Source organism: Lepidothrix coronata, unplaced genomic scaffold (assembly GCF_001604755.1).
Source record: "Lepidothrix coronata isolate B3197 unplaced genomic scaffold, Lepidothrix_coronata-1.0 Scaffold3, whole genome shotgun sequence".
Taxonomy (NCBI): Eukaryota; Metazoa; Chordata; class Aves; order Passeriformes; family Pipridae; genus Lepidothrix; species Lepidothrix coronata.
Window position 1 is genome coordinate 7,294,404 of NW_016690183.1, and position 143,779 is coordinate 7,438,182.

The following is a 143,779-nucleotide window of genomic DNA, read 5'->3' on the forward strand; positions in this document are numbered from 1 at the left end:
TTTGTTTTTCAGCCTCAAAATATTCTACTAACCAGTAAGTCCCCTCTGGGAGATATTAAGATAGTAGATTTTGGCCTTTCCAGAATAATGAAGAGCAGTGAGGAACTAAGAGAAATTATGGGAACTCCAGAATACGTAGGTAAGTTGTTACTGTAGGAGTGATGTATAGTCCAGGCTTCTTGGGAGTGAAAAGAGAAACTGCCTCAATTTGAAAATGCCAGACTGCCTGTGTAGTTACAGTGTTGCAAGATCAAGTTATCCCTTGGACGTGGCACTGCTCTAAAAGGTAGAACTGGCAAGTCTTGCCTGGCTAATGAAGAATGATTGTCTGCTTGTGTTGAAGATGAGTACATGCTTTAGATGATTCTTACTAGCAATGATAACAAGTATTACTTGGATTAAAAGTTTAAATTCACATATTCAGTCTCTGAATACAATATTCTAGCCTGTGGAGCTTTGTATCCATTTTATTGTTTTTTTAAAAAGCCCAAACCATTCCAGGCCTTGAAAGTATACTTGAAAATGTCTTTTAGTTGTGTGGTGTATCTTCATGGTTATGGGTTAGGTTACAGTGCTGGAATATGGAATATTGGATATTTCTGTTTTTTCTTTAGGAAATGTGTATACAGATTCCTTATTTGGGAAGGAGACTGGCCTGGCTTCTGAAGATGGCAATAAAAGGAAAACGTTTTTTATACTTAAAAAGAGTGGATGATAGAAATCACTTAACTTGAACAGAAATATCTTAGTTTCAAAAGACTGTCATGCTTCAAATGGCTTACCTTAAATTTTACCACATGCCCATTATTGCATTATAGAACTATAATGTAATGTCTGCATATGACAAAGCCCACTTTTTTTCCCCCCTCAATAGCTCCTGAAATTCTGAGTTATGACCCAATCAGTACAGCAACTGACATGTGGTAAGTTGAACAAATTAATGATCATCATAACTTCACTGAAAAGGGTTTTTGTTTGGTTTTTTTTAAGAAAAAAAGGTGAACTAAAACAAAATGCTTTTCTGTTTTTTCACTTTAAATTTAGGAGCATTGGAGTACTGGCGTATGTTATGCTAACAGGGATATCGCCTTTCTTGGGGGATGATAAACAAGAAACATTCTTAAATATATCTCAAATGAACATAAGTTACTCTGGAGAGGACTTTGACCTTGTATCAGAGTCTGCTGTGGATTTCATCAAAACTCTGCTGGTTAAGAAACCCGAGTAAGTAAAATACACAATTGTATATGCTAATATGTCATACTGAATTAATTTCAAATGTAGCAAGTGCTAGTGTTTTCATTTTTAAACTGTAATGAAACTTTGATTTCACTGTGCTATTACTTTTTATTTATATGAAAAGATAATTCCTCCATTTCCATCCAAGCTTGTATATTATGAATGCATACGAGTGTTAGTAATTAAAACTCAAATTAGTTTCAGAAAACTATATGTGAATTGTAGTGTGTGGTACAGTATACTGATTTTTCTTGCAGGTACTTTGCTGAAGTCTTTTAAATGAACTGTGTTTTGAGTCCTTAATTTTGGTTGATAGAGTACCTTGCTCTTTTCTGATTCATTTGTACGCTTTTGTCAGTGGGCAGCAAATTGGAAGTTCCAGGTCTCTAAATAGAAGAGGTGTTTTCTGTGAAACTTCGCCACTTCTTCATGGGTCATGTCAGCTACTGAAATTGCCTACTGCTTGTCTATGGGAATACTTTAAGAATGTAAGGGTTGGATAAAAAGAAAATCTGTATAAACTTTGAAAGTTGGTTGGCAACATGGGAGCATAAACTCGTATTTAGGGTTCCATGAACTCCTTTATTTTAAATGCTAGCAGTTCATCATCTTGGGCTGCTGTTGGTCTCTTTTGGTAAAAGATAGCTGTTAATATGCTTTTTTTCCCCCCCTATTCTATCAATCTGTCTTTAATACAGTCATATCCTTGGAATAATCTACAGGGATCTTTTCTGCAAGGCACTGGATTTTGCATTTATTTGGACGTTTATTTTAATGCTTTCTTTCCTCTACAGGGATCGAGCAACTGCAGAGGAATGTCTTCAACATCCATGGTTAGCACAGAGTGATAATCCTGCTTGCAGGGCCTGGAATAAGAGTGCAGGAGGGGAGACCAGTGATGCCATCCAGAAAGATGCAGATTCTGCCACTGAAAAATCAGTAGATGCTGAGAAAACTGAAGAGGAAGAATCAATAGTGACAGAAGAACTAATTGTAGTGGCTTCATATACATTGGGACAATGTAGGCAGTCAGAAAAAGAAAAAGTAACTGAGCAGAAAGCCATTTCCAAACGATTTAAATTTGAGGAACCATTACTGCAGGAAATACCAGGAGAATTTATTTACTGAACTGTGTGGAGCTTCATAGCTGTATCTAGGAGGCAATGTTTTCTACTAAACAAAAATATCCTAGCCAAGTGAATTTCTGATATGCAATAAATGTTCTAGATAAAAGAAAGTGTTGATAAATGGCATACAAGGAAAATGTGCCAAGTTCTTATTTTCATGGAACAGATAAACAAGATTTCAAGTGGCTGGAAGGAGTTTAACAAAGATTATAAGCTTATTTTTGTTTGTAATTTTTATTTTGGGGGGGTGTTTTTTGTTGTTGTTGCTTGATAACAGCGTTTTTGTTAATTGTTCCAGTGTTCTGGAGACGTTGACATTGGAAGTGTTTCAGTGACAGATGTCAAGAGGAGTATTTTAGGACATGTTTTGGCATTTAATGCAAATATATAATGCTGGGTTTTCCTCAGGTGCCTTTTGGCACTCCTGACTTTAGTGGAACTATCTGCTGATCTAAAACTTGTACGAGAGGATAATTTGATTGACTGGTTCGACATACACACAGTATGATTTTGAAATCCCTATGTTTCTTTGTTTCCATCAGGAAGATATAAACAAAGACCCAGACTCATATGATGTATGCCCAAACACTGGGCTGCTCTTCTCTAGGAAGAGATGCATGTGTCCCACAGGTGAAGAAATCTATACTGGAGATACATCTTTATTTGGGAGCACGGTAAAATCCTGCTCCTGAAGGTGATGTGTTTGCTTAAGTCAGTCACTCATGAGGCAGCTGAGATCGCTCCCTTCCCCTCCTGTGCTGGGTGAGATGTGCCAATAGAACCCAGCTCAGTGTGAGTGCACAGTGTTGAGAGGGGAAAAGAATTACAGAGTCTGATGTAGGTCCTCTGAAGTTGTTGAAGTTCTGTCCACTGACTTCACCATGTTAGATTAGACAGTATGGCCAACTAGTTAGCTCTTGATTCCACCTCCCCTAGTACTTGGCTCTAGTTTTACTGGGAGCATGAGGTCATTTCTGCCTTCTTTCTTTTCCTCTGACTGCTGCTTTAAGGAAGAAAGAAGTATTCTTAGGCTAAATTGCATTACCTTGTTCAATATAGCTTTCACATGAGGAAGAACATACCAGTTCCTCTGGAACAAAAAAGCACAGCTTATGCCTCCTGCTTCCTGATCACTCCCCTTTAGACACTTGGAAAAACAGCATGTTGTATGGTGGGGCAGAGAGTGGGATTAGGGAGCAGTATGGATGGGTCATAGTTCTCAATGGACGCAGTCCCTCAGAGGACAAAGCTGGGACCAACTGGGCATCAAGACTGAGTGGGTTTTGCAATGTACAGATCTGAGGATCTTGGACTGAGTCCTAGTTTTCTAAGAAATCTTTCATATTGATGCTGTTCCAAAGCTTAATTTTTATGTAATTTGAAGTTTAGTACTATTATATTGCATACATTTAACTATTCAACTATTTATTTGGTTTCCTTATGCTGTTCCTTTATAATAAACTGACAAAAGTTTTCTTGCTATAAAAAAATGAATAGAAACTCTTAAGCTAGTTTTTCCCCTTTTTCCATATTGCTGCAGACTTTCCTAATTTCAAATGTATCAAATATTCTTACTCTGTTTAGTGAGCAAGAGTTCAGTGCTCTGTGCTAAGGTTACAGTTCCTCCTTCACACAAAAGTTAAATGGCTTCTTAACAAGACCAGCAGTACTGGGATGATCTGATCAGCAGGGCTGGAATGGTGAGGGAAAAAGCTCTAGTACAGAAGAAAGCTGAACCAAAACCAGTGTGACACTGAGTGGGTAGTTTTCCATAAGGCTGTACTGCCAGAGGTCAGACTGCCTTCATTTCAAGCCACATCAGAAAAATTGAACTGTTCTATCAGGCTTCTTCCCCTAAGGAATTACATATTGAGTATTCATGTAAGTAGGGCAGCTTCTCACTCCTTGAAGACCTTCATATAAGAAAACACCCAGTAGTACTGAGAATTGAGTTTGGATTTGTTTTATATTGTAATGCAGAGATGCCTTTTGTGCTCTGGAGAAATCAATCAGTTGCTTGATAGCTCAGGCTGGCTGTCAGCTGGAGTTAGACACGAATCTTAGAGCCAACAGAGTATCTGTGTTGTCTGGGTGTTTCTGGAGGCAGATGGTAGCTGACCCTACCTACAAGACAGATCGGTTTCAGGGTTGTTAGACAGGACCGTACCTTTCATGAGCATCTTTCTTTTACCGTCCAGTCATTTGCCCAAGACAATTTGCTTGGGTGAGGGGACGTTGACTCATGAAATTCTTCTGTGCAAGATTACAGTTTCTCCCAGCTTCCATCACTGCCATTTTGACTTTTTTTTTGGTACATCCATACTTCCTTACTTTACAAAGTTGAGCAAAGCAGTGAATTGAAGCATGCTCACAGCCCACCCTTACAAAACAATGTTGCCACGTCTGCATACATAAATGTTTAATAGCTCATGGTTGCTCGCAGCAAATCATTTGAGGAAGTGTACTTGTTTCAATTCTTCTTTGTAACCACAGATCATGTCTCAGATGGAGACATACTAATGGAAAAAAGTAGGTGCTCAGCAGTATACAGTTCGTCCTAGATATACTGTTTTTAATGTATGACAATGAAGCTTAACATGTATACATGAACTATGTACTTACTACAAGGCCAGCTTCTCTTGAATTGGCTGCTTTGAGATTTCCAGTGGGCTGCATTTCTGTTTAACTTTTTGTGCCTTAAGGTGGTTTTATACGGTGTTTTTTAATGTCATTAAGAATTTGTATAAAGTTGTGAAAGTTTAATAGTATAAGTTATAAACAAGGCATCTTAGATTCACCCTATAACAGGGAAAATTTTCCATAACATTTAACTGCAGGACTATCAGCCATCCCACACACTTGAAGCTGTTTCTGTTCTACTGTGAGTGTGGGTAAAGCTGAAAATGAGGTGTTCTTACCCTACACTGTAGAAAGGGACTATTGTGGTCCATGTTATTGAGAGGCTCAGTTACTAGTGAAGCAACACATCAGGAAGACTGGGAACAAATCGTTATTTATGTGGAAGAACTGGTTTTCCACAGTTCTGTGAATACAGAGGACTGTGTGTACATATGCGAGTCATCTGAAAAAAAGCTGCTTGTGTTGGTGGGGAAGGGGCTGATGTGGAGAAAGAATCAACTCCTTGGACCTTGTGGGCAATGCTCTCCCAGTCCCTGTTCTCCAGACTGGGCACCTGCTGGCTGCCTTTGTAGCACTGGGAGCATGGCTGTTTGCTCAGATGCAGGATGCTGAAGGAATGGAAGGGCAGTGTTCCTAAAGGGTTGTTATGTCTATGGTTCTGTTGCAAGACCCATGAACTCTATCAATAAGAGGGGTAGGTCCAGGCTTAGACCTCCCTTGCAGTTGTTGGAATAAATAGCAAACACCTAACTGAAAGCACAGCCTTGTCTTCTCTTGTTGCTATGTTCCCCTCTTTAAGTAAGGGGCTATAGATTTTATAGTCACTAAACTAAAAGTTCTGCAAAATAATATTTTTCATTTTGTCCAAAGCTGAATTTGTATTGTGATTTGTCTCATTTGTCACACTTTTCATTTGTGGGTCCCTGAATAAAAGCTTGTCCCAGCTTATGATCTACCAAGTGAATCCTGAGAGCTGTTAAGTCACAAATGCAAATAAAAATTAATTGCCCATTCTCCACTGATGGTGCTCGCAGGGAATGGGGAGGGAGGTGGGCCTTGCACCAAGTTACTCCATGGCTTAAGATCTCTCTTGAATATTTCAGGTGTTGTCCCTGGAAGAGAGTTCAGTATTTTAAAGAAATATTGCCAGTTCATTGTACTTCTGATAAGGTGTTTACTGTTTCAGGAACTTTACAATAAATGAAATTTTGTTTTCTGAACAGCTAATGGGTCTCTTGTTCTTTGTGCTTTGGGAAACACTTAAAAACATGATCTTTCCTCGAAACAGCATTTCTGATTAGAAACTGAATTCCAGAAAGTTACACTGGTTTATCTGGTGCAGGATAGCTGCATGATGGCTGAAATTAATAGTAAAGCTGAAGCACAGTGCTGCATTGCAAATCACTGCAACTTAAACTGTTCTGTGGTTGGTGACTGCACACCTTTATGCCTGGCTTTGACTACTAGCTAGAAATATTCTGATGGATCTAGGTTGTAGTATGTTACATGGAGTCTCTTGCTTTTCTCCAAGGACTATTGTGAAGTTATTTTTCTCAACACTCATTAGAAGGATTATTTTAGTTTTCTGAATTCTATATTTGTTCAATTTTTGCAGCAAATATAAAATGCACCAATCATCTTTTCCACTCAAAAGCAATGTGCTTCCACTGTAGAGGTCTTCACAACACAGCATTTAGTGATGTTGAATTAAGCTGTCATTGGGATTGATGAATATAGTCACATTATCCACGTAAATCTTCCTGGGTTTTTCTTGGTGTATACTAAACCTAGAAGTACATTTCCATTAGATTTAGGACTGTTATTTTAGATGTTGAACAACTGGGAAATTACCTACCTGAGGATGTGCAGTTGGAAAGATGGTATTTAAATGCCAAGAACTGTGTGCAATGTAGGACAGCTGTGTATCCAGGACAGGGTGGAGCAGATACAAATCAGCATTAATCCAGGTTTAACAAATCATGCTGTAGTGTCTGCTCCTAAGCAGTGAAAGTTTGATATCCCCTCCAAAATGTGCTGTGTCCAGAACTGTGTTATTTGTTTGATGTGACTTCCTGTGGGGAAAGTTAGAGCATCAGCTAGATCCTAGCTGATGATCCTAGGGTGAGAAAACCATTTCTTCTTCTATGGAAAGGCATTTCCTCTTCTAACACTGCTTAATTTCATTAATTGTTCCTGTTATAACACAGCTAACAACTGTAGAGCTTTGTTAAAGTAAATTATTTTGGTTCTATAAAAATACAACCTTGAAGAAAACAAAAAACAGAAAAAAAATGTCTGTTATAAAACAGCAAAAAATTAAGTCCATATGGGTGTAAAAATCTCTCTTAATTAAGGAAAGGTTAGGATTTGTCAAAATGAAGCAGAGCATTAGGACCACAACAGTTACTGCAAAATTAGGAGAGGAAAGGGAACTACCTGAAGGGATTATCTTTTTTCCTGTAAACACGGAGAACTTATTTGAGTCTTTGCTTGCTTGTGCAATTAGAATCACAACGATGCTGGTGATGCATTGAAATCAGTGTACCCCATCTCTTCAATTAATTTGTAATGCCAGCATACAGACTGAATAACACAGGTGCCTGTTCACTAATCCTCACAGGGAAATGTCCTGAGCTGCTGGGGTATCACCTTACTGTCTGCCACCTTCCAGTAGCACTCTGTGAGATCCGGCTGGTCTGGTCACTGGATGAAGTCCTTGTTGTGGGCCTTACCAAGCAAAGAGAGGTAAAGACTGTCTCTCAGAAGTTATTGAATAAAGGTGCTTGCTCCTAAATCCTCTAGGAAAGCAAATTAACAGAAACAGCACTAGATTGGTTAAGAAATTACATTATTCTATTAATTTTATACAATTGGTGCTAATTAAAATGAACCAAAGGCAGTTGGCCAAGTGTGATGCGTCTTCCAAAATAACACCAAAAATGTGCAGGTCTCCATTGCTCCTTGTGTTACAGGACTGTCTGGGCCCTGCTGCAGGGAACTTGCAAATTTTGCAAAAAACCATGCAGGAAAATGATTTTTCTTTGAGAAGCAGGAAAGATGAAGGAAACAACTGGATGCATTCTCATTTCTAAATGCGAGATGAATTCAAATTACTTGTGTTCTCAGTGCAATGCAAGACATCTGCCCAAGGTACAAAGTTAACTGAGTTGGACAAAACTCTATTACTCCTTGGAGAAACATATTCAAAAGGGAGCATGTCAACCCGCTTAGGCTTTCTGAAGGTAGTGCTTTTAAAACATCTGGCTTTACACTGCCCCTGTGTGCTAGTCAGGTCCAACTCAAGTAGGTTCAAGTCTGCTGAGCAATTTTTGTTGTTCCTCAGCTGTAAGTTAAGTCCTTGCCCTGAACAGTCTGCCACCTTGATAGTTTCCTTGAGGGTGATGGCTGCCTGGCAGAAGCAATTAAAATCAAACTAGAGAATAAGAAACAAACACGCAATACAGCGAAGGTCATGACAATGATGGTTGTTTTAACCACACCAACAACTGGAAAAGGAACTGTGCAAATTTTCAAGACAATTAAAAAGAAATTATTTAACATACTGAACATGATTAAAATGGTTAAAGGATTGCAGCACCTGTTAACAAAGCTGAGAGACTTGGAATTGGAGAAGAGAAGGCTCAGCAAGGAATCTTATCAGTGTGAGGGAAGACTAAAGAGAATGGAGCCAGATTCTCTTTAGTGTGTCCAGTGGCAGGACAAGAGGCTGTGGGCACACACTGAAACCCACAAAATTCTGTTTAATCATAAGAGAAAGCTTTTTTTACTGTGAGAATGGCTGAACACTGGTACAGCTTGTCCAGAGGTCATAGAGTCTCCATCCTTAATGATCTTCAAAAGCTGACTGGATGTGGTCCCAGGTAATATGCTCTAGCTGACCCTGGTGGGAATGAAACACTTGGACTAGATGATCTCCCAAAGCTCCTCCCAAACTTAACTGTTTGTGGGATCTAGGGTCTTTTATCAAAAGGTGAATATTTTCTCAATAAAAATGAAATCAGTGTTTCAGTGACATAATGAAGTTAAATAGAACTTAATCTGCTCCAGTGTTCCTTAGAAGAAAAGACTGCAAAGAGCCCAGGTGCCCTTTTGAAGTTATTTGGGCTTTCAGCAGCTGCTAGGTTTTGAGACCTTTGCTCTCCCTGTTTTCCTGGCATGTTCCAGCTCCCTTGGCTGCTCCTGCTGCACCTGTGTCCTCTCTGAAAGCAGCCATGGGCTGTGATGTATTTAATGGGAGCCACATGGCTAAAGCAGCTTGGCACCAACCTGCTGAGTTTGGTTTTTTTTTTCCCCTTTGAATATGTGCATCCTAAAAGAGCTCAAACATGGAGAGGAAGTGACTTCTGCAGCTCTTCAAGGTTACGAGGTAAGAAATTCTGTGTTTGCTGACTCTGGTAATAAAACAAAGGCAGGGATTTGATTGTGATTTTACTCTTGTCCCACTGTAATGATTTGCTGGCTTCCAGCTCCACCCATTGCTTTCTTACTTCTTTGAGTTTAAAGATTTGATTTAGAGAATTGGTATGATATGACGATACCATCTGTTCCTACAGCTCTGGTGACCCCGTTGGTTGGTTTGGATGACTGGGCGTGCTCAAAGTTAAAGGGGTGCTTTGTTGGGTCTCTGGGGGGAAAGTGAGAGATGAAACCTCTTTGTGGGCCCTGCTTCCCCCAAGAAAGGTAACAAAATCTCCAGTATTACTGGTAAGGTTTGTGTGGGGAAACATCTTCCAGGTCTGGAAAACCCAGGGTTAGAGCCAGGCCATGCAGTGGTGTTGTGGTGCAGCAATTTGTGAAGCCAGAGTGGGGATCTTGTGTGTGCCAGCTCAAGAGCCAAGGAGGTGGTGAGCCAGCATCGTGCTGCAGGCTGGGGTGCTTGTGGTCAGGTTTCCTGGACACTTGCTCCCCTTGTAGCCATTGCAGGCTCCAGCCTTACTATGCACACAGAGGTGACAAAATGCAGATGAACAGCAATGCGTGCCACATGCAGCCAGTGAAGACATAGGGAGGGACTATGTCTGACTGAACAGGCTGGGGTTGCTCTCCACAGCCACATCATCTTTGGAGATTAGGAAGAAATCAAAGCTGCAGCCAGGAAAGTGGTAATTGATGGATGAGAAGTGGTTTATTTGGCTTTTTCTTGTCAACTGTTTGATTCCCCACCAAACTTCTTCAGTGACCAAAAGCTAGAGTTGATCAAGCTCTGAGACACAAGGTGTCCTGGAGACCTCCGTATCTCTCAGATGTTCTTGCTAGCTGGGTTGCAGTAGTGCTCGGCTGATATTTTCACATCACATGGTTTATATTTTGTTTTACAAAACCAGTAAGGAGTGATTTCAATCTGGGTAATGCTGTCTCTCTTTGATTCATCCTAATCCTCTCCCTGGTGTGCTGGGCTCTCATGTGGGTTGGATCAGGTCTCACAAGAGCTGTTCATCCCGACTGCTCTTTGTGAAGTTCAAACTACAGCATGTGTATTGTTTCCTTCTAAAATCATTTGTCCAAGATGCCTTTGCTGTGGTCCTTTAGCATCTCTTTCTTTTTACTATGGCATTTGCTCTTCAGGTTTGTTCAAAAACCACCCAGCCCAGCTTGCTGGGTCATTGTTGAACAAGAAAATGCTCACTGTTATTCAACAATTCTTTGATCTAGTTTGCCCTTCTCTGTGAAAAGCTTTGCAGTGCCTGTGCCTCAGGTGGGTTTCTAGGACTCAAATTTGGATGAAGACATGGAGAGGGAGGAAAAGGGAATTGAGTGATATAAGCTCTGGGCTTTCCCAGCTTGATTAAGCATCTCCGTCAGAGTGAATCCAAAATACTCTTCTGCCTGGATGTTCTTAATGGCTCATGTGTTACTTTAAGGTACGAAGGCAGGACAGTTACTTGTGTTTTTTCAATGTCTCAGACTGTGCCTTAGGCTTTGCAATTGTTCACGTGTGCAGTTTGGGGTGGGAGTGGAAAATGCATGCATTTGGGTTTTTTTGTTTGTTTGTTTGGTGTGGTTCGGTTTTTGGTTTGGGTTTTGGGGTATTTTTGGTGTTTTGGTTTTTTTTTACTTATTCCTCAGCTTAGTTCTGGTGATGGGCAATTCTCTACCTGATAGACAGAATCATGGCACAGTCAAAATCTCCTATTGTAGTCAGAGTGAACTGGGACAGTACTTCACCTGTTCTGTACCTCCTGAGTGTTCTCCTCCCTAAGTAAATGTCCTCTCCTGAACTGATGTTAGGCAGTGGCAGTGTGAGGCAGTGTCTTCTTCTGAGTGACCTTCAGTGTAAGCAGTGAGTCTCTTCCTGGAATTCTTAAGTTACAAGGAATAGCCTCAGCTATTTCATGAGCTTTTTAATTATATCTGTAAGGGAGCAAATCTACCTGATATGTGGCGTGGAGGGTGCTGCTGCTGAGCCTCACCTTTGCTGCTTCATTGCTCCTGATTTAGGTAACACCTAAAACTGAAGCAGCAAGGGATGAGAAGCTGGCTTGGTCTTCTGGCTATGACAGAGCAGCCCAACTGTCCTGACTTTGGTCTGCAATTGTAAAACAAATGTAAGTTTCCTCCCAGTTTGTTTATTTATTTCAAATTCATAATACCAGCACACACAGGGCATAACACTGACTTCTCTGGAACAGCAAGTCTTTTGCAAGGTATTTATTTTAGGCTTCTGTTGAACACATGAATAAACTAGCAAAAGAAAGAAATTACAATTACAACAATGATGAGGTCAATCTTAGAGAGAAAATTGTCTTGAGAGCACCCACTTAAGTGAAACTGTCACTTGTGACAACTGTGTACATTCATGGACACAGCAGGATGCAATCGATTAATGGCTCCTTTGGCTCAATGGGAGGCGGAGAGGCAGCTGTCTCTGATTTTTAGCCTTCTTGCACACCAATGCTTTCCACCGGGGAGTGGTAAACAAGGATATTCTGACCATCCCGTAGTTTCAAGGTGACATCCTGAAGGCACCAGCTGACACAAAACAAAGGAGATTTTTAACTTCTATCAATCACAGTAGTAAAGTCAGTGTAGAAATAGCTGGCACAGAGAAACAAATCATTCCACACCTCTACTGCTTTTAAAAATTCTCTCAACCGTTTTAAAACTTGGTTTGCAAGTGCCAGCTTCTGAAAGCTGTTCTCCCTAATAGCATAGCACAGCCCAGATTCAAAGGTCTGGGATGCCTGTTTCCTATTTGCTGCAACTCAAATAAAATCCTGCCAGCTCTTCTTAGATAGGATATTCCTCCCCTGACCCATTGCCTTTTTTTCGTCTCCATCCTGCGGGTGCATTCCTTACTCCACTCCTCTCTGGCCTTGGAGCCAGACGGTGTTGCTAAGGAATTATCCTGGCTTGGAGGAGTTTGAACACTGTGTGATCACTCAATGTGACTGCTGAAACCCTGACAGGGTACAACAGTGGTTACTCAAAGAAGGAAAACTGCATTTGTTGGAGACTGAGGGGGAGTCTTTTCCTTCCTCTAAGCTCTGCTCCAAACCCACTTCTGAGAGACTGTTCATGCTGCTTTTCCAGCTGGAAAGGACTATTATTTTGGGGTACTAACAGGATTTTTACAAAAGCTCCTGGTGCTCTCCCAGCTCTGCTTTTGCTGGAGTCAGTGCTGAGTACATACAATTAGGTAATTAGGCTGCCGCACCTCTGTGCAATGGGTCTGCAGCAGGGCTCTTTGCTCCCTCTGCTTCCACTCCCAACCCAGGACAAGCAACTGCCTCCTTTATAACCGGGCTTGGAGGAGGAACTGCTCCCTCCCCACAGTGTGGCCTGGGATCTCAGCCCTTCTCTCCGTTCACTTTGGGGGAGGCAAGTGTCATTTTGCACAACTGGTGCCTTGGTTGCCTTCGCCTCCGGACACCCTCCCCACCCCTGCACTGCCTGCGCTTGAGCGAATGCCTCTTCCTCCTGCTCCGAATGAGCTCACAGATTCCAAATTTCCCTTTTTTCAGTTGCCTTCTCTTTTATAGACAAACAAACCCCTACGGACAGACTGCACACTCAGAGTCAGATGCATTTCTGTGGCTTAGGAGCCTAAACTACTCTTGCACAGTACACTCAACTCCCAGCTGAATCATAGAATCAGCTGGGTTGGAAGGGACCTCTGAGATCATCAAGTCCAACCCATGAACCACTACTGCTGTGGTTGCTAGACCATGGCACTAAGTGCCACATCCAGTCTTATCTTAAAAACCTCCAGGGATGGAGAATCCACCACTTTGGATGGGCAGCCCATTCCAGTGTCATGGAATGGGTCTGACTGCCTCCCCAGTCACTGCTGGAAAAGCACACATGCATAATCTGTGGAACTCCACTAGGATAGCCTGTGTACATGTTTGTTACTCCCAGCCATTTTACTGTTAGTTCCTCAGCTGGGTGCAAGGACATCAAGTCCTGCCTTAGCCCCACATGAAGCTGTACACAGGATCCTGCACACAGATGGAGTTGGTTGAGTCTGACAGATTCATCTGCCATAAATCCTCTTACAAAAAGATGCCTTTTTTTTTTATCTTAAGCTTATAGAAATACATGGAGAGCTTTAAAAACTTTTAAAAACACTTTAAAACAAAACTCTGAGAGATATATATGCATTAATGTAGTTCAACACCTTGCAATCTTCAGTTATCCTCACAGTAACTGTGAACATGGAATGTCAGGGAACTGTTATTTCCCTAGTCTGTGAGAGGATAAGGAGGAGTGAGGAGATCAGAGCTGAGGCACCAAGGAAGTGATGTGTGCAAGAAAAGTGGCTGGGGACCTCTGGGGTTATCTCTGGTCACTAGGGAGGAGGTCAGGCCTGGTACTGAGTTTTTCAAGTCCCAGTCTAGTGCCTTCCTCACATCATTTTACACCTTACTGCCTGTACTTACTCAGAAGAGAAACACTAAGTCATGCTCATCTAATTATGAAAATAAAACATTACCATATGGCTGGTGGCAGCTAAGTAAGAGTTTTGTAGCTTTTGGTTTCTAAATAGAGCTAACAGAAGTACCTAACAAGAGCTTTGCATCTAATAAAACAGTCTTTTGCAATGGAAGATGGACTTTGAATTCACATAGCAATTCTTTGCCCAGTTCTAGAAACCAGTTTACCCTTGACAAAGGAGGTTGTCAGGCTTCAGTACTACAAAAATGTAAAGTCACTTCTATATGATGTGGAATCAGAGCATCCTTCAACTGTAATATATCTGTTCTAGCAATTTTTTTAACCATAAGGACCATATTTATGAAATGAAAAAAAAAAATCCTGCATTTTCAGCTCGCCTTGCATAGCTCTGATGAAATGTGTGATTTCCTTACTGCAATCCATGCCAGACTAGAGTTAGGATTGCTGTTCAACAGCCTCTGCACCTCTGTGGGGAGCAGGGGTGGAAGGGGACAATGCTCATAGTATTTGTATGTGTACCAAGCTACAGTTTGCAGAACACAGTTAACACAGATGAATGGCTCATGTTGCTCTTCTATTGGCACTCAGAGAGATGAATTCAATATATTTCTCAACTAATTTACATTTTAGTCATAATGATGTTAATGACCTTTCACAAGACCTTCAGACAGGAGTTTCCGCTTGCTTTGTGTGCATGATCTCAGCAACACGGATGACTAAAGCAAATATCCTGCTCTACTCTTCTCTGCTACCACTTCTTTCCCTGCATCCAGACATTTCTCCCAGCACCTCCCCCAGTACACACCGCTGACGGGAGTGGTCCATCTCCGAGTTAATGTAGAGGTATCCCGCTGATTTTGTTCCAGATACTGGTAGCTTTATCTGCAAATGTAAAAGCATGTTAAAGATTCAGCGAAGCAAAAAGGACATTTACTCCTTCTACAGTTAAAGATATAACACCTCTTTACCTTAAACTCTACGTATGTTTTTCACTGTATCTCAGAGTTTGACCAAGCTATTCTAACAGCTAACATGTGTGTGGCTACACAAGTATGCCTGTTCTGCCATGCATTAATCTCTCTCTGCTGAAAGAATGTACTGTTACAGCTGCAACCCCCAGGGAAAATCACTCGCTCTCTGAAATATTTATGAGCAAACACCTTTCCTTACCAGAATGCATGGTCATCCAGAGGTAACCTGCACTGTTAGGGCTTCTCATAACCATAACAAGCCAGTAGGTTGAGATCCTCTACAGATCAGTCCCTCAACACACACCAAGGCAATAAGACTTTCAGTGATTTTTCCTTTTTTTTTTTACAATGTCACAAATTCTATCAGTTATTGACAAACAAAGCTGGAGCTGCAGCAGTGACCGTGGTGGCCAACTGCACTTGGTCTAACGTCTGAAAAAAAGAAATAGGTTTCAGGTGTAGCATTTGCTGGCGGTGTTGTAATCACAAAGAGAAAATGCCAGGTGTTCTCCAACAGACCCAGGAGATGGGAATGTTGTGGAGTCAGTAAACTGACCTATGTTATAATGATGATTAACTAGTTTGTTTTATGAGAACATGAATGCTTAGGAGCATGAAAAAGCGGAGAAGAAAGTTGGTGGTTTGTGTCTTGGGTGAGGTCGGTAGAAGGCAGGGTTTGACTTCACCCTGAGTCACCCAAGTGACTAGCATTCTTAAACAGTGACATAGGAAAACACCAGTGGGAAAGGTTATCTGCCTTTCAGTCAGCATAAGAGATTGTGTGGGGTTTTGCACATTTGTTCCCTTAGATATGTTTCTTGGTAGAATCTATAAAACCTAGGAAACATTTTGGCACAGGGTATCATGTGAGTGCAGCCTAGCTCGAGGGAAATGTAAAGAAATTTTATAAGAGTTGGTTCAAGGCTGGGGTTATATCTTGCCCTGACAGTCCCTCTCCTTCATGTACCATCTGAATCATTCCTTAATGCCCTTGCTCGGACCCTAAAATTCAGAACTACTCAACAGGAAGAACAAAATTATTCCGATGTGACAAGTTACCCCAGTGAAGGACCTGGAGAGTCGATAGGGACATTTTGTGTCACCAGCAAAACAAGGGAAGGGCAACTAGCCCTGGATTAAGGGGTAAAAACACTGATGGAAAGTCCTTTTCAGGCAACAACACTGAGTGGAGGTGGACTTGTGTTAGCGAGGTTTGCTTGGGCCCAGCCCTGAGCTGACAGAAGGCAGCCTTGTGCAATAATTCAGCACGCAGTGCAGCATTTTCCAGTCACTATGTAACCCCCACGCTCAGTCTCAGGCTGGGCAGCAGTTCTCCATGACACAAACTTAGAGGTGCTTTTAAAAACCACACCACCTGTGCTGTACCACAGCATAGCCTGTAAGTGGCTATAAAACTTCACTCTGAACAAAGCTTTAAAAACTAGCATGGGATATATCTGGGGGGGGAAAGGAAGACAGGTGCTATTTTAAAGCTGGATCTCATGTATTTGAAAATAATTTTGTGGCTTGCAGTTGCAGGAGGGCTATCAACTGGCTTGAGAGGTCCCTTGGCATTCTGTGATGTGCCCATATAGTACAACAGGAAGATGCTGCTATTGCTGTTTCTAGTCTAGTAGATTTATACTTTGGAAATCCATTCATCTTCCAAATCAACTGGTATCCTATTTTATTGCCTTTCAGTGTCCTCAAATGACTTATGAGCTGCTGATCAGGTCACAAAATCCCCTGGCTGATCTCTTGTCACCTGACATCTTGGGAAGCCACCCTGTGACACCACCTCCCCAGCATTACCTGTGCTCTTTCTGTGTCTACGCGATTACTCCCATCTGTCAGTCGGATGTTGTGAACCTTAAGAGGGGGGGCACCCAGGGCTTCCAGGGCATCAGGATTGCTGTTCAGTTGCTCCAAAGCTTGCTGGTAATACTGGGTCCTGGCAAAACTTTCTAGGTGAGAGAAACAGGGTAGTGAGGAGACTGTTCACTTAAAATCAAAACATATGCTAAAAAAAAAAAATTTCTCAAGATTACCACACCTTTCCTGAAGCACAGTCCAAAACTATTAATTAGGAGAAGTTTGGCAAAAGGAAGAAACACACACTGTCATCAAATGTTATTCAACTCATTTAAGTGAAAAGGGCCCTGAACATAGACTGTTCCATACTGACATACAGTTCAGCTTATAGCTGTGTCTCCTCACTTTTCATGCATTTGTAGGTCATCTAAAAGGAAGAAAAATAAGAAAAAAAGGCACAAGGATGAATATCTGAAATGTTCTAATGGTAATTCAAGTTTGCGGGTTTTTTTTATAGGAGGCACATAAAATACTTAAGGAATGGAGAATATTTTACAGACATTGACATAAGACAGGAACAGCTGCTGCTGTGGAACTATTGCTGTGGTCTTGACACAGCTTTCCAAGTGGCAGCCACAAAGCTGCAACCCTACCAACAGATGCATTAAAAGGGACAGATGCATTAAAAGGGAGGCACAAGGAAGCACCATTAGAGTTACTGGTCAAGCAGCCACAATAGCACAGGAGATGGATGCTGCAGTGTTGGCATATGGAGGACAATTGAGGTAAATTGCTATTTATCAATGTCTGGTTGCTATGTGTAGCTGTGCTGTGGGTGCCAGTGGACAGTGCAGAGTTGAGAGGCTGGAAACTTGCCGACCTTCCTTATGGTGGCAGGTATTTGCTTATTAACAGTTTTAAGGCTTGCTTGCTGGGATTTCTAGATGTACTCAAGCCAGCATAACTTCACTCTCTTGACATCAAGAAGGGCAGAATTAAGCCAAAAGTGTGCATTTGCAAAAATCCTACTCTGGCAACTTTGCCCTCACATTTCAGAGAGTTTAGAACAAGGTGTAAGGTTTGTTTCCTAGTCTCTTGCCTGTCAGTATTAATCTTGGAGCATGAGGCAGAAGGATGCTGCCCCCTCTTCCTAATTAGAGGCATCCTCTGTGAGCAGGCAGCATCCAGTTGGGATAGAAACAGCTTTGCTAGGCTGCAGCCTGCGCTGGATCTCCCCGGGCCCCCCAGACCATCTTAAGGAGCTCCAGCACGCCAGTCATTTAGTGCCTACAGATTATGGCAAACAGCCACCCAGACCACGTTAAAAATATGATGTTGTCCATCCTGCAGGTTGGAGGGGAAAGGGGTTCTAGTTTCCTGGTGCTCCTTCTCAGCTCTTCCTTGTTAGCATCTCATGCATTAAACATAAAATACCCAACTAATCCATTTGTTCACACATCTCTTGGTAGAAAAGCTGAAAGGATGCTGGAGTTTGCTGAGCAGACCAGTTCCATGAGAAGGGTGTGGAGGTGACAAGAGTGAGTAGAAATAGGATTACCTGAGTGTTTGCACAGAGACCATGTGCATACAAACTTCCCTTCAGTCCAAAGAAAGGGAAGAAACCCTCTCCTGCTGCCTGCCACCAACTTACCAGACAGCTACTCAGTGGCCACTGATATTACAACAGAGGCAGAAGTAGCCATCGTGTTGCACCACTTGATTGCACAGCTAAGTGATGCAGGAACCAGCCCACTTTACTTGCTGTATAGCACAGGGGGTGACTTCCCCATGAGATTTCTAGATAACAATGCTGAAGTTGAAAATTAAAAAATGTTAATGTCCTTGTTAAAGCCAGATTCAATATTTTAAAGCAAAGGATCATATTTCTGTCATGTACTCTGGAGCTTGAGGGCATGAGCTGCCTAAAATTAAATCCTGCTTTCCAGCCTTGTCTGATTTATTATTAATATGTGTAAAATGAAGGGGAGGTTTCAGAGCTTATCTGAAGGCTTGAGAAACAGGCTCAGCTACACTTTTCTGGCAGCATCCTCTGATATAAGGGTAGGTGAAAAGCAATAGTCTTTGATAGCACCAACAAGAGGCCTATAGCATGCCCTGAAAGAGAGGCAAAGCCTATTTCTGTTCTGATGCTAAATATCTAGAAGCTGTTTTAGAGAAAGGCAACATCTATCATTTGGACTAGTAATTTGGATTCTTGGCCAGAGACGTGTAGCAACTAGAGATGTCTATAAACAGCAACATCATCTCTCTAGTTTTTCTCTCCTTGTCCTGGTCTTCTCAGTGCTGATGCTCTTATCTATCCCTCATTCAGAAGAAACTAATGACGTCTTAGCATTTCACAGGTGCATTGTGTTTAAGGGCCAGCACCACATAGAGATTTACAGATAAAACTGCTAGACACTAATACCTTCTTGCAGATGGTCCTTTTTTACTGCCCAGTTATAGTGAAGAAATGAAACCTGTATTACTGCCTAAGCTTTCACTTCACCCTCAGGAAACCCCCAAAACCCAGACTTTCTTCTGACTACAACAGCTTGCTTCCTATGCAATATTCGCCTCTGGAAGTGCATGCAGCAGTGCCTGGGAGAGCAAAAGCCCTGGGGATGAACAAAGCAGAGCCCACAGAGGCAGAACCCAGAGGCTCACCCACACTTCCCTTAACTTCATCTGCTTTTCACATCTTGCATGCTGCTATTTTCCCCACTACACAAAAGCCAATGAAAGGGGCAGAGGAGAAATAAGGTTGCTAACAGCAGCAAGACTTACTTTGCATAAGATTATACATCACGATGCATCCCCCGCCACTGAACAGTCCCATGAAAACAGCCATTTGCTGCAGTTTTTTCAGAGAAGCTGGCATTTTTCCTCCCTGAAAAGAAAAAGGGAAGACATTTGTTGTAAAAGAAGAAAGCCAAAGGGTTACTTCTCCCCCTCCTCCTCTTTCCTAAAAGCCCTTTCCAACCAGGCCTGAATGAAAGTGCAGTGCACAGGCATTGGGCTCTTGCTTGCTGGGGCCCCACCGCTGGCCCAGAAGGAAGGGTAGTGAGAACAGAGCAAACTGGGAACCCAGCTGGGTTGAATGTTTTTATTCAACTTCTTTTAGTGATGCCACCACTTCACTAATTGCTGAGAAGAAAATGACCTCCCTGGTGTGGCTGGGGGCCAGTGCGGTGGCATTGTCGTGGGGGCTGCCGGTGCCCGTGTGCTCGTTCGCACACTGTGAGCATTCAGGCTCCGGGGGCCAGATTTCTCTCTCGAGTAAACTCCCCTAAAGTAAACACGCTTGCGGCAGGGATGGATTTGGCCTGGAGTCTTAAGGGACAGAGCCAAGCCAGCACTGTGCCAGCAAAGATAATGGAGCCAGGGTGTGCATACTCTGTTGTGTCATTTTTTTTCCCAAGCCATGGATAAACAGGAAGGCTCTTGCAAGCTATTTTTCTTCCTTCCTGCACCCCCTAGCCCAAACTTGCCCTGTTAATGAGTCACAATTTTGGCATTTGAATGTATGACCCAGCAGAATAAGAAACACCTCTGAGAAAGTCAACCTGCTAAACATTTCCACAGTTTGAGTAAGAGGGGGACTGTGTGGCCTGAAGAGCCTGAGCTAATGTTCCTGCCCACAGCAGGTTAGTAGGATTCAAGCTGAGTCGTCAGTGGGGGAGTAGCATGTTGCTTCAGGCTGTGGCAGGATGGGACTTGTACAAGCATCTGAGTATCAGCTTATGCTCTTGATACTCTTGCAGCTAGGATGGGAAAGAGGAATGGTTTTGACAACAATTAAAAAAACACATTAGCAAAAAGCTGCTCTTTTCAAAGAGGCATGTAGACATACGAATAATTGGGGTAACTGTTTGGGATTTCTAATCCCAAACACTTGTCACATGATGGTGTGACTATACGTTACACTCAGCAAGAGCTGGTTAATAAACCAAGGCCCAAACCAGCTACAGAAATGTGACCTGGGCAAGGCCGTTTTGAGTCCTGCTGTGAAAACCACCTCTAGCATCCCTCAGGTATGTGTTAGTCAGATATTGTTCAGTTGACAACCACAGTTTAGAGAGGGTGGAGAGGCAAATGTCAGGACTTCTTCCCATCGTGGCTGGGTCAGGGTGACATCGGCAGCCTCCCTCTGCTCACGACTCTGCTGACATGCCCATATGCTGCTTCTTGCGTGCTCTAGCCTGAGGAAAACTGAGTGCAACTCATGTATAAATTTCATCTACTGCTCTGTTGGCACTAGCATTTAATTGTAAAGCATGCTATTCCTCCGGTAAATGCTTTCCTTATTAACTAGTTCCCTTGATTTTTAAGAATTCTTTATATTTAGGTTTATTGTTTAATTTACTTCAAATTTGTGGATCACTAGTAGTGATAGAAATGTCTACTTTATGTCCCAAAATGCCAAAATTGTGCCATTAGTACAGTCCTCTTCCTCCTGATTCGTTTCTCTGATGAGTTTTCTTCATTGCTTCCCCTGAGGAACTTGAGGGGCATGAGAAGTTGCAGCAGAGGAAATACAAGTGTGGTTTTACAGGGAAACAGAGGTAGCCATTTCACAAGGATAGTGAGAGCTTTCTGCTTGCATGCTTGTGTTTGCAACTTTCCTTAAATCCCTGTAAAATCTGATTAATAACCAAGTTTCTTGTAAGATTCATCTGGCCAAGAGGAGGATCTGACACTAACACCACATAACAGGGATGGGGAAGAAAAACTGTGGTAAATCTGGAGGGAGGATCAGATATAACAGGTTGTGACCTGTGGCATTTGGTTTTGCCCCTTCCAAAGTTGTGGCTAGGCAAAATTTGCTTTCTGTGATGAAATTCAGGGTAAGTGAATGCAAATGTCTGGGGGTGGGGGTACTGCTGGCAGTTTGCTGAGTAAGAGAGGGAAGACATGGAGCTCTTGCACCAGTGAGGAGGTTCTGACTGAGGCTCAGAGGACTTGACTAGTAAACAACGGAAATCAGAGGCTCTGCAACTCGCTGTCAGTGGGTTTGAGGTTTCTTAGGTCTCACGCTCTGCTTGCACCCAAACAAGGGAGATGGATGGAACAGGAAGAGCTTTGTGCTGACCAGTCACATGCTCACACAGAATCTCATCACCACCACTGTCGTGCCGAGACAGTGACATTTGGTGAGGGAGTTTGGCTGCTGAGAAATGGTGATCCCATTAAGCACTGCTGCCCCTGATGTGCTGTCCCTGCTTGTAGATGTCGTCTGTTGCTGGTCCTGGTGAGGCAGAAGTGTGGAGGGCTGAGGTGTGCCCAAGGTCCTCTTTACGGTATGTAGCCAGTTGTAGTTGGCTTCCTGCCAAACCCCACTGACTACAGCTGAAAAACCTCCCAGAAGAATGAGAAAAAAAAAATGGAATAGCAAAAGCTATATAATATATATATATTTTACATATATCACAGATATACAATTAAGGTACTATGTACATATGAATACAGGAACCCCAAATCGCTCCCAAAAGGGAAAGAGGGGAAGGGAAAAGGGGGGAAAAAAGGGACGAAAAGGGATAAAAAGGGACAAAAACATAACAGTTGTGCACAACCAAAAAACCCGGTAACCAACAAAATAAAGAACTAGCAAAATCTTACCACTTCCCTTGAGAAAAGCAGGACAGCCAGACCCAGCCCAGCACTCTCCCCTCACGCGTGATAGACAACAGCAGTCGCTGCAGGCCTCAGCTCCAGAAAAGCAAGGCCGATGCAGGGACCTACCATTCCCAAACCTCGCTGGAAGAAGAGAGAGAGAGGTCTCTCTGACCAGCTTATTTATACCTCAGGTTACGTGAAGGAATAGCATGGAATACTTCCTTGGTCACTTTCCTAGTTCCTTCCTGGTTACGAGCTGGTCTCCAGGAAGGCCTAGACTGAAACTATCACATGGTAACAGGGAAAACATCTCCATTGCTTGCTTTAGGTCACAGTGGGAAGCCCACGGGCTGGACCACTCCATCCCCTGGCTTGACCTTGATGCCTTCCTCTCACTTGCTTCTCAATTGTTTTCCCAAGCCAGTCCTATGACAGCACATTGTGGGAAGAGGTTCAGAGCTCGGTGTTTAACAAGCCTCTCAAGACTTTGCAAACCCAAGGACAGAAGTGTCCTTGGAGCCCAGTGCATAACTCACAGGAGGGCTGCTGCTTCCCTTCCCTGCCATCCTGGTCCCTGGTGCAATGGATCCTTGGATATTACATCTTCTGGCACACAGCTGCTGATGACTTCTGAATGGTGACAGTGGAGATACTAATGGTATCAGCTTGTGGAAGACCAAAACGTAGTTAGGATCTGTTGTATGCAAGAACTCATCACTAGGATTTCTGTCCTATGGCCAACTGTGTTTGCTGCTCCAATCTGCTGCTCTGCTGAAGTGCCGTGGAGGTGGCTCACTAGGGAAGGGAAGCAGAGGTGTGCCTAGAGGCATGCTTCCTGTCCTGAGCATTTCTGAAAATTGCTTACAGCCTGCAAAGTGTAGAGGCTCTCAAAGGGAAGGATCAAAGCCCCTCCACTTCATTTGCCACAAAGGCAGTAACTGTAAGACAATGCATTTGGAAGAATCTTACAGATATAGGGGCAATTGCCTCCTAAGGAGGGAAGTTCATGTTGCTATCTGTGGTGGAGATCTCCCCTCAGAAGCTGTTATACCACTAAAAAAGTATGCAAGTCAATTGGGGAAAAACAGATTTCTTCACAGCCGGTAATTAAAAAAGCACAGTTTCCAAGCTACGCTGTTCTGCAGCGTAGTGTTTTCCTCCACCTCATATGCAGTGGTAAGAAAGATTAAGTGGAGATTAGCACATACAAAAATCAAGAGAAGAGACACTAAATCACTATAAGTAGTGTTCTCAAAAAATAACTAGTAAAGAGCAGAGCATCGAAGTAATGGTAATGTTTGCTTTGTGTCTTGAAAATAGCAAGATATGAAGGAGAAGGTAGTATTCAGGATTGACTTTGAAGCTGAGTGGGACTCAGGCAGTTAATGAAACTTAACAAACCCAGAGAGGTAGAAGACTCCCAGGGTCACATGTGAAATGCTGGGTTACTGCAACAATAAAGTCTGTTTCTAATTAGACTTTGTTTTCTCCACAGAGGATCTTCTAAAAATAGGCTGGCCTTAAGAGAGTCTCCCTTATTTTTCACAAATTTGAATTTTCTGTCTCATCTCTGAAATTTGTGTGGCAGAGGTTGGTCTCAGGCACCTCCATCAAAGGCGGGTACAAGTGAAGCAAGGGCATTTTCACCAAGCCTCAAACATTAATTTTATTTTCCTCAGAACTAAGCAAGGGAGCTGGGACTGCAGGTTCTATAGGGAAGGCATTTTCTCCTCCTTCTCCTACTCCCGATATCACCAAGTTCCCCCAGCATCTCCAGATTCTGGGTCATATCGCAGATCAAACAGTAAACAATAATACTGCTCTGAAATAAGAGAGAAGTAACTTGATCCATGCAAACTCAGTGTGATTGCTGGCTAACTCGATCTGGGCTAGTGCCTACCCACCTCGCCAATACAATATAATGAGAGGCCACCAAGGCAAGCATCTGAGAGCCTTTAAACCACCTTGAACCACTGTAGTCCTGAGGTATTGACATGACACACTAAATACATGCGGAAAAGACTACAATGAAATTAAAATTTATCAGTAGACCTGAGCATCTAACTTCAAAGCTGGAACTGTTGCCTGACCCTTCTGCAACGAAACATCCCCTTGGGCTGGTGGGACTTGAATTGGCCCTAGGTCCAGCTTTTCTGCAAGCCACCGAGGAAGTCACAGAAGATGAAGGGAATGTCAGGCAAACTACAAAAGAGCACACACTTGTATTTCACATTCTTGCTTTTCTGCCTATCCATTGATCTTGTAAGATCCATGAGGCATCTGGGTGTATGCCAATTTCTATACTAGTAACATGCCAGGACAACATTTTAGAGACAGCTTCTTGACACTCACTGCCTACAAAATACCTTCACCAGTACTGTCACCAAAACCAGGACAGTACAGCAGAAGTGTTTTGACAGGATTTCAGCATATCATAGTCCCCTTTTTTCACAGAAATAGTCTCAACATACTATTTACCTATTTCTGAGAAGTAACAGCACAAATTTTGCCCCTTGCCAGCATGTTCAGAAACACCGAAGACCAAAGTCTTGTGTATGAACCGCTTTCACCAAAACCTTAGAAATTTGTAGGAAAGAAGTTTGCTTAATTCACAGTCAACCCAAAAGTCAGAGCAATATTTTCCTTTTTCTTTTTCTCTGCTATGTGATTCTTCTACAAATGCACTGAAAATGCATATTTTGGCATTTAGGGAGGTAAAAAACCTTTTCAGCCAGCTTTGAAATGGTCCCTCCCAGGGTCTCCTCTTGGATCAGTTCCTAGAAATGTTTAACTTACCTAGTGTAAATGCATTGAAAGGACAACTCTACATATGAGAAACACTGTTTCTTGGCTTGCCAGTAGTCCAAAATTTATTTTCTGCCTTTGCTGCTGGCTAATTAACAAGGAAAGTGAAAGCAGTCAATAAAGTGATTAAGGACTCCAAACAGCCACCTTACTCTTGTAGCTGTATCACTTGTCCTGGGGCACATGCTACAATGCATGTGGCCTTCTCAGCCAGTACAAAGCCTGCATGGTGCCTTCAGATATCTTAGTTTTATTTCCCTTTTTTCCTCTCTTGGGCACTCTTATTTTCATGTTTCTGTTCTATTTGAAAATAGCATTTCTATTCCACTATCCCAGACTACTTCCCTTTGTGCTCTTAAGCTACATGGTCTCATCCAGTGGGCTCACCTGTACTGCATTTCTTTTCTTCCTATCCACCCACTTTCACCCCTCTATGTGCCCTCTTACCCTGCAGACTATTGCAACACCACCCCAGTGCCGAGCAGACAGAAGCAGTGGAGCCACCATTCCCATTGTCCAAGGAGCCTTCTCCTGCTGTCCCTCAGTTTCCCTCTGTGAAAATGGAGTCTGTCTTCCTAACCGCAGGTTACAAAGGCAGGTGCCAAAATTCTTTATTGGTTTTCTCTAAGTTGGAAAGATGCTACAGACTAGATTGTTCAGTCTTTTTGAAGGCCGAGTCCATGTGCAAGGCAGATCAACAATCTGCTCCAGATCACCCTCCAAGACATCTAGAGCCGTCTGTACTTTGTACTGAAATACAAGGGATATCGCAGAAACAAGGCATGACTAGGGCGTGTTACTAGAGAACCAGGATAATTATAGCTACAGTGTGACCCATTTTTGCTGTTATTGGAGGATGGCATTATAGGTTAATGCCTCATAATCTTGTCATTAGCATCCCTAATTGTATGTTTCTGTAATTGGACACCATGGAGGGGGGAAGAAGGTGTGAATGTTCACCTTTTGTGTTTTAGAGGTGAACTGCAAAGGATTTAAGAGTAAGAATTCATAAGTAGGGTAAATGAAAAAGTTGCACCCAAGGTGCATGAAGAAAAGATCACTGGTGTTTATGGTTTTAACAGTGAGGGGGTTACCTGGAAAAGCTCTGGGACAGCTTCTTGGCTTCCTTGCTGCTGGGAGTGAGGTCATGGGTACTGCAATCCAAGGTTCAAAAGAAATGCTCTGTGCTATACCTGCTCTCCCCACAGCAAGCAGCACAGCCCAGCTTCCAAATGGGTATGTTAAAATAAAAGAATCACATAAGAAATAGCAGATACAGTCCTTTGACTGTCTCGTGCTGCCAGGATGAGATAGCCCTCTGTGCTTAGCAGAAAGGGACTGTAAAGCCAGGGACGTTTTTGTAGTGTGGTGTGTGTTTTCTGTATATAGTTTCCTAGAATAGGTTCACTGAACCTTCAAGGTAAGGGAGCAATGAAGAGTACAAAACGATTTCTCATGGAAAGATCAAAGAGTTTTCAATGCTTTCTATGAAGTAGTAACTACTTAGCTTTCTTGGCAGTTTGTGGGCATTTATCTTTGTCCAATATATTCACTATGCCAAAGACACCGACAGAATCTCAAAGCAAAACCCAATGATCAATCTTGCTTTAGGTCAACTTACTAAATCCTGAGATGTGGGAAAAAATCAAGAAACACAAGGAGTCTGTGATAACCTTCTTGGCTAACAGGTCACATTTTACCTTGCAAAGAGAAAAGCAAATGGTCACAAAAGCTCATAGAAGTACTGCAGGTGTCACTGGGTTAGGAACTGTATGTGGCTATGTTAAAAGTTAATACCAACCTGGAAGTTCACAATTTCCAATCCTGATAAGGCTTGTGCTTGTCTGTAGCCTTGCTAACTTCAATAATATGAGCCACATGCATGCATTAAATAGGCATGCAGTAGATGGTGACCTAACGGAACTGAACGCCAGGGGAGGCAGTCACAGGGAAAAAAAACGCTCAAAGCAGGAACATAGTGTAAATCATAAGATGCTTGCTCTCTTGTAATGTGTCTGCTTCCAGAAATGAGGGGATAAAAGATGTGATCTGCTCTGCTGTGATCAGCATAGAGCCTGATTTACAAAGCTTTTAAAATATCAGCGGAGTTGGAGAGGTTTGCAGCCCTATGGCCAAAACCCTTGCTGATCTAATGCATTTTATTATATAATATTATAGCAGAACATACTTTTGGCATTTCACAAACACACTGCTCTTATTAAATAACTTCCTATTGAAAACCAAAACTAAAAAAAAATGCTATCTTAATTCTCCTCAGATCTTCAGATGTGGTAAGTTTATTTCAAGTGCCCATCTTTACACCCTCCCTGAAGGGCTCCTCCTTCAAAAAAGAAGGATCCTACCCTTCCTCTGAAAGTCAAGTCCCTTTTAAATATATTAGATCAACACTTAAAGCCTAAGGCCTTGAGGAAAACTAATTACTTTCGAACATCTTGGACATCTGGATCATTTACAGAAGTTGGTCCTTGCCCATATGAGCAGAACTGGTTCAGTATCAGCTAAATCTGTTAACAGAAATTAGGATCTGGGAAAAAACTAACCTCAAAGACTCGTGACTTTTTAATAAGCATTGAGGACCAAAAACAGCACAAGACCAACAGGGATTCTGACCTAGAAACATTCTATTCCCAGAAAGACAAAAAGGGGGGAAAAAAGTTATTATGGGAACCATCAAAAATAAATGAAAGAAAAGAAGTTCTCATAGTACTTGAAGGTTTCTGTTCAGACAGATCCAGCTTGTTAACTTGAGCACAGAGCTGCACAAGATGGAGGGTGCAAAAGGGCAAAGGAAGTGATGGAACCTGTCACCACTGCACATGCAGCATCTCGAGTCAGACCTCTGATTTGATCTGGGCAGTAGCTACTGATTTATCCATCCACCCTTGGAAAAAGGAAAGGATACGCTGGACACTCACAAGACAGTTGAATGTGAATCAGATTCCCTTCCAAAAATGAGTCAAGAGGAATTTCAGAGAACAGCTGACCGCAATCCATATTTTCCTCCTCAGAATATGTGTGGGAAAAGATCTGAGGAAAAAATATCTCTGTTTAATACTTTAAATGTTACTCACTACATCTTTGGTCCTTCAACAGTTCCTGTTAGGGAATGCAGGATCTTTTTTTCATTGTGCAAAGCTGTTGCAGAAAAACATGGAACAACTTCACAGGAAGCCTGTGACAGGTCAGACACTTGGTTCCAAGAGACTTGGGCTGTGTCCCTGCCCATGAACCATGCCTTCTTTTAGGCTAAAACATGCCAGCCTAGACAGATTCAGCACAATTCCAGGGCTGTTTCCTACAACAAACCTACCTTTAGGGATATGGAGACAAGCTTTGCCTATGGAGCTACAGCATAGGGCTTTGTCCAACAAGGAGGTGTGACACTGCAAGAGCTGGGCAAAAGCACGAACCACACCTTTGCATACTGTTGATGGGTGAGATTTTTCAAAATGTTTTGTGTTTTGTGTATGCTCAACAGGCAATACCTTCACAGGATCATTGTTTTCTAAAACTGTTGAGATCTTTGAAAATTCATCATCTGCTTTACGGTATTTTCAAGATACATCCTCACTAGTATCTTTCAAACAGGGCTGTTAACAACATTCCTTATTGCTACTGTAATCTTCAAATACTCGTTTGTGGGGTTTGTTGATCAAATGCTAGATTACCGAGGGCTCAGTACAATGAAATTTGACACATGTGGCACACAGGAGACACATAGGTGTGCTGTGATCCATTAGAAAAGGAAACAGGACCAGTTAGCGGGGAATGACTGCTACTAATGATGCTGGTAGGGATCTGTGCCCACAGACTTCTTAAATTGAAGACTGAAGAGGAAATACTTTGCCTTTGACCACAACACACACATTTTTCTGTTTGTTTATGTTTTGTTTTCCCATCACACAGTACTCAGCTTTCTCTTCATGGGAATTAGGAAGAGCGATGAAGAGATACAATCACTTTTATACAGTGTTACTCCCAGGAACCTCTGCTTAGATAGAAAAAGCCCCTACTTGGCCTTACTTTCAATTTACCCCTGACTTTTGCAGTTCATATGATGCCAGCACAAGCAAAGCAGAAGATGGTGCTCCCAGGTTTCACAAGCAGCTCAGGGACTGATTCACTGTATCATTGTGGCTAAAACCATAAACTTTGGGTGTCTCAATTCACACATGTAAAAATAGGTGACTAAACACTTCCTAGTTCCTACTTTGCTAGAAGATACCAACATTTAATGGCTGTAAAGGGCTCTGACAGTCTAAGATGTAATTTTACTTAGGTATGAAATTGCCCATGTGCAGTACACACATGTTAAGAGGCACAACAATGTATTCCAGACAAAAAAAATATTTTGCAGTCTCGCACAGGGCGTGTTGTAGGACCAGCAGAATAATTATAGCAGCTGCAGTTGGCACTTATTAGAAAATTAAAGAAGCTGTTAACAGGTCATTAATAATCTGTGACTACCTAACTTAATAGTATTCTTCAGTCAACAGGCATGAAGGTGAGGGGGTGGAGGAAACGGTCACACCTTTTCTAAGTCACTGTAGAACACCGATACCCTTATTTTTCATCACTTTGTAATCTGCTTGTTTACTTCCCTCCTGGTGTCTCTTCCCACTGGCTCTTCTCTCACTGCTAACTCTCACACCAAAGGACGGCAAGACTCATGGCCAGGGAAGCCAGCAGCAGCACCTGCAACAGCAAGTCCCACGGGAAAGCCAGCCCTCTCTGTAGTGTCTCAGCCTGGTAGCTGCCTCCCTGCTGTTCAGAGTTGCCTCTAAACACCTTTCCTGAGTCTGTGCTGCTACTTTTAAAGAACATTTTGTCTGTAAGGCATCCCGGTCCATTTACAACACACTAGGATTTGTTCTCTTCTGTTTTGCTCCTTGTCTTCTGCGTGTAAGCAGATGGCTGGAGGAGGAGGAAAAAGCAACTTGTTTCCCTGCTTCTTCAGACAAACACATGCTCTTCAGAGCAGACAGATGCCTTAAAGTCAGATCCAGGACATCAATTCATCTTTTAGGTTCAGCTGTAGCGTATAAAGCATTTGCTGGCTCTGGTCTAATGCTTTTTGACATTGTCAGGCCCCCTTCAGTGAACTACTGCCTTGTAACCAACTTGACAGCAAGTATTGTTCTACATTTATTAATACCGTACATGTTATCTTCAAGCTGACACGTTCCAAGGCCAGGCATCAGCTGTGCTCAGCCCTGGCTTAAAAAAAAATTTTCAGACAACAGCACAGACCTCCTGCTGCTAATAAGTAAATAAATAAATAAAAACATGCCTTCACCATGCTGTTGCCACACAGTTTTACCCTTTCAATCTCAATTTTGCAGTAATTTTTATTTTACTTGTGGTCGTAAAAATCTGAAGTACCCACTTTCTTGCACCCTCCTCTTTTTGGCTTCTTTAGGAAAGGAGTTCTGTTTTTTTTCCCCCGAGTGTTCTTTCTCTCATTTCTCTCTCTTTTGTATGCCAACCTAAATTCAAGAAACTTGAATCTAAATAAAAGTTAATTAACTTCAGGAACTGTTTTTCCTCTCCTCTCCTTTTATTTTTTTTTAACTGTAGTCACCATAATTTTCTATTATTTTAAAAATGTTCAGCTTAATGAGTTATGTTTACTTAGTCAATAAGCTGATGATGCCCAAGACAGGACCAGAAGTGTTTGGTTAGCAGCAGGGAAGGGAAAAAAATCAATAACTCCAAGCATTTGGCAGCTTTGTGGGCAGGAAATCATTTGTATTCTCTGGTTTAAATCAATGACCTTCTTTTCTTTGCTGTTCCAACAGGAAATTATAAACTCTGTGAACACTATTTGCATAGTGCCTTCTGCAATACACTTGTATATGCCTGGGCAAAACAATATGTTAACCCCAGCAGTGCTTCTCTGAGGTCCCTGTTAGAGAAACACAGGCACTTTAGCACAGAGCTTTTCAGCAGGCACTTGTATTTACTAGAAGAGGAGACAGACTAGAAAAGATGTGAAAAGAGCTCCTTCACCACTTCCAACAGCACCACCAAGAGATGAAGGCATTATTATTTAATAACAGGGTTGTCTACTGCAGAGTATGAAAAAATGCCTTCTTTGTAACTTAGCAAGATTTTGTATTTTCAGTATGACAGACAGAAACTTGCTACTTCTACATTAAAGCTGCATTTGCACTTTTGTATCTTGCCCTAATGTGCCAGGTACAATTTGAAAGTGTTACATTTTTGCTTAAACTCATCATTACAGAGTTCTTGTTTTTGAAAGTTTCAGCCTCCTCTGTCCCATCCTTTTGCAAAATTCACTTAAGAAAAAGAAATTCCCACCATATCTTGCCATGCTTATGGGAAGCTGTTCCAGGGAGGTGACATTCCGAGAAAAGGCAGTGTTGAACTTGGCACTGAATTTGCCTTCTAACATTTTCTGCTGCCCTGCACCACTTTAAGTCCAGATCAGCTATTTTTTTTTAGCACGTAGGAGAGCTGGCATTCAAGAAGACAAGCAAGTCACAGGAGACAGAGGGAGTTACGTGACACCTTTTTTCTATATTTCCCCCAGTGTGATCACAGTGCAGCCCCAAAGTCTGGGATTCCTGTCTATGGCCAGAGCTAAGTGTTGCAGGCACCAGCAACTGGCACTGTAAAGCCCCTGGATGTACTTATTTTCATCCTGTGCAGGAGAATGATACAGTAAATCAGTATGGAAAACATGATGATAACCCCAGAAACTACCAAGGCCTCAGTGTAGTCTTCACTAGAATCAAATGTCATAAAATTCAGGCATCCAGATTTCTCTGCTTTGCTTTTTCACATGACAAGTCCTTTCAGAGTAGTTCTCAGCATCCCTCCTGTGCTCCCAATGCCGCTGGCACAAAGATGTAGTAATCAGTTGATACTTGAAGTATATTTATTAGTTATGTCACAGTTCTCCCTCTCTGAAACAAAAAGGAGAGGAATGATTCTCTGAGTGATTGAAGTGGAAATAACACGTGATTCTTGAGCTCCTCCTTTGTTTCTATTAATCTGCCAGATGCAAAGTTGCCTATCCTGACCCCACAAGCATTTCACTCCTTCCCACTGCAAACTTTAAGTGCTTGTTGGGGTCCCTTCCAGAGCTCCTGGCTGCTGGAGCACCCTTTGCATTTCTAAAATTTGCAGTTCCTGATTGAAGGGAGCCACCAAGTAAATGAGTTGTGTCACTTTCTCACTGACAAGAGACTAAAGTAGCATCACAGTATCATAAAAAGGCTGAGGCTGTGATCTCTCTGGAGGTCACTTTTTCCCATATCCTTGCTGAAATTTGGTTGCCTACAGGTGGTTGTCTGGCTTTTGAGTATCTCCAAGGATGGAGACTCCACAACCTCCCTGGGCAACCTGTGCCAGCAATGAGTCAACCTCACAGTGAAAAAACCTTTCCTAATATTCAGACTGCATTTCCTGTGTTTCAGTTTGTACCCATGGCCTCTGGTTCCATCACTGGGCACTGATGGAAAGAGCCTGGGTCCCTCTTCTTCACATTCTCCCTTCACATACATTGATGAGATGCCATTTGAGCCTCTTCTACTCTGAATAGTTCCAGAAAACAGGGATAAATCAAAGGATGAATTGGGTAGCTACTGCTCAGTTGACTTTCTTCTACTGAAAGGATCAAAAGCAAATCTCCCTTTCTTTCCCTGTTGCCTTCCTACTTTCCTCCCTTCCCCATCCATACATCTACTATATGTCATGCTGTCACCTTTTTTCCATAGAATACCACGTACCTGGAATCTTTCTATATCCCAACAAGAAATGTTTAATTTGGAAAGGCGTGCAAATAGAATAGCTCATGCGAGAAATATGAACTGGTTTAGTTGGTTTTAGGCTTTGGACTGATTTATGAGTGATTTATGGTTCCATATGAATAAAACATAATCAGAAACTGTGGAGTGATAGTGCTGTATGTACAAAGAGGAGAGCTGCTCCTGTTACACAGGGGAACGTATAGGCCATAATTTAATTATTTTGAGGTTGTGAAAGGTGTGCTAAGTGACTAATTCATTTCACTAATATATGACAAGCCACTTTCATAATGGAAAAAATTACTTTCCGAGATAATTTGTTTTTAACAACTTATCATAGCTGTTACCCTTCTAAGGGTGTATATTTTCCACTATGCAGAAAACTGGTATGGAATAAAAATGCTGATAGACTAAAAACCTTCATTTAGCTTCAAAACAGAAGTTGTTTGGTTTTTTATAATGTATAAGCTGTGGTCTTCGAGACATTGCTCAGAAGACAACCATGTGTTTTATGCGGCCTCTGTTTGCAAAAAAGAAAATATACTTCTTTCTGGGGAAAATAAACTAGATCACACTGCAGGAAAAGAAGATTTATGCCACAAAGTTCAAGAGTACTCAGATGGAAATTCAGCTCCAGATTTTCCTATTGTCTCTGTTCTTGCATTCCACTTAAATGTACTGTTATATTCATACTGAATTGAATGGGATTTGGTGTAGAGGTAAAAAGCAAGAGTCTTCTGAGTTTAATACCAGGTAATGACTTTGCTGACTTCAATAGTCAAAGTGACAGTGTTCAGATGCATATTTAACATCTGTTAAATGAACCATTTGGAATAAAATGCACTATTCACTGCCCTTACAATTCTCTCTGTAAATGCATTGTGAAACACCTTGTGGTATTTTTTTTTAATCTTTATAAAATTAGTAATGAGGACCCACAGTATCCCAAACATTACTCTCCTCATGTGATGCTTCTTCAGTGTAAATCCAGTCCCATTTCCAAGATAGCAGAGTTGTCTGACAGAGCTAAAACTTACCAGCTCTGTTCTTCTGCCCAAGTCTGGCACAGATGGGCAGATCCTTTTGTGTTCTGGATATTCAGATCCATTAGACACACCCTTAATCGTCTTATTTGTTCTTCTCCATTTATGTAGGCCATCACTTTCTAACAGGCCATTCTCCTCCACCCAAGACAAGCAGCTAGTCAAGCAAATGGTTGAAAAGGCTTGAAAGTACCTATAGGCATGGGATTTTCCCCTGGGCATGTTTTGTCTGGGATATTTTATGATGTAAAGGTCTTATTGGTAAAAAGAACTGGCCCTACAAGGTCTGGATACCTTGCTGAGAGGGGAATACTAGTTAGCATGCATAATATCCAGTACTGGTGGAGAAAGTAAAAAGAAATCAACTAATCATTTTTAACTTATGCAACAAGCTGCACTCCTCTGACTGTGTTTTTCTCTCAAATCTGCTTGCTAACTACGATGCACTATGTGCCATTTGTGCTTTAGGGGATTAGGAGTCTAAACCAGTTTCCTGGTGAAAGCAAGAACTTTCTCGTTAAACGTTAAAGGCAAGGTTTTAATTAGTCACAAGGTTCTGGCAGAGAGTTAAGTCCTTCCTTCGATAACCAGCAGTTACAGATGCAGCAAATGTTAATAACCTAATAGGAAGCAAACTAGGCAGGCATACGTTACATCATCCAGAAAATGGATTTCATGTAGCTTTTTGAGGGACTGATCACACTTTAAACCAAAAAAGTTGTTTATTTTTAATATGGAGGTTTGGACCGTTTGCAGCACCTAAAGCTACAGTCCCATCACGTCCCATTTCTCTCAGATCTAGTGTTTAATATGCTCCTCGCTGCACAATTTGAAGTTAAAAATGCCACTTGGTTTAGGGGTGGAGAGGGGAAGAAATTCAAACAGAAACAGCAAACATTCTCAGACTTTTAGCAGCTATGCCTAGATGTCAAAAGAACAAACATAAGAAATCATGAGAGATTTCAATAGCTTTGATTCTGATATGAGCTTTTCAAGCCACAAATGGACTTTTTAAAGGAAACAACAGTATGTATGGGAGTTGTGTGGGAATGGAAAAGGGCTTCCTATGTGAGTGTGACACTAGAGAGGATTTAGTGGAAATGGCAAAGGAACAAAGTTTTGTCAAATGCCAGCCTAAAGGCCCAGGAGCCTGATTTTCATCTCCATGCAAAAAGAGAGCAGCCTGCTACACAGCTCCTCCTCCACCATCACTGGAGCCACCAAGGACTGAGATGGGGGAAACTCTCTTAAACAAAGCCTAGCAAATCACAAGGAAACCCCAAACTGAGGGGGTTGAAAGGTTACTGTATCTTTGGGGATACAGTAACTTTAAGGGATGCTTTAGGAATACTGTATCTCAGAGCTATTTTTTTGAAAGGTTACTGTCTCATTAGGTATATAGTAACCTTTCTGAAGACTGTATCTTTAGGGATAGAGAGTTGTTACTTTGATGTCTTTCTGATCTTCGGTTTTAACCAAGTAAAACTGAAAGGTAGACTGCTACTTTATTCTCTTAAATAACTAGTCAGTTTAGATATCTTCTGCACTTTGCAGTTTAGGAAGTAAACAGAAGTTGCACTAAGAAATCTTGAGCTTTTGTCATGGCCAAGAAGCAAGACTCTTTTTGGCAGTGGGCAGGGCTTTTCCAGTGGACCCACTGCAGTTTTCCAGCCTCCACACTCCTGTAACTTAGGAAGTTCTTGAAATGCAACCCAACATCAGTACAGCACCAGGGTGTACTAACGAGACCTCATTTACTGTAGTTTTAGTACAACAGGGAGAGATTGCCAGTGTCCTTTACAAAACATTGTGCTCTAGTGATTTTTCCCCTGGCTTTGTTTCAGACAGTTGTATGATAGGCTGATAACTATATTTTAAACTCAGTCATGCAGTGTATGCAGGTTTCTGACTTACCCTATTCAAACTGAAGCTCAATATCTATGGCTTGATTTTCAGGCAGCTGAGGAAGCAGGGAATGTTACTTGTCCTGTAAAGCACTCAGCATAACAACTGGCTTTTTGGTGCCACTCCTCTAAAACTGCAGTTGAAGATCACTATCACTAGGTAGTCCCAAACCAACTAAGAAGCTCCCTTGACAGGTCTTATCCAGACTCCACCTAGAACAAAAGAGAAAATGCAGAGGAGTGGGTATGTATCAGAGACAGAGGAAGAATATTCAAACATTCCCAAGAATTCAACATGGTCACTCAATATTCCACTCCAAGACAACATCTAGCACTGTCGGTCCTACTGCCTGAGTTTTCCATGTAACCAATTTACAGTAAAGCGAGAAGTTTGCACATGATATTTTGACATGACAACAGTGCTATCAAAAACATTAGGGATCTCCTGCAGCTTTCTCCAGTCTTACTCACAAAAACCTTATGAAAATAACCACACACTCTTTAGCATGAAATCATTCCTGCCGTGCTAACGGTATTTGTAAAAAGGAGGTAACAGACCACGTACGTCAGCCTTGTAACTAAATATAATTTTCATAATAGACATTCCTTCTGTACAGTTCTTCCTCTGTTCGTAATGTTGAATCAATTTCCAATAGTCCATGTGCTGGGACTTTTTGTTTGCCAGTTTATCCAATCTTTATGAACTAGGCTACCTGTAAATGGCACTTCTAATGGCACTTTGTGTTTGTCAGTCTCTGCACATGCAGTATTTTGCTCTACATGTACCAGGAGAAACAAAGTAGAGGAGCTAGTGCTTTTAAAGATGAAGCATTTCAGGCTGCAAGCAACCCTCAAGCTTTGTGAAAAGTGGAATAAGAACCCCTGATATCCTCCAGATTTGGGTCTTTTGGAGTCTCCAAGGCTGACAGAGACCACAGTTCCCTGCAGCTTCTCCCCTGCAGAGAATATCCAGAAGTGCTTTGGTATCCAGCCACCTGCTGCCACAAAAGTCTAACATCTTCAATTGCTCAAAGACCCTGCATGTCTCTGTCAGGTCTGTTATAACAGGGAGGGAGATTCCCAAACTGTGTATACACAGATGTGGATACGTGTACAACACACCTGCTGAGTATGGTCCTTTACGAAGGAAACCAAGCTGAAATATGTGCAAGTCAGCCAATACAAAGTCAGTCAATTTTCAAGACAGCTGCTAAAAAGCTTATTAAACGTTTGCTAAACTCTAGGAATCAGTCTGAATGCTTGCTACAGAACTGCATACCATGGCATCCCAACAGCAGCCTCTTGAGTACTCCCATCGTGTGGGAGTTAATGTTACAGTATCATCATGAACAGTCCCAACAGAAATGAGAGTTTCATCCACTGGTCACTCAGCCTTAATTAAAAGGACACTTTTCAATTAAACTTCAATGACATCTTTTGAAAAGAAGTTTTACACCTACTATATTCTTTTGGACAAAACAGTCTGCTCAGCTGTATTCCCAGATGTACATTTTGTTTCTCCCAGCTTGCTGGGATCCACAGCTATTTAGAAAGAAAGTTAGTTATGTCAACTGCTAGGATTTTCTACAGTACTTATTACATCAGCTTTCCCGAGAAACTTGTCTGAGCAGATCCCCTTTCTTGCTTTCTCCTTTCATAATGTCCTTCACATTCCTCTTTCAATATTTGTTGTTCTCTCTCTGGAAGCTCAGTTGCTGGCATTTTAAGGAAAGGTTACACAGCAAAAGGGTTACTAATAGAGTTTTTTCTCCCCATCCCATGCTCCTGGAGAGAAAATGTAGTATGTGGCACCTCTAAAGAAAGGTTTTCCTTCAGGAAACCTTACAGCATTCACTGCCAGTTTCAGAATGAGAAAAGAAATTTGGAGCATAAATGACCTTGGCCACTCTCATTCTAAAAGTGAAGAAGTAAGGAGGAGAAAGAGCAGAAGATAAAACAAAACAAAGAGAGCAAATTATGCTGTGGTGCAAGTAGAAAGCCAGATCCCTAAATTTTACCCTCATCCCTGATACTTGGGTGACTGTGCCTCTGATCAATTTGCTCCTGTGTGTCTGCTTGCTTCTTGTTGAGCCCTGGTCCTTAGGAAATGGCCTTGGAAGTCAGCAGTCATATGTCTCTCAAAATGTCCTCTAGATAAAAATGTACCAACTGAAGTGTGGTCCACAGACAGCTGACAGTGCTGGACCTGCCCAATTCAGGTCCAAAGCCTTCAAAGTAGGCAAGATAAGAACAAAGGATGTTAAGTCTGGACAGGATTTGAATAAGCTGGGAATGGAGCATAGACAAAAAATGATAAACATTTCCCACCTCACGTGTATAAACTTGGGTGGCTTAATACACCTGCTCACCAGTGCAAACACGTGCACACACACGTGAGGTGGTGTGTGAGATGGCTACTTGCTGTTTATTTATGCCAGATCTTGTACAGTCCCTCATTGCAGCACGGCAGTGTGTGCAGGACACAGTCTGCTGTAGGGCTTCAGCTCAAAAGCATGGTAAGGATACTTATTTTGACTACTGCTAAGTAGCTGAACGTGAAGCTGGGAAGTATCTTTTATTCAAATGCAGCTCCTTCTTCTAAACACAGGGCCTCCCACATGACCTTCTTGAGTAGTTTGAGTCTTTCTATACAGACAATGGAGAAGGAAATCTAATTTCCAGCCTAGGAAAGGAAACACAGCTCAGTGAACACTGTTAGCAAGGGCAAGCATATTATCTCTGCCTGTTTGAGGGCCTACTGAGTTGAACAAAATCTTTTCATTAGCTGTAGTAGTCTTTATTACACTCCATTTGAATGATTTGTTTAGGATTAAACTTTTATTGAAAAACACACTGCTCTTAATCCCAAGGAATTTTCTTTTCCATGGGACTTGGTAATGCTTCATTCTAGCAAAATACTGAATGATCTGTGTCATCTAACATGAAGTGTAACTGAAGCATTCTGTATCCTGCAGAAGTGCTTTCTGGACCTCTGTTTTTTAAGAGATCTGTAAAAATCAACAGAAAAAAAAACACAAACAAAATATTTTGAGTAGGCTTAAATTTGGTACAAATAGGCCCTCATCTTTACTGCATAACTTCTAAAGAAGTCATAAAAAACAAACAAATGAAACAATTCAAAATCACTGTGCTTCAACAGCAGAATCATCTAAAAATTAGCTTAATCCTTTTAGGATCAGGAATCTGGGCAGATAACTAAATGGATAATAAAATGGTCAAGCACTGGGTACCCAGTTAATGTATCAGCATCCTAATAAACAATGCTAAAAGAACAGGAAATTATTGAAGCAGAAGGCTTCATTTACTGTTCTGCTAGGATTACTGCTTAGGAAGTCACTAATACACATTCATAATGAATACTAGAAGTGAGCACAGGCAGAAACTTGCCTGTTACCCAAATGAGTATGACTAGTGCTGAATGTGTCTTTTACTAATCTTTTTTACAGTCTTCTTCACTTCCAGAAAGGCAAGATTATTTGGGAGGTTCCATTTTCCCACTTAAATGCAGAATCAGACACAAGGAGTCCTTCTAGGAGCTCTTTAGGTTTTGGTTTCTTCTGAGCAGAAAGAACATCAATGAGTAACAAAGCCCAAAGCACCTGCTTCAACCTGCAGGTTAGCCAACCTGCTTGTTGGATTGGGAATTTTATTCTCTTTTCTGGAAGACAAAAAAGAAGGGGAAGGGGGGAGAAAAAGAAATAAAACTATCCAAAAGCAGTATTCTGTTCTTGTTCCAGTTGATCTGTTTAGGATTTTGTCAATGGCCTTTGCCAGACCACGAAATCCTTCTGTGTATGAAAAATAGCAACTCTCTCATGGTACAGTGTGACTCCCCTGCCCCTTTTGACAGAAATCACTCACAAGATCACAGGAGTACTTTCCCACTTTTGCTTTCTTAGGAGCCCTGTGTAGGATGGGCTGCTGTCACAGGTAAATCCAGCTGGGTTAGTAACAGACTGGAAGATGTGGCTTCTACAGAGAAAGGCAGACCCAGGACAAACAAAATGACATGAAATAGAAAGGGAATTTATAACCACAATTTACCCTCCCCCTCTTCCATTTTTACCCCTTCCTCTCTTCCTGCTTCATCCCTTGTCTTCCTACCCTTTTGCAAAAATCAAAAATAGCACTGGTCATGTTACAGGTACAGACCATTTGTCAAAGATTTGTTTCCTCTCTCTGTGTGTGAGTTAATCATTCCCAGCAAGCTTTCTGGGGTGATGAGTCAGTAGCACAAAGAAATGACAGATTAAATGTGGTGTTTATTTTCCTCTGCTTTTTTTTAAGCATGGCTGTCTCCCCCATCTGCAAGCATAGAGGAAGGGGTAACCAAATGTACTGCAGCTGGGAGCTCTAAGGATAATGTCTCCAAAACCTGCAGCTTCCAGTAAAAGCCTTGTATTTTTTGTATTCTTTTTGCTGTTTACTCAGCAACACACTGTGTTAAAAGTTGCAACATTCATCTTTAAACATTAATTACCAAGGCATGATTACTTCAAAAATCCACTGCCTGAGGCCAGAGCCTAGGAAGTGGAAAATGTAATTTCAGAAAGCGATGAGAACAAATGCTGAGCCTTTTAATTGCAGGTTAGAACAAATGACTAACAGTAAAGCAAAACTCATTTTGGATGAATTTGTTGTTCTGCATGTCAAATCCAAAACTTAGCAGTGAGTTGCCTGGGGTTTGTTCTTTCCCCTTACTCTTTTTGTAAAAGACGGGGGAGCTGATGAATTTTTGAGAGGTTCAGGAAATACTTTTCTAAAAATTCAGCTGCAATTATTTAAAATAAAAAAAGAAAGACTAAATGATGCATACAAAGTCAGGCAAAAGTTGCAATCATTGTTGGACAATCACTGTGCTCTTTTGGACCTCCATTTTAGGATGAAGGCTGCAGTGATTCTCAGCATCTATCTCCTTCTCCCTCAGTTTTACTGAAATGTATCTGGAATTACCAACAGTATAACAATGGATTGAGCCTGCTTCATCATGTGTGGCAACACAAGATTACATATGCTGCTGTGACTCAATGTTATCCTATCGAGTGTCCCAGCCTGCTGCCAACAGAACCACTGCAATAGCAAAGGCATTTTCATCTCCACCCTTCTGGCCCTGCTGCTGGCAGAATAGGGACAGCCCTGCATGAGCTCTTTTGCAGGGCATCAAAGGCACTTCTTTTCACACAAAGGTAGAGAATTTGTTCATTCCAGCCCCCACTGCCATACCTGGGAGCATACATCTGATGGGAGATCTGACTCACAGTCTGATGGACCTGAGGCTGGTTTCCTGTGTGACCATAGGAGAGACCATAAGAGCACAGTCTGTGATGGTCCTCAAGTTGTAGTCATGCACCAAAGTCTGGAAGTCAAAGAGACTCCAAACTGCTTTTTTAATGGTGATGTTCGTTGGCAAACTTCAGTTCTGCTTCTGGGTGCGCTCAGCAGTGCACTGAACAGCTTGGTGTCTGGCCTCCCTAGGACTGAGAGATGGCATGCCACTTCCCTACCAGAAGGGCCTGAACCACTAGGTATATCAAAAATCTGCCTAACCCCCCATGGTTCATCCAGAGAAGAAAAGACAAGAAGTTGGTGATGATAGTCCTTGTGTCCCACCTCCTCTCCCACTTGCTTTTAACAGTTCTGTACTGAAAGCTTTTCCCCTGTGACCTGGGAGATCTGGTTTCAACACGCTCTTGAGTACATTCTCTTGCTGAGTCTGTGTGTGCCCTTCTGTCTTCTGTTAAATGGGGAATAAAAGACTTTCTTTAACCCATGGCCATTCTCACCAGGCCTGTACTACAGACCCTTGCCCACAGGCCACTTTTGGCAGGATGGTTCATGACCACACTGTTAAGAGTTTGTTCCCTGCTGAGTGGGCTGGCTGCTGCCATGTTGCACAGCGCTCAGCTCACATCTCTTCTCATGACCCTCTGTAGCTAACAGTCATTATATTTGGCTCATGGGCTTGGTGGCTTTTTTCAGTTCAAAATACGGAGAGTACTAACAGGTAGATGCTGCAGGCCAGCTGAGCAGTGCTGTGTCAAACACATTATAATGCCAGAAAAAAAATTTGTGCGTTCTCTAGGAAAAGAATGGGTGAGAACAAATGATGCTATTGCCCAACTTTGAATAATGATGAAGCACTGTCCTTGCTGAAGGAAACACATTTAGTGTCTTCCAAATCTATCATATCTGTTTGGAGCAAACCTTGGAATAGTTTATACAGTTGATGACACATTTCCCCTCGGGGATAACAACAGATTTGTTTCAGAAGGGTGCTCAGACACTGTCATACTGACATGGGTGGTATGAATGACCAGGACACCCATCCCTGGAGAAGAACAGCAGTGCACCAAGCTACTAGTACAGACACAGCATTTTTAAGCAATAGCTGTTCTACTTTGGCGTGGTCCATGAAGCTCAGGAGAGATATGTCAGACAAAGCGACAAAGCACCAAGCAGAACATCAAAACCAAGTGAAACAGTGCTGTACAGTAGTCCTCAGTTGGTGTGGTCAAGTAAGTAACATACATTTTCCACTATTCCTTTCTCTCACGATTTCAGATAACCAGGTGAGTGCTGCATTTGTAGGGTGACATCTGGAAGTGACCAGGAGAATACTGGGGCTTGCACTGTCTCCCAGTATCCCCTCCTTTCCCAGAAATCCAGTGACCAGTTTCACCTCTGTTTTATCACAGGTATGATCTAGAGACCGAGATGAGTTTTCGGTGCCTCTGCCCTCTTGAATGTCACTACTGCTCTATGGAAACCCAGCTGCCACTATGTTTTCCTGACAGCCTCTAAGGTGATTGGCAAGGACAGAAAATATTAATTAAATTTTAATTAATAAATTGAATACTGTGGAGTTAATTATAGCTATTTACAGGGAGTGTATGGGATTTGGAGGGCCTACCTTCTGGTGTTTTTGCATAAAGTGTTGCCTCTTCCTCTAAGCTCTAATTAGCTGGCTTTTTTCTTTTTAATAGCCAGCCTTCAAATTACTGGTCAGTAGCTCCCATTTTGTTCCTCATCAGCAGTCCTCCAGCACAGATGCTATAGAAGGGAAGCAGCACTCTAGTTTGCCTTGCAGGGAGCAGGTGATAAAGAATCTATCAGAAGTGGTATTAACCAACAACATTTAAAAAAAAGAAGAAAAAAAAAGCAACCAAGAGGCTTAGCCCCTAACTATGTCTAGCAAGGGAACTATGTAAGAAACAAAGGACATGGCTAGAAATAAGAAGCAACATCTGAGGCTGCTGAAAGGTCAAAAATGTTCTCTCTGTATGCAGCCCTCTTGTCCAGCTGCATGTTCTGCCTTCCTGCATATGCACAATGCCAAGAGCCATCAACAGTAGATAAGCACCTGGGAAAAAGCAAGCTGTTCCAGCACAAAGTCAATTTCTCCTCTACTCCTTATTTTCAACCTACACATTTCCTCCTTAGTGGTAAAACCTTTTTAAAATTTAAATGGACTTAATTATCTGTATTGTAAAACCATTACTTCTAGTTACTTAGTATATAGCTATAAAGAAAAAAGGGTCCTTTCAGGACACTGTTAAACTGAAGGCACATAGTAACACACTGTGCCCAGATACCAGGATTTTATTCAAGACAGCTTTTCAATTTCATGCCACAAGATGAAAACTAATAGCGCCTAAGAACAAGCACAGACAAGAGCTTTGGGAGTTTGGGGGTTATTTTGGATGTTGTTTTGCTGGGTTTTTTTCACAAAAGTGATGAACAGGATCAGTAGGCAGACCACTGCTTTTCCTCAAGTAACTGCTCCTGCCTGTTAACTGTTCAGGACTGAACGGTGGCCACAGAGGGAACGGAGGGCAGCGGCTGGAAGATGAGGACTGGCATCGGCGCCACAGCTGGTAGCTGGCCCGGTGCCTGTCTTCTCCTTCCTACCACAGCAGTTGGCTCTGTGTGGTAGGCACAGGAGCCTGGTTTTGGCTCCTGCTGAGGTGAGATGGGGTGAAGAAAAGAGGGGAAAAATATGCTGTGTTTTCTTTTTGTAACCAAGAGCAGTAATGCTAGTAAGGGAAAACGGGGATAGACTGGCCAACATAGAGAGCAGGATATCTCCAAAATTTCATATGGATCTCTGTGGTTTCTGAGGTTGGAAAACCATTGCCTAAATTAAGAAAGCTATCTTCCATCACAAGAAAGGCAAACATAACAGCCAGAACTGCTCTTGCAGAAAAGCCTAACTTGTCTGACTCCTTAAGCATGGTTGAAAGTTTTATCTGCTCTCCTTTGCAGCAAAACGGTTTCACTGCCCAGGGGTCCTCAGCTAAGGGCCCTCCAGCCCCAAGGTGTCTCCTCACCCCAGGCTTTGGCCGAATGTCTCAGATCACAGTGCAAAAATCCTGCTCTAGGTCTACCTTCCACATTCATAGAGGTTTTCCCAAAACAGAGAAGATGAACCAGCGTCTCGTCTTCTAGTATTTGGAATTGTGACACCTGAGAAATGCCTGCCAGTAATAACTCAACTGCTTGCATCAATACATGCACATCCACTAACAGAGTGGCAGTGCCCACACAGCAGCTGTCGCAAAACATCCTTTAAAAAAACCAATCCTGAATGGTGTCTTCAGACAGGCTTTTCTCCACTTCAACAGCAAAACTAATCTTGTAATGAGGTGGCAAAGATCCTGCTGCTTAGAGCTTCTGCTGCTCAGAGGACTTAGCTGCTTATTCAAGTCCCAAAATCCCAATCACAGCAGTGTTTATTGGTCACCCCCCACGCCAGTCACCCGTGGGCTCAGAGGCCTGGAGCCAGGCAATGAGAGCATAGGCTTGGTTACAGGCTTAAAGGGTTGAGAGCCTTTAAGGAGGCTGAGACCTCGGATTAGCGAGGGTGTCTCCAGCCGGGGCGGCGCTGCCCGCCTGGCTGGGCCCGGACAAGGGAAGAGCTGCAGGCAGGCTCGGGCTGCCGGTGCCACCTTCTGGACACATGCAAGCGTTATTCACCTTCCCCTCGGGATGGAAGAACACTAAGGAAAGCGGCTTCATTTCACTCTCCAGTCCTGCGTTTTTTGGTTTCTTCACCTTTTAATCCATCTCTATGTAGCACATGACCGACGGGGAGCAGCCCCGGTGGCGTGGCAGCAGCAGAACTCAAGGCAGCTTCACAGTGCATCACACCTTCTGAGGAAAAGTACATACCACAAGCTAGGAAAATTGCTCTCCCTTTAGCATTTTGTCTTCTCCAAGCATTTCTGAGAAACAGACAAGTATGGCAGAAGTAGGTACAAAACAGTGGCACTACTTTGAGACATCTGTGCATTTTAGGGGTGAAAAGCAGGGGCATGCAAAAGCACCCTGGTTAACACCAGAGGCACCATCTCAGGGGCTCACAGAGTATTAATTTCAGCAAGGACTAGCCTGCGGAGAGGGGTCTGACTCTCTGGCCCATTAGCTTCAATGGCCATGTATGAGTGCAGACATCATGAAGTCTTGCCATATATGTCAACAGCAATTGTGTTCTCACAGGAAATTGTCCTCTTTAACATTCAAAACACAAGCTGTTGCATGTGGTTACACCACATACATTACTGAGAGCAAGACTAAGGTTAGAGAGGCCACCTCATTCTGAAAAAATCCAAAATTATATCTCCTACAAACAGCAGCTGCAGTTCTTCCTATTTCTTACCGCTGCCTTCCAAGTGGCAAGCAGGACACATACACCTAACACAACCCTCAAAACTGGCTTGCAGAATAAGCTTGGGAACAACTTTCAGTGCAAAGAAGATGTCTCCAAGGAATGGTTTAAAAAGCACAATTAGGAGTGGCAGACCAGAAAAAGCTGTGAGGTTGGAAAGAAGTGTCTGAACTGGTAGAAAGCAAAGAGGAGCCAAAAGAAAGAGCTATGGGGACAGTCAGAAGGCAGGCAGCAATGAAAAGCTGCAGGCTGCAGAGCAGTGTGCTGCAGGGCTCCACAATGCAGACTTGTTCTTTTGCTAAGATGGAACTTAAGAAATACAGAGTTCAAAGCTGTCAAATGCTTCCAGCAGCTGCAAGCATGCAGCATCTAAAACAAAGGGCCTCAATTTAGTGGCAGCTTTTTTAGGGATTACCACAGCATGTGGCAACAGAGGCAATGGGTCATATAAAATGCACAGGTAATAAAATGTGGTCCACAATGGGAACTTAAATGATCTAAGTATTAGATGGGTGCTGTTTCACTTCTATACTGTAAATGACACTTGTTTCCATTTCAGTGACCAGGTCTCAGCAGTGATGTTGAGTCAGGTTGAAGGACCCATAAGGCAAATGTACAGCAATGGTAAGGCAATATAGTTATTTCAGAAATATTTTTTTCATTGCATTTATTCTTAAATACACACAAAGCTATATGATAAATACCCACCGTGTGGCAATTAAAGCCACACTGCGGCTTTGATATTACCATGTTGCTGTTATTCAATCCAGTTTCAGATGCTGACCCATCCAGGTTGCCCATTTTTACAGCTGGACTCCACTTGAGTTTCGTTGCTGCATAGCAGGCCCAAATATATGTACTATTACTGCTTGTTTGTGCAATGGCTTCATTCAAATTCTTTTAATGTAGATTCATTAAAAATAGCAACAGGTTATCTTCCACAACAGTTAATCAGAGTAACTGATGATAATAGCAGTTTACTCATGTCAAGGCATCTAATTCCTACTGCTGTTAAGTCTCAGTTCCCATAGCCCTCCAGGAAGGATACAGACAAATTCTGCTTGAAGTAAGTTTCAGTGGGATCTGGGATTCTGAGCCCTGCAGAAAGGGATTCATAGATGTGCTTCTCTCTAGCACTGGTACATACTGTTGTATGATTTATAACAAAAGGGTCAGTGAAGTACTTTTATTCTCACTGTGCATGATCGCTATTTATAAATTTTATAATTTCCAATCTTTATTGATTTTAAAAGCATTTTTAGCATGCAAGCAGCTGTTTAATGCATTTTGACCCCAAAGAGGGAATTTGCATTAGTATTCCCACTAGAATGTTTGTCCTTTCGTGTCCATGCATTAAGTCTCTGTTTAAAATCTGTCCATGTCCCTAATCTCCCTGGGGAGCTTTCCCTGAATATTCAATGTTAGTCCACAGTCTGTAACAAAAGAGGGAGGGGAAAAAAAAAAAGGAGAGGAGAACCGTGTTTATGCATAAAGTTCAAGAGCCTTTTCACGTAAAAAAACATATGCACACACAAAAGCACCTCAACTATGGAGCCTGGCATTTCCACAGCAAAGATCTGACAGTGTGTGCAGTTTTTCAAGTTAACTAATTTACAATAAGGGCATCAGACATCTGAGCTCCAGATGCAATCATTCAGGCAGCCAGGGCCATAAATAAAATAGAAAAGAATGCTCTGACTTCACCATGAGTTTTACAGGGATGTGTTGAAGGTCTAGCAGATGGGTTTTGCTGTCTCAGCTTTTACCTGAGTAACAAAGTAAATGCATAAAGCTGCTTACTGGTTTCTTCAATTCAAAACCTTTGCATTTGCTCCATATGTTCCCATGAAGATAGGGCTAATTTAAACAATGAGCAAAATCCTACTCCTCAGGGAAGCTGATGGCAAAACTCCCACTGGCTTCAGCAGGCTCTGGATGTTGCTCAACACAAATGCAGTTGGCTGAACTTGACCAATAGCATAACCAATATTGTAATCAAATTTGTATTTTTTCCTCTACAAATTTGCTGCCCCTGGTGCTGCTTTCATCCCATAGTTCTTGTGGAAGAACAAAACCAGTGACACAACTTCTGTCACCAAAACTCGGGTCGCTGCACCCTCAGCCCATGCTGACCACCAGCTCTTTCCCATGGAGGGGTGAGAAACCCTCTCTCGAATTAAAACAACATATCAAAACATTTTGTCAAACCACTAACTTTGTTTTGCTCAATCTACGTGCTGTTTTAACAAAGCAGAATACTGGAATCACAAATTTGAAAGACAGTGCATCAGATAGCAAAAATTTCTGATTTTAAAAAAGCTTGCCAGTTGAGAAATGAGTGCTTTCCCTCACACAGAGACTTCATCATCATCATTCAGTCTAGCTTTCATAAACATCTGAGCATTCTTTTTAAAGCCAGAGTGCTGTTTGGGCAGATGGCATGGAAATTTTACAGTCCGTTTCATCCCTGATGCCTAAACTTAGTGCTCACTGTTAATAATGGGATATACACACAGATACAGATGAACACACATGCATATACTGACATGTGAAGAGAAGAAAACATTCCTGACATGTTAAATTACTAGTGAAGGCAGATTCCTGAGCTTAGCACATACTAGAAGTACATCTCCAAAACTGCATATTTGGCTGACTTTAGGAAAAATTGTGTACTGTGAGCAACAAAGCAATGCCTCCTAGTTTAGTATTTCTGGAAAATCAATTCCTCTGTGTCTCTCTTAATTCTTAACAAAATACAGCTGCTCACCTGTACCATTTAGTTTTAAAAGATGACCATTTGGGTGGCCATATTCAGTTTGGTAACTGGGGATGCTCACTATATGCCGCACTTCACTCTGATCTGTGCCTGCAGTCTCAGATTCTCTTGCCAGAAATACGTGCAGCTATTTAAAGGTATGTTTGACTTATTCAATTTCATAACCAGGGAATATTGTTTTCCTCTCAAAATTCTGGATTTAAAACAGGAAATCCTAGCACTGAGAATAGGGAGATAACACGGAGAGAAATATCCAGTCTGGGACCAAAGCCTGCATCAGAAGGAAGCAACAGAGGCAACTCCAGGGATGAGAGGTAGTATAGGGAACAGGCATCAAGGAAGTTGCTGGACTAATGCATGGCTTATCCATGGTTGCATATATCCTTTCAGAGCCCTCCTTAAGAAGCAACACTTGACTCAAGCAACTCTTGCAACCTGGGCTCTGCTCGTCTCTCCTTGCTTTGGCTCAGTCCCTATCAAAAGTCTCAGTCCCTGCCTACTCTCAGGAGCAGCCCCCCATAATGCACTCCCAATTCCAGTCAAAGCACTGCTTTATAATACAGCTCAGGGAAAGACAGAGGAGGAAGAAGACAATAAACATATTTGATGACTGATGACTTAGACTAACTAGAGAATGCGCTTAAAGCAAGTTGTTTCATAAATGGCAGTGCTTTGCTGTTTGCTTTATCCCTCTTAGACTAGGTCATCAGCAATTCCTTTTCTCCATTTAATAGTGACATAACTAAGTGGCCAGGAGGAAGCTGTCTCACCTATCATAAAAACACAGTACACAGTAACCATAGGAGACTACTCTTCAAGACAAAGCCATGAACTCCACATTTAAGAATCTGCTGGGCTGTAATTCTGAAGAATGCATTTATTAGCAAAATCCTGGTTTTATAAGCGGCCAATCAAGACACAGTTCCCTTCAGCACTCTACCAGATGTATGAATCATGAGCCCTGTAGAGCATCGCCATAAGATTTCGCTTTAGAAATAAAACTGTTTGTTAGACAGCAGCACATCTCAGTTCAGTCTTCTCTAACTACCGCTTAGTCTCAAACCAGAATGAAACAATTCTGCAATTATACATGCACTTTATGTCCTCTTAGTATCTATTACTGACCATCTTATTCAGTATAAAGGCATAATGGTGAATTTCTAAGTCAGACGTCTGCTTGATTAGCCCCACTTTCAGAATCTGACTACTTTGCAACACTTGGCAGCTAAGTAAAACAGATCTAGTGCACAGTCAATCATATGGATTTTTTGTTTTGCAGGGGTGGTGCTAGAGGTTTCCCAGATATCCCTTATTTCAAAGCAGGAAAAAACCACAATGGCCAGCTCTGTACCAAGCCACAAGTAAACAGATTTCAATGGTTCGAGGTTAAAATTGGCCTCCAGCTAGCTGCACAGACTTATCCCACAGGTATTAAACAGGAAACTTTTAAAGCTTAAAAATAGTTACAGTTATGTGACTTATCCTTGTAAAAGGATTTTTATCATGTACACGAAGACTAGAAGCTTTCCTCCTTTGAAATGTTTGTGTTTGATGCTTCCTCTATAGCACAGCAAGACTGTTTTTCTCTCGTGTATGGGCTGTGGGCTGAGTTTTGTTTTGCTATTTTGTTCTTTTTTCTTTCACAAATCAAGCTGTCAGCAGCACGGGAAGTAATTCTGTAACTGGGACACGTAAGAGCTCTGTTCTGAGGCTGCACCGCTGTGCCCATAAAGTAACCCTTGGAAACAAGAGCACTTGAGAGTATCTCAGCACACAGTGAAAGGCTTTTCACTATGGTTTATTTAGCTGAAAAGGAAAAACATAATTCAAGTAGAAAACTCCAGAGATTAGAGATGCTAGAAGTATGAGGTCTCTGCTGAGCTTCCTGCTACTGCAGGCCACAACCACTAAAGTGCACTGTGTTTGAATATTCACTTTTGTGGGGACAATGCTTTTTGGCTGGGAGATAAATCTAGTTTTCTTGGACTGATATGAAAGCTAAACAATAACATATGCTCCTCTCCTACTACCACAACCACTCCCAACACTAAGGGAGTCCAGTCCAATACCGAAGGGCCATGCTGTGCACAGCTGATTGCTACACGAATTGCTTTCGCCTGCTGCTGACTTCTTCCTCTGCTCCTTTACTCACTGGCTCGTATCATGGCTCATAGCTGTTCTCTCCACATTTCCATACTTCATCCCCAGCAGACCCATCCCATCTGTCCCCAGATGCCACATCTAGCCACCACTTCCCAGGTGGCCCAGTTTACCTAACCTCAATCTCCTGCAGGGCCCTGGAGCCTATCTCCACCATCAGATACACTATGTTTAAACAGCCCAGCTATGTAATTAGCAGTGCAGCTGCACAGCCACCAACCTGCCAGTAGCATGTGGCAGACCACTTCTTGGCAACTATTAATCATACATTGCATAAGAAACAGTCCCTTAATGCAGGCTAGTCTTTCCACTCCTGAATCACGTAAAGGACATAAAAGCTTTTGGCCATGCAGAAAAGTGAACAAAATGAGTGGTAATTAACTCTCATGACTACAAAGGCTAACAACTTCGGCACTTGCAAAGGGGATCAGAGGCAGCTGAGCTGAGAAAGAACTGTAGCAGAACAAGTATTTGCCTGGGAGCAAACACTGCCAGGGTGCTTATTTTAGAATGAATAGTCATGTTAGTTAACTAGAGCTAACTATTGAACAAATAGCTCACGTTACAGCATACCGAGGTGCACTAGATGCATCCTTTAATCTACCGCAGTGATTTTTTTTTTCAGAAATTAAAACCCCCTTCATAGCTGATTCTGGTTTTTGGTACAGTCCTTTCACAGATTAATGGAAACGAAACTTGCATGAAAGAGGAACCTAGTCACTGCAGGGTGAGATATTTACATTGAGCAAGAGCATGTGGTTTGCAAAGAAGGAGAGGAACCAAATTAAAAGGTTGCCTGTAAATCAACACGCATGACCGTTACCCCCCTAACTCCTATCTCTGTCAGGACAGGCAGGTTTTGGTGCCTACCTGTCCTTGTCGTTTCTGACCTTCTAACACAACTGCAGCCTCTACACATCGGGATTAGGCCTGCTGCTCAGCAGCATACTATGCAGCCTGCCACACCCTTCGTGCCACTTACTTAAAATACCAGCATGGCCACCGATTATGACTCCCATGGTTTTCAAGAAGTAAAGGAGGAGAGCTGGCGTTTTGGGAATGCTTTTTAAGGCAGCCAAAATTCATCCTGAAAATTATAAGTAAAATGTGTTCTGATTATCACTATGAAAGTAAACACATCTCATCTGGAAACACACATGAATTGAGGAGCAAAAGTTTCTTTTTTATATGAACTGCTTTACACTGGTCATAAACTAAGGGATTTGACAGGGATTAAAGATTCACTTGTCAGCTGCTATGTCCTTTAATAAACTTCTGAACATCCATACTGACAGAAGCAGCATATTCCCAATTTAGCAAATCAGGCTATCTCTGTCGAGGTTTCACAGTAGCACTGAGGACCTCGAGAAAGTATTGAATGCAGTGACTCTTCTGCCCCCTTCAGGGACATCACCTAATAAAGAGGTTTTCTTCAAATCCAGCTTTTGTGGAATGGACAATAAAAGTACAACTTAATTTCCAGAAGCTGCATAAAGTGTGTGTGGCTCTCCAAGTTCTGCTGAGGAGAAATTCACATACCAAAACCTCATGTTGTACTCTGCTATGTCCTGGTTTTGTATCTCCTGTTCAGGTCCACAGCAAACTTCCCCACCTACATTCATTCACAACTTCTCAACCATGCCACAAGTTGGTAGGGATGGCCTTGTTTGTAAAGCACTTGACAACATTTAGGGGACCTCTGCCCCAGGCAGATGCTGACTGTTTAACCCAGCCAAACCATCTTAACCCCTGTTTTTGCACTCTCACCTGTAATATAGAGATGATAAAATTCTTTGACCCTTCCAGCTAAATATTATTCTACTTTTTAAATGGTATACTCCTTAGGACAGAGGGTCAACCATATACTACCCAGAACCAAGCACAAATCACTCTTTGCTATAATTCTTTGGCATCTGTGGGTAAAAATCAGCCCTTAAGATGTTAACCAGCTTTTGTTTAACCACATTTTTAGAGTTCAAACCAACTGCAAAACAGATCAGGCAGATTCTCAGCTTGGGCCCTTAGGTTTACCTAGTTTTCATCTTCCTGTCTTTCTATGCTCTGGGCAATTCCAGGCAAGTCTCTTGCTGGTCTCTTACACTTGTTTTGTGCCATCTTCCACTGCTGGAGCCACGCAAGGAACCGTAATAACAATACTAACTGCTCAGCTTTGACAGGGCATAGCTATTTTTACTGGATTACTTTTCTGGCACAGCACTTAATGCACCAAAGGATTTGACACCTGTAATTTTATACTTGGAATAACACAAGGCATTCATACTTCTTTTGTAATGTAAGATAAAAGCAAACACTACATATGTTCTCATTCCAGGGCTGCTGTCTGGCAGCTATTTGCCCAAGGAGAAAAAAGTACTGTTACATTACAGAATACGTGGAAAAGTAAGAGCTATGGAAAAGGAATCATTAAAGAGCTAACTTATTCCCCTGCTAGCACTAGACTGTTCCCTGCAGCATGTTTCAGAGTGTTTTGTCCAGTCTGGTTTTACAAGTTTCACATTACTTTCATTTATATATTTAATACAGCACTGAGTCCAATGTGGTTTGGTGCTGCTTATTTTCGTTGTCTTTCAACTAGAAGACTCAGTGCTAGACCAGCTGTTCATATAGAGTCAGCTACAAAACTACTGAAAAAATAGCTGGACTCTTTCCACTGACTTCAACAGGCTTTGGATCAGGCTCAGGAAAAGACGACGAATACATTTCATGTAAGACTAAGCAGGTTACAGTCAGCAAAGTATAAAGAGGATTAGCTGTGTGCAATCCTAAGGCACATTACTCTGCATGCTGAAACAACTGGCTAACACACTTTCACTTTCATGGAGAGACAGGGCCAGATTCGTTCCTGGTGCTTTGCCGCTAAGTCAATGTTACCATGCCAGGAACGACTGTGACCTGGAATCTGCCCAGCTGGCATCATTACAACTGGAATTTTCCTAAACCAGAGGTGAGAAAATTTATTTTCTAAAAATGCAAAACCAATAAGCAAGTCATAGAACTATACAATGGAAAAGACCTTAAAGATCATCTAGTTCCAAATCCCCTGCCATGGGCCTTCTGCTTTTCAATTAAGTTTAGGTATTTAGGCTAGAGACCCTATGGAACAGGTAACAGGACAAAGATAATGGGTTTGGTCTCTTTAATCTGCCAGAGAAAGATGGATTCTCTTTTTCTTCAGAACCTAAAATGGGTCATATTTGGCTTAAAACTCATACATTTAGACCTTTCTGTCATCAAAATATATGGGCAGACACAAACCACTAATTTGTGCATTTTTTGACAGAGCACTGATACTACAACGCACACCCACTGCGTCTGCTTTGAGTGTATGACTTCGGAAAGCTAGAATGCCTTTTATCAGGAATTATTTTATCAGTGGGGGATTCATTCTGAACAACACAGTCAAATGAAGATGGTGGTGTGCAGTTATTTTTCCCACCCTTTCGAAGTTCACAGTCAAACATGTCAGAGTTAGTGATGTTCTCAGCCACTGAGAATGCTTTAATCAACAAGCCTTTTTTTTCCTCCTCCCTCTGTTCCCTAGGGACAGAGGACTTCACGGCACTGCTTTGTTGTACAATGTGTACAGTTATAACCTACGCTGAAAGTATGCCATTAATGAATGAATGCTGGGTGTTGTGTGTGTCAAGCAGATGAGAATGTTCTTTTGATCTTCTGAGCTTCACCACTGTGGCAGATGGATGTCTAAATTGCTTTATTAATGCACTGAAGTATTCCATCATTTCTCAAACAATACTGAAGGAATAATCAGCATTTCATTGAGGTGTGATATTCTGCTCTTCCAGTTCAAATCTAGCTGGATGTTAGGCAGTAGGGAAAAAACTGTTTATTTATTTGTTTGTTTGTTTATTAATTTTCCAGGGAGTTTGGAGGAACATATCATGTGCTTGACTCTCTCTGAAGCAACTAACAAAGCTTCTCAAATTTCTGTTTTGTTTCAAAGCAGTTTCCTCAGAATATAGGAGCTGTATTTAGCTTTAGGTACAATTTTGAAACTAGTTCAAGTGAGAAAGACAACTGATTCAAAGCTTTCTTTGAGGATAATGTAGAATCTGAAAAAGCATGTTTAAAAAGCATAGAGGTATCTGAACATGATGATAGCAATGGTTTTATTTCCCAACATATAAATAACAGTGGAAGACCAAATAACCCAACTGGTTTGAGGCCACAGAAACATATTAAAGAAAGCTTATATGCAATTGCCTGTAGGAGAATGATGTAGAAAATCCTTGATAACCCTTCCAAATAAAAGATTCTAATGTGGTGTTGTGACAAAAACTGTGAACCCACCCAAATTTTCCCAGATTGAATGACACAGCTATAAATGACAAGGAGGAGAGGAAAAAGATGCACTGTAGGGCCTCTGTTCTGTAAAAGAAACAAATCAAACTACCACTTCACAGGCAGCTAAGCTGATCTAACAAGCCACTTGCAAAAGTGAGAGGTCAAGTCTCTCAATCTCTTTCCCAGCCTCCCAGCTGCACTTGCAACAGCTCCAGTACTCCTCTGATCATAGAATCATAGAATGGTTTGGGTTGGAAGGGACCTTAAAGAACATCTAGTTCCAACCCCCCTGCCATGGGCAGCAATGCCACACACTACATCAGGATGCTCAAGCCCCATCCAAAATGGCCTTGAACACTTTCAGGGATGGGACTCCACAGCTTCTCTGGGCAATGTGTTCCAACGTGTCAACACTCTCACAGTAGAAAATTTCTTTTAATATCTAATGTAAACCTATTGTCTTTCAGTTTAAAACAATTTCCTCTTGTCCTATCCATAGGCCCTTGTAAAAAGTCTCTCTCCAGCTTTTGTAGGTCCCCTTCAGATATCTGAAGGCTGCTCTAAGGTCTCCCCAGAGCCTTCTCTTCTCCAGGCTGAACAGCCCCAACTCTCTCAGCCTGTCTTCATAGGAGAGGTGGTCCGGCCCTCTTAGCATCTTTGTGGCCTCCTCTGGATTTTTCGTAACAGGTCCATGTCTTTCTTACCTTGGGGGCCCTGGGGCTGGGCAAAGTGCTCCAGGTAGGAGCTCACGAGAGCAGAGAGGCAGAATCACCTCCCTTGACCTGCTGGCCATGCTGCTTTGGATGTAGCCCAGGACACGACTGGATTTCTGGGCTGTGAGCGCACACTGCCAGGTTGTGTCAAGCTTCTCATCAACCAACACCCGCAAGTCCTTCTCTTCAGGGCTGCTCTCAATCCATTCTCTGCCCAGCCTGTACTGGTGCTTGGGATTGCCCCAACCCAGGTGCAGCACCTTGCACTTGGCCTTGTTCAACTTCCCAAGGTTCACATGGGCCCAGTTCTCAAGCCTGTCCAGGTCCCTCTGGATGGCATTCCTTCCCTCCAGTGTGTCAACCACACCACACAGCTTGGTATCACTGGCAAATTTGCTGATCCTTTATCTTAAATCATTTAGTCAGCTGATTTACCTCACTATTCCAGGGAAAGCTACCCACCTTTCTGCTATTTTTCTTCCAGGGTAATAGGTCACAGTGGCTAATGGAGGGATCCAACACATGTCAGAACCAGTGCAAGGTAAGCAGCAGGATGACCAAGAGCAAGGACTCCTGGGAGAACAAAGGACTGGGGACTACAAACTGAAATTGCCTGATGGTGTGTCATGAAAGCACTCTCTTAGTGTAAGGACTTGTTATCAAAAGGGAAGGGGGTATCGAAGGGAGAAGTGGAACAAGAAAGGGTCCTGTTGCTTTAGTGGAGGAGTGCGTATATCGTGGTGCCAACTAGAGCCGTAGGAATCCCATATGTCTGCAGAGCATTTCATGGGTAGAAAAAACAATGTGCGTACACAGCAGCTGCAGTACACCCAGGAGCAAGGGATGTACAGTCTATATGCAAATAACTGTGTAGTTCCCCCACAAAAGCATGGGGCCAACTGCACAGTCTTAGTAGCTGCACAATATATCTACATCAAGTCTGCTGCTTCTGATGTTTTGAACTTCATATGCATGGCTGGACAGCACAGCACACACACAGAGCTGCTCCTGCTGGGGCCTTCATGTTCTGTAACTGCAGGAAATGCTCATAGGCATGCAGCAACCAGTTCAGAAGTGTCTGCTCCCTACAGCTACCAGACATCTGGAAAGCCCAGATGAATTTATGAAGTCCTCAAAATCTGCCTAAATGTGATTTTCAGATGGAAAGAGTAAATGTGTCTGGGAAAAGGAAGCCTGCAGCATCCAGGAAGTCCTTTGCTACCTGTAGAAAAGCAAACATAGGACAGCAAAAGTTTAGGAATGCCTGTTCTGATGAACTGAAGGCAGGGCTGGAGCTCAAGACTCAAATTCTTCTTCACCTGTCTTCTCTACTGACTCGATTTACCACAATTGCATTTTACAAATTTGAGGACATGCTTTCACGTAGTGGAAATATGAGAGGCGTCTTGCAGTTCAGCTTCACAAATGTTCCTGTTACTGCGGCCATTACAAAAGCCGTGTAAGGAACTTACTTCAGGTCTAGACACCTGTGAAGAAAACAACTGTAAACAAATAGGAGGCTATGCCCTAATGTGAGAATCCACCTTTCTCTCTCCTGTATATGGTGCTGGCTTGTAAAACTAATTATTTACATACCTCACAGAGACGTAATATTTAATTAATATTTGTTAAGTGCTTTCAAATTCTGATGGAAGACTTCATACTATTGTGCATTATGATTAATACAGTGTAAAAGTGATGCCAACGGTGTTGCTCAAGCAGAATGCTGAAAGGATATCTACTCAGTTTCTGATTTAAAAGGGGAATTAGGAAAGCATTTTAAAACTCAGCCTAAAGAAAAAGGGAGAACTGGGGAGAAGAGGAGCTAAAACAGTCTTCAGAGGAATTTACTGTGCAGTGTGCATTAACTCCTGCAAAGTTACAGTGTAGGCACCTACAGCAAGATCCTGGCTCCAGTCAAGTACATGGAAAATATTTCACTAACTTCACTGAGGTGCAGATTGTTAGCTTTTGTCATAATTTCCAGCAGATGCATCCCATATGCAGGTTTGCAACTTTGAACGGTTGCTTGTTTATAGTTTAGGTTCAGGAAATAACCTCATCAAGTCAAGGCATGCTCATCATGTAAAAGCAATGGCTCAGCTTCTAATCTGAGCTACTACATCCCACACTTGGAGTAAATCTTTCCATTCTGTTAAAGAATTTGGACCTGAGCTACCTATTCAAATTGGTGGCAAAACTTCAATTAAATGGAAGCAGTGTGGAGATCACCATAGATTTTGTAATAAACATGGGAAGCAAACATCCTGTGTTTAACAGTGGTTGTAACTCATATACACCCCTGGAATTCAACTCATTTACTTAGAACCCTGTGGAATTCATAATTAATCGCTGACTGGAGAGAAAAAAAAAAGTAATAGAAACTCAGACAACTTATTTTTTTAAGCATTCATCCTTCATACCTAGCAGGATTAAGATTGGAGAAACATGTTCCTCACCACTTCTGGGTAAGGCGGACTTAAAGAGTACATTTTTCAACTGAAAGCTTTGGACCTGTGAGGCTTAAAGGAGAAAGGTTAAAAAGACAAGCAGGTGAGAGGCAGCAAAATTTGAAAGAAAGTACCTGGGAGCTTCTAGTATTAAGAAGAATCACTATACAGCAGAAGTCTACAGCTACTTTAGGTAGGAGACTAAGTGGAAAATTTTGAAGGATACAAGTTTCAATACATTTTTATTTTTTAAAAGGATTGAAGACTGTTATGTGGTGTATATGGGACTCTTGGTAAGCTATTAATGTTCATTTTCCAAGTGGTGTGTGATGACTTCCATCCTCTTAATGGACTGCTATAAGACACAGGGAATAGTATTATTACTCTAAACCAGCTCTTAAGGTGGGCTTTCTGACTATGCTACATGTAGAAATCTTGTACTACAGCAAAATCAGCACTTCTAGAGCAGTTTTGTGTCCATGCAATTGCTAGACCTAATGTAACAATGAAGTTGCACATGGCAACTTTCCCTTTTGCTTCTGCTACTGTGCTGTATGTTTTTAACTGTAGTGGAGGCTATGAAGCATGTAGGCTTTTAGTTTTCTCTCTCAGTGCTCGTGCAGCTGTGTCCACAAATGTACATATCCAGTAAAAAACCCAAGGAAATGTTCCTGGATGCCAGGATTAAGCTTAGATAGCTGCAGCTCTAATAACTCACGTGTTTTCTATTTAACAGAGCATTTTCATAAACTTCTTGCAGCAGCTCACATTGTAGCTCTAAGTGCTGACAGTTGCTTTCCCGTCCTAGTGGAATAAGCAACATCTAAACTCAGTAGTCAAAATGGGTTGGTGTATGAACTACATCATGTTGCAGCTCTCTGGATCCCAACGACAGATGATATTAAGGGGCCAAGTTAAAAAATTCAAGTCTAAAGCTTTTATTGACTGAAAGTTAAATGCTTAAGTCATGTGAAAACAATGCTGTGTCACTCATTTATGCAGATAGGCTGTGTCTCCTTCCTCAGAATGCTCATTAATAACATACTTACTGGACAACCAGTTCCATTAAACATGGCAAGTGTTTCTTTGAAATCTGTCTTTATTATGGCTGGAGAAAATGGTGAGCAGGAAGTACAGAGGAAAAATCATTCCATCTTGCTTGGCAAGGGTACTTTCAGGGAAGGCCACTGAAGAGATGCTAACTATGTGTTTTGGAGGGGTCTTAATTTTGTGGAGGGATCAGAAGAAAATGATACCAGAGATCAGAGTACTTAGTGATGTCTGCACTGAGCTGACAGGACATGAAGGACTTTTTAAGACAATACTGTTCCTTGTTTTAAGACCTCAGGAAAAAACACCTTCCTGCTAAATAAGGAATTTCATTACTTGTTTGCCTCACTGTGTGTCCATCTACATTATATTTGACTTTTTACCTGGCTAGGTCTGTCTTTCTCCTACTGGCTTATACTATTTTCTCCAGTAGGCTAAAGAGCAGCCCAGAAGCAATCTCTAAAAAACCACACCTGTATGGAAAGTATCTGAATTGACTCTAAACCCATCTAATCAATCCTAATCACTCTTAACTGACATGCTTTCCAGAGTAGGTTCTTGCAGTTCTCTAACCTTTTAACTTATGTTTCTGTGCCTGGTTTTAATGTTAAAACTACTTTCATGGTTCTCTTATGCCATGAACAGGACACAAATCCATTAATTTAAGTCTCTGGCAAGACTTGTATTCCTTCTACCCATAGCCTGCCAAAGCAAACTCCATTTAGGCAGTTTAGTCACTCTGTATCTGCAAAAGTCTTTGCATTCTGAGTATCCTCCTATTTTCTCCTACCTCCTAAGTACCCTACATACATTTCCCAGCCTCAGGGTGAATGATTTCTCATGTTACATTAAAATGAATGTTGTTCAGATGACCATGTCTTTTCAAGTAGTCTAGACCTTGGTGTACCACCCTGTGTTTACACCTTCAATTTGTGGTGTTCACCAACACCACCTAAGCAGTTGTAGAGGCTCTTGTAGACTGCTAAAAGACAGAAAAGCACTAGTGCAAGGTCTCTGGGACTGTGCTAGACTTCTGCTGGCTCAAATTTCCCTATGGATATTCCCATTTCTTATGGGTCTTCCTTCTGGGGAGGTTCAATACATCAATTTTAAATTATTTTAATGCTAGACTGGATTTTTATAATTAATGCTGGCTATATCTGTATCTGTTCTGAAAATCAAAATACCCGATGGTGAGGGTTGTGTTCCCACTACGTAGGTTGTGTGTGTGGTTTGTTTAGGGTAGCTCAGGCCTGTTCTCACGGACTTTCCCATCTCTGAGTTGTGGAGGGAGTTAGGCATTCACCCATGGTGCGGCCTCTGATGATCCATCTGAAACTTCATGTTCAAGTCAAAGTGCAGTACATGGAGACAATCTGCTTCAAACCCATGCTCTGGGCTCTAACTCATTTAACAGCATCAAAGTGGGAATCTGCACTAGTGCTGGAGCATAGATCAACACTTGTCAGACAGTCTGGGAGATTACTGTTGACATTAATGAACTTAATCCGCATCTGGAGAAGGCACACAGGGATGGGGAAGATTTTTATCTCTTTGTTAGTTAATGGGAGAAGCTTACAAAGCCAATGTTCAAAGCAGATACAGCTATAGATATGAAAAAAGAAAACATTCTCTGTTCACGTGCCTCCAGTTTGATCTACAAGACGTCTAAAAATACGATGGCAGAATACATTTTGATGTACGGGATAATTGGGCTTACTATGTTTAGTAGAATGATCAAATTAATATCAGGATTGACTTTTTATTTGGTGTAAGGAGGTGTAAGAAAGGCAACACAAAATCCTTATTATCTGCTGTGTACTGAGGATACACAGAGTACTCTGAGACAGCCCTGAAAACAGGGAATATTTCAGCTGGTGGGATGCTATGCAATCACTTAATGAAAATACATGAAGACCAAGAAAAGCATATTACTCTGCCCTGGGGGAGGGGGGCTGAGGGGGTTAAACACAAGTGTTATTAATGCTGTGGAGTTATTGAAAAAACACCACTACACCAGATGAAAGTATTTTGTCACTTAAGATATTCTAATACCAGAAAGTATCTCTGAAACCTGCTGAAAGGCAAATGTCAGTATAAAGTAGCTGGTGATGCTTTTCAAATTGCTCACAACAGGAAAAAGACTAAGAAGCAATGTTGAACTGATAACTGGAACAGTGTTAGTAAAATTTAGAGTTTTCTTGTGTATCAGGTAACTTTTCAGAAGCACACTCTGAAGGAGTTTCTATTCCTTAGAAGATGATGAGTAGAAAAAAGTAAGACTACATCTTCAAGAGCTTAGCTCCCATACTAGCTTGATGGTCACATAACTGCTCCTTCCAGAAACTAAAAAACAATACAGCCTTTTTCTGGAACCTTTTCAGTCATGTAAAATCACAGCTCAAAACGGTAGACTGAGTCACTAACAGCATTACAGACAAATAGAAAAATTCAGCTAAGTTCCTTTTTTCCCTCTCCCCTCCCACTTGAATATGCAAACATTTCAAGATCAAGTGTTTGCACAGATCAGTTGTTGACTTCTGTTTCTGTGGCACTTGTATAGGTGGGAGCTGGACAAGCAGTGAGGTCGATGTACAAAAGAAGGCTAGATCTGATGCAGCCAGCCTGCATCTAGAGCTCCCTTCTAACTCTCAGAACAACCACAAGTTGGGCCGCCACCAAACTGTCCCCAGAGATGCTCTAAGGCCCGTGCTGCTGACTAGGTAAGGCAGGACAGGCAAATAAGGGAAACTGCTGTGCCATAACAATGCTCACACGGACCTATGCTGTATAATAGGTAAGTTGCATTCACCTGTGCTGGCTAAATTGTGGTAGGTATAAAATAAAGGCCAAGTGTCCTAACAGCCATGATGCTTGGGAGGGCATGTGTGGCCTTGTCTCTTTGTGTGAGTGCCAACTCTAAAGGTGCCTTAGGTGTAGTGAAAACAACCCCCAGCATCAGCTCTTCTTCCTGCTTGATTTTATGTTGTGGTCACAGCTGCATAGGTAAGGATGTTATTTTGCTTCTCTGGCATTAAGTCAAACCCCAGAAGTTTGTATTAGAAAACTGGCCTGGAAAGTACTGCACTAACAGACATGCAAAGCCTCTGACTTCTGGGGAATAACCAGCTTTGAAGTAAAATATGCTCAGCAATAATCCATGCACACTTCATTAATTTCAGAACTGCAACAGTAAAGTACTACTTAGAAAAAGCTGTAAGACAGTAATGAAGGGTTTGGGGGTTATTTTTATTTTTAATCCCAAAAGCTCCTTATCTCCATTCTCCATGTTTTTTCATTCAATTTACAGTAGTCAAAATTAAAGCTCATCCAACAAAAAAGTGACACATTAAGTTTGACTAACCTCTTCACCCCCCTCTTGATGAGAATCCTTTCTTCCTCAAGGGAAGAAATGAAACAACTTTACAAGGGCTACATTGCTTGTTTAAGATAACTTTTCTTTGCACTTTGTGTTTAATGGAATTTGGCTGATCTGGGATATTTTAGCACTTTAAATAATTAAGTTGATATAGTGAGGGTAGCAGTTTTTGTCAAGTCTTAACAAACACAAAAGGGTCTATAGACACCAAGCTGCCAGAAAGGCAGTATTTTGTTATCTGTCAACGTGCATGCATCTTTCTCTGCCACACCCCTAGTCAAGTTTGAGAACCCCTTAACATTGGCTACTGCATGATATGAAACATCAGTTACTGCTCAAATATGAGTCAAAGCTTAGACTCAAAACAGAGTAGTTGCAGTCTAACACTGCTTCTAAGTGCAGCTGTGAGCTGCTGCTGCATGGAGGACACTCGTGCCCCTTTTCCCTCCCTTCTGCTGGCCTGTGTAGCTGCAGTGTATGCCATGTCCAGAAAGCTGTGATGCACTGGAAAAACCAACGTTCAAAAATCCAGTTGATCCCTAAACCTGATACAAGAGGTACAGCACGATGTTCAGCTGGGCAGTGGAATAGGGACATCTTGCTGTCACAGCCTGCTATTACTCCAGCCTGTGAGACTGGATTAAGGAGGAGGTTTTTCTGTTTGGTTGGTTGAGCACTTCAGTTTATCAAAACCTGGCTCTAACACAAGCAATCCAACCTGCTCTTATAACTCATGCTCTCTTCTTGCACTTTAAGAGTTCATGTGAATGAACAGAAAGTAATTGAGTCAAAACCAACTAGGCTGAGAAGCAGGAGGAACCGAAAAGAAGGGATCGGGGAAACCTCATCTGGTTTAGTGATCACAGTAGTCTTACATTGGAATGTTTCAACTTTTAAAGAAACATGACAATCCCTTTCCTTTGCAGCGTCTGAACTTTAAATGTGCTCAAGACAACCTGATCACTTCACAAGTTGTACCTGAATGACAAAGTAAAGCTGACTATAGTTTTCCGATCATGCAGATGAGTTAGTGCGAATGACTTGCCTTATGTTTGCCCTACCGCTTCAAGTTTCCACTGGCTGTGGTCCTGTCAACGCATTCCCCACAGCACAGGGCACCACAGGCCTGGGCCTCTTTTAAACTGTGCCTATTTTAAACAACAAGGGATGTTTTGGCCCGGTGGCCATGGGGCAGAAGCAATGGTGTGCTGCGCCTCCTGCACCTCCAACCTGCACGGAAGCTAGTAGCGTCTTTAAAAATGATAGTTAGGTGGGTGAAAACAACGTTGAAAGAGCAGGCCCTTATGGCAGCTTTAATATTTTGTGTGCATCAGGCTTTGTTTGTAGCTTGCTGGGTAAATTTGCCTCATGTCCCTCTTCTAGAAGTGGGAGAGGTGTATCTGAAGTGCAGTTACCCTAAGCACAGCCCTGCTACTCGCCCTGCGAGATAGTGTGTGCGGTTACTGCCCTCGGCCGCGCTCTCAGGGTCTTGGGTTCCTCGCTCAGCCCGCCCACGCCCCCCTGACGGCACCGCGCCCCTCGCCGCGATGCCACCGCTCAGTGCCCCTGGTTTGACCCCTGCCGCCGCTGTAGGCGCCTGCCCTTCTCCGCAGCCCCTGCTGTACTCCCTCGGCCTCATCCCTCCTGGATCAAACCCACCCCCGCGCCCCCATTCCCGCCCCCGCTGGGCCCCGGCTGCCCCACAGCCCCTCCCGCGCCCCGTCCGCCATTTTGTGCAGCGTGAGGCCCGCTTGGGTGCTGCGGTGCGGGCGCGGAGGGGGCAGCGGGGCCCCGCCATGGCCGCGCCTCGGGCTCGGCTGCCCGTCCGTCCCCACTCACGGCAGCGGCGGTCAGCGGTCGGGCTCAGGCGTGGGCCGTGGGGGCCGCCATTGCTGCGATACCGGCGGCGGGCGGCAGAGGGCGATGCCAGGTGGCGCTGCGAATGCAGCGGAGGGTGTCATAGAGTTACAGAATATGCTGAGTTGGAAGAGAGTCACAAGGATCATCGAGTCCAACTTCTGGCCCCGCAGAGGACCATCCCCAAGACCATCATGTGTCTGAGAGCGTTGTCCAAGCGCTTCTTGAACTTGGGCAGGCTTGGTGCTTGGAAAGTGCTCCCTACTTTCTTGGGGAGCCTGTTCGAGTGCTCAACTACCCTCTGGGTGGTTTTTCCTAAAGCTCCCCTGACACAGCTTCATGCCGTTCACTTGGGTTCTCTCACTGGTCGCCAGAGAGAAGAGATCAGTGTTTGCCCCTCCTCTTCCCCTCACGAGGAAGATGTAGACTGCAATGAGTTCTCCCTTTAGTCTTTTCCAGGCCAAACAGGCTAAGTGACCTCAGCCGCTTCTTGTATGGTTTCCACTACAGACCCTTCACTGTCCTCGTTGCCCTCCTTTGGATGCTCTCTAGTAGTTTAATATCTTTCTTATATTGTGTTCTGTTGCATCATGTCTCAACCAGGGTTTTTTTCTCGAGGGTCCCTCTCCTCGGCATCCTAGTTGGGAGTTTCCTCAGTCCGTGCCTTGCTGGAGCTGGCAGGTGTCCCACAGCCGTGGCTTCGGCTGCAGGGCTAAGCTGTGGGAGGCCTGCAAAGAGAGAACTGCAGTCCCCCAGCTAGCTGCCACCGCACAGACCTCCCAGCAATTCAGGTCCCCCCAGCTCTGCCCACACCTGAACTTCCTGCCAGAGATCCGCTCTTTTATGGTGCTTCAATATTATTTTTTTCCAGGACAAACCCTGATCCAATGGACACCATAAAACAACTCTTGTGTAGTCAAATAAAATTGAAACACTCAACAGAATTTCTGCAAGTGTCTGTCCAGCAATCCCCCCAAAAAACTCTGGCTCCAATCTGACCATCTAATTCCACACACTAATATTAATATTTAATTTAATCACTGCTGTCTTTAGCTCATCTTTTTCATTCCAGATTTATCCCTCACCATTGTCCCACATAAGCTGGTGTCCTTGTCAGAGTTTATTTAAGCGAGCTGTCCAGCGCTGTCCCTGAGCTCAGCACTTAGGCTGTAGCATTTGTAAAGTGTGTGTGTGAGTGCTGCTGGATTATGTCATCCCGAGCCTTGGCTTGCGGTTTTGATTCATCTGAAATTAAATGATGAGTGTACCAATAACGTCAGAGTGTATTCCCCTCCTGTTCCTTATTGCATTCTACCTGCTTTGATGTTTGTTGTGTGTGCTTCCTGGCTGAGGAATTGTGTAAGGCACTCTTCTCAGTGCTGTTGCCAAGCCAGTTTGTTTTGTTATCCAATATTCTCTTATTCCGGCTTATTTACACTTTTTGCCTTACCGTTGTGATTTAGTGGAATACTATCTGCTATTTTATTCTCCTGTATAAAACTGTTTCTTCCCATGGAGGACTTCTAGTGGTTTCAAGTCAACTCTTGTCATCAGGAGTTGATTACATGGTTTTGCATTGCTTAGTTTTTACTGACAAAATAATTGACAATTGAGATGTTGCTACGTTGTAGCAGAAATTAATTAATACTGCTTGCTAGAACTTGTAAAACCCCTGGGGTTGTGGAAGGTGAGAGCTGGCAGAAACTTGGTATGGACAGACAATCAGCAGAGCTAAAGGACATGCAGATATGACCAAAAAAGAGACAATGAGAAATACAGCACAAAAAAGGGAGCAGGTGGCCTCTTCCTACACTCCTAAGAAGCCCTGGCATTAAGAGACTGTTTTGTGTGCACAGCTGCAGGTTTTTTAACCTCTCTTCCTCTCCTCCTGCCTTTCCACTACCGTCTCTTCTTTGTGAGAATTGGTGACCTTTAGGTTCAAGGTGGTCTGACTCCTATATGTCTAATTACCTTCTGAAGAATCTGTTTCATATATTTCAGACCTGAAGAAGGATTTTGTGCCAAAAGCTTGTCTACAGTTCCCAGCTATGCCTGCGTTGGCCTAACTACCCCTGCAGGCCTTTTTTAGTAGTACTTTTGCAACGATGAAAGCCATACAATATCCATCCAATTTTGGTGAAATCTTATTGGCATTGAAAAATACTCATTATTCATAGATACTCCTTCTGATATTTCCACATGGAAAGAGAAACAGATGGTGTAAGACACTGTTATACCAGTAGAGCTATGTCCATGCTTGGGGCTATTTGCTGTTGCTTCTTTCCAGGCTGGTGTCTCCCTGTGCCCACTGTCATCACCCTGGGGACCCAGCTTCTCTTGCTATCCTGGCCACTCCTCTCACAGCCACACATGACTCCTCCAGAGCCCATATCTTGTTCCACCTCTGGAAGAACCACTCCCCCCACCCTCCCAATCTTATCCAGATCTGGAGCTCATTTAAATGTTGAGGTTTTTAACTAGCCACCTGAATAAGCAAACAACCTTATGGCAGAGAGAGCTCCAGGCTGTATACAGGGATCAAACAGCAAGTAGGTACATGACTGGTTTAAGCTAACCTAACTCTACTGTGCGGTTGAAAGAGTTGTGCCCTCCTGTTTGGCTGTGTGTTGTACCACTTCCATCTGGTTGGGGATCTGATTCATTTGGAAAGTGGGTGGGCTTTTTGGATTTTTTTGGATAAGATTAATTATGAGACTGAACGTGTCCCACATCCTGTAGAACACGTGGCTGTACAAATGGGAGCATGGTTATTGAATCCAAGGGCTCTGAGTTACATCTGCCTCTAATCACTCCCATATGCGTTCTTTCCCGTGTTCTGCTATGCGTTAAGGTTTCCTATCATGTGCTAATTGATTCATTACCTTATGCTAAGCATACTGTTACGTCCTAATCATTAACTGTCCCATATGTTGAACTTATGAAGCATATCTTTAAATTCTGTATCTCCTGGTCTGCCAATCCTCCTTTATGTAATATCACATATATGTTGGAGACCTTCAGACTTTAAACTTCCTGCTTGTTAGTTTTGTGTATAGTGCTTGAGTTACCCTCTGGAGCTCCTCCTTATTTCAGTTGTGTAATGACTGTAATTAAAGCTGCTGTGGCATAGGTCTGTGCTTTAGCCTATGGTAATACAACATGTTTGAGAGCGGACGGAAAAAGTTTTGAAACATCCTGTGACATATTTGAAACAACCAGCATAGTAATGTCAGCGTAAACTCTGTGTGCAGGTCAAGCTAAGCTACACTATGGAAGTTTTGCAAGAGTTAAAACTTCATAACTGGCTCAGAAAATGTGACTCTGGAAGTTTTCTCAAGGAAATGTAGCTGAGAGGAGGCCAAGGGAGTTCCTGAAGTCTTTCTAATAAGGAAGTTAACTGGTCAGAAACGAGTGAGAAAAGATGGAAAGAAAGGTGTGTCACTCTCAAAATCCCGATCTGCAGAATTTCAGTATAAAGGAATAATGACAGATTTCTTCTGGTATGACTACTTACACAGCACACCCTAAGATTTACCAGAAGTGGGTTGAATTAAACACACTTGTATGTAAAACAAAAAAGGTACTGAGTTCTCCAGCGTTATTTCTATTTCATGTTTGAGATGAATCAGTACAGAACTTGATCCTTTGTACATGTAGTCCCAATGTGACACAGTTCTAGTTTCCATGTGGAATTCAGACCATCCTCATTTCATACACTGCTCATTGCAGTAACTGCTGGCCTGGGGGTAAATAACTGCACCCTCACAGGCTTTTATCTTCCAAGCCCTTAAAGTAGCAGCTAAAAGTCCTGTTGCATGTAGATAAGAAATGGCAAGTAAAGAGGCTAGGAGTAAGATATGGGTAAAAAGTGGCTATCCTAGGAAAATCTAGTGCTTAAGCACAGTATGTTGTGGGCCAGGAAGCAATCCCTGTAGAAAGGGAGGCAAACAGTCTTTAATAAGAGCTTGCCTAACATCTGGCCTGGGGTGTCCCAGCATCTGCTGTCTGTATACCTGCTGCTTGGGCAAAGCCAGGCAGAGAGTGATCTCTTTCCCACTCCCAATTTCCCAGTGTTGAAGCTCCCAATTTCCTGTGCACAGATTCATCCTGCAATGTAAACCCTAGGAGATGCAGCTGGGCAGACACAGGCATTGCTGAAGTACAAGTGTCTGCAGGCCATTGCAATGAGTGGGCTCTAAGTAGTGCCTGGCTGGGGTTACAGTCCCACACGTGGCCTCGTTACCTGATGTGCAATGTCAAATCACACACCGAGGCTATGTATGTCTATTTCTTTATTCTAGTTTGTGCAAAGTAGGGAGTTGGTGGTAACCCACAAAAGGCTAGCTTCCCCATCATCAAAACTTTCCATTACTTATATGTTTTAGCAAACAAAAGTATCAGTATTCATTGTCTACAAGTTACATAGTGCTCTCATTAAGTAGTATTCTATATTCTATTGGTTCAATGATTCACCTCTTATGCTAATTAGTCCTCATACTGAGTCTTCTCCTTCTTTTGAGTCGGTGGTTTCTAGAGTCGGTGTGCTGTGGGTCAGTGGCTGTGATCTCCCCCTGCCAAAATCCCTTTTACCCAGTTAGCCCTTTAGATTGTTGGCACTGTTTGTTCCTCCTTTGGACCCTGTCTTGGGTGTTCTGCCAGGAATCCTTGTGGTCTGTTAGTTCAGCATTCCATAGTGACTGATTTCAATAGATATATAATCCTAAGTTCCTCTTTTTCCCCGTTCTTTCTCTGTGGATGCATTTACTGAGGCATATTAAGCACATACAACGCCTTTTATTGATATGTAGTTTATCTATTTGGAAACCGTACGTCAGGTACGCTGCGCGGGCTTAACTGGGGGTCTCGCACAGGTCCCCAGGGAGGTGTCACAGAATGACACTGTGCCCCTTGGTAGCCACGTGCAGCTTTCTTGGTGTGTCCTAAGTAAAAGCTCCCTGCACCAGCTGCCTCTGGCTACAGCCCGCCCCTATGGAGCCTTATTGGATTCCTGGCCGAGGGGGTGTTGCCGCCGCGGCAGCGATAGGGCGTGCGGTCGGTGATATGCCGGAGCTGCGGAGCGTTGTAGAGATTTAAACAGGATCACGTTTCTCCTCTGTGATCTTACGAGGTTAGTGGCTATTGCTTAATCCTTGCTAACTGTAATTAGGATTTGGATGCAGCGCTTTCGTCTTTTGTCCCCGCCCCCCGCAGCCCTCCTCAAGGTTGCTCGCTACCGGCGTTCCCCCCTCGGTGGCGAAGGATTGGGGGAGTCCTGCGAGTCACGTTGCTCCAAAGACACCCACCACAGCAGAGGGAGAGGCCAGCGCTTGGGGAGCGGGGTCACGGACGGAAAGAAAAAAAGGGACAAGTCTTTTGTTTGGAAGAATATCCAGGGTGCGGTGAAAGAAGAGTATTAGCCTGTAAATGATATGGAAGTAACCAATAAGCATCGTGGCGTGTCCAGGGCATTTCATGATGAGAGTGTGAGAGGTCATATAAAGCCTTTCCTACAAAGTGGCTTCTGGGCTTGTTTTGAGAAGTGCTGAACTTCCTCCAAATCCTGTTAAAATCCATGTTTACTGCAAGTGTTTGACACTCCCTTCCGAAGCAGCAGACTGTACCTCAGTTTACCCACGTGTAAACTGGGGATGAGAATATTTTCCTTTTGTAAAAGAACGTGGTGGGTTCATGTTTCATGCAGCTTTTGGTGGGAAAAAGGTGAGTCTTATGTTCTCAGATACAGTACAGAATCTGTGTGTTAAACACGATGACACTTTATTAGTAATTACTTCATGCTCTAATCACAGCTATTGCCTATCTCTATCTTAAAAAAAAAGGAAAAAGATGCATCAAGTCTCAATCTATATACAGCGAAAAGACAAGCTCAGCCTTTATATACTTCCTGGCATCATGCTGAACTTCTGTGTTGGAGCTTGTTAAAAAAAAACAACCAGTGTTAATTAGGGCAACAGTTTACTTAACTGATTTTGTGTGAAATAATTTTTATCCAATTCCTTGCATTGATTTGCCAAATTATTTTTTGCGGAGTGAGGATAGTCTTTCACCTGTTGGTTCTCTGATTACAGATGTGAACACAGAATGACACTGTGCCAAAAATCAATAACATAGTGTTTGAGCATCTTTCTGTCATTTGTGTCAATAAATGAGGGAATGAAGACAAATCTGTTTCAATAATGTAAATCCAAATTGCAGTTTAGTCTTTGCAAAATAAAGAGTAATAGGTTAATATTTCAAATTATTTTAAGCATATATAAGAAAGCTTTAAAGTCTTACTAGAAACAGTCACAAGCAGTGCATACCACTTAGATATTAAATAATTGATAGTAAAATATTACCAAATTATATATTTCTTCCCATTGGATCAGGGAACTTCCTTTGTACTGGAAGGCTGATGATTTTGGACTTGTGCTCCTGGATTTACATCCACATGGTCAACAAACTATCCTCTCAGTTTCTTCAGACAGTGAACTGAGTTACTGTTAGTAAGTAACTGGAGTTTGTCAATGAAGTATGGTCTGTGTTATCCTTAAAGGAATAGCAATGCTTATTTTGTAGAGCTAAAAAAGCAGAATCAATCTTTGTAGTTTTCAACTTCTCATTCTTAGTGTCCTCATTATTTTCGAAATTATGCTAACTAGATGTTTCAATGCCCACTCCTCACACCCCCTGAAAGAAACCAAGCCCAACAACCCAAAAATACCACCACATTCACCTCTGAGAGACTTCATTTTAAAGGTCAAAGGACAGATTTTTTTTTTTTTATTTTTTTTTTTTAATGAAGAACATCTGCTGTATCTACAGACTTTGAAAAGTAGGCTTAGCAGATGGGAACAGGACCACTTTGCTCTCTCCACTAAAAATGAACTGTCATGGTCAATACAAGTGAAGATAAATGGATACATTAACTGACCAGTTTTCAAATTAAAATGGGAATCACTTTCTATGTTATGCTTTGGTGTCAGGACTTCAGTAAGATGGAAGACTGGAATGCATATTGGCATTTTTGCTTTTTAATGATGACTCTGAAATAACCTCAGCTTCATCCGTCTTGTAGAGAAGATATTGCAGCCTATGTTGTGCAGATATGTTGTCGGAAGCTTCACTGGGTGTTTTCCATTACCACTGCTGCAGTCCATTGAAGCTCTGTCTGTGTTGCCATCCCTGGCTAGGTAAGCAGCAGTCAGGAGATAAAACTAAACCGAAGCTAGAAAGAAGTGGAGTAGATAACAGAAAGAGCTTGGATGGATATGATAAAGCAGTTTTTGCAGTGGGAGAACAATTCCCTGGAAAGGAATTTCTGTGTTTCAAAAGGTGATAGAGCAACATCAACATATGCTGGACTGTGAATAACTTTTTCGCCTCTAATTTTAACACAACCGTAGATCTTTCTGAAACTTGCAAGTAGTGCTCAGTGTATTAAAATAACTTACATTATGCTTGTACTGTATGTTATTAAGCAAGACATCAAAAAGGTTGCTTCACTGAGGTGGGAGGGAATGGAGCGTAGGGAGGAAAAACAATCTGAAAGTCAAGATGCCAGCTTAATCCCATAGTTAAAGAAACCCCAAACCTCACTGGATGTATACATGTCATGTTGTAACTTAGTGGAACAAAGGTCGCTGAGGACCTATCCCACTTCTCTGGAGCTTGCCTTGAACTATGGCAAGTGTTTTCTCGCCTGTAAGGCCTAATTGTTGGGCTTACATCTTGAAACTTTATAAAATAATTGTAATTATAATAAAAAGATAAATATACATTTTACTTGTTGCCTCTCTACTAAGAAAAAGGAGCTTTGGCTTTTTATTTAACTGAACTTAAGTATTCCCTAGACTGCAACCCAGACAGAGCTCTACTGTCTAATTAGAAAACATTGAAGAAAACACACCTGATTGGGAAAGATAATGAAATGCTTTCGCTAATCCTGTTCCTCCAGATGAGCACAATCCACCACTTTAACAACATGAGTTCAACAATTAGCATAAACAAAGCGGGTTTTTTGTTGTTTTTTTTTTTTTAAATCTTCTTTCTTTTCAGTATACCATTATAAACCAGTTAGAAAGAGCCTGTTTGGGGCAACTAGTGTTCCTGTTGTGGTCCTAAATAGTAAATTAAAGGCTACACTACATTGGCTAATAAAACAAACTCTCTTGGCTCAAGTAATGTTACCATGTTTATTAGCTTTCCCTTATAGTGAAAGGTATAGGCAAAAAGGTATATTTATTGTCTTGTCACTACCTTTGTTCTGTGAATGAGAGGAGAGGAAAGCTGTGGGAAAGAACACGGAATTATTAAATAATCCCTAAATTACAGAAAGAAAGAAAGAAGTTGTACAGAATGTGAGGGATAAAATTGAGACCACAATTGTTCTAGTTGAAATGCCATTCTTTGCTATGCTAGAAGCTGTGAAGCTTTGTGACCCTTTCTGTTGCTAGGGAGAGCAGCCCTTAGTCAGTATTTAGTGTCTGTTGTTGGCACGGACACAGATTAGCCACAGAAGACTGGTTAGTCTGTTATTTGGTGATGAACACAGAGACTGAGGTGGCTTGCTCATACTTGTCTTTGGAGTAATTTGCTAATTTTTCTCAGACGTAGCTGGAAGTGGGATCAGCAGGTTGGTATAGATCTCTCTGTGCCTAGTCTTGGTGACAGAAGATACAAATGTATGAAGGACTGAGAATTTATTTATTTTTTTGGTTGCCATTACATCAGATTCATAAAATTTGGATGGAGCAGGCAAATTAGCTCCTGGTTTGTGTCTTCATTTTTTTTTTTTCATAAGTATGGAGTACTTGACTTTTCAATTTGAGTATCCTAGAGTGCACTATCTGTAAGAAACAGTCCTGAGATGTCTGAGATCTTAGGTTCATCATCCAGAAATCAGCATAACCAATCTCAGCAGCTGCTGAAAATGTTTGCTCTAAGAAACGTGGGGCTTTTTTGGACTTTAGATTTTTTTAAATCTATTTTACATGTACTTACTTGCATAGTGAAGTGAGATAGCTATCCATGTATTTAGCCCAGTATTTACAAATTAAAGCAAACTGTCTGTTTTTATATGCCTGGCATCTGTAATGAGACCTTAAGACTGAGGGCTCTTGAAAAACTATTTTCAAAATAAGTAGGTCATTTGCCTGACTCTGTTTAAAAATAGGAGTTTCCAATGCAGTCCTTCCTGGATAAGTCCTGGTGACAGTCATCCTGATCTAGTACTATTTGCAATATTGACACAATGAAGACACGGTGAAAGAACCATAAAAATAGCCATATTATATGATAATATAAACAGGGTTTAAAGTGGCTGGTCCTCTGTTTTAGGGAAGATAAGAGCTTCACATCCTTTCTCCTCTTGCCCTCCAAGCAGGGAATGTGGCCATGTGATTCTTTGGCTGCTCTGAACCCAATTTTTCTGTTAAGACTCCATCAGAGAGGGTGCTGCTTTCTCAAGAGGGCAGAGATGAAGAACACAGTCTTTATTCCCTGGTGTCTTTAAAGAAGCCCTAATTTTGCACCAGGGATACGCATGAGGCATCTTGTTTCCCTGGTGGAAGGTCAGCAGTTTTTTTGTATTAATGTACTCAGATTGAGAGCACCTTTCAGAAACAACTGCTGGTCTGTTGCATGTTACCATCTCTGTCATTTGGCTGGTACCTTTTACCATCAAATGGCATGTAATATCAGAAACAAAATGTTCCTTTTTTTAAAACACAGGAGGGAAAATCCTCCTATCCTAGATGCTGCTAAGTTATCAACTCCTAAGAAGCATGAAGGTGCTGATAACACCAGAGATTAATTTTCTTTTGGTTAAATGACTACTTAATGAGGCTTTAACTCTTCATCTTTTGCCTGTGGGATCTCATACTACTATGCTGACTGAGATGGCCTTTTTCGTACAAAGAATCCTCATCAGCAGGGAGAACTCATGCAGTTGCCAAGTCACTCTCCGTCATATTCAAAAAGTCATGGCAATCAGATGAAGTCCCCAGTGACAGGAAAAAGGAAACATCACACTTGCAGCAGGGGGATTGGACTAGAAGATCTTTAAATGTTTCTTTCAACCCAAACCATTCTGTTGTTCTAACAAAGTAGATTCCTTTACAGTGTGCCCATTATTATTTTTAATTTCCAGCTCCTACATTACCTTATTTTTGCTTATTGGCCTATCTGGAATAAACTTTCCTATTCCAGATTGTGGAACTAAAATCCATTGGGAGGAAAAAGCATCCAGCCTTACAGCAAGTGTAGTCAAATGGCTTGTGATCTGTAAGTCTGTCTCACAAGCCATTTTTGGGCCATTTTTTGCTCTTCTTCTGACTCAGTCCTAAACAGAGCCAATGGATCTGAGTGGTCTCAGAGGATTATTACAGATTATTACAGACAGTTGTCATTCACATATTCTGAGCTGCTGAGGCTCCATTGCTGCCTTTATGTACACAAGTCTGACCATAGGAGGGGAGAACAGAGATTTAGTGTCCAATATCTAAGACAGGCATCTGTAAAACAATGACAACTTACAGATGCCCATGTGTAGTGTTTGTGTTTATCATATTAGTGTAAGATGCCTTGTGTTTTCCATTTCTAATAATAAAGAAAGAGATTGTTTGAAACTCATTTTATGGAGGGGCCAGAGTCATGCCTGAGATGTGGATGGCTTAAATAATAGATAATAAACTTAAAAGGTTAACTTTCTTCCCAGAACCTCAAAATGCTTTCTTGGGTTATGGTAGCAGAGAAGAAGGGTTTTAGATGGGTATTTTAAAAAGGAGCAAGGCTGAATAAAGCAATGATCAGGATTGCTGTTACATTTTAAAATTACTATTGGTGGCACAGGATGGAGGTAGTTCAGTACAGCCACTCTCTTCAGAACGCAGTGACCTCTTTGGCTGTTTAAAGGAATGGTGCAGTTAAGAACATGAACTTGAGTTGGGGTCAAACCTCTTCTCCAACAGTAACTGTTAAATCACTTCACCAAAATATTGCAGAAGAAGTGGGGTGGTTATATTCTAGTCAAATCTGGTTAATAGAGAGAAATGTCTGCATTATATTTCAGATGCAAGTATTGACTCTAAAAAATCTAGTGCTTCCATAATCCTGTTATTTTTCTACCTCTTTTACAAGGTGTATTCCCCTCTTTCAGTGCCCCAAGTATTATCTGCTCCTGAACCTTTGCAATAGCTGTTTTAGTTATTTCAAAGATAGGTGCTTGTGCTGATTCTGTCTTTTATGGAATATTATCCATTTGTTCAGCCACAGTTGTTATAAATAACGTAGTAGTCCACACTGAGTACATGCAGTTGGTAGAGGAAAGGAGTGATACTGGATTCTTTTATCCCAATTGCATGGCCATGCTGGTTCTGAATGAGTTGTGTATTTAAAATACTCCTCTGAGCAGGCAGTCAGCTTCACTAAAACCTTCCAGCTCCACATCTTTGAAGGCAGATTGTGAGGAATAAAGCGGAGCTGGGGGTGTTTAAGTCTATTACCCAGTTATAGTTATTTTTACATAAATTTTGCAGAGGGTCTTGAGTTTTTGTAAGCTCTGCCAGCAGCTTCACTGTCCCCAAACTGACAGAAGTTAACAAAGTACGTAGAATCTATGATACCCTTAATATACTGGCACAATCCATCCTGTACCCTTCTCCAGGCTGTCCCTGCATGGACTCAATTATCAAGTCCGTTTATAGTTTTTGATGAGTTTTGTATTCATTACAGATTCATGTGTAGGAGTTGAAATGTATATCTGTCTTTCACTTAACATGTTTTAAATAATAGATAGTTTGGGAGTGGCTTGAGCCAAGTTGAATCTTCTACTTTGCTTGAAATTGGACCTAACTTGATGGCAGTTTTCTAGGTCCTTTTGGAGACTTTTTGGAACGATAAATCTGGGGATTGTGAATCTGTAAAGAGGAAGACAGTTGTAAATAGGAACCATTTTGTAGGTTGTTCTTTTTCTTTTTTATCAAGCCCAAGACTGAGCATGTCAGGCTCTAGCTTGGCATGCTTGAAGGATCAGGTTTAGACATGCTCAGAGATGACTGACTGTACAGGGAAATCAAACCTAGTGATAATTTAGCCATGTTCTTGGCATATAAAACTACATCTCTACTCACAGAAATTGCAGTGTTTGATGTGGGTAGACCTAAGAATTGAAAGAGGAGACGTGGCATTTACTTCTGCATTGTGTTCAGTTATACACAAAGAAAGCATTGTTTTTCCTAAAACACTTTGCATGGAACCTTATGTGTAATTGCAGTACTGTGGGAAATATGCTTTTACAGGTTTTCTGTAACCTTAAATTTTTTTTTTTAATTTCATTTTCTTATCAGGTTTTAGGTAGGATACCAAATACCCCCTCTAGTGGCTGATACTTCAGTAAAGGTGTTTTGCTTTTTTGGGACAATTATAACAGATGAGTAGCACATCAGGACTACTTGACTGCTAAAGCACATTGATTTACAGACTAACTCTTCATGAGAGAGAGGCTGGCCTATCTCATTCTTGAGTTTTGTGTTGCCCAGTAACATGAAAAATACCGAGCTCTAAAGTTAGGAGTGAATAACCTCAATTGTTAATCTTCATTCAAAAGCTTCTCTTTTTCCCTAGTCTTGAGCAATGTCTGACATTGGTAGATTTCCAAAATGTAATATGAATGGAGAGAAACCATTGCATTTTTCAGGCCTTACTATGGAGTTGTAGACTTGATAAAATGACAGAGGTGTTAGAGCATGATTTTTAAAAATAGAACATTATGCAAAACTTTATCAATCTCCTAAGTTGTCTCAATCTAGTTATTAAAAAAAAACCACTTTATCTTACTCTCAATTTATTTTAGAAGGGTGAAAACATTTTTTACTGCTGGATAGAGGATGAGAAAGCTAAAAAAGTATGCTTGTCTGACTAGCTGAATTTTGTGTATATTGTCTGCTCTGAAGAGAGTATGGGGCAGGCCTCTGGTGTTATGAGTTGCTATCATACTAATGATGCTGGCAGAGGATTTCACCAGCCATGGTAAGCAATATCTTTATGGTGACTGCAGCGTGTAGCAGGAGTGCTTTTTTTGTTTGGGGAATTCTCAAAATAGGTCAGCCTGTTACAGATCTGGGATGCAGTGACCTTTAGTGGACCGGAAGATAGGTATCATCTATTGGGTTGAGTCCATAAAGATATTAATGGAACATACTTGTAGCTGGATATGTGTTTTGTTCTTGTGCCTACTAATATTACAGTAAACAGCAAGAGCTCTTATTTCTTAATGGGCTCGTAGGAGTATTCTCATTGAGATCAATGGGATTACTTGCGATTAAAGCTAAGCATGCATATAATTCCTTTTAGGTTTTGAGTTTCAGATTAATTTAACAGCAAGAGAAGGGAAGGAAGAAATATCTTTTTGTGTTATGCATTATAGGGCATTGTTTTATATAGATATTTCAATACAAACTTTAGTTACAGTCATATTTTCTAGATGTCTGTTCCGTGTGGGATTTCCTACAGAGAAGAAGAGAGGTTGTAGTAATACTTACTTCTTACATTGCACTTATTGTCAGTAGGTCTGAGAATGCTCTACAGAGAGAGAGGTTTCTGCTGTTCTGGAACTGGGAGGACTGATGAGGAAAGGGGGTGTGATTTGATTGCTTTAGGTCACCCGGTAAACTTCTCAGATAAAGTAAGAATACAGCCTGGAAATATGGGTTTCCTGCATCTACCCAGCACAGCTCTGAGGTCTTTAGGCCCTCTGAAGAAGTAAGAGCTTGTAGAAAGGAGTGCAGTAATTGGCAGGAAAATTCAGGGGCAGATGTAATAATTGAGAAAATATTTCAGAAAATTTTTCTGTAATTGTTCATCATCATTTCCAGTTGTATTACAACAAAAGGTTGGAAGCCTCTTTCGGCATTAGAGTTTACCTGCAAAGTACTTGTGAATCTATCAGGTGATGTGGAGAAGCCTCTTCTCGCAGTAGGTGATACAACAAAAACAAAATGAGCAGCATAAAGGAGGGAAGGGAATGGGCTGAGATGCTCGGGCGTGTCTCAGCTCCCTGCCCTCGTGATTAGCTCTGAGTAAAGTTTCCCCAGAAATGCAGGTATGGATAAGTAGTCCTCCAGTCATTGTTTTTACCAGAATATGAAAAGCTCTCAAAAAAAAAAAAGTGTAAGAGTCAGCACAAAACAATAATACCTTTGTATGAAATAGATGTTCAAGCAGAGTCTCAGTTATTAGTGTTCAGACACTTAGCTGTGCAGACACTACGCTGGGGGCTTTATTGCTCTGCAGGGAAGCCAGGAAACATGGTTCATGGTCCACAGGGACCTGGCAGAGTTCAACTTTGTGATAGCTCTAGTGTTTTATGTGGGTGTTAAATCAAAAAAAGTGGTGGAGGATGTGTCTCATGCCTTTTTTTTTTTTTGCCTTTTTGAGTTAGAACCGTTTTTAGCTTTACAGGGGTTATTTTCTCGGGCACAGATTGGGACTGTAGCAATAATATTGTTTGATCTCATGGAAAATTAGGATCTGAGAATTGTTGATATCTCCAAAACATAGCTCATTGTCCTGAATAGACTTTACTCCAAAGTAATTGGCTTGTTGCTTGTTAGAACACTCTTCTTCTATCACTGGCTTTCAAAAAATGTTATAGCACATTAAAGCCTGAAATAAATTTTGGGGGCGTTTTTTGGTCTCTTTTTGTTTTAGGCATGTGCTAATTAGCCACATACAAGCAGCCTTTTGGTTAAAAAGTAGCTGTGATGAGGCTGCAGTTATGTGCAATTGTTTATTTACCCGCCAGAAGTTTCAGGAGTCTTTCTGAAATTCACTCCAGAATAGTTCCTGGAAAATTACCATTATAAGTAAGGGTTTGCTTTTTTTTTTAAGGGAATATTTTTATAAAATAAAAAGTGGAGTCCTTCATGTCTTCCTCTTAATTTTCAGGTGTCCCAAAGCAGGCTCAGTTCTTTCTTGGATGGTTTCAGCCTTAGCAGTGTAGGTATATCAAAATGTGATTTGACTCTCAGTTTTAAACAAAATGAGCCTGCCTGACCTATCTCAAAAGTGTTATTTGCCTTTGTTTTTCCTCTGCATACTAGCAACCAAATCTGAACCACAAAGGGTGAATACAGACAAGAGAACAGGATGAAATGGTCATTCATACCCATGCATGTCCCTCACAGAACTTCTGTTTCAGTCCTCCACAGGGTGGAATATATCACATATTAAAACCAGATCTTCAGGTTATTCTTTCAGTACTTCTCATGGTGTTATATTACTTTCATGAGATGGTTTTGCTTCAGTTATGGAGTTGAAGGCTGTGGAAAGCAGCCCTACTGAGATGGGAGTCAGAACCACTGCAGACTCTGGAGTTAGCAGATTTAGCTTGCAGAACTATGTTCTAACAAAAGTTTTCCTTCTACTCAGATATTAATGCTGGAGACAGCATATCTGGTACAAGTGCAGTCCTTTATTATCAACGATACTGTGTAGACTAAAGGTGCTTGTTTGGCAGCTGTAACACAGCATCTGGCCATATCTCAATATAACTATATCAACTTCAGCTTTGGCAGCCAGGGAAAACTGTAATTTAATTGGTGAACCTGCATAAAAATGTGAAACAATGCATGTGTATTGTTCAAATGGCATTTAAAATGCGGGAAGAAAAGTCCCCTCTGGCTCTTTCCACAGCGGTGCCAGTCAGGATGAGAGACTTTTCCACCGGCAAACCTGTGTAAGAGTTGGTGCCTTAAAGTTTATAACTCATTCAGCAGAGCCTGTGTGCCTGCCAAGAGACTGTGGCCTGGGTTTTGATAGCCTGAAAGATGGGCAGGAGAGATGAAGAGGTGCTGGCAAGCATTGACATTTAAGGCTGTAACAAACAGCTTTCAAGGAAAATGTACCTGGTTGCTCTACAACTTCTAAGTGCTGCTGTTTTCCTCTGAAATGTGGAAACTGTAAATGGTCTTGTCAGATTTTCAAGACAAATTCTGACTTTATGTTCAATTAATGTTTTGAAGAGAAGTAACAAGGAGTATTGGGGGTTGCCTTCCTGTCTGTCTCTTTCTTGCAGAACACTTTACTTTTCTCTTTCTGTATTGCAGCAAACGCAGAGCAAAAACAATCCAGCATTTTGGCATTCAAACAATAATTTTCTTTGTCTTCATTTTTGCTTTGCCTTTTTCTTCAAGTCCTGCCTTTAGTGAGGATTCGTGAGGCCCGTGCTGGGTCTACTTCCATCAGGTCCTTCAGTACATGCAGAGGTTCAAGTGCCTAAATGGTTTCCTACAGAACAAAGGGTATTTATGCGTCTGAATAGGCTGCTAAATTGGAGCATTTGTGAATTTTTTCATACAAAAACCCCAACACTAAGAGAAGCCACTCTGTTCAGCTTCTGCTTTCCCTGCTCCAGGCAGATGTTTCTTGCTAAGAGTAGACAATGAGAGTAAGATGTGATGGCACAGGCTGTATCATGTACCAACAACCTTGAGTACAGTATCTTCCACTTCTCTGGGTATTTGAAATCAGTGAGTTAGGTCTGAAAGGAACTTCAAATTTTCAACTTGTTGACTTTACAGTGACTGCTGCTGTCTGTCTGGTGTTCCCCTGAAAATTTCTGTTGAGGTTCTGCAACCCTCATCTCGGAGTTTCACTGCAGTAACAGGGAAAACATTTTGGAGGATGTCTAATCCACAAGGCTATTCAAAGGGAGCTCTGGAAAACTTCCTCAGTCCAGCCTGGTTTATATTAGAAGAAAAGATCAGGCGGAATCCAACAGCCTGAAAGGGGCAAGACTTCGTATGACCCCTGGTCAGTATTTAGGCTGAAAACACATTTCTAGTCAGCACATGCATGCAGAACACACATGTACACCATGTATATGCATATGTACATGGTCAGTCACAAATCACAGAGCACTCACAGAAACACAGACAGCACCAGCAGTCTCATCTTGTCCCCTTTCTGACTGAGCAAGCTGAAGGTCTGCTAAGTGAGAATATGTAAGTGAGAATATATGTGTATAAGGTGGATCCCTCCAGCAGCCAGGCTCAAACACTCATGGTTCAACTTTTGACTATGCAAAAGTGAACTAACCTTGACAACAGTTTTTTCAGATTAAGTACTCATCTGTGAGGTTTCTGTTACTCTTAAGATATGTGTGGCACTTGAAGTAGCACACGTAAAAAGACCCAGATGGCAGTGCTTCAGGAAAGCCTCCTGCATCAGTGTTATTTGTGACATGAACTACATGTTATTATATGTGACATGAACTACAAAATATTTTGATTTCTGATGTGAGTCACTCATTCATATCTGTGGGAACAAGACTGTGAAAACTGCAGGGAAAATGCATGAGGCTTACTGAAATTCTTTATAGATCATGAGAGAAGGTACCCGTTCTCATTCTGTAATGTCTAAGTATGCCATGAAAAATTTTATTGAAAAAGAAATTGTTCTTAAGTTCTGCCTTTTATCTTGCCTCTCCACGGACTTTGCATTGCCTTAGTGATGTTGCACAAAACAGAGGTAAGCCTCGCTTCCCTTAAGCTTACCTCAGTAAGTGTAAACAGTTCTGAGATGTAGAGGCTGAAATCCCAGTGTGATTGCATGGGGAGGAACACGCTTGCTGGGTGACTGATCCCTTTGGACATACTCCGTTGTTTGCTTTGCTGCTGAATATTCTTGTTTCATTGCTAAATTTTGCAAGAATGTTTGGGTATTGAGCAATTTTTGGTTTTTTTTTACTTCAGAGTAGCCTAGATCTACTGCAGGAAATACACAGCAGAAGCACAGAAAGCTCAAGAGCAGAGGAGTGATGGGACAATGATATATCGATGTAGGATAAATGATCCTCTTCAGCTGAATGCCTTTCTCATCTCTGCCTCTGTGTCATGCAGGGCTCGTCTGCATTGGTAAGAGGAGCCACTTGTGCTGGCTGTCAGTGGGGAAAAGCTCCCACTGCATTCGGCAGCCTCCATCCCCCCTATCCCACTTCAGAGGGCACCCCAGCGAAGCTGGCAGGCCTGCCTGCAACCTGGCCAGGGCGGGTCTTGCTGGGGTGTGGGAGGCATTCCCCACTCACAGTGTGTGAGCATGAAGGTCATCTTTTTCTAATCTTCTCACCAGTGCCTTTGCTTTTGTACAGCCCATTAGGAAAGGGTGGGAAAAATGCTTTTGGACACTGGCTGATGTACTGTTATATCGCTTATGGTACTTTTTTTTTTTTCAGTATGATGGGAGCCAAAGTGCAGCAGCCTTGAAAATGCCTCTGAAATCTTTTTTGTCAAAGCTTTAGCCGAGGTCACTGATAGTAAGAAAAAAGCATGAAAGGCAGGCACAGCAGTTTATGATTTGGGCTTCCTACTCCCTCACTTTTTTGCTTGAAAGATAACTGTAGCTGTTATCCTCATGTAAAGGTTTGAAATAAGGAGTAAATTTTTATATATTCATCAGATGAGTATTCTCTATTCTGCTCTTACCTGGTTTGTAACAGTTCTGAAAAACATCTAATTTACTTTTCTCCCTGAGCAGCTGCAGATTTTGTTGTGTGAGCAAAATAAAGGTAATAAAAAGTGGCAGCAGGGATGCAAACATAGCAATTTTTCTCTTAGCTATGTATATAAGCAGTTGTTCTGTAATATACAGTTAGTAGCTGTCTCTTTCAGGATGGATACGGTATTAGCCTCCAAACCCTTAACCACCCTTGACTTGGACCAAATGGCTGGTTGCTATGGCAACAGGTTGCATAGTAACAGGTTTTGTTCTTAGTATGAAATAATCTTGCTTATCTTAAATATTACTTTTGAGGAGGTCAGAAGGTGTTCATCAGATGAAGCTAGGAAAGTTTTTTTTCAAAAGAGAGGCAAAAATATTGATATTCAGCAACCTGAGCATCTACAGAGAGATGTTCTTTGTTCATTGAAGAAGGTAGTCAGCTCCCCCACTTTAGCCACTTTGTTGAAGCAGAGGTCAGCAGCTTACCAGCAAAAAAAAGCAGTTCTTGGAAACGAGATGACTGTAGGAGGTTCAGTGGAATTTGTTTGCTTATGACTCCAACTCCCAATCCTGCTGAAGGCGATAGGCAAATATTAACAGCTTAACACTTTACTAACCTTGGAAATTTCTGAACTTAAAGTAAGCTCCTGTTTTCAAACTGTGCTACTTCTAGATTCTGCTGACCTGGTCCTGATGCACACTAGGAGCTCTTTATGGATATAAATTTTAAAGAATTGCAACCATATACTTCAAAATAGCAGGTATTTTGGCTTTTTGATGGCTCTACTTGGCAAGTTCTAATGGAAGACTGCCCTGAGGGGCCAGAGAGGCTGAGGTTGATCTACAGGGATGATCTCCCCAGAGCACAGGTGCCTGACTTCAGTGTGCTGGAAGCAGAGACAAGCATGGCAGAAAGCTGGCATGCATCAGCAGGGTTCTCCTGACTGCCCTCCAACACAAAACCCGAAGGCTTTCACTAGTAAGGTTTGTTGACAGACCTTCAGGTTTTCTGAGTCTACTAACAGACTCTATGGGAATGTTACATTACTCACAGTAGAGGAAGATGGTGATATAGCTCTTGGATGTACAGCAGCCCCTGGCAGCAGACATAGTACATCCAAGAGTGCTAGGGAATTGCTTGATATCCCTATGAAGCCATTTGGTGATCAGGGAGGATCCTGATGGCTGGAAAGGGTAAGTATTGTGGTCATCTTCAATACTGTTAAATGTGTTTATTAACCACCTGCACAATAGCCTGGAGTGTGGCTTTGGTAAGTGTGTAGCTTTGGTAAGTCTGTGGATGAAATCCAGCTGGAGGGAGTGGTCAATACATCAGAGGGGCCTGGGCAGACAGGAACATCATGATGTTCAGCAAAGGCAAATGTAGAATAGCCCCCTTTTGTATTAGGGAGGGGTTTGAGACATACTGAAACCTGAAAACCATACACTGTTAAAAGCTTAACAGAAACCAATATTTATTACTAAGAGGTGGCCAACGAAACGAACAAACCCAAAAGGGAGGAAGGAAGAGAGAAATAAGCCCCCAGCACGACCTCCCCAGTTACCCAGCTGTTGCCCATAAAGTTATCTTACCGACCTAGCATGCCTATAATTACCCATAGCAGAAGCTGCATCCTTGGAGAGTCAGTAAGTTCACAAACTGGCAGGCGTCCCCGCCAAAAGGCAACATTGTCCTTGGTGTGAAGATTAGCTCCTCTCCAAGAAAGCACTATCTACTTTTATACAATTAACTCAGTGACCACAACCTCCCAGGTGTGACCAGCACCTCCCAGCCAGAGGCCCTCAGTCCCACCTCCCAGTTATGCAAGTGCATCTCTTCTGCGCATGAGTGAGAACTTCGGAAATCCCCTCACGCACGTGCAGTATGCTTTGGGGGTCTTTCTTAACTGAGTCTGGGGGCGAGCCTTCCTCCCCTCCTCATCAACTTCTCCTTCAAATGCCCTTGGAAGAGAATTAGCCAATCACAGAACACCAATTAAAACAGTTTATACAGAAGTTCTCCCTCCAAGGACGAATTCACTGTTTTATCAGTGAACTTGGCAGGGAGAATGTAAACTACTGCAGGTGGCTGGGGCCAAACACAGACCAAAAGTATCAGCATAAATTCACCCTGGTACACCTTTGCATCAGTACAGGTTGGGCACTGCATGGCTAGAAAGTCAGAAGCTGCCCTGCAGCTACTGAGGGACAGGTTGAACTCAGGCCATGACATGCTCTTGTGGCAAAGAAGGCCAACCGTGAACTGGACTGCATTAGCAAGAGTGTAGCTGACAGGACCTGGCTACATCCGTCTGCAGTGTTGTGTCCAGTTTTGTGTACCCTGGTACAAGAAATAAATTCAAGGATCACCTCCTCTGAGCTCAGGAGCGATGCATCTCAACAAAGAAGAAGTCAGGCAAAAACACCAGGAGGCCTGCATGGATGAACAAGGAGCTCCTGGACACACTCAAACACAAAAAGGAAACCTACAGAATATAGAAGCAAGAACAGGTATTATGGAAGGAATACAGAGAGATTGTCTGAGCAGCCAGGGAGCAGATTAGGAAAGCTAAAGCCCTGATAGAATTAAAGCTGACCAGGGATGTCAAAGGCAACAAGAAAAGCTTCTACAGGTATGATAACAGGAAGACTAGGGAAAATGTGGGTCCTCCCTGGAAGAAAATGGGAGACCTGGCTGGGATATGGAGAAGTCTGGGATACATAATGACTTTTTTTCCTTGGTCTTCATTGGCAAGTGCTCCAGGCACACTACCTTAGTCTCAGAAGGCAAAGGCAGGGACTGAGAGAATGAAGAACTGCCCACTGTAGATGTTTTTGAACCTGACCTTCTCCTAAGGAACCTGAAAGTGCACAAGTCCATGGGACTTCTGAGGCTTTTGAGGGAACTGGCAGATGGTGGACCTGGCAGGGCCAATAGTTCCTGACATATCTGATGGCCTTTTATGATGGAATTACAGTGTTGGTGGATGGGGAAGAGCAACTGATGGCATCTACCTCAGTTTGTGCAAAGTATTTGATACTGTCCTGCACACATCCATGTGTCTGAACTGGAGAGACATGGGTTTGATGGAAAGATCACTCAGCAGATAAGAAATTGTTTGGATGGTTGCACTCAACAACACAATGTCCACCAGTGATGAGGGGTATTCCTCAAGGGTCAGTATTGGGACTGACATTGTCAGTCTTTGGGACATTTTTGTCCCAGGGCAGTGGGATCAAGTGCACCTTAAGCAATGCACTTGCCAGTGACACCAAGCTGGGTGGTGCAGTCAGTATACTGGAGGAGAGGGATAATGCCATCCAGAGGGCCCTTTTCAGGCTCAAAAAATGGGTCTATGCAAACCTCATGGAGTTCAGCGAGGCCAAGTGCAAAGTCCTGCACCTGGATTGGAGTGATCCCAAGTTCAAATACAGGCTGGGTGGAGAATGCATTGATTGATGAGAAGCTTGACATCACCTGGCAATGTGCACTTGCAGACCAGAAAGCCAGCTGTATTCTGGGCTGCATCATTCTGGGCTGCGTGGCCAGCAGGTCAAAGGAGGGGATTCTCCCCCTCTACTCTGCTCTTGTGAGACCCTGCTAGGAGTGCTGCATCCAGCTCTGGGCCTCCAACATAAGAAAGATATTGACCTGTTGGAGCAGTTCTAGAGGAGGCCATAAAGATGCTCAGAGGGCTGGAGCACCTCTCCTAAAAAAACAGGATGAGAGAGTTGGTGTTGTTCAGCCTGGAGAAGAGAAGGCTCTGGGCAGACCTTATAGCAGCCTTCCAGTACCTAAAGTGGGCTACAAGAGAGCTAGAGAGGGACTTTTTACAAGGGCCTATAGGGGTGAGAAAAGGGAGAATGGCTTTAGGTTAGATATTAGGAAGAAATTCTTTACTGAGAGGGTGGTGAGGTGCTGGAACAGGTTGCCCAGAGAAGTTGTGGATGCCTCATCCCTGGAAGTGTTTAAGGCCAGCTTGGTTGGGACTTTGAGCACCCTGGTCTAGTGAAAGGTGTCCTTGCATGTGGGGGCTGGAGGTTGAAACTAGAGGATCTTTAAGGTCCTTTTCAACCCAAATTATTCTATGATTCTCTGATGAAATACAGGAGTGAGTCCTGTGGAGAGCTATGAAGACGGTAAATGGCTCAAGGAGATGATGAATGAGGGCAGGCTTAGGGAACTCAGTTTTTCCCACTTGCAGAAAAGAAATGTAAAGGGCATTATTATTGCTGCCTACAGCTTTCTGATGGGAGCGTGTAGAGGAACTGGAGCCACACTCTTTTGGAGGTGTGCTATGAAATGGCAAAAGGCAACACAGGAAACTTTTGTAGATGCTAAGAAGAAGTTCTTGTTGTGAGAGCAGTCAAACACTGCAGCAGGGGCCTGAGAGGCTGGAGGATTGCCAGCCATGGGAACAGAACTCAGAACTCAGCATGGCCGTGGTGCAACTGAATAGGTTTTGGATCAAGTGACCTTCTGGGCCTCCTCACAGCTGAGATCATTCTGAAAGTCTCAGTCTCTTTTCTCTTTGGCCACAGAGAAAAGCAAATGTAACAGAGTCCAGACCAAGACTCTGCCTGTGGCTGGTCCTGAAAATGGGTTGTGTGGTTATATTGCCCTCCTTTCCCCCCATGTCTCTCTCAGCCCTCTTTTCTCTGGTGAACAGTGTCATCATGTTATACCTCAAATAACACTGAAATGTCACTGTAATGCCCCTGGAGGACTCTTCAGTATATCATTGATTTTTTCTTTTACATTAAACATGCTGCTTTGTGTTTTATCTTTGTACCCTTTTGGCATATATGAAGGGAATGGAGTTCAGCCCTGGCAGGAATATAGGCAGGAGCTTATAGGAAAACAAAATCCAGACAAGGCATGTGATTGGAGACAGGATCTTTTTTTCCTTTGTCCCAGTTGATGTAATTTCTTAGCAGCTGTCAGCCTCTCAGACTGCCAGAACAGTCATTTATGGCTGTGATGCTGCATTGTCCATCTATCTGTTTCAGTGTCAGAAGGATGTAAAGGGGTGCAGTAAATCTAAACAATCTAAAGAGTTCACTCAGATGAAGGGATTGGCAGTGGTGGGAAGGAGAAGACCAAGATAGAAGAAATAGAATTTGAAGGGGTGTTTTCTTGGGATGGAAGGAACAAAAAATACAGAGGATGTGACTTGATTGTTTTAGGTCATTTTTCCTATAAATTTTCAATTACTTTACAAAGTCTTGCTAATTGTCAGGGTGCTGGAGCAGTACAGGTTTGAAAGGTTTCACCAGTTGCTCAGTGCTTCTGCAAATCAATAGCAAATCAAAACCAACAGAAAAATTTATTAGCTGTACCCAGCAGCCCAGCCAGTGAGTGCAATACCTGTCTTGCCCTCCACGTTGTGGCAGAAATGTGCATTTGGGAGATGTAGATCTTGAAGACATGCCTGCTTGTCATTAAAGAGTTGGCAGAGCTTTCTTTGTGTGTGGAAATGCGAAGCAAGTATCTCCACCAGATTATTAGATGGTTGGTTGCAGCTTGACATTGTAGGACATGCCAGTGGTTACATGGGGCAAGAAAAGATGCTCTTTGCTTCCTGTCCCAAAGTATTCCAGCTATGCTGCTGTACTCTGTGACTGACTGTGTGGCAGCCCGAGGCCTGCTGTACTGCAGACGCTCAGGAAGTCAGCAGGGTTTATATAAAGCTCTGTTGGTTTTGCAGAACCTTTTGGCTCCTTTCCAGGGTGGAAGTGGCAATATAAATAGAAGAATGTCTCACTTTTAAAGCCTGCTTTCTATTCACGGAAAGGAAGAACTTTGCTGGAGCTGTGATTTCACAGCTCTTAAATACAAGTCTCAAGACCAGTCCTTTGACAGGCTGAACTGCTTGACCACTTTTCAATGGGATGCAAGTGAGCTCAGTAGCATACAGCATCACATCTCTGTTAGCTGACATCTCAATAAGGTTTGGCTGTATGAAAGCAGAGTTCAAGAATAATCCATTCTCCCACCTTCCCTCCCAGTTGCTCGTCTCCCTGCTTTAAAAAAAAAACCACAAGGTTGCCTTTTTTTTTTTTTCTTTCGGACAGTCTAGCAAAATGTTTGGGACAGTAGTGGTTGGCGTTGGAATTGCTGGCTTAGCACGAATCCGAGACTTGATGAATCCGATGCCTTCCAGCCCTTCTGAGCACCTAAAACTCCTTGGATTCGTATCCAGGTCAGAAATTTCATCTTATCATGTTTAATATGTATATTGCAATGTTTCATTTTTCTGGTGCATGTATCTTTCCAGGTGGAGGACAACTATCTGAGGGGGTCAGGGATGAGATCCAAAGTTTTATTTTTCTCTTATAATTAAGGCTGTCTGAAAAGGGAAAGTTTATGCAAGTATGCCTATCATTCTAAGTGGCAGCTCAGAAATGAGCACAGAAAGCTTTGCAAGAGGAAAGAAATAGGTTACCTTAGTGAAATACCTTTCAGAAATTACTAAAATAAAAGCTGAGAGATGTTCTTGCTGTAGGATCTGTATGATAGGAAGAAATTGCAATTCTGTCTGACTGAAATTTCCTATAGGTTTAAGGTACTGCGACAACAACTACATTGATGACCTAGTGTTTGAATAACGTTTGTATAAATGTTTTAAAAAAGTTTTACAGAGTTTAAAAAAGCTTTTTTTTTACAGAAGCATATGCTGTAAAGCTCCCAATACTACAACTTCATCATAAAACTGTATTTTTTTTAAGCCAGATATTGAACCTGTAGATACCTTTAAAGAAAATCCCATGATTTAGTACATACAATAAGGTTGCTTCTTAGAGATCAACAGTTTTTCTCACTAGGTTGGAGCTGTGGAAATTTAGTATGTATTTCCTCTGAGCATTCCTGCTACACTGCCCCATTACAGTGGAGCATAAAAGTTTTAAATAGTTAGGCAGTACCTGAACAGATCTCAGATTGTGAATGTATATTTCCAGCTATGTTTAAATTATGCAGGGTTGTCTGAGACTGAATCGACTTATTAGGTCACTCCCTTTATCTCCCTGCCAAATACACTTTTGTCCTCTGATGCCTCTGCCAGTGCTACAGCTAGCCTTGAAGTGCACTGAAGACAGGGTTTCTACTACTTCTTTTAAGAAACAGTGCTGTTGAAATGCATGATTCAACGTAATCTTGCTTGTATTCCAATCACACTCAAACACTCAAACATTTTCTGTCTGGTTTCAAGTTCTGCTTGCGGCCTGCTTTCATGCCTTCTGTCACCTATCCTAATACTGTCGAGGTGCCTGCTCCACTCTTTAGTAATGCAAAGGGCTTTTGGGGAGAGTGTGTGTGTTTAATTTTCAGTTGGAGATGTGCTCAAGTTGCTGGCCAAAAGAGCTTTCTCCTTAGCACTGACATGCTGTGTATGTTGCCAGGTGTGAGCCATCACAGCCAAGCATCTGCTTTGTCCTTCTCCTGCTTGTCTGTACTTGCAGTTGTGTGTGGCCCTGCCAGCTCAAGTGCTTTTGCCCACTTTGTCCAGGACAGTGGGGAGAAGTTCTCCCGTAGGAGCACAGTGCTCTTTCAAGTCACTCTTTTACAAAGGCTCTTTGGTAATGATGCTTATTAAAAACTAAAATGCCAGAATCAGAAAGCACTTTACACTTCAATAGCAGGCCAGTGTCTGTACTGATACCACCACCTACACACTGGCACATCTGTTTGTTTCTCTTGTGCACTCCACTTCTGTCTGTAAGTGCTCACACTCTTCCTGGATAACTGAGCTGCCTTTGTTTTACCCTGCTTGAGCTCAGTGAGGCTGGTCCACGGGAACAATTTTTAAGTACTGCTATACAACATGCAGTTGTGAAGAATGGACTGTGACAGTTATAGTCTGGTTGTATTTATGCTAAATAATGCAGGAGAAGTTTTGGAAATATTAATGAGGCCAAGCAGATTAGCCTGGAAGATGCTCTAAGAAGCAAAGAGGTCCATGCAGCCTTCATCAGCACAGAAAACAGAAGCCATGAAGAAACCATCAGGTATTTTGATGGATTTTGCCCTCCTTTTCACACTCTTTCCCTTGTATTTTGGAAGCACAGAGGAGCTGTGTAAACTGTTGCAGGAGAGGATGCAGACACTGAAGAAGAGACTGCCAGACTAGAGGCCTGAAATGAATGATAGTGCATTCCCTAAAGCACCCAATAAGCTCTGGAAGAGAGTAGGATTTAAGATGCATTCGTTTCCCAAGTAATTCCATTTGCATACATCTAGGCCTGTGTTTGATGGACAGGCAGCTTAAAACAGGATTCAAAGCCTTTCCTCACAGATTATATAGCAGAAGGATATGGCAGTCCCCCTCTCCAGCTACTTGGGTGTCTGTAAGTTAGAAATTGTAGTGGTCAATTCTGTGGTGTTTTAGCAGCTGGAGTGAGGAAATTCTGTGGAAAAAGAAGACTTAAAACCCAGTTTCCATGCTGTTTAAATGTGTGATGTAGCCATCACACCATCCTTGCTAGGAAATTTGCCATTTATTTCTGTTACTCTGTATTGAGCATTTCTCCTTATGGAGCTGGCTGTGGGAATGAGAAGCAACTTGCACAGTGGTAAGAGATGATTACAATAAAATTCTCTGTAATGACTGATCTTTTATCCCTTTCAGAATGTTTTTAGAAGCTGGGAAACATGTCCTTGTTGAGTACCCCATGGCTTTGTCTGCTAAGGCAGCCCATGAGCTCTGGGAGATGGCTGAGCAGAAAGGTAACACATTTGTTCTCAAGAGTGTAAAGTACTACCTGTTGGGTAGTACCACAGGCATCAAACTCAAAGGTGTCTCCAGCCTACTATAAGTCATCACATCAAGAGAGTATTCCTGTCTCAGAGATGTGCGAATCTAGGATTTAAGACATGTGCCAGTAGGGAAACAAACACACAAATGTCAATGCTAAGAGTAAGGTATGTTCGCCCTCGCAAAAACATACCCTCTGTTTGTGACACTGAGTGTGCAGTTAAAGAAGAAAACTTCTGTCACAGTGATAGTAAAGCACTTGGTGAGTGCAGCCATTAGACTTGAGCACTTCCCTGTCCTCTTTCTCCCTTGAAATGGAACTGTAAACAACTCCCCTAGCTTCTAGCATTTGCGATGTGCTGGTCACATACAGCTGCTCATGCTATTGTGGGGCAGCAAGGCATCCCTGTCTGAAAGACAATTTATCTCTAAGCAAAATCTTTTTTTTCTGGGAAGTGTGTAGTACCATCCCTGTGGTGACAAGGGTCAGAAGCTGGCAGTTCAGTTGAGGCCAGTGGGGATGAATGGGGCTGCCAGGGAAAGAGCGGTGCTGGGTAGGAATGGAGTGCAAATTATTTGGGCAAGTTGTACTATTTATACCACTGCTTCTTAAAAATTTCCTTTGTGACTTTTGTCCTGAAACACCAGAGGTATAGGATTTCTGCTTTGCTGTTTCCCTGTACCAACACCACTTACTGTCTTGTTGCTCACCAAATGGTTTCCCATTGAGCAGAATTTATGCATCTTCTCTTGAAACAGCAGCAGTTACTGTCAGCAGCCTAAACTGACTCTCCTGGAAATCTTCCAGAAAAACATATTGAATGAGGGCCACATTCAACTTGGATAACCTCTATTCCAAAGCAACCCAATTAATTGCAATGGAGGGAGGTACTCCTTAACATATTGTTCCAATCTGGGTCTGAGCATTATACTATTTTTTCCCTTCCCTTTTTCTTTCATACTACCCTGGGAGGAAAAATGCAGAACAAGGAAATGTGAGGAAAAAGAGGCCAAGAATTAATCCATCCGTTACTCTGAAGACTCATGTGTCAGCCTTAGTTGGGTTTTGTGTTTCATTACAGAGTTTCTGTTAAACATAAACTACTCTTTCCGTAGTCTTTATATTTGTTGTCTCCCGAAAATCCTTAACCCAGATTGATGCCTCAGCACAGGGCGCATGTTTGGTTTTCTTCCTGACATCACTTTGCCAGCCATGCATGAAAATATTTCTAAGTGAGTTCCCACTGGTGGTTGGTGAAGTCTTCACTGTGTAGACATGACTTTGATTCACACAGAAAGCTTTTATTTAATCTGTCCTGATTTTTGGCTTGGTTTTTTTTTTTTTTTTTTACTGGCAGATAAAGTGCTCCATGTGGAGCACATTGAACTTCTTACTGAAGAGTACAAGCAGCTGAAAAAAGAGGTGGCTGGGAAAGACCTGGTGAAGGGAACGCTGCATTTCACAGGTCAGTAGCTGTGAGGAAATCAAAGTACATCTGGACTTATGTGCCTGCTCCATAGGGACACCAGTCCTTCATTCAGTCCTTTTACACATTAGTCTGTCTATAAACTGAGTAGGGACACAGGTATTGGTTCTGGATATTTCCATGAGACAATGGAACTGTCTGGAAAGCACCTTTGCCTTAATGGTTGTGTTCTATGGACTGTTGCTTTGCTACTTTCTTTCTGCTATCTGGTGAGGGGTGCAAGCCCATGCCTTGGTGTGTGGAGGAGAGAGCACTCCTTCAGACCTTCTTGGACCCTGGTGTGAGTGACAAATTTCTCATTCATATTGGTCTTGAAAAGGAGGTTGAGTGCTGAGGAAGCATTCCAATTTCTATGGGGGACCTTTAGTCTTCCATACTGATGTTTGGCCACAGAAGACCTTGAAGAGATTTTTTTAATCTGTTTTTTTTTCCTCCCTGCTTTATACCCTTGTTGAATCCACATACACCCTCCTGTCCTCAGCATGTCCCGAAGGGTTTGTTGTATATGTACTTTGTGCAGCCTTCTCTGCCACAGGTCGCCAACTTTTCTGTTTTAAGGCTGACTGTTTGTTGACTTTCCTACTCAGTCCATCCACTCATGACCTTTCTACAACCAGATCTCTAAGTCTACAACTCTGCAGTTTCTTCATCCTTTCCTATGCAGAAGGCATTCTTTTTCATATTTCTCAAGAGTTTTTATTATGTTGCACCAGGTAGTGTCCTTGATGAAAACAAATCAGGATTCCCAGCTTTCAGTGGAATTGCCCGGCTGACTTGGCTGATTGACCTCTTTGGAGACCTCACTGTTACCTCTGCCACCAGAGAAAAACAGAAGGATAAGAATTATTCCAGAATGACTGTTCACTTCCAGACGGCAAATAAAAAGTGAGTAATGGCTGTGGCAGCAGGTGAGCCAGGCTCCTCATTGTCTGCAGGAATTCTGCATCCTCTCTTCCTCTTGAGGAAACAGTGATTGGATGCTGACATGAAGGTGTGCAAGAGAAAACTCTTTTGATGATGCATTTTGTAGTATTGAGTTTGATCTCCTTTTTACTATATGGTAACAATATCTTTTCTTTCAAATAGGATATTTTTAATGGCCTTGCTATAAAATAGCATATTTTAAAATATTTTATGACTATGAAGTAAGTCATCAGTGTTTCATACTGTGGATTGAGTACTCAGCTTGGTCTAAAGTCTGGTAAAAACTCTCAGGTTTGGTTATTCTGGACCATCTGTACAGAGATTATGTCCTTTCTGATAGGCTGAAGTTACTGATGATGACAGATTAATGTGTGCTATAGATGCAACTTGAGAATTATCTAATGTGAAAAGGTACAGAAAAGTTACCCAAGCTCTGCGTGTTTCCTAGGAGGTAGAAGGAGTGATGGAAGAATTTGTTCCTTTCTTTTTACTCCTGTTTTCCTAGTTTTCTATATAAGATGCTCTGCCTTTGAGATGGATGACCCTTTATAGGCATATGACAAGAAATATCTTGGAAAGACTGTGGAGAGCAGGGAAAAATAAGACCCCATGGGAAAATATTCTGGCCTATGTTCATTTGTAACAAATAGCCCTTTTTTTGTTGCGCACATCTTGCTAGAACTCTTAAAAAAACCCAAAGCCAACACAGAATTTTAGAAAACTGTTTAGGTAAAGTAATAACCTGAAGGACTAGTATTTGTGGAGGGAATAATCAGGGCTCCTTTGAACTGTTAGTTTCACCGTGGGCCTAGTTAAGCATTTTATCAGCCACTCCTATAAAGCCCACTGGTGTTTATCTTGGGATTAGCATCTTGTTTTAGCAATTTTTCTCTCTCTTTAAATAAAACATCCTTTCCAATTCCTTTTAAAATGCAGTTGTGAGAGGACAGAACTCTGTATACAAGCTCTGTTTACCCTCTTAGCAGTTTGCTAGTAACACAAGTAGCTGTAAAGATCTTGATAGAGTGAGATTTTGAACTAATTCCAGCAGGTGGAACTAGCGGGTGGTTTAAACATCTCCCTTGCTGTCCTGTCTCCTGGGTAGTCCTTAGCTGCTATATATGATATTTGCTGGATACAGAACTGTTTCTGTTTTACTGGGGTTTTTTTCCTGCTCCACACCACTAACCAATACCTGCTTTTCTTAGCCCTTGGATGGATCAGTAAGTGTTTTGTCACCATGAGTGTTTTAATGACTTTGGGGACAGTCAGTTTTATGCCTCTGGGATAATTTATGCCAGTTGGAAAGTTACATAGCGTTCCTGTATTCTGTTCAGTGCTGAGGCCGTATTTCCTGCTGACCTTCCCCTGTTGACGTCAATGGAGTTACTGCAGCAGAGAATTTGGCCCACTCTCTGTCAAGTGAGGTTATGGCCCAGCAGCAATGGTGATGGTGTTACAGCTCTAATTTGCCCAATCTTCATTTTGCTGAAGGATGGGAAAGGTCTGCCCCTTTCCTGAGAGCTATCCCATACTTTTTTGAAAGACATAAATGCACTACCTTGAGAAAACAGATTAATTCATCCTATTTTCTACCTTGGAAAATACAGCAGGTGCAGAGTGCGGGGAGCCTGTGTTCTGCTTGTTAAGCAGGGATTTGTGGAAAGGGTATAGCCTGTCTCTGCTGCACAGCCCACCCTGGCTGCTTGTCTGTCTCTGGGTGAATTTTGGAGGTGTGTGTTAATGCCTGGCACCCGGCTATTTGAGAGATGACCTCTGCCTCTGTTGTGTTTCCAAGAAGGCTGAGCTGACAGCCTCTCTGTGATAAAACATTGAGCAATCCAGGAAAAGCCAAACCTCTACTGACAGCGCGTCTGGTTTGGGACTGCAGTTCCTGTCCAAGGATTACAGAGCTTGGATTCAGTAAATGTCAGAAATCAATTTTTAGTGCAAGCTGGAGAGATAATGATTTGGACAACATCTCTTTTGATGTTAACCAGGGGTAGGGTCCAATTGTCTAATTCCCTTCCAAGCTAAGGGAGACCCTCATTGACTGCATGACAAATAAAAAATATTGGCATTTTCAAAGTGTGAAAAGGAAAACTTTAAAAAGAAATTGAAGACATTTTCTGAACACATATTCTGACAGTAAACATTTGAAATTATGTTTTTATGGACATCTAAGCTTGCAGAGTCTAATAAAATAGCTTCAAATTGAACTTTCATAGAAAATCATGTAATACATGCTTTCTGCAGAAGTTGCTGCATAGAATATTAAGCTGAGTGTACCCAGAATTCTTTCAAGCATGAAGCCAGCTTAATTCTTCTGGAGATACGAAGAATGCTTGCTTCATTTTGGTTTATTGAGCTAATGCAGTCCAGCAAGGGCCACTCATTATTTGAGGATCCAGGGAATCAGAAAAGCAGAAAGTCTCTTCCTCTCTCTGAATAAAATGTAGCTAGGATATCTCTGCCAGTTTGAAATCTGGAAAGACAGAAAGTTGGGGTGGTTTCTTCTCTGCAGACTGCTTTGCAAAAAGTCGGTATAAAAGTGGTTTGTTAATGCTTGGTAAATTTTCTTCTTCTTCTTTAAATATCTAACATATTTAATGTGGCCTTATTCAGCTATCAAAAATGTTGGATTTGTTGCTTCTAAGTAACACTACTAGCACTTCTAAATAACTAAATACATCTGTAGCCAGACAATACTTTCATACAAATCTTTAATGAAAGTGGGTAAATTGTCTATGAAAAAAGCAGCAGCCCTTCACAGTTTTCTGACATAAAATTTAAGCCTGTTTCTTAAGCTACAAAATTGGTTAAATAATGTGTGGACTTACAACACACTTATTTTTATAGCAAAATAAGAGACTAATTTTAGAGTAGAAGTTGTTGCCAATTAAAAAGAATATGTTTTGATTACCAATCAAGTAGCATCAACCTCTCTTTGGGAAGATGACTATAATTCCAATTGCAGAAGAAGATAAATCTATTAGTAAACCCAACATTTTCCTGCTCACTGATCTCAATCAGTCATTCTAATAATTTTGATTAAATTCTGCCTGCTCTGCATGATTGTGCTTCTGGTTCAGTGGCTTACCCAAGCTAGAGCAGAAGGCGTACACTTGAGCCTGATCACTGATGTGCATCTGCTCTAGATCATCCCAGGGAGGTGACCCTGCATTGACAGGGCCTGTTTTGGATCATATTGTGAACTCCTTGCTATTACATGATGGAGATCTTTGCCTATGCCTGCCCAGTGGTTTCTTCGTATCTCCCTACCTGAGCTAAAGCAGCTTTGAATAACAGTGGCCTGAACCCTCTGTGGGTGTTTACTATCATAGGAATATAAAACCAGCTCTGTCAAGTCAGAGCAAAGCCTCGCTTGCTCAGCAGCCTCTGACCCAGATCAACAGCCTTTACCTCAGGGAAGGAGGATGAGAACACAGAAAACACTGAGTGATATGGCCCTCAAGCACCCTTCTGGCTTGCAGCGACATGTAGCCTTGAGACTTCCTAAACCCCGTGGTGTCTCTGCATTTATTAGTCCTCTGAGGATTTTTTTGGTGTGTTCTTGTAGGCTGTGATTTAGGTATTTTTCCCCCCCTCCAGTTATTTTATTCTGTTCAGGCAGATTCACCTGGCCATGCTTAATTTTTAGAGGGGGGTGTGGTGTGGCAGTACAGATGAGCAAAGAATACTTGATACAATGATGTAAAATATAGAAAATGAATCCTAAAGTATAAAAGATGAGAGGTGCAGAATCATTAAGTTGAGTGCTCTGCAGAATGCATTCAGGGTAGATTGACAAGGACTTTCCTTCCAGATCTAATGATACTGAAGATTTAATGGGCAGTACTTGGAAACAGAATTTGTTCTTCCAGGCTATTGATGCCTTCATAATTTGTGAATGGCAGACTAAAGTGGGATATAAAGGACTGTGGAAGGGCCATCAATAACCAAGTAAGAAAAATAATGTGCATCCTCTAAACAGAGGCAGTAGTGAGTGCTGATGAATGAGCTGCAGAAGGGTAATGGCGTCGTTCAGACAGTTGAGAAAGAGCAGGACTGTGACTGTCGCTAGAGTTGAGGACCATTCCTCAAAGCCTCTGCAAGCACTTGCAGCGTTGTGTCAGGGAGTCTGAGTACCCTGAAGTGATGCAGCATGTCCCATGGCTCCTCTTTCCTCAGCCAATATGGGAAGTTGGGGGGAAAAGTGCAAGCTATGCAGGTCAATAGCCAATACCACCAGTGCTTGGTTGAGAGACTGTGGTTATCAAGTTGGCATAAGACAGGATTCTGCTCTGATTAAGAAAGATCAGCCTGAGAACTGAAATAGGAAAAATTGTCATTTTCTGGTATAATTTTTAGGATCAGCTCAGTGGTCCCAGTGTAGAGAAAGAAACATTTTATCAAAGTTCAGAGAGTATGGACACTTGTGTCTGTGTGAGTGAACTTGCTACCTGTCCAGTTTATCCCAAAGGGGTGAGGTTCAGCTCACGCTGTAGCACCTGGATCATCATTATGTACCTGAGCGACCTGAATTTATTCTCGCTGGAGGAATGACTGGATATTGAGGGCCTTGTGGGATTAGCTGTGATTGAATCATGTACAAAATATTTGAATGTTTCACTGCACTTCTCATCCAAGTCCACAAACAAACAGATTAAACTTCCCTTTTCCCTGTGAGCTGGCTAGACATTGCTGGCTTCACTTTGTGCATGGGGAAAACAAAGCTGGAGAGAGCTTAGATGGTGTGCTGAAAGTCATGGAGTGAAGAAATGGCAGAGTTAAGACTGTTACTTGCTGTTGAGCTCTGTAACCACAAGGCACATTTTTCAGAACATGTTGCCTGAATATGCGATGACTGATATTTAAAAATGGTGCATTTATTAGAGCATTTTCTGTAAATGTTGAGGAAAAAAGCACATAAATTAGAGCTGTTGATTCCATTTCCTAATAAATACTCTTCCTCTGTTCCTTCACACTAGACCTCTGACTTGGATTGAAGAAAGGGGACCAGGGATGAGACGTGAAAAGAAAATCAACTTCTGTTTCACAAGTGGTTGCCTGGAGAACTTCCCTGAAGCCCCAAGGTCTTCTGTGGGACTTTTCATGCAGGATCAGAACCTCTTTGCCAAAAAACTGCTGGGCCAGGTATCCAAGGAAGAGCTGGCTGCTGAGAAATGGAGAATTTTGCGGTGCCTTGACCTTGCTGAGGTGATCCAACAGTACTGTGAAGAGCCAGAGAAAATCTATTCCTGAGACTGCTCTTAGGGAAGGAAGAACACGGCAGACAGAAAAGCTGTAGGTCTAGAACTCACTGTTGCCATCAAGCAGTTGCTATTTCTGTTTCATTACCTTCTTTTTGACTACTTGTGATTCCTAGACTCTCTGGGTGGTCTGGAGAGCCTGGGCTGTACCGTGTGCCTTCTGGTTTGCACCCGAACAAAGCAGCATTCACCTACACCGATGCATTGCTGTCCTTTCAGGTACATAGGAACCTAGCAACAACAAGCTTTCTTGTGATTCAGTTGGAAATATCCCTGAGAGCAGATCCTGGAGAACTGTAAATACTATATATAATTTTCTCTTCTAAGATGTGTTCCCCCACTCCAGATATGTCTGAAAATGAGATATGTCTTGGTAGTATTCATGTACTATTTTCTAGAAAAAAGTATTAGCTGCAATGAAGTTCTTGTTTAGTTTTCCACCTCTTTACTTGATATGCAGAACTTGTGCACCACAGTTCTGACCTTTTCTTCCAGATGCCCTGAATTGTTCTGTGTGTTTGCTCTAATTAGTTGTTGTGCCTCTTAGTTTTGGGGGTGTTTTTTGTGTGTGGTTTCATTTTTTGGGGAGGTGGGTAGTTTTCACACTGGAAGTCATCTACCTTCAAATAGAATCCGTATTCATATCAAAAGAATAGAAGAAAAATCTTGTCTCTTGATAGTTGCCGTATTAGTTCACTCAATTTCTCTGGTGTCCTGTGCCAACATAGAAATCTTTTCCCAGCAGAGATTAGGTACATACATTAAACTAATGAATTGCCTGCTTGCTTTCTACTGAATATAAATATTTTTCTTCTGTTGTACTGGAAGCAGCATATTATTGTGCCTGATTTGTGTTCTGTATCTAATTTAGCATGTGAATGGGTAATGGTGAAAAATAATAAATATCCTGCCTTTAAGAAAAAAGTAACTAATGTGCTCCTGGAAACAGGGAAATTCATTAGAAATAGTGATAAATTTAGAATAGAACTGTATAAAATGGAGCAATTTGCAAATATAGCCAGACAGTTATGTCATGGTTCAACCCCAGCTGGCAGCTAAGCACCACGCAGCTGCTTGCTCAGTAGGATGGGGAAGAGAATCAGAAAGGTAATAGTGAGAAAAAAAAGGTGTTTTGAGATAATGACAGTTTACCAGACAAAGCAAAAGCCACATGTGCTAGCAAAGTGAAACAGGGAATTAATTCACCACTTGCCGTGGGCAGGCAGGTGTTCTGCCATCCTCAGGAAAGCTGGGCTCTATCATGAACAGTGGCTACTTGGGAAAACAAATGCCCTCATTCTGAATATCCTCACCTTCCTTCTCCTTCCTCAGCTTTATATGCTCAGCATGACACCCTATGGTATGGGATATCCCTTTGGTCATTTGGGGTCAACTGTCTTGGCTGTGTCCCCTCTCAAATTCTTGTGAACCCCCAGCCTACTTGCCGGTGGGAGGGGATGAGAAACAGAAGAGGTCTTGAGGCCATGCAAGCACAACTCAGCAATAACTAAAACATCCCTGTTTTATCAACACTGTTTCCAGCACAAATTCAAAACACAGGCCCATATTAGCTACTGTGACTCGATTTTACTGTACCCCAGCCAAAACCAGCACAGGTTATAGCATGTGACACTTGTGGGAATGCGTCTTTAGCATTTATACTGTAGTCACAGGATCACATATGAGAATATTATCACTTCCCTAAAGAAGCATTTTAGTTTTAGAAGCCTAAACACTGCACAAAACTATTAACAATTCCTCTGGTTGCCTTTTACTTTCTAATTACAGCATCTATTGGTGCTACATTAATATAGTAGCAAACTGCAGTCTGTGCAGTTATTCTTTCAAACCAGAAGCATTTTTTTCCCACCTTATCACTTGGGCAATCTTTTAATAAGGGAACATATATGTTGTGAATGTATACATAATTAGAACCAGTCAATATTGATGGAAAAAAAGTCTTCCTTTGGATAAATTGTGTTCATTCAGAAGTTAGTTACTGTTCAGTTAGCTGGAAACAAGGAAGGAAAGTCCATATATTTTCTTCCAAATCAGTCAGATTTTAGGAACAACTGGAGTTTGATGAGTGAATGAATTCTGCATGTGACATTTGTTTAAATCTACCCTATCTGTAAAATCAGTGAAAACCCTCCTATTACCTTCAATGGATTGAAACCCACATGGGTTGGCAGCAGATTTGTGCAGGCAGATCCTGTGGTTGTCCACCCAAATGGACACCCTACTGAGCATTCACAGGGACTTCTGTGCCAATGTGATGGACATGGTGTGGGCAGATCTGATGCTGTATGAGGTGGAAAAGTGGGTTTTTGGCAAAATGCAAAAAGTCCATCAGGGATTAGAATGAAATTAGAGTTTTCTCTGTGTGTCTGTCTCCTATGTATGACAGCCTGTGAAAGGTCCTGTTTCTTGATAAATTCGTCACCTGTGAATATGGGGTGAATGCCACTGGTTTACGTGCTAATTCAAAATGGGTAGCTGTGGAGGGAAGGCAAAGGGAACAGAGATTCACACATCTCTAGGCATCAAAATTAGCCAACACATCTCCCTGGGCATGCTCTGCAATTACTGGTGAGAGCATTAGTATTCCTCTAAGAAACAGGAAATAAATTCACAAGAGCTCTGTAGAGCAGCAGTATAACACTGTGCAGTGAATTGCCCTCTGGAGAAACTTGTTTCTGTAGAGAGCACCTGGGGAAATTAGTTGGCTAATTTGAGATAGAGAAAGCAGATGCCTAGAGCTGGATATCTCACACTCTCCTCCACCTCCCTTCTATTAGTTAGGTAAGCTAACCTGCTTACCTACTACTGTCTGCCCTGCTCCTGGGAGCCTGCGGCATTTAAATGGCTTTTCCTTCTGCACTGTGAATTTGCCAAGGTACTGTGATGGTTTGTATATGAGAGCTACTGGATGCCCAGTTTCAAATGTATGTATATATTGTTTAACCAGATTCCAAACTCACCAATAAAATATTGGAACTCTTAATCATTCCTTTTAGTTCCCTTTTTCCTTCATTAGCAGTTCCCATTGCCTGTGCTGAAAGTGTCTCTGTTCCAACTGGTTCTTTTCCCCTCTTTCACACATCAAGGCCTGTGAAATCCTGCCAGTGACTACAGGCTGTGATAATACCCTAAAGCCCTCAGCTGCCTCCTTCTCCTGTTTCAAAGTTCTGAATACAGGTGTGGTAGGGTGTGTGACCTTACCTCAACTCATGAGCTCTCCCACAAAATTCCTGCCTTTCCTATGCCATCTGACACCTGCCCAAGAGTACTAGCAAGTCTAAATCTCACTGTACACTTCCGGTTTCCCATTCACAACAACCCAGTGTATTTGAGCAACATTTTTGAATCTGCTAGGTAGAATCTAAAACAGGTACTGAAATGGGTTTTCTTGTGTTTTTAATAAACAGCTTTGTCATAGCAGAAATGATGGAGTTTTTTAGCTAGCATTTGGCCTAACCTGAACCCAGACAGTTTTAGAGTTGCAGAGGTATGGAAAGGTAAGTAGAAGGTGTGACATGGGCACGTTAGTATATCACCCTCTTTGGAGGTGGCTGTTTTATGCTCTTGCTGCTGGAAATCACCCTGCTCCTGTGGAACACTAGGAAGTCCATTGCAGAAACTTTATTAGCTGCCTAATGCTATGAGGAAAGTGCTATGATACACAGTGCTCCTACAGTGCTGAAGGAGGGATGCTCACTTTGCTGACACGGGCTGAAGCTTACGTCTGGCAGATGAGAGGTGTGGAGTCACTAACTGCAACAAGCTAGCTGAAACCTAGAAGAAGTGGTTTGATCCAAAGCCCTTTTCAGAGGGCTAGAGATCGTGGGAATGGAAAATTTCCAAAGAGCAAAGAAACTAGATATTGGTATGAAAGCTGTGTGAGAAGTTCTGATTGAGAGGCAGAGATGGGTGTGATTTTGGGATCAAGTGTTTATCCAAAAGCCTGTTTTGTGGGTCCTGGGAATGGGGGCTTATTTACCTGTGTGATTACTGAGGAGTATCAGGAACAGTATGGTAACATTGGAGGTGGGAAGAGGGGGAAAGCAAAGAGAACCAGGGGACACCTCAGGAGCTGATTGAACTGGCATTATTTATGAGGAGGATGTCACTGGAACTGCCCCCAGAGCAGATCAAACAGACAAGGAAGGGGGAAGGCAAGGGTTGGCAGTGCAGACCAGGGGTTTTCAAAATGTCCTACTGTATCAAAATGAGCTGTTTTGAAGTGAATTGTATGTATGGCAGCTGAGTAAAACTGCAGGGCTGAGTTACAGAAAGTGCTTCGGGGATTGCAGGTCCTCCAGCAGCCTGTAGAGGGGTCAGGGTGATAAGGACTGAACTGTACACCTACTTGCAGTTGTCATTCAACATATTTGATTCCTTCAGGTTGGTAGTATGATCTAGAGCCTTGGACCCCCTCACAGTTTGCTGATGAGTGATCCCCCAGAGGTGATCCTGTCTGGATGTCGGCTCCAGGGAGATTTGCAGCACTATGTGCTGATGTATGTCATGCAGTAGCATTTACTGCTCCCCGAGGTATGTGATATGCTCTGTGTAATAGTAATAAAACACAACACCAGGAAGCTAAGGGTCTCCAGTAAAATAATAACTCCAGGCTTTTGACAGAAATAGCGAGATACTTGGTTAGCCTTAAATGCTGCAAGGTGGTATTTGTAGAGGCTGAATTAAATGAGGTTGCGGGACTCTGTTGAGAGACTCGTTAGACTTTTTGTTTAAAGAAGAAATGTAGCAGAGGTACTCTCAGTAGCAGACTTCATGCCTAACTCAGAAGAACCAAGCCTTATAATGGGAAGACAGAAGATGTCCGTTCAATACAAAATACTGGAGCCAGATCCAGTTCTTAGCCACATTCTAAACCACAAGGGCTGGCTTGCAATGTAATTTCATCTGACCAGATGTGTTCTGATTCTCAGCAGGTCTGGGTGGCCTGCATGGAGCACTGAGCTGAGTCATTAGGCCATGTATACATCCCCACAGCTCAGCCTGAAGTGCCCGTTTGGCTTCTGGCCTGGCAGCATTGATAGTAACTTTCTCCTGTTTACACTTACCTTTTGGGCATAAAAGGGAACCCAAACATAGCTTCCAACCTGTACCTTCTGCTTTCTTCCTGACCAAACTTGTTAACATAGATAGCTTTTTTCCTCACCTTTAAACTAAACATAAAGCTCAGGAGTTACAGGGCTGCTGTGTGGTGATGCCCACTAGGCTGCGGGGCTCATCCTGGTGTAACAGGTAACAGAGCTCCAGGCCCAGTGCTTGTCTTCCACATCTTGGCAATAAACACATCTTACTGGAGCCCAGCTGCACGCAGGTAAATAAGGAGGGAAACTTCAAAGCAATAATTTAAGTAAAAAAATACCACCATTAGAAGCTCTGAGTAGTAGCCTGGAGATATGCATGCTAGAGCTTACAGCAGTAAATGTATCCTGACCTAATAAAAATCATTTTGTCTAGGTTACTGCTTCAAAAAACTTCTCTGAAATGTTGTACTTGGGGCATCCTAGATGATGCTTAATGTGAGCTAACTTTCTGATTTTGCTACTGCTATTAATGTTACAACCTGCCTACTAACGTTCTTGTCTACCACACGTAGTGTGTTGTGCCATCCTGCCTGACCTCCAAGGAGTTATTAATTTTCTCTGATAACGATTAACTTACAAAGAATGTGATAACATGTCTATAAAACAGCTAGATTACCTTAATGTAGTGAATAACTAATTCACTGAATTAGGGCTTTCTGATATTTTGTGCATGGGTGTTATTCAAGTAGCAGATAAGTAAAAATAATTTTAAAATGCTAGGTTAAATATTAGCAGAAAGTCAAGAGACACTCAACAGAGGAATAATAATAATAATAATAATAATAATAATAATGTCAGAAATAATGTCCCTTTGTGAATAATCTGTCTCTGAGGAGTTCTAAAACAGCCCAAAAACAGATAGAATAAAGCTCGGTAGTAGTAGAAAGCAGAACCATTAGCTCTTCTTTTTCTCTTACGTAATTCAGATGTACTCTGCAATTCAAATATAGTTCTAATTCAAATAGTCTCTTCAAATGATTTGGGAAGCAGCACACCAGCACAGCGTTTGGGATTTTTATTTGATGTATTCGGTACCAGGATTTACAGCTGGTGTCCCAAGCTGGGTAGAGACCGGTATCCTCCTTCTTCCTTAGGGAACTGTTTATATCTGTATCTCTCTCTTTTTCTCCCCCACATCAAGGGCTCCTCCACCTCCACTGTACAATTCCCTTGTAAGTTGTCATCTCTCCTTTATTCTGTCCCTTATGATTAGCAGTACTTGTAGATAACATGGCTTTGCAAAGTCTCGGTGAGATTTTAAATTAATCAGTACACCTTTTCTCAGTTTCCTCTGATGTGAGATTTCATTTTATGAATTCTACTGCTGGTGGATTTGTTATTGAGTTCAATAGTTTTAAGCCTTTTCTTTCTAGTGCTGATGCAAAATACACATTTGTTATAGAAAAAGTCTGGATACTGACATCCTATCATTGACTGTACCTGCATTTTATTATAACCTTTTTTGTATATGGGGACTGTTTAAATTCCTAGTCTTTTTCACAAAGACAGTGTTCATGTTTAGACTTTTTCTTTTACTATGCTGAAGTCTATTTGTCTCTAAATTTTGAATGTTACAGAAATTTCTTTAAGACCTGTTAACATTGGGTGTTACAAATTCCTTATGACCATCTTTATCTTATTTTGCCCTATGGCAAAACCCAAACCATCTATGTCCCTGTTTCTACTCTGTACACCTTGATATTCTGTGCTAGTCTAGCTGCACTGAATTCTGGTAGAATGAGTTTATGTGTGGGCCTGTGTGTACACCAGGCGTGCTTTTTGCTTTGCACAGTGCAGCCCACCTCTGCTGCAAACCTGCTGTGTTCTAACATTTGCCTCTCTTGTAATAATACCATGTCCTGCTGTTGTACCTTCACCTGTGGGCTCATGAGGCTTTGCTCATATCTGCTTTATTACAGATACTTGTTTTATTATGTGACCACGTAGGTCATGACTGCACACCAGAGCACTCCCGGGTGCTGTTATATCTTAAGTTTTTCTGTGTTAAATTATCAGCCATTAGAGCCTTCTCTACTTTTGCTTTTGAACTTGATTTCATTAGGAGCTCATCTTTCAGCCTGTCATCCCTGTAAAGGCATAGTCATCTTATTGCCAGCTGTAGCCAGGTTACACACTCATGAATCATTTTGGAATGTCCTTGATTTCACTCGTCAGAGAAGCTGTTTGCATGGAGGTGTTTTTCACTGGAAAATAATAAGGGTTTGAGTAGCTCAAGCAGTGCACCCAGTTGTTTTTTTTTTTTCTATTCTTCTTCAGTGAACTTGTCACTGGAGATGTGGGGCTCTACAGATATCCCTACCTTTTTCCTTGGTGCATAGCATCATGTGGGCTGTATCTGCCAATAACCCTGAGATAAGCCTGTTAAGCGCTTGTATTTAGCATGTTTCTCTGCAGTCCTTCCAGTTTGAAAAATGGTGTCAAGCAACATGTTTCTTCCAATGCTTGACATGAAAAGCCCTCTTTTTTCTTCTAATATTATGAAATTTGAAGGGAAGGATAGGATAAAGAAAAAAAGTATGCCTTACATTTTTTGCTTGCAAATCCCCTTGCGTGTACTCTGCTCTCAGAAATTCAGCCCTGTACATGACAGAGCATAGCTGTGATGTTTTAGGGTGCAATTTGACACACATTTATTTGGGCAGGACCACCAAGCACCCATGGCTTGTCCCTGCCCAGCTGCCTTTATGCAATTGAGACACTTCCATCTTCTATCCCTACTGCTCTGCCTATTGAGGTTCCTCCAGATGTGCTGTACTGCTGCCATTGCTGCAGCCCCTTTTCCAGAATCTCAAGGTGTGGCCCTGAGGTGATTAGTAAGAGGATCAACAGAGGCCTGTGAGGAAAGGAACAGGCAGCAGCAATTGTTCACCCAAAATCTAGGGAACAGCATTAGGGATGGAGTGTATTGTGAAGAGAGGAGGCTGAGCAGTCACTGTCAGTGAGCACTTCACCAGCACACCCACAAGAATGTAGAAAGGTGGGATCAGTGACCTAGCCTCACATCCTAATCTCTTAATCTCCTCCTTGGTGTCCTACTAGAAGTGGTTTTGAAGGGATCAAGTATCGGTGAAGGGGGTTGACATCAGTCACAAAGTGAAACCTGGTAGAGGCAGGCTCCCTTTGTCTCTTACCTCGAATACACCTTCCTCAGATGTGCCTTGCTTTCTTTGGAATTTTAGCAAAAAGCCGCATTCCTTTCAGCAGCTACTTCAAGGTGCTCCTCCTTACCAGCCCACTGCACCATCTGGCTCTGGGAAAGGAGGTAAGATGCAAGGGCAGTGCAATGTGAAATCCAGCACCACCTCTGCTTTTTGGTGCTCTGTGTGGGAGTTATGCTTCACTGTGAGAGTAAGATGAGTGGTGGTGGAAACTCATCCGGGAGCAGGGTTTTACCTGGATGCTGTGACTGCTTTTTCTGCCTACTAAGTTCCCATTGTGTGCTCTGCAGTATTAAGGGCTTGTCCTCTGGCTTTGGAAAGCCAGGAGTGGAGAACTTAGAAATTTCCTCGTGGGGTTTAGCTCTGGAGGCACTGCGGGACTGGGCTGGTCACAGTCAATTTGGCTTCTTCTTATCACCCTTTGAGCGGCAGGATTTGTACCTTCTCTTTCTGACAGCTCTGCTAAAGTCACCCTCTGAAGGAAGTGGTGCCTTGACTGGCTGCATGAGTTTGGATGGCCATGCTGCTGTGTCAGGAAAGTCCTACCTTCTAACAACGCCTTGGGGTAAATGTCTGGGTTTTGCAAGTAAAATTGAAATTAGAACTTGATCTGTAGCATCACAAACACTACAGAGTAGTGAACGTAAACCTCACTATTTTCTTACTCCATAGTGTATAGACTTCTCTCTTCTCTTCATGTATATTTTGTACAGGTTCCAGTTGCCAGCCCCAGTACAAACTTGAAACTGGTTGTTCTGTAGAGTGATAAAAAACGGAAAACTAAATCATTCCAACAGAGAAAGGGTAGGGAATTTTTTATCTCTAATTTAGTCGCATCAGTAAAATACTCAGCAAGGTTGATGTATCCTCTGCACATGTAGCTAAAAGGATTTTTTTTCTGCATTGATATTCATTTTGCGACAGCTTATTATAAGATGTCACTCGCAATGCTCTGGTCACTGAGTATCTTCAGGCTTGTTTACTAGGCAGAAAACTGCAGTAAATCATAGTCAGGTATTATTACTGACAGTATAATGTCTTGCTATTAATGCAGCTCTGATCTTTTGGAAATTCAGGACACAAACTAAGATATATCAACAATTCAGACCCAATCCTGTGAACGTATCCCAGTGATTCTTAATACATTAAATAATCACAGTTTAATCTGCCTGTCTGCTTTTGGCCATTCAAGTCAGGGCACAGATTTGTTTTAAATGATGTCTTGCAGCTATTTTCTTTTTGACTGTTCAGATCATTCAGACTGAAGCAAACAGTTTTCATACCTTAAGCCTCACATAGTAATTCATATCTGTGCAAAAGAGTACAAAGGGAAACCACATCAAAATTTACCACATCTCACCCATTTTCCTCTAAATGCAAAACAACAGAGAGCCTCTTGAGCTGGCATTTGTCTAACTGAGTTCCATTTAAAAGCCTCTCAGAGAAGCTGTACTGTTAACCCATCACAGCAAACAGGAAAAGTAAAGCTGGAGGGGACACCTGTTGATTGAAGGTGCAACAAAATTGGTCCCAGGAGCATCAAGGAGTGAGAGTTCTTCAAAGGAGGTGTTTAGTGGAAACACATGGATGCAGAAATAGAACCATGTCATTCATCTGGCTGTCACAGAACAAACCCACAGCGAATAAAGGCCAACCCGAGCATGTCTGGGGCAGAGCTGGCAGGAGGGTAATTCCATTTTGTGGCGCCAGAATTGATTTTTTTCCAGACTGGGAGAAAGCAGAATTTCTGACCAATTTTTGTGTACACAGACAGTGAGTTTAAATGGTGATTGAGATCTCTAAACCCCGAAGTAATGCTTTGTCTTATTCAAAACAGATCTGGTTTTTTTCTTCTTTTTCTGGGATCACTCTTAATCAGGTCAAGCAAACATTTCACAGGACAGACTTTTTTGCCATTCAGTGTAGACGTTATGACTCTGTTGTATGTATTTCAGAGGTGGTAGAGAAAAATAGTTCAATTACTTAAGTCAGATTTTAAAATAAAAAAATAAAAAAGTAATACCTAAATACCTTAAAACCTAAATCTAGTTAAAGTTGCATTGGAAAATAAAATGTAATGCCTGTAGTTATTATGGATTTAAAATAAAATACTGTGATAAAGCCAACAAAAAAGCGATGCATATTTTCCACTTAAGTTTATCTTAAACTTGGGGAAGCTCTTAGTAGAACGACTGGGGCCAGAGTTTTCTGATTTGCTAAAATAGCTTTCTGTAGCCCTAACTTCTCACAAAATGCTTTTTTCATTTTACTGCATTTATTTCAGTATAGTTGTCTCCAGATAATAACTAAACAATAACATACAAACTGACTGGAAGTTTAAAAAGCAGGATGTGGGGAAGGCATTGGCTCCCAGAAAGCCTCATACTCCCTTTCTGGCTCTCACAGTAATCAAGAGAAATGGTAGCTAGAATTTGGCAGAGGTAAGGGATGTATAAATGGTTCCTGCCTCTGTCACCCAGGCCAAGCAAAAGTGGAAAGCATGGGGACCATTTGTCTTGTTTTGGAAATTGGCAGTACATGCTTTTACATATGTATGTGTGACCTATGTATTAATTCATGACCAAAAATATATTTCCTCTTAACAATATATTTACTTCCTATAAAGTGACTGTGGCATCAAGTATTTCTAAGTTTTCTGCCCTTCTGCTCCTCTGAGATCAAGCTTACTCTTTTCATTCAGGCTTCTGCCTCTTTTCACACCATCTGCCACATGCTTTCCTCCTGGCCTGTGCTGCTAATCATCCCAAGGGTTGTGTCCAGCTGTGCCCTCCACCTGTGGCTCACGTGGGCCAGCTGTGCCGGAGACTCCTTTTCATCCAAAGACCCAGCTGTGCCGGAGACTCCTTTTCATCCAAAGACCCAGCAGCCAGGAGAGGGCTCAGCAGATGAAGAAAGGTTTTTCACATCTTCAGTCAGTCAAGTCCAGGCCATGCTTGGGTGCTTTTCTCTGAATGCTTGTTTAGTGAAGGAGTATTTCTTGAGCAGAAGCTGAGCTGAAGGGAAGGACAGCAGGGCACCAAGCATAGAAAGCTAGTCTTTTGGGACATGTGAGAAAAGAATTTCCTCTGTAGACTGAGGCTGGCTGGAGCTATGCAATGCCTTTCAAATATTTTGTAAGGAGATGTGTTAGGTGGAAGAGTGGTACTAGTTTATCTGTAGTTCCTCATACCTGTGGCTTTGAGTTGGGTTAAATAAAGAAGCCTCAGCTGTAATTATTTTTTGTGGGAGGAGTCCCTCGTTTTGAAGCAAGACAGCACAGTGACTCACATTAGAATCTTTTCATTTATTAGCACAGTTTTTCTGAAAAGTGTGGATGGAAGAACAGGGAAACCTGAAGGCTCCCTAAATGGGGGAAAAAAAAAAAGAATTTTAAACTCCCTATGCAGATCTGGCAGTTAGATGGGTTTCTATGGAAAAGTTTTATTTGAAAATGGAAATCCAAAAAGGTGTTATATTTCTTCCTGAATTTCAAGATGGTTTTGTTTATAACAAACATATATAACCTTTTTATAACAAAGAAAAACCTCTAGGACTATTAACATTTACAGTATTACTTGAAATACAAATCTGCCATTGATTTCACTCCCTGAGTGGCAGCAGTTCACTGTGTTTTGCAAAAAGGTTCAGCCACGACAAGAATTAATTGGATTATCTTTATTTATTAATGCTTATTTTCTTTCACAGTAACAAGGCAGAAGGAAGGGGCAGAATGGATGTTCCTGCCTTGTGTGGGAAAAAAGGCATCTGAAAATTAGCTCTGTTTTCAAGCTGGGAGCTGACTCTTCTCCCCAGGGAGGTATTCTTCCATCTGCATTGCTACTCCGAATGAGCAGAGCTTCGGAGAAACTGGAAGAGCTTGTGGCTGGAGGGAGATTAGAAAAGCAAGAAGCAACATGATGGTGCCCCAAGGAAGATTCAGCCTCCAGCAGCAGAGACCAGAAGAAGACTAATTTCCCCCTTGAAACATGGTCTTTGTGACTGATATAATCATCATGTCACCAGAAATTATTACCAAAAAGAGCACTGTTCAAAGCCAGGTAAATCTAGATGGTGCTAAGTTACTTCTCTTGTGAAAAAGGATGTGTCCAGTGTTACTAAATCCTCCTCACCTTCTGAGCTGTAATATTTTGGCCTTAGGCAATGTCAGAATTCAGGTATGGTAGCCCTGTTTCCTGCCCACTGCCTTAATTTGAACTTACTATATCAGCCTTATTGGGAATGCAGCCCACAGACTGGTCTTCCATCCTCAGAGGCACAGTTATGGTTCATCTTGACCCTGACTGGCTGTAAAAATGGCATCTCAAAGTTCCATGCAAAACAAGGATACCATGGATTGGCAAATTCAATTTGTTGCACTTGTCACATGAAAAGAAAATTTTTCCTGCAGTCCAGCACACTTCCCCTGCAGTGTGGAAGTCTGAAATTATTGATCCTGTTTCAACTTGTATGTAAATCCAGTAATCATCCTGTGTTTTGACTAGTAATTGCTAGTGTTAAGTGCTGTGGGCACCAGATTCTGCTCCATCGCTTCAAACAGGTAATACCTGTATTTTTTACACATACAGAGTGCAACTGAATTAAACCTCTTTGTGGAATGGAAACAACCTAGGAATGCTTTAGAACAGAGTAGTCTGGTTTAATCCAATAAATTAGGATTATTTTTACCAGATTTTTGTTTGAGTTGTGAATCCAGTTTCTTTTGAATATAGATGATGAGTCCTCCAATCATCCTTCAGATCTTATATTGGCATACTACCTCCTCTTGCTAGTGTCTTTTTACTTGTTATCGTTGTCCTACTATAAAATGCAGATTCTGTTAACTCAATATGAGCAAAATCCTTTGTAATTGCTGTAGCAATACATAAGTTTAAGTTAGATGGACTTTAGTAACCCTCTTAGTGTTGTTTGTTGAAGCACAAAGTTTACAGTTTGCTGGAGGGGCTTAGAGATGAAACAAGACCAACAAAACACATGAAATGTTCAGCGCTATTAGAACATATAGGGTTTCTAAATCAAAATGAAAAGAGCTGCAAAATGCTGTATTGAGCTGATATTACCATCATAATACATTCTTTTTGTGTTGGTTGTACTTGCTGCTGGTGTCAGTAGAACAAATCCCCTGATATGGTCACTTGTTCGTTAAATGAGCTGTCCAAGAATGGGCAGGGATGAAATAGTGTCAGTGAAACAGTGACTCACTTATCCTTTGAGAAGCTTTTGTCAACATCCTTTTGAGACTGATGAAGTGGATACTTCTCAGTATGAGCTATTGAAAGTTCTGGCTGGCCTTGCAGCAACAAAAGGCTTGAAAAAAACTGAGCATGAGTGAGGAAGGGCTCAGGGAGCTAATGTAAAATGAGATTTTGACAGCAAGAAAAACGGCTGGGACAAAAGCTGGTGAGAGTAGGCTTTGGAAGAGATCTCAGAGAAGAAAGGAGAAAGGCACCTGTAGGAAGGAGAATCCGGAGTTTGGAACAGGAAAGGGAGCCTGAGAGAGAGGAAGGATGGGCAATACAGCTGGGCAGGAGAGTGGAGAGTAGTGACAAATGGTGTTCCTCAGGGGTCAATATTGGGACTGACACTGTTTGACACCTTTGTCAGTGACATAGACAGTGGGATCAAGTGCACCCTCTGCAAGTTTGCATTCCTATTGACCATTATGTATGATTTGTTTCCTGGGAAATATCTCTGTTTGCCTCTTGAGACAGGTGTTTCTCTTCCAAACAATGTTGGATTCTTCGATTCTTTTTGCCAGCAGCTCTTTACAACATTTACAAACAACTGGAAATCCTTTTGTGTTGAGGGAAATCTCATAGGTCCCTGGGAAATTCAATAAAAGGAGACCATTTGTGTACAAGGATCGATAAATCTGAATGCAATTGTAGCAAGTGAGATGAAATAGTGAATCGTAAGAAGGGGGAAAAGGCTAAAGTGGAACACTGAGCGAGAATGCTACTTACACTGGAAAAACTCTACTATATCTTTTGCTAGAAAAGACTTTGCAATGCAAAGTAATCATAACTGACAAAAATTAATTGGACCTACTGTGACACTGAAAGGGTTAAAGAGAAAGTTAGATGTTAGTACTGTAAATGTAGGCAGGGATTTTGAAAGGGTTTATAAAGTTAGCAAAATTCAAGGAGGTCAAGAATCTGATGATCCTAGAGGGACAAATATGGTGCTATTTGTATCCAGTTTGCAGATTGGGCTCTTATGGATCTTTAAATTATAAACGAGAGTTATCGGGAGGTAAGAGATACAGGATACCAGGTCTTCTGAGAAGATGCATAGGTGAGTATTTGGCAGCACCAGGCACTGAATCCCTCAAAAGGATTGTAATACAAATGAATCAGAATGTATTTGAAAGAGGTGCTGGAAATCCCTAAATCTTTTGTGTGTGTGTCTATGTGGTTTTGAGTGTGGGTTGCGGGGTGGGGGGGTTGTTTGTTTTTGGTTTTTTTAAACAACAGAATATTGACAAGAATAGAGCACAGCTACAGTTGTTCAGGGTTTGAGGTACCTACTATGGCTATAGCAGAGCCAAATGAGGCCTTGAAAGAGGATGTGAAAAGTTCACTGTAAAGATAGAGACAAAGGTGAAAATCAGAAACTCAAGCAGAAGATCAAAGAAGTGAAAGCTGACGCATGCTACAGCTTCTGATGCCCTGGCAGAAAAAGCTGAGAAATGCTGTGACATATCAAAGAAGCACCTGGGTAATTTGGTAGCTACTGGAGAGTATGTAGAGGGCAGAAAGTTCATAGAAGCAGCTACAAGATAGAAAGTAAAGGAATTCACCTAGGAAATTGATGTTTGTCAAGCAATAACTCCTTCAGTAATGAGTCAGAACCTATCATAATTTTTCTGCTCTCTTGGTAAAATCGGAGAGGTAGAAATGTGACTATATAGAGAAGGCTTGGATACTGTCACTGGGATGAGGCCATGGAGTGTGTCCTGGAGTGTTTTGACACAGTGCAGAGAAAAAATTGACTTTCTAACTTCATTAGAGGGGTAGGATTCAAGCCAGATAATTGTGTCTTGAAAATAACCTATCCACAGCCACTCTTGCACTCAGAATCCACTAACACAGAAATTAATTTGTAATACATCACAGTGGATATCCTTCAGATATTCCAAAATAGTGACAACTCCTGGGAAAAGATGGAGAAAACTGTAATAACTCCCTTAATAATGCCAAAGAAGTACTTCAGGATGCTGCTGAGCTTGGTTGTGTTTAAATGTCTGTGGGAAAGCAATGTGTGTTGTTCTGCCTGACCTCAGTCTAAAACAGGTACAAATTCTTTAGCACATTTTTGCCTTCTCATGAGCTTTTTATTCCTGGATGTCCCAGTAGGATCAAATACAAAATATAATGGCTAAAGCTGCTCAGAGATTGCAGAGCAAATGTAATTTTTCATCAGAAAAGGAATAAATCAAAAGTCACTCCGCATATAGAGGGGAAGAAGCAAGCTGATTTATTACTTTATGAAACTGTTTATTAGGTAATTTTTTAATTCTTGAAAATTGATTAATTATTAATTTATTAATATAGGTTTTGTACAGTAAAAAGGTTTGTTGGGAGTTAAAAAATGGGGAATTTAAAAATTAGAAATCAGTCAATGCATTATAGTTGATTAAATCTTTTATCTTTCCACAGGGAAAAGCCTCAGCAGTCTCAGTATTCTTTCTTAGAGCAAGAATTTTTTTCAAGATGGAGTAGTTCCAGTAATGTCTGAAGCCTATGAAGAAGAAAATCAGGGAACAGATGGAAAAATACTTGCATGTGCTTACACCTGAAGTTAAAATCAGAGAGGTAATAAAAAGTTCTCCCCACACCCAAGCCTCATTGTCTAATAAAATAAAAGGAAATTCCATCTGCCACCTATCAGAGACTGAGCCATGTTAGGAATAGGTGTTCATAATTCATTTGAAATGGGAAATTAAATTAGTGAATGAAATGTCTTTATAGTAGCACAGATGTGTATGAAATACCTGGCTCTGTCAGGCTTCTGTAGCACTTCTATGGGCTCCAAGGAGGGGAACACGGTATTGTTAGTACCTACTAGAGTTTCAGCTTGGTGTTATGGATTATCTAACTTATGTCTACATCTATCACCATGCATTTATTTGAGTCTAGTTGACCAAAATGTGAATGTTAACAAGAAATGTCCTTGAAAAGGGTTGACAACAGCTATTGTATGACATTTTTAGGGCTCACTAGATGCATGCAGAGGTGATTGTGTACCCTAGCAGCCCATCCTACTGAGGCTCTGAAGTCCATCCACCAGCTGAGCCAGAAAAGTATTGGAGACTTTAATCTCCTCCAAGTCTGCTGCAGGCATGACAGAAGAACACCCTCCTTCATCAATGCCCTGAAGCAATGGCAACTTTTCTTCCAGATGACAAATGTTGACTGAATATAGCAGTGGGATTTGGCAATGGAATAATTTGTAAGTAATTGGGAGCATCAGAACATGTTTAATAATATGCAGTTTTGCAGGTTATGTATAATGTGAAAACCTGACAAACTTCAAGTTGCCATGACAGCTTTGTCACAGAAACTCCACACACTTTTATATGGAAATGGTGACAGAAGTGCCACGTGAGTTTTAAGTAATCAGTAGAAAGAGATGGTATTGGGGGCAGGGAGAGAAATTGGCATCCCAAAAGGGAAAATGTTACAAAATGAAGGGAAAGAGAGATTTGGGATGCTGAGGAGGATGTCAGCCTGGGGCCTCTGGGCTGGAGGGACTGGTGGGAGGAAAAGCAGCAAGCAAGGGTGCAGAAGCGAAGGTTATGGGTGGGCATTAGTAGTTCTCAGTGGGAGGACATAGAAGATGACTTAAAAGCTGTTCAGAATGTGAGTAGCAAGACACCAAGTTAAGAAGCATTGAATAGCTGCTAGGAGCATTGTATGCCAGCCAATATGTGTAAAACAAGTTCCTGCATAATGCACAGCACCTGACATAGTACTAAGGTTACAAGCAGGATGTAGAGAAGCCCAGCATGGGGATGGGGAGGGAGGAAAGTATTTGGGTTCATAAACCACAAGAAGCTGGAACAAGACAAAATAATAAATATGAATTGAGGAAGGAAAAAGGAGTTGTTGGTGCTCCACTGTACTCAGGAGGAGGGTACTCAGGACTTATCACCATGTCTGTGGCAATGATGGGTAATCTGCATATTTGCGGACACTGGAGGTGATTCCAAACTGTGTTGTACAAATCTATGTCTTCCACAGATATGAGCAGAAATGCTCAATGGAGTTTGGGAAGGCCTGGATACCTTGTGTTCACAGAGCGGTGGCTTCTGGAGATCCTGCTATAAGGTGCGGGAGAGTGCATTGCTGGCAAGTGGCAAGTGATTCACCTTGGTGAAGAGGCCCCAACTACGCATTGCAGCCACAGCAGCTGGTGGAGGCAGGGTTATGCAAGGGCTGCAAAGGTTGAAGAAAGGCAAGAATGAGGTAACCTGTGATGCAGAGCATGTCCAGTGTGTGGCATAAGCCTGCTGACATGATCGGTGTGGGCTTTGTTTAGCAATCAAACAAGTAACACAGGTGGGAGACACTGAATCCTTGGTTATAAGTCCCACAGCATTCAGGTGTTGACCTTTTGCTACTCTGGAAGATGCAGATCAGCAGAACTGAGTCCTCCATCTCCAGTCTGATGTGACAAATTTATGAGCAGATAGCTAAAGCAGTTGATAGCTCAAGGAGTCTACATCTCCACAGAGATGCAGATTTGCTAGGAAATGCTGGTTGGTTAGAGCTGCCTCATACATGCTCAGAGTATCTACTGTGCACAGTAATTTAGTGAGGTTTTTCTATTATAATATTGTTTGTCATTCTCACGCTGAAGGCTTAGAAAGAAATTTGAAGAAATGTGTGGAAAGCACGGATCTTGAATCCCTGGAAAGGATTTGGAATTCCAAAACGTGAGCATTATTATGAGAGCTTGTTGGACAGTTATGAATAAACAGGAATGAATATTAGCAAGGTTTCAGAAGGCTGATGTATGAAGGGAAAGTGGATCATAGAGGTGGGGATGTAGAAAAGATAGAAAACTCATGAGGAACACTTGGAAAATTAGCTGAAGATTGATGGGAGCTAGCAAGGATTTTTAATTAACAAAAATAGAGCAGAAAAATTAGAGAAATGGTGGATTTAAAGAAAGGAGATATTGCTAATATAAAGAATGACTGGGATGTGAAGAAGTTAGCAATCAAAGAAGGAATTCCTGAGATTGATTCCAGAGGACTGTGCTTGTGCTTTTGGGTTACTTTATATAATAAATTGTTATCCACAGCTCATTCATGCAGTGAACTTTATTCCAAAAACTGTCCCTCCTGTGCTTGAAATAGCAACCCACAGCCCTGCCAAAGCATAGTTTATTCTCTAAGGCCAAGTTGACCCAAGTTTATCCTCAAGTTGCAGCTGGCTGTTTCACCTCCAAATAAGCTCAGCGTGCTGGTACCTATTTATTATTCCTCATCACCCTCCTGTCCTGTAACTGCAACCTCTACACCTTAGTGCATCAGGAGAGTGTTACAGAAAAAGTTGCTGGGAGAGTGTTTGGGGAGAAATTTACTTGGTGAGGCTTTATCAGCCTTGGGTCTCCTCCATGCTGTCTGTCACATGTTCCAAGGGGAGAGAGTGCCTCAAGATAACCTCTTTGCTCCTCTGGGAGAGGCAGAAGCTGCTTTTTGACTCCTCGATGGTTCATCCACTGATGGAAAAAAACATAACCTGGTCAATCAAAAATCTAACCAATGCTCAGTAAGGTCTGTTTGTACACTAGCAGCTACCAAGGCAAATGAAGCAACCAAGGCAAATGTACCATGTACCATTCAGAGTACGTTTTTTATGCTGGCAGCATGGACTTAGCTGTTCTTCCTGGTTTTATGACGCTGAGAAATAAATCTGAGGCTGCTCTTCATTTCTATTTAGTGTTATTTGTCTGAAGACTCTCTGGAGTCTTGTAGTGGCTTAACAGATGGAGCCAGGGCAGAGATTCATATTGTGATGCTTATTTATTAACATAGCTTTTCCTGAGACAGGGAAAAAAAATGTTTTTGTAGGAAACCTTTTCCCCTTTCCCGGAATGGAAAAAGAATGACATCTGGATCTCTCCTATTCAGCTGTGCTTGGGATACGTATTTTCCCCAGATATGTATTTCTGAATTTCCTGATGATCTGGTTGCTTAGAAGTAGCTCCAGTAGCCAGTTTCTTTTTCCCACAGAAATCAGTTTGAATAAAGAAGCAGTTTTCTTGTATGTCAGTGTCCCAGTTCCTTTTTAATCTTGAGAAACTACTGCTCTTGTTTATCTACCTCAGAAATATAGAAAAACACAGAAGAGTAAAAAATTTATCAGGGGCTGTAGTTGCTTGATGGGTGCAATTCAAGACTGTTGTTAACTCCATTGTCTGTAAGAGAGGGTTTTGAAGGAAGGAAGATTTTTAGGAGGAAGATTTAGATAAGCAAGTGATTTAAATTATGACATTTACTTTTTAATGTCTGTTTTAAGAGAGGTAGAATAAAGAAACATTGCTGGAAGAGCTACTGTGAACTCACCCTTCCATTCATCAATCCCCATGAAAGAGAGGTCCTCTGGCTCTTTTCCCCAGGCAAGCAACCCTCCTTCTAGCTGGTATTCTGCATCAGTGAGGTTTGAAATAAGCCAGAGGGGTAAAGGCCCAGGGTCAGGGGACACTGAAGGGGGGGGAAATAAGGAATAAAGGACTCAGCACAGAGGCTGCATTTATGGGAAAAATCAGATGAAAGACAAACCTGGAAATTTTTGATATTTTGCTCCCCTTGGGGCCTAATTACACCAGCTTCGTACCACTGTAGAAAGAAAATGATTAATCAGGAGCATGGTATCTAACAGTTCCCGTGGAGCACAAACCCTGGACTAATGATAGTACCATTGGCTTGACTTCTCAAAGATAGGCAACGATCACTCTATCAGCCCCCAAAATTTTTGGGTGGTGAAATGGTATAATTTTGGCATTCAATGCCAAGAGTACTAGCAGGTTTCAGGGAACATAGAGAGGCCTTCACTGCCTTGTGCTTTGCATCCTCTGTTTAGACTATGGGCCAGCATGGCCCTGAATCTGCTCTTAAGCCTGCAGGAATTCAGATCCTGATGTGTAAAAAACAATAAAAAAACAATTTTAGGCTTGGCAGATGACATTTATTGAGTTGGCATATAGAAAACAAAGGTACTGCAGTGTGGGAGCCCAGGTAGCTCCATCTCTCTGCAATTTATAGCTGACATTCATGGAAATCTTTTCATTACTACTCAAAACTCTGGGAGCCAGTTCTGTTCCATTTGTTGATTCAGCTGGAAATTTTGTGTACACACAGAACAGACTGCTCCTTGGACTGGTGCTGACTTCGGATGCTACTTAAACGACCCTCTTGCCTCAGTTTGATTATTCTCTTGCACTTTTTTTTTTCCCAGGAGAAGGGAAGGGAGAGGGAATCAGGGGAACTTCACAATGCAGGAAAACCATCAACTTCCTCTATCCTGTCACACACAAGGTTTCACAGGTGCATTTTTCTTCCTCTCAATGTGCTCAGTAGCTGAGAGTCCAAAGCAGTGAGAAAACATTTTTGAAAACCCAGTGGTATGCAAAGAAGTGCTTAGGTGTTTCCTTGCTTGCACCTACATGATGCTGGATTTCAAAGTGAGGCAAACTGCTTTGAAATCAGCAATGGTCTAGGAAATCTGTGAGGCTAATACTGGGCTGATGAGAGAATAGTCTCTGTGCTCTCTCATGCCACTGAATTATCCTCCATCCTCAGATTTACCCTTCCTTCAGTCCCAGTGGCAAAGGTGACATGCAGCTGGGTGTTTCCCCCTGTGTGTAGAGAAGTAGCTGTGGCTGGTTCTGACAGATCAAGACTGAGCTATGATCATTCCTTCCTTTCTTTTTTTTTTATTTTATTTTTTTTCCAGGAATACTTGCATTTAGTTCAGGAAAGTATTACTGCTGAACTATGGTCTCCTTCTTGTTCCCTTCTGCCTTTTCCTCTATTGTCTCCATTTTCTCTACTGCTCCTGCCATGCACATCTCTTCCATCACCTCTCTCATCCCCTTTTTTCTCTTTGCTGATGCAGTTAGGCTAGAGAGAAGCAGCCTGTCTGGAAACAGGCAAGTTGCTTTTTTTTTTCCCAGGCTTGCTACCTGTGCAGGTCAGCACCTACTCTCTGGAAAGAGGGATAAGAGGAAGGATAATACTACTGGGACATCATAGAAAATAACAAAATCAGTCTTTAATCTCATTGGCACACAGCAATGTGGGAAATGACTGAGTAATTGGAGAAAACCAAGTCTTTCAACTTGCTTTGCAATCAAGAGTTTGCCATAGACTATATATGCAGAGTCAAACAATTGCATTTCCATATTACTGGTGACTTGTTTTCTAGGGTTTGGGTTTGTGGATTGCTGAATAGGGTTTGCTGTGCGTTTGCATTAAATAACTAAAGTAAGCATGTCTCCTAAATCCCATCACTTACCATTTCTTGGCTCTGAGGGCAACCTGTACCATCTAGAGATACCCACACTACTGTGGCTTGTTTCTGGTGTGCAGATTACTTTGGGTGCTCCTCTAAAGCAGCGAAAGGAGGATTAGAAGTGGCAGGAAGAGCACAGAGAGTTTTGTGGGGTCTGGAAAAGGGATTTAAGAGAAGATGGTAAAATCACTCAGACAAATTGAGCACCTATTTGTCCTAATCATGCATACACACCTAGGCCTGTCTCTCTGTGTTCTGCTGTTTCAGAACACCACCCTGAATGCCAGGGAATCATATGCAAGGTCCATAGCCTTCTGTGCACCTCCAAAGATGCTAGGCAGGGTAGTGCTGATTTCTCTGTGTTCCTCTGTGAGACAGCCAAAGCCCAAGACTTCAACTCTCAGTTGAGTAAGGTGTTATTTGGACAATCTCGTATCAGCGTGTGAAGCCTTCATTATTCTGTGCAGCTGGAGATTTGCTTCTGTCTGTGTCAGCCTGTGCCCTTTCCTGGTATAAATTGAGGTGATCCTGGACCTTTTACAGTGGTGAGGTGTGTATTTTTGCAGCTTTTAAATGAAGTACTCTTGACCCTATCAGCAGGATAGCCCTTACTCTCAGTTATTCAGGGCTCTGCAGGAAAACATGAATCAGAGGAGGCAAAGACATGCATAATGCAAATCGTCAATGATTTAGACCAAAAGAATAGATTTGGTGTGTTAATCTCTGAAGAACACCTAAGGAGATCTCTGTTGAGACCACAGGAAGGTTGAGAGAGTAGCAGACTTGCTGAGGCCTGACCTACTCTGCATCAAATCTCTCCAGGACACTTTGCCACAGCTGCAGGCAGTTGGGCAGAATGGTTGATGTACCACCCGGAAAATATACCTGATGGTACAGAACAGTCCATGAGGACAAAGGCCATTGCTAAGAGATGTAGTGAGAACAAGCCAGTAGCATACCAATTGTTCTTCCTCCTCTCATACCCTGCAGCATCTCACTGTAATTGTTTATCCTACAGGAAAATGTTATAATACTATGGGTGTGCAGCATCCTGAAACCTGATGATATTGATGACAAACAGAATCCATGTAGAAATAAGTGGCTTTACAAAGAGGAACAATTCTTGTCTTGTGCCTATGCTCTGCAACACAGATTTTGTCTGGAAGCCTGGCATTCTTCCATGCTCAGCAGCCTTTCATTCTTTTAGAATAATTTTCTCCTCCTTTCTGGGATATGAATATAAATGACATTTCTTGCTTCAGGGCATTTGGACAGGCTCCATATAGATTCAACTCACAAATTCATTGTAAACAATATGTCTGTGAAAGCTCATGCATGGATATTGCTCTTGATTGCACCTGGCTGTCCACTGTTCCACGTCAGGAGAGCTGACAGAGGAGGAGCATGTGCCCCATAGCAAGATGAGGACCACACTGCAGAACAGCCTGGCAATTCATGCATTAGCGCTCTTGCAAGACTTCCAGTGACCTCTAAGAACCATCATCAATGTTTCCTAGGTTTTTTTTTTATCATATTTTTGGAGAAAAACTGATGCCTTTATTAGGTTTTAACAAGTACCAGTTTTGCTTTCTATCAACACAAGCCTAAGGATGAAATCAGTCAAAAGCAACAGAAGTCTTTTAAGGGCCTCCTTAATTATTTTCATCAACTTTAAGAACAAGCCAACAAATAAAACACTGTTGAGGCCTAAAACTAGGAAAGTTATGAGAAATAGAAATTACTTTATTGCATATTCTGTGAGAATTTTTTACAGGGAAAAAAAATAGAGAAAATAAAATAGTAACTCACCTGGTCAATACAAGCTGTTTAAGCTATGCTAGTTTTCTCTTTCAGCTCTTTTAGAAGGCAATTATTTTGCTCACTTTCACGATTGATTTCCTTACCTAAGTTATCTCTTGGATTCTTTTATGTAACAACAAGACAAAAATACACAAAATTGTAGAGCATGATTATATGTGTCAGATGCCATGTAACTGAACAGCCTTTAAACCTCCCCTGTCTTCATCTAAGACTTTTTGCTGAGCTGAAGATGTTGTTATTGGCTGGATAATTGCCCAGTGTCAAATACGAGTTGTTCTGTGAGCAGCAGAGCTAATGAAGCCTGCTTTGCCATCATGCTTATGCCTTTTGTCCCTTAATTCCAGTTTCTGCATGGCAAGTTCATTGCAAAATGCTTACCACAGGAGAGACTAAGGTGCTGTGATCCTCCATGTCTCTTTCTAGCTCACTGTTCTTCCCCAAAACTTGTAGGACTCCAGATAGGTATGAAGCGAATTCTTCTCTTTTTCAAATGTGGTTGAAAGGGGTCAATGGCCTCCAAAAGCACTAAGGTTGCCAGGAAACACTAAAGAGCGGCTTGTCCCCAGACCAGCACGGTCATTATAAATTTAGTGCTACTGTTGGTGAAAAGTGCTGCCCTGGCACCATGTGCAGTATATTCTGGCCTGGCAGAGAGCTGGGTATGCCCTGACATTTGCACCAATGAGTGAGAGAAGACTCTTCCTCAGCACTCCTTGGTATGGTGGGAATCTAGGAGAACATGTGGGCCTCTCAAAGGAAGTTGCCAACTGGAAAAGGTGGGATAAACATTTGTGTTTGTGTGAGAAGAACATGTGAAGAGCAGGATGTGGAATGTAGCTGGCAGGCTGCAATGGACTGGGCTTGTTATTACCAGAGCAGGCATCCAACCCAAAGGCAGTGGCCTCCTGCTCAACTGCTGAACTGGAGCAGTAACAGGATTGCCTCGTGATTACCTCAGTGTAGCCACATGCACTGCATTTGAGTGTGATGCTTTACATGAAAAGCTACCCCTGTGCTTTTGGGTCCAAAGCTTACAAGCCAATTACAGCAACCACCAGAGGAGAAAATGGTTATGGGATGCAAAAGCCCCAGTATTATAGTCCCTGGAATTGTCCCTAGATTGTTGTCACTTTCCTGCTATGTTGAAAATAACAATACATGTTATAACCCACAATAACTGTGTGGGTTTTCATTCATAGGATGACATACTTGTTTGGTCAGATTTACTTTTTTTTTTCTAATAGAGAATTAAAACTGTGTGCAGTGCTAAAGATATTCTCATAATTTTTAGCAGATGTAAGAGTTTGGTATTAAGAAGATCAGAGTTTTAAATTAATCTAAAAACATGAGCAATATGTTAATTTGAGGAAAAATACCAACTGACTGGAAATAATAAAAATAAGAGGGGAAGATAAATCTACTGGATAATTTTGGGTTTAGGGTTTTTTGAGCTAGAGAGAATTAACATGTTCTGAATTTATTTTTCTGGGTTGTGATGCTTTTACGAAGACATGCCAGGAGCACTTCATTTGGGGAAGCATAAGCAGCTGCCCTTTCATTTCTTCTATTCATAAATATGGAAGAGTTATTTGGAGAAATGGTGCAGTTGTCAATGCCATGGCCAATGACAGGGCTGCTGGGTCCTTTCTGTGGCCTCAGGCATGAGGAACACCTGCAGATTTTGGAGCAGGAGGAAAATGAATGTGGTGCTCCCATGGGAATGGGGAAGACTTTATCTCACATTGGGTTAACACAGTGATGCTCGGTTTCTTCAGGTTGGGGTTTAGGATCCAGCTGTAAAGTAGGTGGCTGAAATTTGAAATAGCAGCCTGATGCAGTCCTGGCTTCTCTAGCAGGCTGGCACCTGGCTGCAGCAAAGGGAAAGGGAATTTGGCCACATCAGTTATATGCCCCTGATATACAGAGAACTCATTTTAAGCCAGAGGAGAAATCCAGTTTAAGGGGCTGAGACGGAAGATTATGGCCTTCATATGACTTGACTGAAGCAGAAAACACTTTTTTAAAATGACAGTGCATTTTATAAGCAAGAGTCTCCTCAGACTTTGAGGATCAATCTCTACAAGACTTTCTACTGGAGGCCACCTAAGTTTGAGGTGCATTAACCACGTGGTTAATACAAGGCAAGCAGAAATATGAGACAGGTAGAAACGATCAATTTATAGGATTCAGAAATCCAAACATTTCTCTTAAAGTTAGAATAAAAGGAAATTAATTCAACAGTCACTGGGCTTTCCTGTCTGGGAATAAAACCTAGGTCTTCCCAGCAATCAGGAGGGAGCTGCACAGCTGTGCCACTGCCAAGGGTGAAGAGGTGGTGGAGGTGGAGATGAAAATATGGACACTGAGCTTTGCTAGTGCTGAAAGGGGAGGGCAATGTAAAATGTTCATAAATGGGAAAACATCAGGTTAGACCTGACTTCTGCCAGGCAACAAATCCCTGTGGTAGAAAAAATCTTTGCTAAACCTCTCCCTTGGGCAAGTTAACTCTGAGTCACATATATGAAAGGTAAACCATGGGATTATATATCATGTAAGCATGACAGCTAAATCTTTAATGCCACCCTGGAAAATAGTGCTCTGAAAAGTGCAATGAAGAAAGGAACAATATGTGCAGTAATCAATATCCTGAAGATTTAATTCAGTACACTATTTTTGATGTTTAGTGTTGGTGAGGGACTGTCATGTTTACAAACAAATAAAAACTTTTGTGTTGTTGAAATTACTTTCCACTATGGATGCTACCTAGATATTACATTAATCAGAATTTTTTCCTCAAAACCAGCCCTCTTTAAAGATTTTGTCCTAACCTTGAAAATAATGGTTCTGACTTGAGCTAAATTTGTGCTGGAGAGGCGAGGTCTAACCTCTGTTTTGGCCTTGCACGTACCTCTGTGCAACCACACTCAAGCTACTGAGAGTGCATCGCAGTAATGGCAGAGAGAACCTCACTAGTGGGGAATTAGAAATAGGAAATGATGCAAGATATTCTACTTACATCTGCTCAGCTGGCACGTATAAACAAATAGGGCTCCCTGCTTGCAGTATGAAGACTTTAACAGAAACCATAATGCTTCCATTTTATAATGGAACTACAACTCATGTGGTTGTGAACATATTTTTTTCTCTGTCTTATCTATTTTCTTTGACTCTTGCTCTATTTTTGCCTCTCCATACTTTACAGGTACCTCCTTTCTTGTATGCTTTCTATCATGATCTCCAGAACAGATTTAATCAGTATCCTTCCCCTTTCTCTATTTCAGATGATAAAAAATTTAATCATATTTCACCTAGTGTTCCCATTTGAGACCTGCAAAGCAGCAACAACAAGCTACTCAAGCCACAGGAAAGGTACTGTTCAGAGCCTGTGACCATTCTGTGTTACTGTGCTGGAGACACATGCCATGTTCTCTAAAGATGTTTTATTTTGTGTAACATTCTCACTTGGTAGCAGTGTGCTATTGTGAAATAATTTCAGGCTCTTCCTTGTTGCACTGTGTAACAGTAGGAAAAATATTTTTTCAACCATTTAGAAACTACCAAAAGTTATAAATAATGGTGGATCTACACCCCAAAATGTAAAAACAGATCTTAATCATTCAAATACTTACCATAGTAGCGTGAAATTTAACAAAGAAAGATTTTCATTCTCCTGTGTATATTTTAATTCAAGCTGTGGACTTTGATACACTTTTTCATTAATTACAAAAATTCTGTGAGATTTTCTTTCAGCCTTATGGTCTCCTTAGTATAAAAAATATACCTAATTAACAGCCATTTGAAAGATGAAAGTAAGCTCCCTCATGCACAAGTTCATCTGGAAGCAGAGTCTGATCTGCTACATTTTTGTTTTATTGACAAAAGAATCACGAAGAGCCAGGTTTGCCCTTGCATCACAGATAAAGGCATGTTTTCATCAAGAACAGTGAGCTTGGAGGGGAATAAAGTATAAAGATGTACTGATTTTGTTGTGCCTGCTACAGCTTTTAACAGAGGAATTAGTTCTGATGAACTTACCCAACTGCCTGCCACCAGCCAGGAGGTTTTTTTTATTTTATTGGGTTTTTTTAAAGGAAGATTACATTTGGAGTTTGGTCTAAAATGCTTGGAATTGAGAGACAATTAAGTGCCCTGTATAGAAAAAGGAGCTGTTGCTAGCAGGGATGGGGAGACAGCTCTGACTGAGGCCAGCCACAGAAGGCTCCAACACTGAAATGTCACTGGCTTCATGAAGGGCTCAGCAAGAGGCTTTAAAATAAAATAAAAGAAAGTTGGTCAGGATATGGGTCATGATATTCTAAGGGCTCCAGAAGAATGGGTGAAGCCATGTTATTTAGCAGTTAGAGCTTAGCACTTACAAGTTTTGATAACACTTTTAGGAAAAGCTGCAGTGTAGAGCAGCTGGCCCAGGTTTGGGGTGACCCTGTTTGCCCCCTAGCCAAGATGCAAAAATAAACATGCTTGGCAGAAAATTGTTTCCTGGCTAAAAAGGTAGAGCATTGCTCCCTGGAACCATATGTGTGTAAAGAGAGACAGTATGCCTATATAGCATTAACACAAGGATTCACAGTATGGTATTGAAAATGGAAGTATATGTAGGAGCAGCAAAACTCTTGACTTTCAAGGATCTAGGAGGCAGTGGACAAATGCCCTAGGTCAAGCTTAAAGTAAATGAGTGTGATTTTACAACATCACAGCAAAAAGCAAAGCTGAAGCAGCCTTCCTGTTAGGATAACTTATCCAAAGGTATTTCGAGGTAGTGGTAATTAAGTAGAAATTAGGATCCAAAAAACCAGGCTGGACATGAGGAACATTGAAAAGAAAAATGCTGAGCTGTATTTAGTAGTCATATACTGATAAACTAATTTTTGAATTCCTCTACTCTAGGTCTGAGGTACATGTGCTGCAAAAGCCTGGCAAAAAGCACTTAAACAAAATGTAAAGGCAGAGCATAATTTCTTCTGTGGAATTTTTGAAAAGGGCTGCACTGATTGCAGGTACTCCAAAGAGTGATGGCGGCTTAAGGAGCTGTGGGTGCAATGAAGCCACTGTAAATCCCAGCTGAAATGAATCAATATCTTCTTCCTAAATTCATTCATTTTCAGAACATGGAGGCTGGGCAGAGCTTACTAAACTATGCTCACTTTGTGTATCTTCAGAATGAGTACTGGAACTAGAGCTGAATACATTTCTAACAGTGAACGTACATGAGAGACTATTTCAATGTGAGCAATTACCCTATAGCACAGTCAGTGTATTTGCTTATATCTGAGAGTAATGAATTCATGACTTCCAGGATAAAGGTTGCTGCCTGCTGTTTTATGGCATAGGACTAAAGAGTTAGAAGCAGTCAGATATTTATAAAACTGAGATGGAAATTCTGCATTCTGCCTCACCTCAGGAAAACACAGTGTGTGTGGATAGAAAGGGAAAATATGGTTTTTGAAGAACAGTGCAGTTGCAGGGAAGAATAAGCAATTGTTTCGGGTGGTGGTTGTTGAATATTCGTTCTGTCCAGAAATGAATAGGAAGCTGTCCTGTAAAATTAGCTAAAGCAGTATCAGGTATGAGTTGCAAGCACAGTCACTTTTGAATGAAGGTCTACAACATACCTTTGAAGTGCGACAGGTATTTGTACAGCAGGGGATATTTAAATTGGCCTCACTTTGGATAACAAAGTACTTTGTACAGGCTCTGAGAAAGGCATTATGCAAAGATGATAGAAAATCAATCAGTCCCAGAGACTATTCCAGCAAAGAGATTCTTATACAGTGAGAAGGGATTTGATTTACTGCAAGTAGACTTAGCAAAGGACTCAAGGTGAAAATGGCAAATAGAAAAAAAAAAGGCTCATAGACTGGATCTCCCCTTGTTTTGCTGCATAAATCAGATAGTGCTGATACATGACTGAAAGGAAGAAGGGAGAGGTAGTAAGGCAGTATGGTAGAGCAGATATTGGGATGGGTGACATTTTTAGCAGTGGAGGAAAGGAGAGATAAGAAAGAAGCAGCTTAGTAATTGCCTGCAGATAAAACCAGAGGATAGTTATGGAATATGCGCCCTGACATTAATGAAAAATGGTCACAAGCTTTCATAAGCTGCAAGAGGGAACCAGGACATGGTACAGGGAAGTAATAAGCATGAAGCAATGAGGAGGCATGTTTGTAATCATTGCAGGAGCCAGAAAGCAGGCTCATGCTTATCACATCCCCCAGCACAGCTCCACAGACTTCTACGCTCAGCACAGGCACACTGAGCAGGCAGTGCTCTGGTTGCCAGTTAATCCCCCCTGCCTTCCTAGGGAAGGCCTTACAGCCTGTGGAAGTGCAGGTGGGATGTGGATGAGTAGCTCGAAGAAGGAAATATAGCCAGACCATCCTCTAGGCAGTGCCATGCAGGGAAGTATGGGCTTGGGTCCTTCCAAAGGGTGGCTGTGGGACCTGGCATTCCTCAGAAGCTGCAGCTGAGTTCACATAATGTGGATGCAAGGAGGGTTTGAACACAGGCATGGAATCTACCTTTCACTTTAGATGCAGAATTCGATGAAGACAGGGATACTTGAGAGTAATGGCCTCAACAAAGAAGCAATAACAAGCAATGAAAGAGCAGTTTCTCCTCTGACCTTGTGCCCCACAGTAGTTCTGTACAGCTAACCTATGGAGTTTTGCATGCAGGAATGGTTTCTTGAAAGAGGATCACCAGCAAATGCTGTGTTAAGCCCGGGACTGCTTGTTCTGCCCTTGCACTTGGGCAGCAGTCCTTCTGCTACATGAATGATTTGCAGAGCTGCTTTGTGGACTGGATTTGTGAGGATGATCTGATTTAAAAAAAAAAAAAAGTAGCTGAGGGGAAAAAGAAAGTTATTTTTAACCCAGATTGGTTTATTATTCATGCTTAACAGGAGAGATTTACCAAGTCAGGAAGGTACAAGTGGGAGGGAAACATACTGCAGAGCACTGTATGGTCTTAGCTGCCTCAAGTGGGGCTGTGTGGCCTGGGTTTTAGCCTCTGATGTGAGCTCAGCTTCTGGAAATATGGTAGGTTTCACTCTGCTCCAGGGTTTTTATTTTTACAACTCAGTGTTCTGAATTAGAAAGGGTGGCTGTTTAAAGTTGTTGCTTTTCCAGGAAGAGTATCCCTACTTTTGTTTTTTTTTTATTTTTATTTTTATTTTTATGACTCCTGTTTCAGGAAAAAAATAAAGTTATTTCTCTTTTTGTTATTTCTTTTTTCCTCCTTTCTTCCCCCATTCAAAGGCTGTGTTTTAATTCACAATTTCTCGAAGCTCAGCTTAGAAATTGCAGTGGGAGAGAGAGCTCTGCTGAGGGGGTAGTGGGGAAGGCCATTTTAGGAGAGGAAGCTGATGGTCACTTCTGGACTTCTGCACTTTGACCCTCTAGACAGGTTTCCTGGGGAAGGCTGGGCTCGAGACTTATAGTGTGAGCAACAGAAAGAAGATAAGGCAAAAGTAAAATCCTGGCTTTGAAATCAATAATAATCCTATCTCTTTATAATTGTTGGTGTCACAGTTATGCAAACCATCTCCCTGTAGCATTGAGATGGCCAAGCACAACAGAGACAATGCCCAGCTTGGAAGGAAATAATGAAAATCATGGATTTGCTACCATAAAGGCATTAACCAAGACAGGCTGAGGCACATCTTGACAAAGGCCAGTATCCTCCTGCTCGTGGGTGCCTTTTGTGGGAGCTGTGAAAACAGAACGTTTCTCAAGCCTTGCCGCAGTGCCCGAAGTACATAAACTACTTTCTCCTCTTCTTTCCTTGTTTTCTTTTATCTTGGGAGATTACTGAACTGAGAGTCTGCCTTCTCATAATGAGGCCAGAGTACATTGGAATTATCTGCGGGCATCAGTTAATAAATAGCAGAATAAAAGGCAAAGAGCTGGCTGAGGGTGATGTGTGTCAAACCCGCACAGAGCAGCAGCCCCTTTCTGTGCCGGGTGGGAGCAGGGGAAGACAAGAGCCGGGCAGGAGAGTGCAGCTCGGCTGCACGCCTACTGCAATTAAACTGAATTGCCTCGCTCTGTCATCCTCCTCCCTGCCTCAAAAAGCAAGGGTATAAATTGCTGTCAGGCTACAGCTACTAATGAGACTGAGCTACAGGCTGGCATGTTCAGTGTCCCCTCTGCTGTGCTGGAGGAGAGTAAAGTAAGAGACGGTGGGTGCATCAGTGGGGACAATGAAATCTCACAACCTACTCTCACAGAAAGCCGTCAATTCTGATTTATTACTTGAGTAGCTGTAGTAAGACACTAAGCGTTTAACACTCATCATCTCAGGAGGAGGAGGAGATTGGACCAATGTAAACAAAAGCATTATTTGCTTGCTATTCTTTTTTTATTATTATTTCATGCAGAAATTGTAAGGTTGCCTATCAGTAAGGTTGCCCAACATTTTCCTTTGGAAAAAGCTGTTTTCAATTGCTTCTAGCAATTCCTAACCATTTGGATGGCAATTTTCCACACCAGATACCTGGTGCAGACCAAGTAGTTTTGGAAAATTTCCAAGATGTTGTGGTTGGTGGAGGGGGGGTGGGGCAGGTTTTGAGGCATTACCTTGGGAATATACATTCTTTTGTCCATGCTAAAATTTTATATTTTTTAAAATACTTTTAAGTGAGAAGGTAGTATTTGCTGTCCTGTGGTGATCTGCCAAGATTTGGCAATATTACAAAACCATGGAAAAAAGTACTTAAAAAAATCAGAACTGAGTCAGCTTCCCCTGTCAGCTCAAGGGTAACGGGATGTTGTGCTCTGAGTGTAACTGAGCAAATAATTACGTGCTGTTTGTTTGCTGAGTCTTCGGTTCAGTTTTCAGAACAACGCTTGTGGATTTCTGTGTTTCTACATGTGTTCATGTGGCAAAAATCAGGCCAGCTTATTAGTTTCAGCTCCCAGTAATTTTCCTTTGAATAAGGACTGCAGGACTTGGCCTTCAGTGTGTAACTCAAACCTGTGTCTTTAATACAGGGTTGTATTTATTTTTGCAGACCTGGGGCAGGAAATAAAAAATGGGAAGTGCCTTTCCCTCCTCCAGAAAAACACAGTAATGAGACAAAAATAATAACTTCTATAGAACATCACATGTCCAGGTATTCTTCTAGTTGCAATCTTGTGACATTAGCAATTCAGATAAAATCTTGTGGTTTTATCTGTGTGGATCAAGGAACCTAGAAACAGTGACAGTCTATTTATTTTTTTATGGTTGCTGAACCTCTATTAAGAGGTATTATGCATGGGGTTTGATTTTTCTGCCTTTACATCCTCACATCCCCATGGTTACTCTTTGATTAAACTTTGATCAAAGAAAAGACAAATTATGTTGTTAGTTATTTAACCCTGTGTGGAAAGGGCTCTGTAAGTCAATTCTAATTCGTCTAGGCACAAAACCTTAAATATTTTTTCAAATAGAATTCCCACTCATAGAGTAAAAAAAAAAAGTTGTTTTTAGCAGACTGTGTATGATATGGTCTTTTACTTTGTTCCTGGTATAAACTTGTCATTCCTTGTTTTTTCATCTATTGACTGGAGCTGCCTGCTCGAGAAAGAAAGAACACTCTAAGGTTGAAAAAACACCCTTCCGTTCAATGTTAGTGATATTGGGCAATTGATGCTTGATTAGAAAATCAAAGCCACTTCCTTTTCATTCTTTGAAAATGTTTGCTTATTTGCATCTGTCCAGACTGAACATCAAAGGTGGGATAAGTTGGTTATGTCCTTGCGATGCTGAGCAACTTGGGTGTATTGCTAGAACAGAGAGAAGTGACTCACTTGTAACACCAGAGGATGTGAGCAGCCCCGCACTCTTCATGTACCCATACTTATATACTACATGGGGTGTCTCCTGTGGACCAATTAATAAATGCTCAGCTGGATTTGAGTGTCAGCAACGTATATTCTCCTATCTGTGAGTAGCTGGCTCAGGTTCAGGGCATGCTGCTTGCAAGGCTTGATGGAGTAGCAACGTACATGTCCTACAGTACCAAGTACATGGTCAGGGAGAGACATCCAGGGTGCTTGGCCTCTGATGGGACCTGTTTGGGTGTTTGTGCCTTTAGTTACAGTGTGTTACAGCGCGACATGGCCGGCTCTCTTCTGTACAGGGCTGAGTGGGCAGTTTCAGGCCAGCCTGAGCTTTGGTGTGTTGGACTAGGGAGTGACGGAGGGATTGTATGTAAGTTTAACAGGCAAATGTAGCTGGAGACAGGCTGTAGAGCTCAGTGTAGGAGCCTTGACAAATTTGTTTTTAGGAGTCTGTGATATTCATCACAGTATTTGCACTGGCAAGAGAAGAGGAAACTCCTGTAAAAGTAAGGAATATGGGACTCCATTACAGTCAATGCTGTAAAAACAGGACTGTGCCAAGCTGGGTGGAAAAGAGGGATTCTCATCCACTTCATAGTGCTTGAAGCAGCTGGAAAGAAGTGTTAAATTTGGTTAAAACCGGGAAGCTGCCACTCAGAAAAACCAGAGAGAAGCAACTGAAGTAAATACTACTACTGTAGCAAAATTAATCACAGCCAGGAAGATCATTTGAAATATAAAATAATCCTGGAATAAGCATCACGAGCACTTAGGGAAAAGTTCTTCAAAATAATGTGGAAAATGAGACACAGAGACAGAAAGAAGGGTTCTTGCTTAAGCTGAGGCAGCTAACAAACTTGATAGCAACCTGGCTAGCACTTGAAACATGAAATGCACAGTCGTTTTGGACTCTTATACACATAGATTAATGTGATAATACTAAGAGACCTAGAAACAAACAACCTATTCATCTGCAAGGGGAAAGAGTGACTGGGGATTTTGCATCCACTTAAAAAGGCAATTGCACTAGAACTGTAGACCTGTGTTAAGCGAGCAAGAACATCTGACAGACAAACAGTTGATCTGGACTTCATTGAAAGTGAAAAATGTATGAGATAGAAATGTGCTTGAGAACCATATGGTTTGTGGCAAGTTAGGATAGCTCCCTTCCTCCTAAAATGAATCAGGAAACAAATGCCTTATTCACTTTTACATAACAAGCCGAGGTTCATTAATCATCTGCTCCTATAACAATAGGAGACGAAAATAGCTTGGAGGTATCTCAAGTGAATTATAGTTGAAATTTGCCATGAATTCAAACTCAAGAAAGTAGTTAAGATATGATTTCTGTATGGATAGATGACTCTTGGTCTTTCTCCTTTGCTCCTCTNTCTGTATGGATAGATGACTCTTGGTCTTTCTCCTTTGCTCCTCTCTCCAGCTCAGCAATGGATTATCTCCCAGTGATGACGGACAATGACATTTAATTGCTTAAGGACTAACTTGTGGGGGGACTTAAAAAATTAAACAGGCAGGGGTAAAGCCCTCTTTCAAACTATTAGTTTTTTAGACCACATGGGAAATGGCATCCAGTTCCTCTCTTCATGCAACCAGATGTAGAGAACTAGGAGGAAGAAAAATAATGCAGCCTTTAAAAGGGGGAAAGCCCCCATCAAGAGGCAGTTTTAGTCTAACTCCAGAATATAAATTAAAGTGAGTGAAACTTCATAATAGCTAAGGACAGGAATGTGTCATAAAAGTTCGTGCTGAATCTTTAAAGTTATCTTTTTTTCTTCTCTTTCTCCTTTCCCTAAATCTGAGGGCATAAACTTGCCGAACTAACCAAAATGCTGCTCAGTAAGAAGAATGGCAGACAGATGCCTGGATTGTCTGTGTAGCTACTCACCACTTCTTCTGGTAATCTGAAACTGAAAGAGAAAGAATAGGATTTAATTTTAGACTTCTTTGACTGATGTTAGAACTTCTTGAAATGTACGTAACTGCAAAGTACTTTATTAAGCCTCTAAACTTTCCACCCAGATGTCATGCAGTTCAGCTGCAGATTCTTACCAGATGGATTTGCAAGCATATGTCTTTCTTGTTGGTTAGCCAAAGGAAAATGACTGAACAAGTCAGTTTATAAAAATTACTTAGGCTGATCGTGCCCTTCCTTTCACACCATTGCTGGAAAAATGTGGGAGAGAGAACAACTGAGAAGCAGACAGTAAATGATTGTCAAATAAGAAGTTAAAATAAAGATAATGAGAATTCCCAGCACTTATTGTTCTCCGCTACAATAGCTTGATGGTTATACACACCTGGAATCATACAATATGCACACTCAAAATGCACTTACAAGGTCTACTCTTGGCTCTCTGGAACATGGCCTCCTCCTACTTGATTGCTCATCCACTTTTCTCCATCCTCTAAGGAAACTTTTTTAAGTTTCTCCACTTCTCTCTGCCATCCCCTGATTCACCCATGCTTTGACACTTCACTTGCATCACTTCCTTCTTCCAGCATCCAGAAAAGCTTTTGGTTCTTCCCTCCAAGCTCAGCACTTGGATGGGCTTCCAAAAACCCAACAGCTCCAGAGCAAAACCAGAAATCTTTCTTTCTGTTGGTATCCTAGCCCATGGTACAGCCAGGAGTAGGAATAGATATATTTACAAATGGTAAAAAAAGTAAAGATGGTCTTCTAAAAATGAGATCAGAGGTGTGAGTTGTGACCATAAAAGTTGTCTATCACACATGATCAGTAAAGAAAGACTTTCCACCATCTGAAAGAAATGCAAACCTGCAAAAACTGGGCTAAATCCCCAGATACTCACAGCAGATACACAAAGGGCTCAGGTCTTATCACAGGACCTTTACCAATATTGCAAAAATTATCCATTTCTGATGGATAATGAAAATGGGGAATTCAGAATTGACCAGAGTGAAAAAAACCCTCTTGAGAAAGTTTCCATTTTAGCTTACCCGCATTTCAAACCTCTGGGTGAAGATTTTAGAAAAAAAGGTACTTAACAGACCGTGGGAAATCTCAAGGCGAGAGCACAAATAATTCCAGGGAAATGAAAATGTTCCAGACTCCTGCAAGTGAAAACTGATAATGCGGTGATGGCAGCTCAGGTTGAAAGGAGGCATAGTAATAAGGAATTCTTTCACTGAATCCCAAAAGAAACCATGAAAATAGTGGATATGTATGAAGAACCCTAGGAAGGCATTTCCTCTAAATTATCTAAGCAAGGTTTCACATAAATGCTGGATTACTGTAGCATACTGGGTTGTGCTAACAATATGCTGGACTGTTGGCTACAGCCCATTAATCTCCACTTGGCTGAAACACAGGCTGGTAAAATGGCAGAAAGTTTGCAGGATATCTGTTCTGAAAGATAATTAAGATTTGATGTGACTTTCCTAACAGAAAAACATTGAGTAATGAGTTTGTACAGGGTTTTAAATATAATTGTTTCCCTGTTTTTCAACACAATTTGATTGGAGGAAAGGTGTCTTTTGCTAAATTTATGGTTGAATTGAGTGAGATTCTTGAGACAGCAACAAACTAGGCTTGATGACTCAGGAGATCCCTTTCAGGTTAATGGATATAGCCCATGCATACTGATAAGCTATAGATAAATGACTTCTGGCTAATGTTAATGTTAAACCTGATAGGGAGTAGTCTTGAAAACTGCTTAATTTGGGTGGATGATGCTTCATGAAAACCTGATAGAACTGCCATTTGATCCGCTGATGTTTAAAGTGTAGGAGCTGCAGCTTCATCTGCCTCCTTTGGGGTTAATGTCGGGTGTTGTATGTAGAGGTGGCAATGGGAGACCTTAAATCCAGAGGTCAAATGCTTTCTCCTTCAGGTCAAACAAGCCCCTTTGTGCAGTGAAAACAGCAAGGGCTGGGAGGATATGGGCTTAAAGCAGGCAACTGAAGCTGCTTGGGGATGCCGGTGAGTGTGATGCGGCATGAAGGGTAAGACATGACCCTGAGGAGCAGAGAAGTTTCTTGGCCTCGGCACTGATGGAGTGATAAGCGGTTGTGAGACCAAGCACACTACAGAAGGCAATTTCTTCTGCTTTGCTCAGGAAAGCAATCATTGCATATAACATTGTAATGAGACTAGACTGAGAATTCTTCTGCTTGTTGGCATGTAGAAATCTTATCTTTCAGGTATGTCCCCATGAGACCCATACTGAGTGGCTAACCACATTCAGGTGAAATGAGGCAAGTGTTTTCCATGTGAACCTAGAGTGCAAAACTGTCTCTTTTTTGATAACTTTGTTTTCTTGTTAGAGACGAAAATCTAAAAAGTGTGACACATACTATGTGTGGCTACCAGGACAGAGAGGAATTTTCCCTGGGGTGCTCCTCACAGAGTTTCTATATTATTTCTCTGAAGAGTCTGTCCCCCTCGCAAAGACAGTACTATTGCAGGAACTGAACAGCTTATGAAGGCTCACCAGAGCACCAAACATCTTTCTAATTACTTCACTGCATGCAGGATAATTATAGAAAAAAAAAGGATGAAAGCCTAAATGAAGTACAGAAGCCCGTGAAAAATGCCACCAGGTCAAACATTGCTGCCATCTTCTCCTCCTTTCCTACTGACCTGTCCTTTCATCTCAGCATTAAATGCCCACTTCCTTTAAATAGCTTTTTATCCTAACCAACTCTCCTAATTAACAAAGCTTCTTGAACTTCATTTTTGTTGACTGCCTGCAACAGAAAGCTTTAATGCTTTGTTCCTTGTAACTGAGTAAGCTTTCTGTGCTCTGCTTGCATTGCTTCAAGCAGCCAGGCAATGGTCATCTACCGTGGCAATGCTAACTTGGCTTCTTCAGTCAGAAACAAAACAGACTTCGTGAGTTTTAGGTGTAAGATGGGTGAAGGAGAATAGTCACTGTAAGACATGGACTGTAAGGGAGAGCAGGTACTTTATATCAGTAAACACAAACAGGAAGAATTCTGCCTTGTTTATCTGCAGACTGAGAAAGCTGCTTGATATTCTTCCTCCTCAGCAGCAAATGACAGCACAAAAAGTGGTCGCGTTATTAATTTAGATGAATAGTAGCACACATCCCTGCGTTATATAATTATTTCATTAAAGTGAAAGATCAGTTTAAAACATCATTAAAATCTAACCAGCAGAAAATAATATGATTCCACAGACATTTGATTTAATTAAAACCTGTGAATTAGGAATATTGAAATGTGTATTAGCTCTAGAAGGTCTCTCTGAAAGCAGCATCACTGGTACCTTATCCCTCTATGTGTGGTGCTTCTCGGAGAGCAGGGGGTAGCAGACAAGTGCAAGGAGTTCCTGGGATTCCAACTCAATTAATGATCAGTGAAGCCAGCAATAAAGGTGGCCTGCACACAGTTGTTCAAAACATCCTTGAATTAGTCAAGCAGGGTTTCCACATTATCAAAATAAGTATTACTCATTCAATTCAGTCTCGAGAATCAAAGAACCAAACTGATTCTCTGAACTTGGAGAAACAATGGCTCCCAGCCAAAGCCCACTGAAACCAAGACAAAGATCCCCTGCTGAGTTCAATAGCTTGCTGGATCTCACCCAATGCAAGTAATTCCCTTTTTTTTCTGGAGTGAGTTTCTTTTTCCTGTGGCAGCTTCACACAGTATTTTCCATTGTGGCTACCTTCATTTGTACACTGCTGTTCTTTGACTTACAATTTCAGACTCATATTATTTCCAGTATTTTATAATTTTGCATTGTCAGGATAGTTTTCTCCGTGGTTTCACAGAGAGAATTGACCTACTTAAAATTAAAGGTTGCCAGCATAAATTAGATTAGGTTGATCTGGTGGACTGAAAAAGCACTGTAAAATGCTGTGTTTGTCTTTATTTCTGTCAGTAAGAATGGCTTGGTGAAAAGACTGCTATTAGAGCTACTCGGTTTACACTGTTATAATTGCAGGTCTGATGGTATCCTATTAGAATGCAACAAGACTTAGTGATCAGTTATTTCAACAAGAAATATAATAATTCCACTTTATTTTTAGCTATGAGATTTCACATTTCATTTGAAATGCATATGAATCTGGTTAGTAATAAAGTAATATGACTTACTGACAGTGAGGATATTTCTACCTTCTTAAGACCATCTATACTGTGAACTCTCAAACTCAATATAGAACAAAAATTTCTTATCCCAAACTATGGAGATTGCAAGAAGTGGATAACTTGCTCACCATATTTTAGCACAGGCCCAGGGTCTCTTATTCATGAGCTGTGGATACAGCAGACATAGGAAGGGTGATTAATGTTACCAACCTCATCTACCAAAAACCTATTGTCTGACTCTTTCTAGGCACAATGCAAATACTTTGAAGCTGAACTACTATCAGCTGTCTCAGTCTTCTTATGCTTACCCTTAAACCTGTGAGGTTTTTTGTACAGTGAAAAGCAGACTAATATTTCCTTAAGAATGGTATTTTTTCCTGTCAGTTCTATTGTTCCTGTAAATACCTCTCATCACTACTAAAAGAGGACAACAGTAGAATGGACATTCATCCTGAATAGAGCCCAGAAGCACTTCAGTTTGGGAACTGCATCACTCTGCAGGCAGAATCCCTGCAAATGTCAAAGCGAGGTCTATTAACAATAATGCATAGATAATAATTAGGAAATAATTGATGTTGACATTGCTATTTGATGCTGTGTATGACTCTGCTGTGTGCATAGTAAGCTGATTGGTTGGCTCCACTGGTAAAACCTGCACTGCTTTTTAGCTTGTTGATATCCAGCTTATTCCACTATCTAATGAATGGGTGTGTAAAGATTGCTATGCTGAGCTGCAGGTTACCAACACTTCCACGATATACGGGAGGAATTCCCCACGACTTTGTATCAGACCATAACTGTTTCTTATCAAGCCAATTTTTAACACAGCTGCAGCCCAAAGAGACTCTCTTTTGGATCCTATTTTCAATGGGGAAAGTGTTATTGTTTTAAACCTACATTTTGCTTTTTTTCATGCTTTGCTGTTTGTTACTAAGAATTCATCCTATCTGTCAAAAAATATACCTGGGAATGGTTTTTGCATTGATTGTAGAATGGTTTTGTTATTTTTGGAGCTATGGCTGCATTATGGTTGTCATCTTAAAGGTATTGGGACACTTCAGATACATTATTTTCTTTCATCCTTGTGTACAGTCAGTTGCTATTTTGAAAAGAGAAGAGGGAGAAAGGAATGGGATAAGTGAAGATGGAAAGACCTGGGACAATGAATAGGGAAACATTTTTCTCCCTTTTTCTTTTAGAGGAACCCATCTTGTGTTTGTACCATTTCTATGTGGCTGCAGCAGAAAGTTTCTGCTTCTCCATGGGGTTTGCATGATCTTGGGTTTCTACCTCAAATGTCTCACCAGTTTAAGCTGCTGGGACATCTCTGTGTGAATGCCATGTAGTCCTTACTATCAGAGAGAAGCACTAATGAGATACTTGCCCTTCATAGCATCCAGCGTTGTGTAGCAGTGGTTGCTACAGAGTGCCTGGTAAGATTATCAGCTTCCCTTGGCTTTTGGTAGGACCATTTTGTTTCCATCCTTGCATCCTAGCAGTGTTATTTACCGTCGCTACATTCTGCCCCCTATGCTCCAGAAACAGCTTTATTTCTACATCTGGGCGCACACTGCCTCTTCAATATCAGCAAGCCTAGAAGATCCAAGTCTTCTTTCCCAAAACGTAAAGACAACCCTGAAGCATGCTCATAGAGGGGTTTCTCAAGGCTGAGCTTGCTGGAAGAGGAAGCGTTACAAGAAATGGGCATGGGAGCACAAATACAGATTTTAATGATCAGGCTTGAAATTGACTGAGGGTCAGGAAAATGCGTGCTAACATAAGGCAAGTTGTGCTGGTGAAAAATGTAGCATAGTTGGAAATAGAACAGCTTGAAAGTTATTTAACAATGCGCTGCACACTGCGGTGGTTCAGAACAGCCAGGAAGGAGTGTCTCAGATAATAAATGCTGTAGTGGAGTTTAGGTAGGTGTGAGACGTTTGTCTGCACTAAATAGCATTAGCAGCTTGTTAAGGCCAAGTGAAAAATAAATCACTGACTTCAACAGACTTTACTGTTTACTAAGTCCTTACTTTTAGATTTACACAGTGAACTGGACTGCCATAATGCACCTTGAGTTAGTGAGCTGGTACTCCTCAGCTGAAGGACTTAGCTTGATTTGTGTGATAAGCAATATGCACACTTAAAGAAAATCAAGGTATTTCCTCATGCAGGGCCTTACAGGTTTCAGTGCATGCTCCCTTTTGCGCTACTGCCAGGGAGAAACTCCTGGCTCTGGTCTTCAAGTCTCCTGAAGAAGGTATAGCAGATGGTTGGAGTAATTTATTCCTTCTGAGGGTGAAAAAATCCCACTATCTAGTATCTCCACTGAAGAGATGTTATACCTACTTATAACCATTTGGGCTTCTTTCTTCACTCTTGACATAGAAATCACCACAGTGTTCATATTCCAGCAAGCCTAAAGATTTCTTGTCCACAGCCTCTCAAGATCCATTTAGACAGCGAAACCTGCTCAGATGCCAGCACTCATATTAGTACTGCATTTTGTGCTTGAATGGTTTAGCACTATGAAACTTAGCTCTGAGACAAGTGCTTGAAAACCCTGCCCAAGGGACAAAACCTACATTCAACCTTCTGTATTCCTCATATGCCTTCCTTGACTCATCATCTCTCCTGAAAATTTCCTTGCCTGTCAGTTCATTACCTCACATGAGCATATGGTGGACAACCTTGTACAGACTTTAAAGAACATGAGTCATGACTGTGCTATACCTCGTGCTGTCTATGCCAGACAGATTTGCAGATTTATCTGCCCTATATTTCTGTCTAAGCTGTGTATCATATGCCATCAATACTGCTTCACAACTTTGGTTGGTAGTTAGACTTTGTATCATTGAAGGGCTTAGGGTCACCCACTGGGCATGTTTGAGGATCATCACTCAAGTGAGAAGGAAAGGTTATTCATCTACCACCACTAAATTTCTCTTCTCTGTTTTAGTCCCTGAGGAATTTTCAGGAAGCCAGGAGATATGCTTGAGCCCCTCTTTTTGTTTTGTATGCAGCCGTGGTAGTGGAGGTGATAGTAGTAGCAGTAGTAAAACGTGGGAGAATAGGTGGATGGAGATGCCACTGGTGGTACCATTAAGGCAAATATTCCCTGACTAACTGTGCTGTGTGTGTGTGACTGTAGATGGAGACAGCACATCTCAAAGACAGTTGATTAAAGGTTAAATAATCTTCCTTTTCATAACGGACTACATGAGGCTCTCTAAGGTTCCTTCAACAGACTGTGTGAACAACATCATTGCACAGTTCTTCTAGCAGCCCTAGATATTTTCCATAATTGAAAATGGTTTGTCTTACAGATCAGATGCCTTATTAGTATTGTTATTATTTCTTGTCATTCTGACATCAGTTGCATTTTTATCCCTTGTGATTTCTAGAATATATCTAATGTTGGTTGGTTTTTTTTTTTCAGTCCAGCAACAGCTTAATCCTCTTCCCATCTCATTACAATATGAGAAAATTGAGATTGCTTGGGGGACATTAGTTAATAAACCCATTGCCTGTAATTTCCAGACTATTGATGCATTTTTCCATCTTTATTTAATGGGATGTTATTTCTCACATTGAAATATGCAAGCTATAGTGGAGGAGAAATGCTACAGATAAATTCACACTGAAGAAAAAAAATAGGAAATGGTTACTATTTTAAATGAAGAAAGAAAATCCCTATTAGGCAACTTCATCTTTTTTGTTTGACTCAAAGGTGAAATCTAAAACCCTATTCTCCACTTGCACTGGTTTTATATTTGTCCCATTGACTTCAGTGGAATTAGTCCTAATGTACACCGGTATGAGAAAAACTGGATCACTGAGGTTTCGTTATTTCAGACTGTAACCTTTAATTCTCTGGCTAGAAGGATGCTGTAAAGGTTGAGAGGTTGTTCATTGCACAGACAGGAAGATGAGATAAGACAAAGCAAAAATAAAGTGCTTCAGACTATTTCATTCCAGGGGCTTGTCCTCACAGGCCACAGGGGATTGCCTTGCATTTCCATTAAGATACCATGTTCTTGGAATTGCATTTTCCAGGCTTTTTCTCTGGAGTGCTAAGAGAGCTCACTGACAGTGCCCAGATGCACAACATACTCCTAACAGTGATCAGGATTAGTTCTTAGTCTCTGCCAGCATCCCTTTCCTCTCCTCATCCCTTTTATTTTAACACATAGGGAGAATAACCATGTTTTTAAATCAAGTGGCTTCTCTGTGGAAGGAATTAATGGTGAGCAAAGCAAGAGCAAGTAAGCACTGACAGGAACACATAGACATTCAGCTAGAGCATCCTTTTTTCCATTTGCAGTTTACCGTACAGCCTAATAAAGACTCTGGAACAAAAAGCAGTTTGGAATATTACATATCTATATATAAAGTACATATACTTTATATATATATATATATATACATATTACATATCTATATATAAAGTACAGCTGGCTTGCTCAGTTTCAGTGATAGCAGGCAGCAGCTCTTGGTTCTGTGCTTGGCCATAATGGGAGAAGCGCTACCTCCTCTTCTTCCCCTACCATTCCTCTGGAGCAGGCTCTCGCTTTCCCAAAGGACACAAACTGCCCCACACCACTACCACTCTACAGCTTGGAGGCCGTCAGTGGTACACATATCACCACTAGCAATCTCTATTTCAGTCCATTTCCACCTTTGTGCACCATAGTGCTTATGTCCACCATGCTCTGTTGCACCATATATTTCTCTTCAGAGTCTCATCCTACTCCGTCTCACCCTCTTGTGGCTTTCAGATACTCCTGACAAAATCTTACTTGTTTTCTGTCTCTGATTCTGCCTGGCCAGAGATAGGTTGCTTTGTCTGATCTACCTGTTTCCTACACGTGCAATTCAGTCCTGCCCTCCTCCCCTGGCAGATTTGATCATCTGCCCAGACCTTTTCCTTCTCTCTCCTTACAAACCATTTGCAGGCAGCTTGGAATGTTACTGCTCTAATTTGACAGTGTT

The 143,779-nt window shown here is 41.8% G+C and overlaps 4 protein-coding genes across 14 annotated transcripts in view; 3 read left to right on the forward strand and 1 right to left on the reverse strand.

Annotated features, from left to right (window-relative positions):
- The window catches only part of STK17A (serine/threonine kinase 17a), a 27,356-nt gene extending 21,128 nt beyond the window's left edge, over positions 1-6,228 (forward strand). The window contains exons 4-7 of the mRNA XM_017823360.1: positions 13-139; positions 875-923; positions 1,045-1,224; positions 2,034-6,228. Of these exons, the coding sequence (XP_017678849.1) occupies positions 13-139; positions 875-923; positions 1,045-1,224; positions 2,034-2,367 (690 nt within the window). The 3' untranslated portion in view covers positions 2,368-6,228. The remainder of the gene's footprint in view (positions 1-12; positions 140-874; positions 924-1,044; positions 1,225-2,033) is intronic.
- A 5,358-nt stretch (positions 6,229-11,586) lies between these two features.
- Positions 11,587-64,355, reverse strand: LOC108500849 (cytochrome c oxidase assembly factor 1 homolog). 3 transcript variants are annotated; one of them, XM_017822181.1, is made up of 6 exons: positions 64,242-64,355; positions 35,877-36,079; positions 19,493-19,595; positions 16,706-16,857; positions 14,728-14,804; positions 11,587-11,996 (listed from the first exon to the last, which is right to left on the reverse strand). In XM_017822181.1, exons 3-6 carry the CDS (start codon positions 19,584-19,586, stop codon positions 11,900-11,902), a joined length of 420 nt encoding a protein of 139 aa, XP_017677670.1. In that variant the 5' UTR covers positions 19,587-19,595; positions 35,877-36,079; positions 64,242-64,355; the 3' UTR covers positions 11,587-11,899. The 3 variants fall into 3 exon arrangements, with proteins under 3 accessions (XP_017677670.1, XP_017677680.1, XP_017677684.1); XM_017822191.1 differs by lacking the exon at positions 35,877-36,079 and having other exon boundaries at positions 64,242-64,325; XM_017822195.1 differs by lacking the exons at positions 35,877-36,079; positions 64,242-64,355 and adding an exon at positions 22,325-22,439.
- On the forward strand, positions 63,482-102,198 carry BLVRA (biliverdin reductase A). 9 transcript variants are annotated; one of them, XM_017822153.1, is made up of 8 exons: positions 69,347-69,387; positions 70,646-70,762; positions 88,830-88,957; positions 90,642-90,761; positions 91,382-91,479; positions 92,866-92,973; positions 93,708-93,879; positions 98,910-99,253. In XM_017822153.1, the coding sequence occupies exons 3-8, from the start codon at positions 88,839-88,841 to the stop codon at positions 99,181-99,183; spliced, it is 891 nt and encodes a 296-aa protein (XP_017677642.1). In that variant the 5' UTR covers positions 69,347-69,387; positions 70,646-70,762; positions 88,830-88,838; the 3' UTR covers positions 99,184-99,253. The 9 variants fall into 9 exon arrangements, with proteins under 9 accessions (XP_017677651.1, XP_017677614.1, XP_017677642.1 ...); XM_017822162.1 differs by lacking the exons at positions 69,347-69,387; positions 70,646-70,762 and adding an exon at positions 63,482-63,672; XM_017822125.1 differs by lacking the exon at positions 70,646-70,762 and having other exon boundaries at positions 69,281-69,387.
- Positions 102,199-129,818: 27,620 nt separating this feature from the next.
- The window catches only part of VOPP1 (vesicular, overexpressed in cancer, prosurvival protein 1), an 81,381-nt gene continuing 67,420 nt past the window's right edge, over positions 129,819-143,779 (forward strand). Inside the window, exon 1 of the mRNA XM_017823718.1 lies at positions 129,819-129,907. Within this exon, the coding sequence (XP_017679207.1) occupies positions 129,905-129,907 (3 nt within the window). The 5' untranslated portion in view covers positions 129,819-129,904. The remainder of the gene's footprint in view (positions 129,908-143,779) is intronic.

What these genes read in the sequence shown, in the direction of transcription:
- LOC108500849 (XM_017822181.1), bottom strand. Translation starts at nt 19,586, where the DNA reads ATGCCAGCTTCTCTGAAAAAACTGCAGCAAATGGCTGTTTTCATGGGA. An exon ending in GATGTATAATCTTATGCAAA is followed by an intron (nt 16,858 to 19,492) that starts GTAAGTCTTGCT and finishes TCTCTCACCTAG; the next exon opens with AAAGTTTTGCCAGGACCCAG. An exon ending in ATGGACCACTCCCGTCAGCG is followed by an intron (nt 11,997 to 14,727) that starts GTGTGTACTGGG and finishes GTTTTGTGTCAG; the next exon opens with CTGGTGCCTTCAGGATGTCA.
- BLVRA (XM_017822096.1), top strand. Translation starts at nt 83,604, where the DNA reads ATGATCTCCCCAGAGCACAGGTGCCTGACTTCAGTGTGCTGGAAGCAG. An exon ending in CGAAGGCTTTCACTAGTAAG is followed by an intron (nt 83,739 to 88,829) that starts GTTTGTTGACAG and finishes TCTTTCGGACAG; the next exon opens with TCTAGCAAAATGTTTGGGAC. An exon ending in TTCCAGACGGCAAATAAAAA is followed by an intron (nt 93,880 to 98,909) that starts GTGAGTAATGGC and finishes CCTTCACACTAG; the next exon opens with ACCTCTGACTTGGATTGAAG.